Source organism: Varanus komodoensis, unplaced genomic scaffold, assembly GCF_004798865.1.
Source record: "Varanus komodoensis strain SLA01 unplaced genomic scaffold, ASM479886v1 scaffold122, whole genome shotgun sequence".
NCBI classification, from domain to species: Eukaryota; Metazoa; Chordata; class Lepidosauria; order Squamata; family Varanidae; genus Varanus; species Varanus komodoensis.
The window spans coordinates 515,731-657,310 of record NW_025335356.1 but is presented as its reverse complement, the minus strand read 5'-3'; the positions used below and the strand labels follow the sequence as shown (position 1 = coordinate 657,310).

The 141,580-nt window shown below is 49.2% G+C and overlaps 5 protein-coding genes across 14 annotated transcripts in view; 1 reads left to right on the top strand and 4 right to left on the bottom strand.

Annotated features, from left to right (window-relative positions):
* The window catches only part of HPN (hepsin), a 30,439-nt gene extending 29,113 nt beyond the window's left edge, over positions 1–1,326 (bottom strand). Inside the window, exon 1 of the mRNA XM_044422265.1 lies at positions 1,148–1,326. The gene's annotated coding sequence lies outside the window, so the exon portion shown is untranslated. The remainder of the gene's footprint in view (positions 1–1,147) is intronic.
* A 24,271-nt stretch (positions 1,327–25,597) lies between these two features.
* On the bottom strand, positions 25,598–49,765 carry SCN1B (sodium voltage-gated channel beta subunit 1). Its single transcript, XM_044422240.1, has 7 exons — positions 49,614–49,765; positions 49,196–49,266; positions 47,898–48,035; positions 31,796–31,962; positions 30,161–30,404; positions 27,057–27,198; positions 25,598–25,664 (listed from the first exon to the last, which is right to left on the bottom strand). The coding sequence occupies exons 1-7, from the start codon at positions 49,763–49,765 to the stop codon at positions 25,598–25,600; spliced, it is 981 nt and encodes a 326-aa protein (XP_044278175.1).
* Positions 49,766–56,436: 6,671 nt separating this feature from the next.
* GRAMD1A (GRAM domain containing 1A) lies at positions 56,437–97,676 on the bottom strand. Of its 6 annotated transcripts, XM_044422229.1 has the most exons (19): positions 97,127–97,676; positions 87,053–87,272; positions 85,222–85,242; positions 78,516–78,600; positions 77,091–77,194; positions 76,901–76,996; positions 74,462–74,542; positions 73,689–73,804; positions 72,379–72,532; positions 69,543–69,738; positions 69,285–69,428; positions 68,920–69,038; positions 68,508–68,650; positions 67,362–67,465; positions 66,610–66,795; positions 66,406–66,493; positions 62,367–62,474; positions 60,111–60,234; positions 56,437–58,104 (listed from the first exon to the last, which is right to left on the bottom strand). In XM_044422229.1, the coding sequence occupies exons 2-19, from the start codon at positions 87,164–87,166 to the stop codon at positions 58,036–58,038; spliced, it is 2,052 nt and encodes a 683-aa protein (XP_044278164.1). In that variant the 5' UTR covers positions 87,167–87,272; positions 97,127–97,676; the 3' UTR covers positions 56,437–58,035. The 6 variants fall into 6 exon arrangements, with proteins under 6 accessions (XP_044278164.1, XP_044278165.1, XP_044278170.1 ...); XM_044422230.1 differs by lacking the exon at positions 97,127–97,676 and having other exon boundaries at positions 60,111–60,231; positions 87,053–87,434; XM_044422235.1 differs by lacking the exon at positions 97,127–97,676 and having other exon boundaries at positions 69,285–69,738; positions 87,053–87,309.
* A 14,931-nt stretch (positions 97,677–112,607) lies between these two features.
* On the bottom strand, positions 112,608–123,711 carry PSMC4 (proteasome 26S subunit, ATPase 4). The gene is made up of 11 exons (XM_044422241.1): positions 123,649–123,711; positions 121,824–121,922; positions 121,307–121,493; positions 120,749–120,895; positions 119,867–119,976; positions 118,035–118,128; positions 116,579–116,746; positions 114,927–115,003; positions 114,035–114,203; positions 113,720–113,775; positions 112,608–112,863 (listed from the first exon to the last, which is right to left on the bottom strand). Exons 1-11 carry the CDS (start codon positions 123,682–123,684, stop codon positions 112,750–112,752), a joined length of 1,257 nt encoding a protein of 418 aa, XP_044278176.1. The 5' UTR covers positions 123,685–123,711; the 3' UTR covers positions 112,608–112,749.
* Positions 123,712–125,515: 1,804 nt separating this feature from the next.
* On the top strand, positions 125,516–140,918 carry LOC123019407. 5 transcript variants are annotated; one of them, XM_044422247.1, is made up of 7 exons: positions 125,516–125,542; positions 130,307–131,231; positions 133,621–134,738; positions 135,331–135,445; positions 136,996–137,628; positions 138,579–138,739; positions 140,553–140,918. In XM_044422247.1, exons 2-7 carry the CDS (start codon positions 130,628–130,630, stop codon positions 140,559–140,561), a joined length of 2,640 nt encoding a protein of 879 aa, XP_044278182.1. In that variant the 5' UTR covers positions 125,516–125,542; positions 130,307–130,627; the 3' UTR covers positions 140,562–140,918. The 5 variants fall into 5 exon arrangements, with proteins under 5 accessions (XP_044278182.1, XP_044278184.1, XP_044278183.1 ...); XM_044422248.1 differs by lacking the exon at positions 125,516–125,542 and having other exon boundaries at positions 126,075–131,231; positions 136,996–137,205; positions 137,449–137,628; XM_044422246.1 differs by lacking the exon at positions 125,516–125,542 and adding an exon at positions 126,076–126,972.
* The last annotated feature ends 662 nt before the right edge of the window (positions 140,919–141,580 follow it).

Genomic DNA, 141,580 nt, shown 5'->3' with positions numbered 1-141,580 from the left:
CATGATCAGATGCTATTATGTTTGGGCCACTCCGATCTCCTAGCTAAGGTCCTCCAGTTGCTTTAATCCGGGACTGGAGGGGACTGTCACTTGCCGCTCTGCGTGGGGCACAAACTGCCTTTACCTGCAAAGACATCCTGCAGCTCGCAGGGGGTCAGCGCAGAGGTGAAGTGAGCCCTGCCTTGCCCACGCACTGCTACGCCTCCTTTCAGGCCGATGGAGGAGGAAGCCCCCCAGTGAGTATCAGGCTCCTCAGACCCAGAAGCATTTGTGTCTCCAAATGGTAGTCCGACACTGGCCACTCTATGAATTGCAGCAGCTTATACAGAGTATAAGACTGTTGTCCATGTTGCAATGTTTTATTTAAGAGTTACATGGGCTAATTTTCTAGTACACATTAAGTATTAGTTAAAAAGACTTACCGCTTGAATATAATTCACATTGTGCCCAATTGAATGCATCATATGTGATTTCTACAAATAATGCTCTTTGGAAGGGGAAGAAACAAAAGCAACAGAGCTCATGCACTGCTGTAGTTGGTGCTGGGCTGGTACTCAGGACCATCCAGTTCCAGTCCCTACTGGGCCATAAATCTCACTGGGTGCCTCTGGGCCAGTAACTGGGTCTCAGCCCAACCTAACTCACAGGATGTTGTGAAGATAACACGGAGATTCAAGAAACCACCTGCTTTGGGTTCCTTTCAAGCTACAGGGCAGGATAAAAACTACAGTAGAAGACAGGCAGACTTAACACTGAGCTATCCCTTCCTAAACCCTTGCCCTCCTTAGGGGGTGGGGGACACAAAACCCAAACCAAAACCTAAACAAAATATCAGATCTTTCAAGAGGGCCCTTTCCAGCCTGAGATCAGGAACGCTCCGTATCTCGGCCATAACCCAAAGCGACCTGAAGGGCGCGCAGCGTTCGTCCACATTTGGGCCGCGCTGGCAGCTGGAACACCTCCCGGGCAACGCGGGGCGGCCGCCGGCCGGGGCCAAGGGAGGCCCGCGGGAAAGGGCGCGGGGCCCCTCGGGCGGAGGCGGGCAGGCGCCTGGCCGAGCCCTGGTCCTCCGCGCGGGGCCGCGCCCCAACTGCGGGCCCCTCGCCGCGGGGCTCGCGCGGGAGGCGGCAGCGCAGGCAGCGCTTACCTCGTCGCCCCACGTCCCGTGGGGCGGGGGGCTGCCGCAGGGAAGGGCTCACCGCCGGAACACTCGCCTTCCAGCGAAGCGGGGCGCGATCTTCATGGCTGGGGGCGCAGGGGAGGGTCGGCGGCGGGGCTGAGGCGCCGCCGCGCGCCAGGGAGCTGTCGAAGGCTCGGGACGGCGACGGCCGGCGCAGGGTGGGGGGCCGGCGGGGAGGAACGCCCGGGGAGACGGGCAGGGGCGGGCGGGACGAGGCCGACCCGGCGGCCCAATGGAAGCCGCTGCTAAGACCAGACGGACACCTGGAGGGGCGAGGGAAGGGAGAGCGCTGGGGAGCCCGCGGTGGGCCTGGCTAGCAGGTGGGCGGGCCCGGGGCGTTCTAGGCTCGGGGGGGGGCAGAGTTACGGGGGGGGGGGGGCGCAATCTTGGTGGTTCCGGGGTGGCCCGCAAGGGAAGGGAGAGGGCCGGACTCCTGGGTTCCGTAGGCAGCCTCCAAAGGGGGTTTCCCTGACGAGGAGGGTTTCTATCTGGATAAAGAGATACTCCCTCCCCGCCGTCTGGAGGCAACGTGCCGTGGGCCCTCCGATCAGCCTTTTCCCCTCCAGTCCCAAGAGGAAATGCACTTTGCACGTGTTCAGGGGCACTTCCACCTAGACCTCCTTCACATTCCCCAGGGTTAAAGTCCGGCAGCTTCAGAGGAATAAACAAAGGGCGGGGGGGGGGGTGGCTGAGCCTGCGCAAATTCAGCTCTCGGGGAACAAGAGGGGTGCCGGGGCGCGTTTTTGCTACTAAGGACTCGATCGCGTCCTGCGGCAATGCGAAGACCAGGGTGCTGTTCGAGATGAAATAGTCCCAACGACGAACGGATCGCCCCGAAGTTGTTGAGCCGGCGTAGCGTGCCCTGAAGCAGAGATCGGCGGAAAGGAGGGCAGGCCCTTTTGGGAGACCCCCGGGTGATTGCAGCAGATCGCTCCCCCGCGCCCCCCGGTGTGTGGCAGCAGTAGGAATGTCCACGTTTGATTTAAGCTGCTGAAGCGAAGTGAGCTCGGCCAACGTGGGATGAGCACTGGTCCTCCAAGCACAATCCAGGCTCCAGATGCGCTCAGAGGTAGCCTCGTTCTTTGGTTCTCCATCAGTATTCTCAGTTCTCCGGCTTCTAGATCGGTGGAAAACGCCCAAAGAAGCAGGTCCCACCAGACTGAGGTCCAACCGTGCTTGAATTATTTCTTATATTTCTGCATTATTTCATTAATATCCCGCCTTTTGTCCTCAAAGGAACCGGTCGACTCGATTCTCCGTCTCTCCAGTATATCGTCCCAACAACCCTGCTAGGTAGATTTAGGCTGAGAGCCATCCAGTGCTCTCCATGGCTGAGTGGAGACCAGACCCCACAGCTCCCAAATCCCGGTCAAACATTATAACCCCTATGGCACGCTGGCTGTCCCGCACTCCCGTTTTACCATCACAATAACCCTGCAAGGTAGGTTAGGCTGAGTCCATCACTGGCCCAAAGTCACCCAACGCGCGGGAACTAGAACCCAGAGGGGCCGAGTCCCGGTCCCACACTCTGGCCACTGTAAGAGCTGGCTTAAAAGTTTAACCCCAAAACAGAAAGGCACGAGGCGGCGTCCTGGCGTTTACGGCAAGTCTGCCCGGCTGCCCCGCATCGGAGGTGGCGCATCTATAAAGCACTTGGAGGTCATCGGCCCTGGCAGGGCCCGCCCCCGCGCGACAGCCTCCCCGCCCCCGGCGCGGCGGCTCCCTTCTCAAAGGACCCATTGTCCACCGCTCGCGGTGCACCTGCAAGACGAGGAGCCTCCGAGGGGAGGGGAGCGGGGAGCTAACGACCGCCCCTCCGTCGCCCTCTCACGCACGCCCAGCCTGTTGGAAAGTACCGCAACCCCCGTCGCAGGCACCTGCCAAACTCACCTTGCCCTTTGCCATCCCCTTCACCTTTTCCTCCGATGCCTCCGTTCCAGCAAACGACTCCCCAGGAGACAAGCGAGAGCCTGGAATGGGCCAGCCCCTAAAGAGCCAGCCTGGGTTCCCACCAGCGCAGTGTGGTGCAGCGGTCCAGAGTGCGAGACTGGGGGCCGGGAACTCTGGGTTCTAGTCCCCACTCAGCCGCGGACTCCCAGCCTAGCCCACCTCACAGGGCTGTTGTGAGGATGAAATGGGGAGGAGGATCCTGCAAGCTGCCTTGGGTTTCTCAAAAGAGGGGGAAAGCCAGGATATGGACATAATGTAATACTAATTCTAAAAGATGAACAGAAGAGACGAAAGCAAAAACTCCACCCTCTACAAAGTAGGGCCCCTTTTCTTTTTATCAATTTGGATACGCACCCTCATAAGTGATTGTAATTCACATATGCTGCCACAGCCCATCTCTGCATCTGCCTTTTTTGGATTCACTGGCTAGGTTGTCTCAAGTCACATTTCGTTGCACTTTGAAGCCTTTTCAAAATGGGAGAAAATTCTCAGGACTTGACCGTGATATTATATGCATCCTTCACAATTTTTGTACTGCCCAAAACTTTTGGAATTGTGGTCCCTGATCCCCACCATAGAATGACATATTTTGTTTATGGTTGCATGGTTTTAAAAGCCTGGCTTTGTGTTATATTGAAATGAATGGAAGATTTACAAGAGCCCAGAAAAGGAGCTGCACCAGCTCCTATCATTTCAGTCAGACTTGAGAATATTCAAGTGGGGAGATTATGCCCCATTAAGTAATTCTTAATATTGCTTGATTAATCTCTATACTGCCCAACAGTCAAAGCTCTACTGCAGCTTTCTTCAGAAAGGGTCAAGGCAGTGTGTGTAACATTCCTCCCCACACACACCCCTTTTATCCTCATAGCCCTGTGAGGTAGGATAACTGGGAAAGATGGTGAGCGGACCAACCCAGTACGCTTCATGGCTGAGTCAGGATCTGAACCAGAGATTTCCTAACTCCAGCCATTTCTCTGTGTTGAAGAGGTTTGTTTTGCTTTGCTTGGCTTGGCTTTTCCTGTTCTCATCCAAGAGTCTCTGGATGTCATTTTGTCCATAGAGAACATGCACCTTGTTTGAATGCAGTTCTGTCTCAAAATTTATGTAAACTAGAACTGTCATCTGATGGTGTGAGGCTGGACTGATTTGTTGTTTGCTTTGGAATTAGTGAGTTAATTTATTAAATTTCAGCATGGTTGCTAATACTCAAATCCTCCATATAAGTGACTTTTATATGTGTCTGGAAGAAAGCTCAGAATTGCTTGTGGTCTCATACATGAAAGCTCCCCTCGATTACCAGAAGGAAGGGCTGATTATAATTACATTAAAGCAGCCAGTGCTTCATTTCTAGATAAAGGATTGCTGAGACTCACTTTTCCCCTCTGTGCGTCTAGGGTCGTATTCTAGTCCTCTGCCACAGATGCGAGAGCTCTTGGCCCAAATCAAGCCCATCTGAACCAAATAACCTCAATGCAAACCAGTGCTGTGCTCTCAGAACATCTGCTCATGGAAAAAGCTGATTAATTGGCCCTCACCACTTAATCAAATAAAAAACTAACTGATTATTCTGATGTTTAAATCCATTAATAGCTTGCAATCGCCATGCAAACCAAAGCAAGAAAGTGCCAGTTCTTGATTCTGATGCCTATTAAATTTTAAGGCATGCATGTTAAATTTTAGGATGTATAGGCATCCAATGCAAAAGTGTGTGCGTGTATTTGTCCCATGAGGTGTGATCTGTGTTTAACCTGCATCTGTGTGATTTTGCAAAGTGGGTAACCAAAAAGGACTTTTGTCAGGGCTGGATTTGGAACACGCAGAGGACATACTGCCAAAACAAATGAGCCGTTTAACTCTGGGTACATGCACAGCGGGAGTGGGGGAAAGGGAAGGGCTCAGTGGATCGTCCTGTCCTGCAGAACAGCCTCAGCTGGTGCAGGAGAGGCTCAGTTACAACATGGGAGGACCATTTTGGCTGCACACACTCAGTTACTGATTACCTGGGCTTGCTTCTCAGCCACCAAGCTGAGCTGGATTGCAGGGGGGTGGGGGGGGGCAAGATCTAACCAAAGCTTGAGCAAGAAAACAGCTGCACTTGTTGGCCCCGGTCTGACAAGGGAAAACCTGAAGGAAGCTAAGACATCACAAAACATCCCTCCCAGAGGTGGGGGATAAGATGGTTAGAATCCACCTTTTCCCACCTCATGTGCCAAGTTCCCATTTCTGAGCATTCTTCATTGCAGTAGGGAAAATGTTTGCCAAGTCAAGCACAGTATTCAGGCAGCCAGTTGGCACCAACACCCTGGTACATAAAGCACTGGTTGGCTTCTTTAAAAACAAGCTACTTTTCTTTATTACAGCATTTATATGCCTCCTGTGCATGAAAATAATCAACGGAGCTGACGCAAACACACAGACACACTCTCTCTACCTCCAGCACTCACCAAATCATCAGCCATGGTAAAGAAGCTGAGGCTGGGTCCCAAACCTGGTTCTCCTGGTGTCCCAATCCAGTCCAATCCCAATGAACCCCCTCCCATAGCTCGGCCCCTCCCTCCCAACCTTTGTGGCTTCCCAGCCTTTGTTCAGGTTCCCCCCAGTCCAATAAGTCAAAAATACTCTCCTATGCCTTCACCACTGGCAATAAGAGCTGTACATGAATGCGTGCACATATTTTGGAACTGTAGCCCAGCTCCATTTTCGTTTGGACCTGCTCTGTTTCCTTAGTGCAGACGACTGAGGAAGGCATTGCTGTGGCTGTTACATGCTGTTCAGTCACCTCCAGATTATGGAGTCCCTGTGAATGAAACCCTGTCCTTTCCTTGACACCCTGCTCAGCTATTGTCAACTCAAGGCTGTGGATTCCTCTATGGATTCAATCTATCTCACATTCGGTCTTCCCCTTCATCTTCTGTCTTCGACTTTCCTTGGCATTCTTGTCTTCTTCAGATCTCAAAGTTTTGTAAATGTTGCTGCCAGGGAAAGCTCTGGCTTGGTTTGATCTTTGTTTTTCTGTCCATCCAGGGTATTCGCAAAGTTCTCTGCCAACAGCATGTTTCAAATGCATCAATTTCTTCCTGTCAGCTTTCTTCTCTGTCCAGTTTTCACACTCAGACATAGTGATCTGGGATGCAAAGATCTTGGTCTTGGTTTCCAGTGAAACACCCTTAAATGTGCTTTCCGAGCACTTTCATTGCTTCTCTTCCCAATCACAACCTTTTTTCTAATTTCATGCCTGCAGTCTTCATTTGAATTGATGACTGAGCCAAGGTAGCTTTCAAAATCTTTCAACATTCCATTAAAATCATCAACACCTGTACAATTGTAAAATTGTGTGTACCAAGTTGTATATATTGCTGAGTACTCTTTAAATAACCATTTCAACAGAAGAAACAAACAGAAAGCAGGGTTCCTATTTTGGTTCAAAGACAGGGTAGCTCAAGTGGGAGAGCCAAGCCACATAAAAGTGAGATGGGCTGGGGGCAGGGGGGTCCTGCCTCATCAGCAAAGGAGCAAGCATGGCAGGGAAATGAGACTTTTCCCCTGGAGCTGGTTCCAGTCCCGGTCCTTCTCTTCCTCGGCATCCTCCATCTCTCGCTTCCCTCTCCACAATCTGTGGCTGCAGCCATTTTCCCCATTTCCTCTTCAGTGCTGGGCATGAGCCATGCTTGGGGCTGGGCAGGCAGGGAGCTAAGGAGCAGCAGCAGCAGGCCCAGGGGTGAGAATGCATGGGAGGCGAGTTGTCCATGCACAGCTCTCCCATGGGTTGCTTTTAGTGTTAGCGTGTCCCTCGTCCCCTTGTCTTACACATGAAGGAGTCAGAACATATACAGATAAACAGTGTTGGTTTCACACTGTGTGGTATCTTATTCCACTGACTTTGCCATCAGAACCATTCAGATAAGTGTTTTTCAGAGATCTGTTATATCTGTGTTAGAATTACCCGGATCCGCCATAGAACCTATTAAATTCACTCACATTTTGCTTTTCATTTGGGTTAGGGTTTTTTTTAAATGCCATTAAAAAGTTAATCAATTCCTGAACAGGTGCTGACAACAGCCAATAAATATAAGCTTTCAAAGGGCTCAGGTAGCTCCTGGGTGGGTGGGGGCATATTTTGAGCTGAACCATGACAGAAGGGCTAAGACGCTGCAGCGCAACCCCAGTGATGTGATTCATTAAAACTAGTTTCTTTGCCCATCTCTGGATGCTGGATGGAAATCCTGAGCTGCCAAATGCATATCCTCACCTTGACCTGTCTTGTAACAAGCATCAAGAAATCCTACCTTGGTTCAGAAAAAAATACATTTTGGAATTTGTCGAGGTGTTCAGATGCTTCGTTCAGGATGTCCCATGATGCACGCTGCCCTTCTGGGGTCATGTTTCCAGTGTGTGACTTACCTTCCTGACAAAGCCTAATTCTTGCCTCTTTCTCTTGGCTGTCAGCGGCACGCTCTCCGCAGGTTCTTTCAGCTCAGTTAAATCTCCTATTCTAGGGCACACACTGTTGTTTTTCATGCCTTTAAAGCTAGGGATGCAAGATGCTGCCTCATATGCAGCCTTGGTCTGTCTAGCCCACTAGTCTTGGCACTGACTGGCAACAGCTCCCCAGGGTTTCAGACAAGATCCTTTTCTTACTCTACCTGGAGATGCTGGGGATCACTGTATAACTGAGAAGGAGCCATCCTGCTACCAACACACACGTCTATTGAGTCTCAAACCAAGCACAGCCACAAGCTTTGTGTAACAAGGAACAGCCAATAAGAAAGAGGTTGATGTCAGCCAGCCAGGAAAACGTCTTCCATACGGCAGAGCCTATAGGATGTGATGGGCCAGTAATGCCTGCTTCTGCCTTCCCTAAAAATCTGTACCATTGGTTGGGCAAAATGCTTGGGCAATTTTGCTGGTCTCACAGTCAGTTTTGTAGCTCGTTGGATCCCACATGCTGTATCTGTGCACAAGCAACTCTCTGACTGATGGGCCACACAGGAGCTCGCACTTCATAGAATCATAGAATAGTAGAGTTGGAAGGGGCCATGAAGGCCATCGGGTCCAGTCAAGGACCGAGTTACACCATCCCACTCAGATGGCTGTCCAGTTTCTTTTGGCTTGTCTCCTGTGTGGGAGAGCCCCCCACCTCTCCAGGCAGCTGGTTTATTGCTCTGACTGTGAGGAAGTTCTTCCTGATCTCTGTTGTGTCCGATAGACCTGAACCAAGGTGTTCTCGGCCGGTTCGTTGAAAACAATAGCAAGAGGTGGCTGTCACAATAACGGGAAATGGCTACGCGCTAGGAAAGCATTGGTATGCAACACTGAACACACTACTACGATCAAGGAATGCTACGGCATGCAACAATGAGCTTGCTAAAGCAAAAATTGACCGCAAAACCCTTGAGCTTCTGTACCTCACGCTTGCTTAAACCGCTTGTAATTTTCCCACTGGCGTACAAAGTAACGGTTAGTGCCAGGTACATCCAGGTTGAAAAAGTATAAAACCTGTACCATCCCTATAGCAGGGGCCGCACTCCCCCCTGAGTGTTGGTCCCTGTGCAGGTATATTAAAGGACCCTTCAACTCTCTATATTTCTTGTCCAGTGGTCTCATTCGATCGCGCTACCACAATCTCCAGCCTGAGATCAGGGTTGGCACAACTGGAACTGATCATTCTGTAGCCTACACTTGTCCCTGCACAGTGCGTGTGCTTTAGCCGAATGGATCCCACTGCTGGCCCTGCCCATGTAAAAGCTTGTCCATGCTTGGTCACAATGGAAAGCGGTAGCGCTGTGGCACAATGCAGGAGAGTCAGGTGGTGACCTTTCTGGGCTGGACCTTCAGGCACGTGGCCACATTCCCCATATGATGCTGCTTCTGCTAGTTCTGAGTCATCCTCTGGGAGGTAGGCCAGCTATAGTACTGTGGATTTGGAGAGAGAAGTGGTGTTGCTCTGGAGCGCTGGGCACACACTTTTAGGGTGGGTCATGAGATGGGGAGAGGGAATGGTGGGATGATGTGCCTGCCAAGTACTGTGGTTCACATCTGAAGGGTATGGCTGGGGTGGGGAACCTCAAACCCCTGAACCAAATCTGGACACTGTGGTCATGCCCTATTTTCCCAGGTGTCACTCATTTGGTGCTTCTCCAGGTTTTGCATTCCCACCCTGTTCAAAAGAGCTGAAGCGCCTCTTACGGGCTGTGAGGACTCTGAGCTAACATATGCTGATATCGTTGCAATTTTGGCCCTGCCTCTTTTGCCTTTGACCCCTCCCACCACTGGAACCTGGGGAGGGTGTGTGTGTGTGTGTGTGTGTGTGTGCGCGTGCTCCCCACCCCATACACTCACTCACAAGGTGACTCATAGCATGTGTGTTAGCTATGGTAGTTAGTGTGTCATAGTTAGTGTGTCCCCAACACATTTGTGAACTGTGTAAACTGACTGTGTACCCTAAAATACAACCCAGAATCTTTTGCAATACCAAATATTGGTTCCGGGACATTTTCCCGGGCAGGCACACAGATGTGGAAATGTTCCCTGGTTCTAGCAAGCTTCTCTTAGAACTATGTAACTATTTAATTCCATTTCATTCTGAGACTCACATTCACATTGGCAGGTGCAGCCTTGGATGTCCAACGGGTTCATCACCCATCCTCGTATTTGCCACAGAGCGGCCTCATCTTTAAATCTCTCCTTTCTAACGGCATGAGCTCAGCCCCACCAGAAAATGGTGAGTTTGTTATTTCTCATGTGTGCAGAAGTATTAACCTGGTGGGATGCAGACAGCACGGGTCACCATGGGGCTACCCCAGTGGTTAGGCCTGGTGAGGCAGTGATGCTGGGGAACTGGAGGGTGGAGCTGTATCCACCAGAGAAGGCTGATCCTGGATATAGAAAAAGAAAGCAATTCTGCAGTTTGCCACCTTTCAGCAAGCCTAGTGCTGCTGAAAGGTTCAAATGAGGGACATTGCAAGCTGCATTGGACCCTTGGGGCCCTCTGTAGCACTAAAATTGCCGTGTTTGGTTATTCACACCCCTCAGACTGGGATGGTGTACCTTGGCGCCCTGCACCAGTGGGGGTTGAACCTGATGACCTACTTGGCCCCTTCCGACCCTACTATTCTATGAATGTATATAAACCACCATCATGGCAGGGGATAGATTACAGAACCTTGTCAATGCAATGTCAGCGGGTGATATATCCATGCTAAGCATTAGTCTGAATAGTAAAGGAGCTTTCCGTGGTGCTGAAGCCCACCCTGTTCCCTACCAAATAGGCTTTGGACTGCAGATAGCTCCTTCAAAGTTCAGACAACAATTGCCTGCCTCTCCCTCTCTCTCTCTCTCCCCCTCCCCCCTCCCCAGGTCCTGCTGAAGCACCATCAGTAGAAAACTCTTAAGTGGTAGATCTAACAGTTGTCCTGGGAGAGCTGTGTGGCTTCTACCAATGAAGCTGAGCCCCCAGAACATGCCGAGAAGCAGGAAGTTTCTGAGAAACTAGACTTCCTGAAGGGCCTTACTGGTTCTGGCTGTGCTGGCCATGGAGAATGCTGGAAGATCTTGTGGTGGGGCAGGGTGGGGCAGAAAGGACTACCAGAATGGACTTGGAAGGAACACCTTTTGCACCCCTGTGTTAAAGTAATTTGAAGTTGCCTTTGAAAGCTGTTGGTAATATCCAATGTTAGTCCTGAAAAGAGTAGACCTATTGAAATGGATGGTACTTAAGTTAATCATCACGACTAACAAGCCTCATACATTTCAAAAGGTAACTTTGTCTGCCCCAAATAGCTTTGCTTCTGAGTTCTGCCATTTTTCCTGTTGTCGAATTCTCTACCTATCCCAGAAATATTTTAAATGTATCGGGCATTATGAATGAAGATCCCCATCCCATTTTAGGTTCTAATATTGTTTTCAGTACCACTGTAGGCAACTGAGGTTGTGGCTCTGATATCAATGGGCTAGTGTATCCACTCCGGGTTTTAGTCTTTGAGGGAGCGATCCATGGCTCTGAACCATCACCTTCAAATAAGTCCAGCACCGACTTGAAAACCCTGCAGGAGAATTCAGCAACACCTGATGGTGGCAGCCAATATTTATTCTTCCCATTAGTATCAGCTGTACAACGCTCACTTGAACATCACCAGCGACACCAGCGACACATCTAGCTCGGGCCCCAGCAGTGCCATCCAGAGCCCAAAGAACATCCTCTACTCCTCAAACAATTTGCCTCACACCTTGGATGACCTGCTGGCGGGGATGTCAGTCCCAGACAGAGCTGCCTGCCGGCCTCTGCCTGGGCGCCCCCGCTGCAGCAGCGCCCCAAGCATCCCCGTGGACCTGGACATGAGCGACGGGGAGACAAGCATCTCAGACAGCGGCTCAGAGTCCCCGGTGTGCGTGGAGCTGCCACCCCAGCCCTTCATTTTCGAGCACACCATCAGCAGCATCCATGCTCAGGTGAGCCTACTCTTAGCAGAGATCCCATCCGCACCTGTGGGCTGCTATGGCTCAGGGCCAGGTGCTTGACTCCATGCCACCTTCCTCTACGATGTGGATGAGACAACAGAGGATGGATCACATCCCCTTGCTGAACAGTTGAGACACCACGTCCCAAGTATCTCGTTTCTGAAAATTATTGTGTTTCAGGGTTACCACAGCAAATCTAGAATATAGAGCTTTTTGGATATTCTTCTGGAAACCAATGAAGCTATGAAGGGGGTCAGTCCCTGTGAAGGTTGCCCAGTCCCTGATTTCCAGGTGTTCAATCATTCCTGTGCACAGGGGCCCCCTGAACTTGTGGAGGCTCCTAAATATGCAATCCAGGACCGCTGCATCCCAGGGTACCAGATTAGATTTACAGGAACCTAAAGGGAAAGGCCCTAACTCATGCAAAAGACAGCTTCCTTTACATGAGCACAGATTCTGTACACAAGGGTTTACGAACACATGGACAGCAGGGGTAATAAGTTGAACCCCAAACTTACTCTCCTTCTGTCTTTCATTCTGTCTCTCTCTGCCTCTGACTCTCATGCAGAGAGCTAGCTACCTTTGTGCATTCTCTGAATTTATGAACAAGCCTTTCTTAATCGCAAGATGCAGAGCCACTTGTGGGTAGATGTGATACAGGAAAGAAGGCGGCAATCTTGCTAGACCTACGACAGTAAGAGAAAACCGCAAAAGCTCTTGTGATACCTTAAACCAGGGGTGTTCAACCTTTTGGCTCCTCTGGGCCACAGCGGAAGAATAAAATGGTCATGGGCTGCATGTTAAAAACACACGTGCTAACGAATGCCAACAAGGCAAAAAAAAAAAAAGTCTGTGCAGAATTTTCGTGATATCTGCCAGCACTGTGCATACACATAGCAAGAGCAAACGTGCATTTATTGTATGGGATATTGCCGCGCGACATCGCTGTCAGCAAAGTTCATGCTCGAGAACTGTGCAGACAAGTCACCCAAACATCACAAAAAGATTCAATGTTTGAAATTTATGATTTTACATTGGGTCGCATCCATAGCCCTCCCGGGCCGCGGGTTGGACACCCCGGCCTTAAAGACTCACCGATGTATTAAGACATAACTCAAGGGGCTGGTTTTTTAATTTGCTAGGCAGGGTTATGCCAAAGTATGACCTGCACTAGCTTGCTTGTGCTCTGTCTCTCTCTTCATATGTGTGTGTTTGTGAATTTAATATTAAACCTCTATTATGTTTATGCTGCATGTTGCTTTGGTCATTTTTCTTTACTAAGCAGCATGTAAATTTAAAGAATGAATGAATGAATGACTTGAGCAAGCCAGTTTTTGCAGACCACACACCATCAGATGTATGAACCATCAAATCTGCAATTGGAATTTGGGATAATGCTTCATGCATCTGAAAGGCAAAGAGGTTTATGCCACCATAAGTTGCCAAGATCTGTTGCATTGGCTGCAGTAGACTCAGTTGCTTCCCCTCTAGAAATTGTAACACTGGGGAGTCTTCCAGGGTCACCTGCAGTCTCATAGGTGCCTGTGAGGCTTTCTCTCTGTGAGTTTGCCTCTCTCCACCCCATCCCCGCTTTGCAGTCATCTTGCTTTGTCCCACAAGAGTGACAAGATGGTTTAACATCCGTTCTCCTGGGAGGTACAGCCCTGTTAGAAACAAGGCTAGAAGTCATGGCACTGACTTTCCGCATGGTGCTGGCTCTTCCTTCTCCACAGATTTGTTGGACGGGCCCGGGCAGTGGCGAGCTGATTTCCTTCTACGAGCTGCAGCTCCAGGAGGCCAGGCTAGATGGCCAAGGCAAGGATATCCACTGGTTTTGCTCACAGACAGAAGAACACCTGGAGAACCTGACGCCTGACACAACCTACCTTATCCGTGTGCGGGCTCTCAATGTGGCTGGGGCTGGGAAGTGGAGTGCACCCTACAAGGTAAGCAGCATCCTGCAGATGAGTATGCAAGCCCAGCACAGAACTGGTCCTCCATGAAGGCTGAAGGACACAAGCCATCCCACAAACAAATTCCAGCATGCTCACCGGGGCAAACTCCCAGAGCTGTAGATAAATGCAGAGCCCAGGTGGAGCACAGCATAAGCTGACCATGGTCCAGATTCCTAAAATATCAAGCCTGCCATTCTGTTATTGTTCTGCTTTTCAATCCATGCAGAAAGTACAATTTAAAAACAATAACCTGAAGGCTTGTTAATAAATACAGTTACTTGTGAAGTGGTTACTTGTGAAGTTTCACCCCATGTGAGTAAGTTTGTGTGTGTGTGCATGTGTGTAACAAGCCAATCAGCATCTACAAGAATGTTGTGAAAATACACAGTTTAAAGTATGTACAAGGAGCATGATAAACCACACTGACGGGTCAAGCATAGGTCAAGTTGTGGATTGTTGTTGAAATGTGGACTATCGCCTTGTCTGAACCCAGCTGCACTAACAATCCAGGGCTTGTGAATCATAAACAATTTATGAAGGGAATCCATGTTTTGTTACTGGGCTTCAAGGTGTGGATTGGTCACTATGATTTATTATCACAGCTGCATTCAGACAACATGATAACCCAGGTTTCAACAGAAAGTGCTGATTCAGCAACAACCCACACTCGACCTTTGCGTGTGAATTATCCTGCTTTCTGAAGCCAGTCATTCTGAGCTGCAAGGACTTACTCAAGATTCCCTACCCTGTTCCAAAATATACACTGGTCTACAAGGAGAAAGCCTTGGAAATGAGTGTAGCTCAATTTTACCAGAATTGGGTCACTAATAAAAGAAAATTAAGTCCTGAGTATTAATTGGCTCCAGTTTCCAAGACCGGGGGAATTGGGGGAACCATGCAAAAATAGCAGTCGCTCCTATGAGGGGTGGGTTCCGTCCACACCACTGGGACTGTGAAAGGCGTGGACTTTTTCTTCTTGTTTAGCCAAAGATGCAGATCAGTTGCACATGTAATGCAACCGTAACGAGGGGCCCAGTTCCTTGTCCTGATCCCCTATTTTGCATCCAAAATATAGGGGGTCTGCCTTTGTTACCACTGCCGTCATACGGCACGTCTGAGATGCAAATGTAACCTCACTGCAAATGTAGCAGAAGTTCTCTGCATTGTTTGCACAGTTTCAAGGCATCTTGGCTTCCAGGGGAAAATATGACACAAGTGTTCCTTGGAAATGTTAGGCAATGACACATTCACAAGCCACCAGATGTAACTGTATGATGCATAGATCTGACCAAGACAAAAGCACCTTGCAATAAAAGAACAATAAATGACAGTTAGGTAATAATCTTTATCCTCAAACTGAAGATACATTCATACACTTCCATGTGGTGCCATTTTCATTGTTCTACCATATTTTGTTGAGAAGTTACAAGGCATCATGATCATCAGACATCTCCCTCCCATGTAGGCAAATATACTCGCCTGTGTATAAATATTTATTGTGAACTATCTGGAAAACTTTAGCCAACCAGCACCTTTATCGCCTGTTTTCTAATTCATCTAATCAAAATATTTAAGAATTAGCACATTTCATCCCGGAGGTTGATAATTTCTCAAAATTTGTAGACCAGTGATATCAGTCTCTAGAACTGGAAAAGTGCACGGATGTCCATTCTGTGAGTATTCTGAGTGACTGTTTTCATGGATCTTGGAAATGTCTGCATTTCTTGCATGTATTGTGTATCATGCCTTCCTTCATGGGAGCTCATGGGAACAACATAGTTCTCACCTGAGAGAGGGAATGGCCAAGGTCACCTGGAGTAAAAATGTTAAATCTTTGAGCAAGGTTGAGTGAGGATTTGAACCCAGGGACCCACTTTCAGTCTGAGGAATTCAAGTTTTGGAGAAACTTTTGAGGGCTGCATTCCAGTGATGGAAGGGGCCAAACATACAAAAGGTCCCCCCGCCCCCCCGAATCCTCACAGCATTCTTGTGTCTTCACGCTCTTTCTCAGTGGCAGGAAAGAAGAAGTTCAGCCTTTTAGAATGGGGGAAGCTGAGCAAAAGCCAGGGCCTGGCTTTCTAGGAAACCCAGCAGGGTGCCGTTGAGACCCTGGGAGGGCCAGATTTGGTCCCCAAGCCTGAGGTTCCCCTCCCCTGCTCTAACCATTCTCCATCACCATTCTTCAGGAGACTCAGCTTGCCAGATACAGATGCAATTGCATTTCAAGCTGCTGCTCCACCCGCTTTGCTTCAGGAGACTCAGCTTGCCAGATACAGATGCAATTGTAGTGTGAGCCAGTGTGGTGTAGTGGTGAAGAGCATGGGACTGGGACTGAGAGGATCCGGGTTTGAGTCTCCGCTCGGCCATAGAGCCAACTGGGTGACTTTGGGCCAGGCACAGACTCTCAGCCCAACCTACCTCACAGGGTTGTTGTTGTGGGGATAAGATGGAGGAGGAGATGTAAGCTGCCTTGAGCCCTTTGTAGGAAAAAGGCGGGATATAAACCCAAAAAGAAATGAAATAAAATAAATTGCATTTCAAGCTGCTGCTCCACCCGCTTTGCTTCCACCACTTCCACATTCGCTGTGCAATGCGCAAGTCGCTGCCCAGCACTGGGTCTGGGGGTTCCTGCATTGCCCGTCCCTGATACCTCCCCATAACAAAGCCTTGCTTTTGCCTCTTGCAGTTTGGCACAATGCCCTCAATACCAGGCCTGCCCCTGGATCCATGTCCAGTCACAATCACTGTGCGACGACGCAAGACGCCCCAGAAGAAAACTATCTTTATTCCAGCCCCTTAAGACGACCCACAGCATGGCAATAAAGGACAGCAAACCCCACTTGTTCTCGTATCTTTTGCTTTCCCTAGCTCCTGAGAGCTCCTACTTGCTGCCTTCACAAATTTCCTGCACAGAAAGTTCACTTTCAACCAGAAAAAAACCCCCCAAACCATCCATGTGCATACATGAATGTCACACAGGATTTGTGACGTTTTGATATATATAATATCAAAAATTGCAACTGAATGTGGACAAAAACTTCAGTTGATATGCCTTTACTGGTTGAATAAGTGAGGAAATTTTGATTGGGGCAGTAAGGTGGCAAGCTGCAAGCACTGAGATTTCTTGTTGGTTTTGTTTTGATTTGATTTCTTTTTGAGGCTGGTATAATGAGTTTGCTCTGCCTTAGTTAATGCAATAGATCTATCACGCTAATTTTGCTTGAAGTGTGCATCTTGATCAGAGCCTGGGATTTGACCAAAAGAATGTCAAAGTTCTTTTAATGGCTGTGGACAGTCTTGTGAGTGGGAATTTCACCTGCAGGGGTTGAGGTTTGAGGCCAGGCTTGGCAGAAGCATGAGTGAAATAGTTTGGCAGCCCGGAAACTGGAGAAACACATGGCCCGCAGCAGCACAGTGGCTGCTCATAACAGAAGCTCATTACCGCTGCTGAGGCATTGCTTTTCCACAGTTAGCAGAAAGTATAATTAAAATGGGCTCTACTCCATACTTAATATGTGCTGTATTAACTAGGAATGCTGTTTTCTGTGGCCAAGATCCTTCTATAATGTCTTCTCATAAGGAAATGCTATTCTACAGAAGTCCTTCCTAATACTGATTACAAGTTCAAGCTAGTTTAGTGCTTCCCTGCTCAATTGAACTAGATGGGAGAACGGGGAGGGAGTCAGTGCTGAATTGCTCCGTAATTGCTCCTAAATAACAACAGAGCATGGATAACTACAGAAAATGGATAAAACCAACACCAGGAACTGAACTTAGAATATCAACATACGGCCATGCTTCTTTCAATCCTGGCTCTGAGCAGGGGGCAGCAGCGGTTCATTCGTCGAGTCCCAGCTTTGGGGATGGGACTCTGAATAATCTGCGCTCACCCCCATCCCCAGACAATGTCAAGAGGTCATAGGATTGTGCCATAAGACATAAAGAGCTTCTGACTTTGTTCCAGGCAGCTGCTATGCCGGTTGAGGCTGCTAACTGGCAAATAGCAGATTAATTTTCTCTTGTTGTATGGAAACAGAACATTTGGGGCCTTGAATTCATAAAGAAACTCTTTAAATTTCTTCAGGTAAAAAGAGGGTGTGTAGAAATTGAGGTTGGTTATGGAGTTTCTTTATTAAAATCACTAATGCTGAAGAAAATACGCACCAGCTCCTTAAAATACAAGGGGTTCTGTTAGGATAATGAGTGATCAGTTCTTCAGATAGCCTGCTCATACCAGCTAGAGTTGCTGAGTGATCAGGAAGACTGTAACAAAACAAGCTTGCATGTGGCAGACTTCAGCTTGTGATGGACCACTCTTCTTTCAAAACTGCAATAAAAAGGCACTAATAAAAATAACAGTAATAATAATAAATTAGAGGCCTACAGAAAAGAATGGTTATTGTGCTTTACTAGTTTCACTGGACTGTTTCAAAGGAGCTTAGGTAGACATTTCTCTGTTAACTTTTAATGCATTGAGACCTGTGAAAATAGGACGTTTACCCGTAGTAATTTAGGGTCCAATGTAATGAGGATGCTCAGAACCTTCCAAATTCAGAGGATTAGAAGTATCTTATGCTCGACAGGAAAAGCAGAGGGACAAAAGTCATCTCTGCCCTCCTATGGCTCTGCAGAGCTGGTTTTGACAGACAGCTGATTTTGGCTGTGGAACTGCAGCATTTCAGAGGGGGTCGTCAAGAGGCTATATTCATTCATTCATTCATTCATTCAAAAAAATTTAACCCCATCTTTACCCAAAATGACTCTCTTTCAGTTCACCACTTTCTATATGACTTCCCTGTTGTCCTTCGCAAGTAGCGGGGAGTGTTCCAGGGTCCCAGCCGACTAGGCAAGCCATGTTCCAAGCGACTCCATTCCACCCCTCACTCCAGTCCTCTGCTTTCCCGTCCTCCCAAAATTCCATGGCCACTGAACATGCTTGGTCCTCACTGGCCTGTTTTGAGGGTTCCCTCCCCGCTTTAGATCCTTAGCTGCCCACCAACAAAGCTGTGTCATACTCCTGCAAACCTTGGGGGCTCCCCTAAACCCACACATACCACATACCTCCCCCTTGCATATGGATTGCACTGCCTTCACGAGATAAGGATCAGTGCTTCCTAGAGACTGAGCTTGCTCTTAGCAACTGGGCAGAGCAATCCTATGAGAGCATCTAGGCAGGTGGCCAATGGAATAATGCACACCCTGTTTCCAGCCAGCACTTGCAAATCCACCGAGTACACCTTGGAGCTGCAACGTAACCTGATTCCACTTCTGGGAAAATGAGAGTTCCCCACTTCAGGGAAGGTGGCTGGATGCCATGCATTTATTAAATGAAAAACACACAGATCTTCTGGAAGGGCCTTAGTGGCTACAAGAACAAAAGCATGCTCTCCTTGTTTGCAGAGGCCTTCCTCCAATGCCAGCTGAACTGAATGCCCCCCTTTTCAACCTCTTTCACTGGTTACCAGCAGTGGCCAATTGAAACCATCTACCTTATCCTGTCCCCCATTTAATTGAAATTCCCTCAAACCTACAGCATGGGCTTCTTCACAGCTCACAACAGAAAAGAGGGTTTGGGCTGAATGTGTAAACTTGTTTCCGTCTTCATTCCCTGTTCCTTTTTCCTTTTGGGGCAATTGCATATCACAATAAGCCACCCTGAAAACAAAGCACAGTGGCTTATTTAATTTATCATTATTTCATCCAAGCAATCAGACAAGCCTCAGTTGCTGTGACTGGTTCTCTCTCCTGCAGCACAAGGCCGGCTGGCTTGAGGGGACAGTAACAATTTGTTAAGTATGCTCCATCTGGGTTTTGTGATGGTTAGGAGTCTTTTTTTGGCTTTACAGAATGTAGTTGTACATTTTATACCCTAAAGATAAAACCACATATCACCCCTTTGCTAAGCAGTCAATGCATGGATTTTAGTGGGAGTTACACTTTTTAACATTTTTTTCACTTTTGGGGAGATATTCCAAAATATGTACATAGGAGGAAACAGGTTTAAAAACACAAAACAGCAAATTATTTGCTCATGTAACTTAAATACTGACCCACTAGCCCTGAGGTTCTCTGGCAGCTTATATCATGTTCAATGGAGCTGCTGAATTTTCCCCATTCTTATTTTGTAGCCTTTTCACACAAGCCACCCATGAGCCATTGTGCTAGGTTCACATGTCGCAACAAACACTCCAAAAACAAGCCACCCGGGACAACCCAGCAACAAGCCACAGGTCCTCAGGGTGGTTTCTGGGTGGTTAACAAGCCACAGCAAAGTCACCATGCCAGGCATGGACGTCTGAAGCAAAACAAGGCGATGCCCCACCATGGGATGCCACGTCATGCAAACCGGGCCTGCCTGCCGTTTCTCTTTCGAAGGCAAGCCTGCAGGCAGGGACTGCCATTGGCCCCTTGGCCAGCAGGTGGGAGGAATCGGCTGTTGTCTGGGCTCCCATGCAGCTCATGCATCTTAGGTGACCACAAAATAATGTCTGGCACTGGGTTGTTGCGGCTTTTAATTCTAGTACTCATTGCATTACATTGCACATGTATCCCTCCCTCCCATTTTCCTCTTGTGATGAGCCCAAGGGGCTTGCACAGCTCCTCTGTGAGGCAGGTTAGGCTGAGAATGAGTGGCCGCCCAGAGTGGGCTTCATGGCTGAGCAGGGACTAGAACTCAGATCCCCCCTGGTCCTGGTCCGACACTCTAGCTACCACACCACACTGGCACAGTCCTTGTTCACACCAATGAACTAGGCGTCTGGCTAGCACAGACCCCACTCCCAGATCAGCTCCCATCCAGAACTGTGAATCGTTTTGGCACAGTTGGGAATGGACCTTTCTAAGCCCATGGGCCCTTGGCAGATGCCCAGCCATGCTGACCCTTTCTAAGGCCTGGCCTTCATCCCACGCTCTTGGCTGAGTAGGGACTGTATGAGCCTCGACATAGTCCAGGCTCAGTTCTAGCAACCACTAAAGCACTGGGAAAATGGAGGGTTTTCAGGGCCATTTTATGGCATTTAAAATGAGGGAATATTGTTCCGGGGTCTAGTTTTCTAAAGCAAGCTGTTTGCAGCTCCACTTTCCTATGATTCACAGGTGCAATTTGCTGATCTGCCACGGGATGGTGCCAGAAAGTTGCATTCTACATGGCACAAAACACTGGAGCATCAATGCCACCTTGAGGCCATATGAGGCCCAAACCTTCAAGCGTGAGACTCAAGGCAATAAAGACCCCACAGGGCTGTTGCTAGAACCAATTAATGCAATCTGATATTAAGCCAGCCTAAGCAACTTGGATGATGCCTGGGGTACAAATTTGAGACAGTAATCAAATAATTTCAATACATAAATGAAGTATAATAAATGCCATAGAATAACATTTAAAAATAAATCCACCTTGCACAGTCAGCAAAGGTGTCTTGTAGCAGGCTAGCTCACTGGTCCAAAAGGGCCAGTCGGGTGACACGCCAAGGCTTTCTGCTGGGAGAGCTCAGCTTCTTACAACAACCATACGAAGTTCCTTAGACTGCTGAAATGTGGTGGCTAGTCTGAGATTATGTGCTCTTACATGGTTGAGTGAGGAGCCAGTCCTGCATCCACAGGCAAACTGCATCCCACACCAGCCCCAACTCCACACCAGCTCTCTTTGCCCTGCTCACAGAGGTCTTTTTGAACTGGACTTTATGTAGGCCTTTCTGCATGTGAGGCAGAGTGGTGCAGTGGTTAAGAGCACGGGACTCGGACTCAAGCGATCTGGGTTCTAATCCCACACAGCCAAGGAGCCAACCGGCTGACCTTGGGCCAGTCACAGACACCTGTGTCAGCAGACACAGACACAGACACCTGCCTCGCAGGTTTGTTGTTGTAGGGATAAGCAGGAGAAGGTGCAAGCTGCTTTGAGTTCTTTCAAAACAAAAAAGGTTGGATATAAAGTAAACAAACAAAGCATCAGTTCTACCTGGGAGCTGTATTTTCTTTACAGGCGCTTCCAAATAAGGCCTTTTCAAGGTGCAAGTGTTCTTCATTTATGCATGGGGTCCCAAAGTCTCTCTGTAACCCTTCCATCCTGCCCAGTTTCCATTTCCTTACTCAAACATATCCTTTAAGGGGAGAATGGCAAGATCTCTCCACTATGTCTTTTGCTGCACAGCACTAGCAGCTGCCCCTCCAGAAGCAGCGTGTGATTGGTAGCACTTGTGGGCTACTTGCCCCTGTGCGGAACCACAGCACCCACAGGCAAACTCCTCTCGAGTTACCCCGTCATGCGAACCTGGAAAGAATGGGTTAAACCCCCGCATAGCCCTAAAACAAGCCATGGGTTATGTGGGGGTCATTTAACCCCTTTGCTAGGTTCTCGTGACACAACTACCTTAAGCAGGGATGCCAAGTGTATGCACCTCCTGGTTTACCACGGGCCAAACAAACCATGGTGTTGTGCAGACAACATCTACAGCTTTAGCAGCAGGGGGCCAAGGGTCTTTTGGTCGGCTTGAACTGTTGGCCAGACTATGGCATTTGAACCTGTAGGACACCCTGTAATTTAGCCACTGGTATTCCTGCCTCAAGCTGCCAAGCAAAGGGCAGGCCCAGTCTTTTAGGTCGAGTCCCAATCTAGCACACTCGCAGTAAAGAGTAGCAAGAGGACTGAATTTAGATCGGGGAAGCCCAGGATAAAACCTCAGTACAGCCACAAAGGTTCTCTCGCAGGGATATGGCAATGGCTAAAACAAAAAATGTTCTGGACAAAATGGATTGCTGTGCAATGACACACAAAGCAAAATCGGTATGCCAAGGGATTAATGTGGGGTGAAATAAGCAGCTGCTGCTCCAACTGCTTCTCTTGCTTCTAAAACCTGTGCTCTGGCCCTTCCCAAACTGGCACCCGCCACGTGTTTGACTTCAACTCTCCGGTGCCCCAGTCGGCGCGGCTGCCTTGGGGCCCATTAGAGTCGCAGCCTGGCATGACAGCAAGGTGCCAGGTTGGGGAAGGGGTGCACAGCCCCCTTCTCCCTGTGGATAGCCGTTGTGTGCAATCACCCCTCTGCAGCTCCTGCTCACGGGCGCATCCCGCTTTCCCACAGGAATGACACGTGCCAAGCCAAAGGGGTGAAATTCAATTGTCTTTTATTTATGAACAATCCCTATACTACTGTGATGGCACCAGTCCCTAGGGCTGGCCCTGGGGTCTGAGGAGAGGGGAGGGCACAGTATTCTCCAAAGAGCCAAAATGGCCTGACCGGTTGTGCTGGATCAAGAAGGGGAAATGTGAGGCTGGGCGAGGAACGAAGGCCCTGCAGCAAGAGCGTGCCTGCACTGATGCGGAGGCCGAGACGGGAAGCAAATTCAAGCGGACTCGGGACAGGCATGGCAGCAGCCCACTTCCAGGACCTCAAGGGGCAGCGTCTAGACCCAGGGCCTTCCTCCAGTCCGCTTTCTGTTCCGCGGCGGCTCCGTTTTGCACGAGGTCCTGAACAGACCCTCCAGCCTTGGGGGAGATCCTGCCAGAAAATAAGATTGCTGATGCTTGCAGGAATGCTCCGTGGAGCGTCACCGTTCAGTCATGCCAGTCCCAGGTATTCCACACATCTCGGGGATTCCTATACTGGAACATGGGTGTCCGCCATCTTAGGAACCCTTCCGTGGGCCAAGCCTCGGGACCTGCAGGCGGCAGCCATCTTGAGGACCCCTCCAATCCACTGCGGGTGGTGGCCACACCGGGAGCGTAGCGGTCAAGGTAGAAAGGCCCCATGAAAGACACGTCGGGAGAAGGGTGGGACAGGTAATTCCATCCGCAGGGGCCTCCTCTCCTCAGACCCGTAGAAAGTGCTGGTAGCGAAGTAACAGAAAGAACTCGAAGCGCAAGAAATGTGCAAAGAATCAGAAAGCGCGAGTGCAAGTACCCATAAAGGAAAGAGGCCTCTGGCTGGCCCGGGGCCACGCGGGGGAGGGCCCCAAGCTTTGCGGTACGTGAGCGAGCAGCCATGCCGCTTTCCTGTCATGCATTGCGGCGGGGCAACCCTCACTCACCAGAAGGTGAAAAACGTGTCTCAAAGAGCAAGGTGCCCGCGAGAGCACCCGCCACCCCTTTCCCTTAGAAACACGCGCGCGCCCGTCCCTGGGCGGCGGGGTCGGATACAGAGCTCTGTTAGCAAAAATAGCATGCTTTGTTAAGGAGAACGGCCGTGCAGTGGGGGAGGGCTGCTTGGCTCCCGCTCAGCTCTTCTCAGGGGCTCCGACGCCGCTGTTGAGTCACTCTCCCTCTCCTCCGTTCCTCGCCAAATCCTCGTCCCTGGAACGATGTTAATGAGCACGCCATTAGTGCGTTGCCGCTGATGCCCTGGGACAGACCCGCTGGCTCTGCCTGGCCTGGAGGGGGCTCTGGTCATGCCTCGGGGAAGGAGCGGTTCCCAATCCGGAAGCCGACGGTCCTCTGTGAGGGAGATGAACCATCCGCACTCCATCCAAGCGGCTTGTTCCTCTTACCTGGACAGGTGTGTCTGCAACTCCCCTCACCAAGAGAGTAAACTGTGGAGAGACCCCACTTGGCAACAGCCTTCTTGAGCCCGGCAATGTGCTTTGGGCTTCGAGAATCACTGCCGTCTTTTGGTGGTGGTCCTTGAAGCACCCCTCCAGCCAGGTAGTGCCAAAGGGTGCCATGACGGCTATATTTATTGCTCAAACAGTGCTAGAGAATTTTGCAATGCTGAAGAAAGCAAACACCACTGCGCAAGATAATTGGCATGAAGCACAGCAGAAATAGCAGTCAGCATATTTTGCATTAAAATGAAAGTGCTTTTTCTCTCAGACATTAGTGATACCCTATACTTACTAATTGTGCAAGCATGGTTGACAATGCTTAGGTAATCCCACCAGAGAGGCCTTTTATGTTCTCCTAGCATCTTTCTGCTCAACAAGCCAAATCTCACTATGTATCCTATACCATCTAAGATTAGCTCTATTGCATCTGTGCAGTGTAACTTAAGCAAGCGCTTCAGATCCAGTCATAGCTTCTGCCCTCGGCACCGGAGGCCTCTCCCTAGCACAAATCCTTGTCGACAGTCAACGTTACGTTCATATTTTGCAACCGTTTCTCTATTGCCTGCTCACTCACAGCTTTCTGAGTAAGCGAGGAGTGACAGGAGACTGGGAGAAGCAGCGGGAGATCTGGGCTGCAGCTGGACCAAAGGAAAAAGCAGAAGACACTTTCTACTGCTGCTCTCCATCCCTGGAACTCCCTCCCTAGAGAAATTCACCTGGTGCCAGCTATATTTTCTTTATGGGGCCAGGCAAAGACATACCATTAAAAAAAATAATACTTCACCCTCGTGAATGCTGGTGGTCTTTTTATATTTTATATATTATGGAAGTTTTAGTCTTTTAACTGTTTTAACAGGTTTTAATATATTGTTACTTGTAAGCCACCTAGGAAGCCCTTTGGCAGTTATAGGCAGCATATAAATATGTGAATGAATGAAGCACAGGACAGAGAGTGGCATTAGACACACAGGGAGGTTGTGCTGAGGTTCCACTGGTTGCTCCTGGTGTTGCTGGGGCAAGGATACAGAGCATAATCCGAACTCAGGAGATTACAGGTATCCTATGCAAAAAGGAAGCCGTGGGAATTGATGTGTAACTTTAAACGATCATAACCACTCATGTCCCTAAACACACAAAGTTTAGAAATATGCAACTGCATTTGCTAACATCAATTGCATTTCAGTTCTATAGCATCCGGGAGCAAAAGCTCCCCGGCCAGGTTCCCAACAATTACAACCCCAAAATACAGACTTGCATGCCAGAATACAGTCTGCAAGTCTGCTCTCTTCTGTCCCTTCTTTCGGCTCTACCATGTGTCCCCCTTTTTGATTACCTGGCTTCCCATGCACATGCTTAACAGGAACCTGCTGGGGTTGCAGGCTTCCCTTTGGCTTATGCGACACTCTGCAATGCATGGTGCACATGGATTGGGAGGGTCATCGTGACGACAACAATATCAGCAACAGCCATACCTGTCCACCAGGAATCCCTGTGCCCGCTGACGGCCCTGCACAGGCTATTCAGCCACCTGCACCCCTGTACAGTTTTCCTTGCTTTCTGACGTGATGGCCAAGTACTCAGAGCTGTATGGACACAGACAAAAGAAGGCATGTGTTGGCTCTGCCCAGCTTTCCCACCTCCTCGCCCTGCAACCAGGCCAAGATCAGGAGAAGGCACTCCAGGCAGTCGCTAAGGTCTCACTGCTCCGGCAGGGCTGACCACTGGATTCCTCTTCAAAATAATGTTTCCAAGGAGCACTGACTGAGTGTCTGGGCCTGGGAGCTCTGATCATTTTAATTCCCCACAATGCCCCAGTGTAAGAATGCATCAGTGGCACCGTGGGAAATGAAAACTGCAAGCATCAGGGCACTCACCAAGGCTGCTAGGTGAGCTTGCCAGGCAGCTGAGGTCCAAACGGGAGACTAAGATAGCAACATAGAAACAGAGCGAGTCAGAAGGGGCCTCCCAGACCATCTAGTCTGACCTCCGGCACCAGCCGGCTCCACTCACGACGTGCTCACCATGTGCACGTCCAGCCTACCCTTGAACACCCTCACCGATGGGGCCTCAACGACCTCTCGTGGAAGCCCATTCCACACCCTCAGGGTCCTGGCTGTCAGGAAGCACTTCCTGATCCAGATAGGACCCTTTACTGAGGGTGCCCCTCTAAACCTAGAGCGGGCCTTGCCTGTACACTTGCTTTTCCACCTAGTGGCTCAGGAACCATTTTGCATCTGCCAAGATCCTTCCACCTGTACTTCAAGAGTCCCCAAACGACTTGACAGCACGTAAGAACAGCAGACAAAGGTGTTTAACCCATGTGCCTCAAATGCAAATTGCAGACGGAGCTCATCTGCACATGCTCAGTGAACCATTTTTGTCTTGCAAATTCGTACATGATTCTTTTCGCATAGTGCATAAGAAGAGTCCAAGGGTTTATCTAGCCCAGCATCCTGTTCACAACTGTCTACAGGAAACCCACAGGAATTACTTGAGTGCCAGAGAATTCTCCGCCCAAATTTTCCAGCCAATGTCCTAAGCAGCTGTACTACTTTGGATACTGGAGGTACCACAGAACCACCCAGACTGATGGTCAGTTGCAGCCTTCTCCTCCATGAATGTCTAAATCCCTCTCAAAGCCATCAAAATCGGTGGTCAGCATAGCATCTTGTGGAAGTGAATCCACAGTTTAACTGTCTGCTACATGTCCTGTCTTGAATTTCCCATCCATGTTCTTCACAGGATGATCCCAGTGGGTTCCAGTACTATGAAAAATGTCTCCCTCCTTATCCATCTTCTCCAAACCGTGCATAATTTTGAAATGCATCTCTTATGTCCCTTATTATTCATCCCTTTTCTAAGCTTTTCATGAAGCCACCACCGACCCCCTTCTTTGTGGTTCCTTTTCCTGGCTTTGGCCCTCAAGTGCGTACCCCTCCAGTGACCCCGCTCGAGACCCAGCCCGTGCATCTTACGCATTCTCTTGAGCGGCTGCCTCTGTTGCCGCAGCGATCTTTTTGTAGCAGTAGATCATCTCTGCCACCAGCCAGATGGTCAGGACAACAATGAGAACGTACATCATGATCTCAGAGACGATGGACGCCATGTCCCGGTTGGCTGCGAAAAGGAAGGCGTGGATGAAGACATGAGAAACACACACGTCCCTGCATTGCTAGGTGCATTTGCTTGAGCCCGTTTTTGGCTAGGAACGCACCAGATTTACCTAGCAAAAAACTACTGCTACCTAGCATCCGACTATGGCCTGGCTGCTGTCCAAGATGAAAGTGTGGGGAAAGGAAGGCCACGAATGATCCATAACGGTGTTTTGTTATCCATGCATCTGAAAAAGTCCTTGAGCCCCTGGGCTCTGGAAGGAGCTTCTAAGAGGTGCACATGCCCATTTAAAGCAGCAGGACCTGGAAGGAATGACCAGGTTGTTGATAGTGCTTTCAGGATTAGTAATGTCAGATTGCTTCCGTACCCAAAGCCTCCTCAACTACTCCTGTTGTAAACGCTTTGGCACTTATTATGCAAAAGTTATTTCAAATTTATTTCTTCTTACTACTTTTATACTGCTTAATATCCCAAGCAGTTCACAGGATACACATCATGCAGCTTGCCACTAATATAAAAACTATGTAGAAGCAATATTAAGTGAATGAATGAGCATTCCACCAAAGGCAACAATAAAATAGAAGCAGTGTCCAAAAAGATACAAATGTGCATTGCCATTGCTCTCTCTGCTCCAAAGAAATTTTATCCTGAAAAGTTTGGGAAAGAAACCACAAGAATCAACTTTAACAGCATCCCACATTCCTCCTCCACCCACTGACATAACAATAAGCAGTGCAAAACTTTTCAAGAAGTTTCCATTTCTGCATTGCTCTGGAACTGTCCCGCTCTGGAACATGCTATAGTTGTCAGTGCCTTCTGCAAGCACCTCTATTTCAGGAAGCATTCCTGAACTAACCAGCCATGTTTTATATTGATTGTACTTTAACAGACTGTTCTGCTCCTTTTATCTGTTTTACTTTGATTTGACTCACTGCCCCAGAATATGGAGCATTACATAAATGCTATAAATCCATCCGTCAGAAAAATTGCTTGAAGTGGCTGGTTGCAAACTTTGGCACGGCGGTGGAGTTCATGAATTGACAGGCAACAGCAGACTTCTTGTTCCTTAGAGATGAACTGTACGTTACAGAGACTGGCCGCCAGTCTGTCCAACCTGGTCCTGTCCACGCTAGCAGTGGGCAACATGCAGCCTGACGGCCACAAGCAGAGTCCGGCCACACGTGCCCCAAGCCACCCTGCAACCCCTGCCCACTTTGGCTCTGGCCCCCACCTTCTTCTGCCCTTACCAAAGCCTATTTGGCTCTGGAGGCTTCCTCTGCTGGGATGGGGAAGGATTCCCCACCTGTGACCTATTTATAAGCAGGAGCATCTCTCCAGGGTTTGAGACCCTCCCAGCTTGAGACCCAGGGATCTTTGTCCATCAGTGGCGTGGAACCTCTTCCAGCCAGAGGGCCAAATTCTATTTCCGAGATGATGAACAGGGATGAAAGCAAAATGCGCGGTACCAAAAATGCCCACAGGCTTTAGCTTAAAGCTCTTAATATCCACAACAAAGCCTTCTGTGTGGCATTGCAACATGAGAATGGGGGGAAAACTGCCAAAGAGCCAGGAAAGCACCAATCAGTGTTTGGGGGAACCCCAGAAAAACTCCAGGAGAACAAAGTAGCTCCCGCAAGCCCGAAGTTGGGCACATGAAAGCATGCATTCTGTCAGGGAGCTGCGGCCTCTCCCATTCCAAAGAACAGCCTTGTTGTTGTTAGTCGCAAAGTCATTTCCGACCCATCGCAACCCCATGGACAACATCCCTCCGGGCCTTCCTGTCCTCCACCATCCCCCGGAGTCCACCTAAGCTCACACCGACTGCTTCAGTGGCTCCATCCAGCCACCTCATCCGCCGCCGTCGTCTTTTGCCATCTATTGCTCCCAGCGTTAGACTCTTCTCCAGCAACGCCATAGATTCTAGGAGGCAAACTGCTAGTCTTGGCATGTGCCTTGTCTCTCCCTCCCAAAGGAGTGCTTGGCTGGGCGTTCTTCGAAGCACCTGCTCCTCCTTTGCCTTTTGGTTTGCTTGTTTGGAAATGTTCTTAAAACAAACAGTTGCAAATAGTTGCAAGCCAGGTGTGGAGAGGAGGCGTCTCAGAGACATCCCTCGTATTTGGCAGTGTCCACGGCTTTGCTTCTTTGGCTTGCTGACTGATTGGAGCTCTGCCCTGGAGAGGAAATTGTGCACTCGGATGGCACGTGACAAAGTTGCCTCCCACCAAGCTCCTCCGCTCTGCAAAAGCTCTTACTGTCTTCACTGTAAGAGGTGCTGAGCAACAAGAACAAGCTTCTTTGAGCTAAGCCTGCAAACTGATGCCCTCTTCCATGGGACCAAACCCCATTGAAATGAATGGGACTTATTTTTGAGCAGACATGTATAGAATTTAGCTGCCTATTTTGTGCCTTTTTGAGGAACTGGAAAGACGTGCAATACAAGCAATGCCTTTTTAAGAAAGAAAAGCTTCATTTTTAGAAAGAAGGCCAGTTTTCATACGTTATTGTTCATTTTCTGTTACACTGACATACCAGAACCAAAATACTCCCAGACATAAATGTGTGCCTTGAATTGTCATCTCCATCAGGCGCAAGTGAGCACCAGTGATTAATCAACTAAACATTTAGTTGATTAATCAATTGCTTGAACAACTTTATTTGTTCATTTATTTAAAGCTTTCTTATCCTGTCTGACTACCACAGTCTTGGGAGGCTCACCAAACTTCTAACACTTGCATCGCTCCACAAATGATGCAAACCTGTGGGGTTCTCAGAGGCATGTGGTTGTGGTTGGCCCCCGCAGGAAACAGAGTGCTTGGAGATGGCCCTTTGGCATGATCCAGCAGGAATCTTCTTCAATTTTAAGGTCGCCGTGGCTCTAAAGTCAGCCCACATTCCCCCTAGCACCGCCCTCCAAGGTCTTTCAGGTCTTTCCTCCCCATCCGCTTTGCTCCAACCTTGCCCTTACCTTTGTCAACCACATCAAGGTGGATGGTCTTGTTGACCATGATGTTGTGATAGAACTCATTGTCAAAATGGAGCGTGCGGTTGACGCTACAGATGTAGTCGCCCGCATGTTCATAGCTCACGTTAGTAATGAAGATGGAAAGGTCCTGCAGGTCCTCAATATTCTTGGTGCCATTCCATACCACCAGGTCTTCAAAGCGAGCGTCCATCACAGTGAGCTTCTCCTCGAAATCATAGCGGAGGATCTGGAGGAAAGGTAAGAGGCCCATGAGAAGCTTTAAGGTTTTTTTAAGAACTTTTGTCAAATTTAATCATCTGAGATGGTCCCTGTTTGCACAACTTAGCAACCCACCCAGCAACACTTGACAGGAAACCATGGTGGGTTATTGTGTCATCCAAACTACATCAGAGGCACAGGAAACCTTCTGGAGTTTTCTTGCAGAGCAGGGAAAAGAGCAACTAAAATGGTCAAAGGGTTGGAGCAACTACCCTATGAGGAAAGGGTTCTAATACCTTGGGTTGTTTCGCTTAGAAAAAAAGGTGATAAGGAGAAACATAACATTGGTCATAGAAGTTCTTTCTTGTAGTACATTGGTGGAGAATTCAGGACAGGTAAACAGAATTCTTTTTCACACGCAACCCATAGTTAAGCGATGATTAATTCACTTCCACAAGATCTAGTGATGGCCACCCATTTGGATGGCTTTAAAAGAGGATGGGGCAAATTCATGGAGGAGGAGACTCTCCGCGGCTACTGGTCCTAAGAGCTCGATGCTGCCTCCAGGATCAGAGGCAGGATGCTCCCCAGTTGCTGGGGAACATGGGCAGGAGGGTGCTGGAGTTACCCACAGGCAGTTAGGTGGCCACTGTGTGAAGCAAGCGCTGGCCTGGAGAGGCCCCGACTCTGACCCAGCACAGCTCCTCTTACCTCCTTACCACCTTCCAAGGGGCTGTCGAGATGCTTAGCAGCCCACTGCAACAAGGGCAGAGTGGGTGGCCCCCAACCCTTCGCTGACCAAGGTAAGTCCTGCATGGCAAAGGCAAACCCACTGCCCAGGGTAAACCCGCCAGAATGCCATTGCTCACACATGGTACTGCTGGAAGATAAGGAGGGGGTCCTAAATCCCGTTCATTCCGGCAGCAACTGTTGCTTTTTAATGTTTTCCAATGCACACTCTTTATTCAGATTTCTAACTTTCCTGACATTTTAATTAAATTGGGTGCTCAGCCAAAATGCATGCGCCTGAAACACCTCCAATTAGGCACTGAGGGCCGTCATTACATATACAGTGTCCGTTAGCAGCAGTGTCCTCTTCTTGGAGGGACATGGAGGGAAGAGTGGCCTGGAGGAATGGTCACTCCTCCACAGGGCTGGCCCCAGGTTTGTGCGTCAACGGCCCCATATCCACGCTCACTGTGGGCAAGAGGCGGCTTCAGTCCCTTTTTCTGGTCCCCCCACCAACTTGATCCATCAGATTCTGCTTCTGGCCAACAGAGAGAAATCTGGTGCTCTTCCCAGATGATTTTCCATCACGTCCTCCCACCCACTGTGGTCTTGGGTTCCCAAGGGAGGGCGCGCCACTGTTCTTTCCTCCTCCTCACAACCACGGTGTCCATCCTTCCCCATACCGCACACCTTGACAAAATCCTTGGTGTTCTTCTCCTTGAAGAACCACTCAGTGAAGGCTGTGGCCTCGGTCTCGCTGCGCTTTTTACATGAGATGCACCGGATCTTGAAGTGGTCGCCGGCCACAGCCTCAGTTTCCGAGTCCACCTCCACACAGCCGCCCTGGCACAACGTTACTGGGAGACAAAAGCAGGGGGAGTAAATACACCAAAGAGGTGACCAAAGCTGCTTTTCTGGGTGTAACCTCAGCCTGCCACCTTTGCACTCTCCTTCCAAGCCATGCTGGCCACCTGAGTAGGCCCTACAGCCACCATCAGGCACCCCTTCTCATTTTCCACCTGGTCCCATTCTTCGCCACCACCCAAAGGGAAGAGGAAGGAAGATGAGCAGGCAGCCGCTACTCCTTCAGCCTCTTCGGGGTGTCAGAGGCAAGAGGGAGCTCAGGCAAGGCCTGTGGGTCTGCGGTAGAACCACCTGGTAGGGTATGAGTCTCAGGAGGGCCGGGCAAGGCCAGGCCCTAACTGGCCAGCTGGGCGGAAATTCAATGTTTCCTAGCTGAGGGTGCATAATGGGGAAAGCGTCTCCTGCCCAGTTTATTCCTTCCACTCATGCTGAAGCTCTGGAGCAGGGCTGAGGAGCCTCTTCAGCCCAAGGGCCGAATTCCGTTTCAGAGAAGCTCTCAGAGGCACATTCCTGTGGTGGGCAGGGCCAAAGGCAAAGGGGGTGTGGAAATATAGGAATATAGGGAAAATGCCAGCATATCGTAGGATGGCTGGACTTCACGGAATGACAGAGTTGGGAGGGGTCATTTAGGCCCCTGCTTGGTGGAGGAACCTCGTCTGAAGTACTCCAAGAGGATCTGTCTCTTCCATGACGTCTTCTTGGATATTTCCAGCAATGAAAAGCTCACCACATCTTTATGCAGTAGGTTCTACAGCCTGACTGCTCTGACCTGCTCTGACCAAGTTATTCCTGATGTTCAACCAAAATCTGCTTTCCTCCAAATTGCACCAAATATTTCACGTCCGACAGTCTGGGCTGATAGAGAATAGGCTGTGTGTCCTCTTGCATGTGGCAACCCTTTAGATCCGTGAAAGGTCCTATCATCCCCGCTCAGCCTGGTCCCTTCTACCAATGTTTCTTCATGGGACTTAGTTTCTAGTCCCCTGATTATCTTTGTCACCCTTCTCTGAACTTGATCCAATTTATCCAAAACCATTTAAAATTGCAGTGTCCGGGCAATGCTTGACCAGTGCACAGGAGAGAAGCTATTACTTCCTATGAATCGGACAACATACTGGTTTTGATGGCACCTAAAGCCGCACTGTCTTTTTTGTAGCCATTTTCACACTCCTGTCACATTTCCAAAGCTACAAACATCACAAGAACTCCAAGATCATTTTCACAAATCCTCTTCTCGAGTCTGGTATCCCCACCAAGTTAAACAGCTGCATTTTGATTTGCCCTTGCTAACACAGAGCATGAGCCAAGCAGTTCCACCTTCTCTTGGTCATCTGCCAGCACTGAGCCAGCTTCTCTGGGCAGCTAATCTACCGTTACGTTTCTCCTCCTTTTACTGTGAACGTATCTGAAGAAGCCCTTTCTTTTTGTTCTAAGCATATCTCACCAGCCTCATTTCATTTAGGGCACAAAATGCCCATAGGGCCTCCCGTATCATCTAGGGCAGTGGTTCCCCCCATTTTTCCATTTGAATACCCCCTGGCAGCCCCTTTCCATAGACTGAACCCTTCACAGAAGCAAAATATTTGTAATTAACATAGTTGCTGCTATTTCAAATGTATTTGTTATAACTCTAAGCCAATAGCCCAATAACGGGATTAACAGGCAATGGAATAATAAGGTGAACAGAGTGCATATATATTTACATTCGAAATTCAAAAGGATTTTCTGCCATTATTCATTCTTCATGTCAGCTGGTTCATACCCCTGGGGGGACACGTACCCCAGGTTGGGAATCACGGAACTACATGGCCCTGAGACGGTTCAAAGTCCAAGCAGTGTGGCGCCCCATGCTCAGCACTCGGGACTGCAAAACCTGGCCCGTCACAGCCTTCGTGGCAGGAAGGGTGAAGCTGCCCACCCTCTCCCGAGGTCACAGCTGGGCCTCAGTGGGGGGAACAAGGGGCAGGCCACAGGGTGGGGAGGGAAGGAGCCCGGAGCTGGGCAGCTGGGCTGGTTCCAGTTGCTGCCCCAGCCTCTTCCCTCCCTCTCCCCGGTGCTAAATTGCCGCTGCCGCATCCTGTCTGCCACGGGGGCAACAGGACTGCCCCTCCGCAATGATGAGCTCTCTGCCTGGTCCCGTCATACTGACCTGCCCTCCTTCCGCCTCCTCTGTGCACTTCCTTGATTTTCAGATCATCGCTGAGCGTTTTGTGCAGCCACACCGGCTTCCGCTGCTGCCCAGCATCTCATTTCCTTGCCGGGATTGTTTCTGATTAAGCTTGTGGTCTCTTCCTAGCATAAAGAGCAGCGAGCACTGCAATCCTAGCTACTCAAAAGTAAACGGAAGTGAGTAGAGGGCTTTTAGCTCAGAGGGCCCAAGTGTGGGCTAATGCAGCAGCATACAAATTGGAATAATAAATAATAAATAACTAGCTCGGGGCTTTTAGTGCAAAAAAAGTGACACCAGGACCAGGCTGGCCAGGCGGGAATTGCTTTTTCTGCCTCCTGCACAGTCTTTGGACAAAGAAAGGCAGTCTTCAAATGTGTTCAACATGAGCAAAGGGATATGACCCATGGCACAAAGCCTAATTAATTAAAAGGAGATCATTAGAAGCACGGCAAGATGTGAGAGTGCCCACTAGTTTATGACAAACTCGACAATGTCCTGGATTTTAGGATGAGAACTAAAATGGATCCTCCATTTTCAGAGGCAGTGTACCTCTGTGTACAAGATGCTGGAGACAAGTGACAGAGGAGAGCACTTGCCTTCTTGCTCTGTTTGAAAGCTTCCCGGAAGTATTTAAACAAAGGGCACATCACCCTGGAACCGCAGGGCAGCACCCGCTGGCTTCTGCCACTGGTTAGGAGTTCAAGGGCCACTGGACAGCTGCAACCGCTGCCTCCCAGGAAGACCATCACAGCCCGGCAAATGCAAACCTGGCTCCGTCCATTGGCTGGAGAAAGGGCAGGGTGTGTTCCCTCTCTGCAGAAAAGCCAGCATTCCCAACCGGTTGCAGCCCTGGGACTACCGAACCAGACCATGTTCTGGTCACAACCATCAGCTGGAACAGAAGTGCTGAATTTTGGGCACCTGGTCCAAATGGAGCATGCCTCAGCTTCCCCAGATGCCCATGCCTCCTTTTTTCAGACTGCTGATTCTTGAGTGGGCTTCTTTCCCAAGGCTGAATGCATCTCCCAAGGCTTAGTCACAGCCAGCAAGAGTGCTACAGTAAAAGATGTCGGTGCTTTGCTTCATTTGTTGTATTTCCACACGCACCCTTGATATTTACTGCATCCCCTTTGGTGGCCTTCAGCTGCCCCTTCCATGAGAAGGAGTTCCTCCTGGCCCCCATGCGCTTCTCCAAAGCTGAACTCAGCCTTCCTGCTTAGATAGTCTCCGTGCCTCTTGACAGGAGGATTATGGGCTTCTGGGTCAGGTTTAGCTATGAATCTGGGTTTTAAAAATATTTTTACTGCCCGTTTCTTGCCAGCTGCCTTGAGAATCATTGGACAGAAAGCCAGAGTGTGACCCTTCAAAGCAAACTAACTCTGCCCCAAATGGCACTCTTATGATGCAGTCCTGTGCACGCACATCCCACTGAGTTATAAAGGGCCAAGTAACTGTGCACAGGTTGGCAGCTGTCCCTGGGGCTCCTTCAAGAGCCAACTTCCTGGTTGTCTGAAAGAAGGGTGCAAGAAACATCCCATGGGGGACCCCATTCTAACAACATCCAACTGGTGGGAATGCCCTTTGATTTGCAGCAGAAGCTGATCACCAAGACCCTCCCAAAAGAAGGGCAATCAGCAATGTTGGAAACTGCAGCCCAAAATATCTGGTGGGCACCAGGCCAGAGAAGGCTGGTCTACCCTGATAGGCAGATGCTCAGGGTGTCCATCGTCACTGGCTACCTGAGCCTTCCCACTGGAGAAGAGGGGCACCCCCGGCCCTGTGCTGGCTCACAACGCTGGGGGAAGCCCCAGGTATCCTCTCTCCTCGCCTCGCAAGGTGCCGGCCAACGGCAAGAAGTGCTGCTCCGCATGAGGTCCGACTAATGCAGCCACAGCGGGTGCTGCCAGTTCCCACAAGCTCCTCATGGCTGCCATGGACTGTCCTTGGAGCTCAGCCTACGGCTGGCTAGAAGAGAGGCCCACAGGGCACAGCCGCCTTCCCAGAATGCCTCAGAAGGGGTGGAAGAGTGCCCAGTGGGGCAGCATAAGCTGGAAAGGGAGCAAGGCGAGGAGGAGGGGCTGGTGCCCTCTGCAGATGCTTTCGTGCAAATAATGATCCTTGAAAAACAAGCAAACTAGCAATGCCACGGAAGGCTCTGAGCTGGAACTTGTCTTTGTTTTTCTTTAATGGCACTCTGGATGAAGGCAGAAAAAAACCCACTTCCTTGGCAGGTGGAGAGTGAGTTTGCAACCCCTGGGGATGGGGGGAGATACCGGTGTTGGGGGGTGGGGGTGTAGAGGCTCAGGCAACTGCCAAGGAAAACCCAGTTCTGACTTTGACACTGTAAGACTGCAACTTCACTGCTGCAGTTCTAGTGAACGAGGCATTTGGTCAGCAGAAGAGAAAATGAATTCCATGCAGGTGGATGCATGGAAGGCCATAGAGGGGGGTGGATTAGCAGAAGCGGGGTGCCATCCCTGCACCCAGCACCTGCCAACCTGCTGTTTATTTGTTGGAAGCAGAGGAGGTGAAAGCCTCGCTCATCACTTCCCTGCACGCATCCTGGGATCAGTGTGCCAGGTTCAGATGGCACGTCAACCCATCATGGGTCCAACAAACCCTGGAAGACACCACAGATTGCCCAAAACATGCCACCTTGCAGAAAGTGCTCCAGATTCACAGCATGGCAACCTACAAGGGCTAGTAACCCACAATGGGCTGCCATGTCATACAAACCCAGCCACAGAAAGTGTGCTGACAACATGCTATCCCACACTCAAGGGCTGAGGATGGATTGCGTGTGGGTTGTCACTGAACCATGGGTTGTTGAGGATACACGGATTATCATATTGCCTGAACTCAACCATGCTAACAAACCATGGCTTGATAACCACAAACACACCATGAGTTGTGAACTATGAGTTATTTGTGGTTAAAAACTGGTTTCTTAGTGCAGCTAGGTTCAAAGAAGGCGATAACACATGTTTCAACAACAACCCACAGCTGAGCAACAACGAACACTCAACATTTACTCAACCCTTCAGTATGGGTTATTGCGTTGTCCGAAATCTGTCATGATGCTTGGATATTATGGTGGCTCCAATTGGCCAAGACCTGGCCAATCAGTCTTAAGAAGAGGTGCTGGGGAAATTCTGGTCTTCCCTGTAGGATGCTGCAAGACTCCATCTGCCCCCATGCTATTTAATTCCTACATGAAACTGCTGGGAGACAAGATCTAGAGTAGCCTTCCCCAACCTGGTGGCCTTCAGAGGCATTTGGACCACAACCCCCAGAATTCCCATCCAGCAGGGCGACTGAGTGGGAATTCTGGGTGTTCCAGTCCAAAATTATCTGGTAGGCACAAGGTTGGGGGAAGCTGATCTAGCGGTCTGACCTGCACTGTTTAACATCTGCTATTTCCAGAGAGGCTGTGGACGTCCTGACTAGGACATCCTGGCTTGGAGATGGCTTGGGTGTTGAGGAGGACAAATGAGCTGGTTTAATCCAAGCAAGACAGATGTACTTTGGATGGGGAAATATGCAGTTCTAGATAGAGGGACTCAACTGCCATTGTGCTCCCACTGAAGGATGAGTCTGTCACTTGGAAGTCTTTCAGGACTCGTCCCTGGCTCTGGAATGACAGGGACTGGCAATAACCCGGAGTGCATTTATCACCTTTGGCCAATAGAAGATGCTACCATCTCCAGAGAAAACAGGTCTGGCCTCTGTTGTCCATGCCCCAAATACATCCAGTGCCCTCGTGGCCAGAAATATATGGATACAAAAATAAAAACAGAATGTATCCCTCTTGGTGAAGATAAATATATTATTGCATTATGTACATCATTCCTTCCCCCAAGGAAATGGGCACAGAAGTCACAACTTGTCCCTCATCATTTGATCCTCACAACAGCCCTGCCAAGTAAGTTAGACTGAAAGGGAGGGTGCCTTGTTCCAAGTCACTCAGTGAAATGCATGGTTGAGGAGGGACTTGCACCCAAGACTCCCCTGTCCTAGCAGAAAACTCCCCACCCTGGCACAACACTGGCACTCGGAGCCACTTTATTCAAACCCTTTCTCACTCACAGCACTGTTCCATTTGCATGACTATTTAAATCCCTCATTTCCGGGCATTTTATCGCCGTTGTCCTTCCATTTCGACAGCTTTAGCTGCCTCCTTTTTTTAAACTCTCTGTTGAGCCCCACTGCCCCAGGTTTGCCTGCCAAATTCTCCCGGCCTGCCTACAGTCCTGCCTCTGATGCGAAGGCTGGGATGGAAGTCACAGAGCCGGGAGCCGACGGAGATCAATCCACGGGGCCTACATCAGTGAGCGCAACGGAGCGCGTGTGGGTAGAGCATCTGAGTGGGTGCGAGCTGAATGCGTAAATGACAGGGAGCTGTCAGCGAAGGCAGGGATACATGCGTGTGAGGCTGCAAAATGTGTCACCGCACAAGTGGGAGACGGATCGCATCTCTGCCTATCCTCCAGCAGGTCGCACTCTTTCTTTCCCTTGTACCTTCTCCATTTTTCATGCATCATCAACAGGATGGAAGGACAAGGGCACTGCGGAGCTCAGCACCCACAGATGCATATCCTGCAACACCTGAAGCATCGTCAGGACTCTTTCAGAAGCTTCAGCACCAACCAGGTCTGCACAAGGATTATTCTTCTGCAGTAAGACGATTGTACTATCCTGTTACTGCAAGCCCAAGACCTTTAGGACAGGCGTGTAAACAGCTGCTTGCCTGAGATGCGTCAGAACTTTCTCCGAGCAACCAGACAGGAAAGTTTGTCCAAACTTGGATTTTTGTGGGGGTTTCAGTCACTGCTGGCTTCTGAGGGGCGGTTAGGGAAAGGTTCAGGCAAGATGCTGGCAAATGCCCCCTCCTCTTGTTTAGGACCGTCCCCGTTGCCCTCTGTACACGATCTGCACCACCGTGGAGAGGGAGAGAACAAGCCAGGCAGAGGTTGCTGCTCAGAGGTTGCTCCTCCATTTGGCTGCCCATGTGCCCAGAAAAAGCACTGGCAGAAAACCACTGCAGGTCCCAAATGATACAGGATATTTCCTGCTAACAAGTCAGAGCACTGTTTGCTACAGCTCATGGTATCTTTAGCAGGGGTGAGCAACTTGTTGTCCACCAAATGTTTCAGCCGGCAGCTTTCATCAGCCCTCAGCAGCAAAGAAATGGTGCAGGATGATAGGAGTTGTAGGCCAAAACCTCTTGAGAGCCCACATGCTGCTACTCCAGCCTTCCTTAAAATCCATCTTTCTGCATGCCCCTCAGGGGTGCTCTGCCCCTGAGCTGCACCCAGTCCCTTGAGTTGGTGGTGAGGCGTGAGCTTCAGCAGGTATTCAGCAATGCCCATTCCTCACACAGGGGGACAAGTAACATTTGTAGATGTTTTGCTGGACTGGCTCAGAAATCCACACCTCGATGAACTGCAGTTATCATCTGGGATCCAGCATTTTTCCACAGAATCCTGAAAACACCCTTTGGCAAAGCAAGCAAGTTTCTAACCTCATAGATATCAAGAAAAATAAGGGGGGAAAACAAGCCAAATTGTCCTTGGAGATTATAGAGGCTCCCTCTAGAATTATTTTATTTACTAAGATGACCACGAGCCAGCCCCACAAGCGCCAATGTCTTATCCCTATTACATACCGGTCTCCCATTCCACACAAGCAATTAGCAAATTCCAAATTAGGTAAACATTCTTGTAAACTGTGCAAATAAGGCCCCGTGTAAACATTACAAAAGCAGCTGAATATACTGTATGATCCGAGAACACGTGCACTTTCCTACGAATGCAGAAAGAGTGTTTTGTTCTGCCTCTCGAAGGCAAGGCAGCGGGTCTCAAGTCCTCCATGCCAGCTGTGCCCGCACTCTCAGAGGTCCTCCCCCTCCTTGTGCCAGATGTTTGAGGACAGAGCCTGCTTACAAAGCACTGGTCCAGGTGAGTGGCCTTCTTGCTGACAGACTGCAACATCAGGTAATGATTCAGATGTTTCAATGGTCCAGCCCCAGTGGATCCCCGCAAAGAGAGCTTTTGCATCACCCACACTGTCAACTCAAAACATGACACAGTTCACGTGCTTGGCAGGGAGGTGCCAAGTGCTGATTCATCAAGGGGAGAGAAAATCAAAGGAAGAATGGGCATCTTTAATCTACCCCGAAGGTGTAAAAGAAACTCACTCGGGAAGCAGGCTCTTTATCACTTGCCCCTGTGCCAGGGATCTTCCCCATTCATTGAAAATTGCTTCCAGAGCTGAGATCCTAAGATTAAGCTCCATGATCCACAGCCTGCACTCAAACACCTTCACAGAGCTCCCACCAAAACTTCGATTTGGTTTGCACAGTTGCAGGTGGTCAATAAGCCTGTGCTGATGGGAATAACGAATTCCTTATCGAATTCCTTATCGTTGCTTAATGTGGATTTACATATCCAATGATGGGTTTTCGGCACAAGACTCCAGGTGACAAAGGCTGCCCCATGTCCAAAGAGGAGAAGATGCAATGATGAGGCGGGCAGCTAGGCCAGGTTTCAGCTGTGCTGGGAAAGTGGGGAGGTTTTTTGGTTGTTTTGGATGGATCCTGCATACCATTTGTCAAGCTTGGGGGATTTCAAGGCATGCGATGTACCTTTCCCGAGCACTGCTACTTGGCCATGACCCCTCAATCAGCTATGCAGCAGTGCTCAAGAAAGAGCCCTGAAAATTTAATGATTAGAAATGGGCTGCCCATTAGTTTTAAGTAGCAGCCAAAATGGGGCAATTCCCCCAGATGCACAGTTCCTATGATTCAGTCTAAGGCAAGGAAGGCAAACCCAGCGCCTTTTTAATGTCTTGGACTACCTATCCAGGGTTACAGGAGTTGTCCAAAATATCTGGAGCGCAACAGGTTGCCCACCCCAGAGATATGGTGAGAGCACTCCTTTTGGTTGCTTTTAAGTTAGGGCATTTTCCCCTCTGAGAAACATGCACAGGTTCTTACGGGAGGCCGCACTGCCCCTATTGCATTAGTACTGAACCAGCTGGAATTCGCTGCCCGTTGGACTACTGGATGTGCCTAGACTGAAGGCCTCTGGCAGCAGCGCGCAGCCACTTTCCTGCATACACTCATCTGGAAGCAAGTCCCGCTGGCTTGAGTTAGACTTTACTCCAAGTGATGCCACATAATGGCCTCTGGAGGGGGAGAACAGGTGAGCTGCTCGGAGAATCTCCCAGGGGCAGATGCTCATCTCCAACATGGGCACAACAACTCATTCTCCAGGAGTGGCTCCTTATGTGGCTACAGTGCCACCACTGGAACAGGTTTGGAGAGACCCCAAGGCTGAAAAGCATCACAGACTTTGAGGAGGAAAACCCCCCCTAAGGGCAGGGAGAGTGCCGAGCATGCTCAGTGGGGAGGGCCACCTCCAGGTTTTGAAGAGCACTTGGGTGGGCCCCCTCAGAGAGTCCTCCCCCCTCAGGGACTCCAGCCTCCTGCCACTGCTTTCAGCGGCTGCTCCTGCCCACGGCCACTGCCCCAGCATTGCCACAACCCACTTCCTTGGCAGGTGGAGAGCGGGTGAGCACGCCAGCGACAGCACCTCCTGGGGCTCCTTCTCAACACCAGCCCTGCCTGGGCCAGAGCGAGAGGCCAGGGGCCAGCAGGTGGCAGTTGCCAAGCTGAGCAGTGGCCCCACTGGGCTGAAGGCCCTGGGCAAGAGTCCAGCATGCCAACTCTTGATGCTGGTCTTGTCAGTAGTCATGGTGGGGGGCTGACTATGGGAAGAGGAAGGCAGAGAAAACTGGGAGATGGGGAATGGAATGGAGTATCACGCAAAAGGGCATGGCTGGCTGGCTGGCTGGCTGGTACCCTGGACTCCACACTGCGATGCTTTATTGCAGATCACTGCATGGAGTACTGCAATGGAGTACTGCAATTGAACAGTGTTCCTGTTTACTGTAGAGGTGCCGTGAATACAGTAAAAATCTTTAGTATTACTCATTACGCACAAGCCTACCAAGCATTGTGACCTGCCAGATTCTTAGCATCTCCTCCTGCATGTGTGTATGCACACACACACACACGCACACACACGAGGGGTCCTGAGCATACAGAAAAACCAGACCAGGCAGCTCCTCTCACTCTGCCTTATCCAGCTGCCAGTCCTACTGCAGTTCCAGGATGGGAATAGGTGGCACCAACTGACTCTTGCGACTGCTTAACCAACCATTCTTATTGCTCTTGAAAGTACAAGAAAAATGCATGGGGAAAGAAAGCAGAAAGGAAGACCGTGACGGCAACAAAACTTCTGCCAACAATACAGAACGTGCCCATGATCTGACTGTTAGTCAAGTTTCTCTCTTCTTGTAATGTGGAGCACTATTTCCTCCCAAGCAAGTAGACTTCACTGAGGTCATGAAACTTCACACTGTGCAGAAGTAAACTATGGAACTCACTTCCACAGGATGTTGTGATGGCCGCAAATTTGGATGGCTTTCAAATGGGATGATGCCAGATGCTGATGCCACAAATTTACAGAGGAGGCGACTGAGAACAGCTAGTTCCAGTACCAGAAGTGGAATACCCCAGTACACAAGTTGCTGGGCAACACGATCGAGAGGGTGCTATTGTGATCTGCTTGGGGGTCAAGCAGGTCACAGGCAGCTACTCTGCGATTGTGTGAACAGAATGCTGGGCTAGGTGGATCTCTGATTTGATCCAGTTTGGCTTCTTCTTATGAAGTCCTCCAGATGGGACTACAATGCCCAGGATTCCTGACCGTCAGGCAACCTGGCTCAGGCTGATTTCTCAAAAGATTCTATTGCACGTGACAGTTATAAGCAGCATAACGTAAAATGTCATGTAATAACCAAACATAAAACGAGTCAACCTATTGCCTGCACAGGCAGCTGCTACAGTTTCAAAGCAACTGCACAGATCTTTTTTTTCAGTCCTAGCAAACAAAACTATTTTACAGGCAAACAGAACAAATAAAATCTGACCCTAACATGTAAATCTTCACCTTTACAGATACTTTTGTTGCCACTGCAGCCACTGAAATATCCAGAGTGCCATCAAAACTTGCAATGATTTGGGAGCCAGTGTAGTGGTTAGAGGACTGGACCAGGACTCAGGTTTCTGTCCCTGCTCAGCCATGAAGTTCACTCAGTAACTCAGTGCTTGTCACCAGCTGTCAGTCTGATCTACTTCACAGGGTTGTTGTGAAGACAAAACGGAGAGCAGGACCAACCCTCCCTGGACACGCTGGGGATCGAACCTCCAACCTTCTGAAAGCACAGCAGGGGCTTCACCAATTACCATGTTAGTAAAAAATTGCCAATTTTTTGTACCATGTTTATTTATTTATGTGAGCCATGCTGAGGTTATAAGCAATGGGACGACACAGAAAAACTCTAAATAAATAAATAAATAAATAAATAGCTACAGGCTCTCCCTCTCAGGCTTGCATGCAGAAACTTCCAAGGTTGAACCCCTTCTGTCTCCAGAGAAAAGGAACATGTCGCACTTGCTCTGAAAGGCCTCTGCCTGAAAGCCCAGATCAGGAATGGGGAACAGCTGCCCCTCCAGATGTTGCTCCCATTCCCCACCACTGGCCGATGGAGTTGCAGTCCAACATCTGGACAGCCATACCTGCTCCCACAGCACATACAAAGTAGGCTCCATAATCCCTGAGTAACTACAGTATCCCCCATGCCCTGACATGGGGAGTTTAAAGGATTTAGATTAGGTGAGCGACATGGACTTCCAGGTAGATGTTTCAGCATCTGTTAGCTGCTGAGCATTCAAGGCCAACTGCTGCATGGGGTGCGAGTGGGGGGCATAGATGGGAAGAGATTACTCCTTTGAGAGCATCTTCATGTTAAGATCTTTTTCCTGCAGGTAGAAAACTAACAGGTCAACAAGTATATCAAAGCTTTCCCCAAAGATATGAGGGGGCACTTCCACACAAGCAATCCCATCTCTGCAATTTCTGAGCAATGCCATCTATGCACAGAAACTATACAGAAGGGCACAAGAAGTCCCTGCTGAATTTTAGTCCTTGCACTTAATGTTTCCTGGAGAGAGCTTTAAATGGCCACATATATTACTTCACTTGCGGAGCATACGATTAACATTTACCTCTCATGCCACCATCTCATTCCATGCTTTACAAATGCATCTACATTACTGACATTGTCGAGTGGAGAGGAAAAAGCATTTGCTAGCCCCAAGTTTAAAATAAAATTGTCTGAGCATTGCCATTTGGCTTCTTAAGCTCACTCAGTTCACAGCACCAGGACTACAGGATTAAAATGCTATTCGGTTGTGCTGCCCTGAGACATGACTTGGCAAAGGGGCACTGTTTGATGTAGAAAAGGAGAATAGGTTTTAAAAGCTAAGAAAATGAGAGGTCGATGAACATGGACAAGCCCAGCCAGCTGCCCCAAGTACAAAAAGTTGCTTAAAACATATCCATAAATGTATGCCGAGACCAGAATCCGTCCCCATTGGCTTTGACATAGTCAAGTGTTGGAGCCGGGCCTGGCGGAGACCAGCCTCACCTTTGTGGTCATTTTGGAGACTCCTGGGCTGCAGGGCCCTAAGCATTAGCCCCAAGCCTGCACCTGGCTGCATCAGATACTTCAGACATGAAAACTTTGCAAGCCAGGCTCTGAACATGCTTTGTTTTCTCTTTCTTGGTTTGAAAAGCAAAGCATGTCTCAGAGACGAAACATGGCTTTATCCCACCTTTGCACTGGAACGCTCTACTTGGCTGTTAATTAAAGCTAGTTAATGTAAAACTTGTTTACATATTTCATGATTTTAAAAATGTAATTAATCGGGACGCCTTTTGAACTTGCTTAGTGCTAGCGAGCAACTTCAGCATGCATTCTGCCCTCCCTGCCCCCAGCTTTTCTCAAGGTATTTTGAAATACTTGAGTGCTGGGCATCTAACTTCTAATGAAACACATTTTGGGATTTTGACAAGAGCTTGATCAATAATACATAGAGATAGACAGAGGAGCAGGGCTGTTACGTCATGCACCCGTTCAGCGTCAGAGTCTTCTTCTGATGCTACAGAATCCTGCCACAGTGTACAGAAAGTTGCTGGGAGGAGCGGGGGCAAGATCCTTCCAGTATTTTCCAGAATGTAAATATGGAAGTGAGTTTTCTTCCATCCACAAAGAGCTCGAGTCCTTTGGCTGAAGCAGTCTTCCACCTGACAACTCACCTGTGGTGAGTCAAGATTCATATCCAGACAACCATTCAGGGAACTATTTGAAAAACAAAATGAGAAGAGTCCTCCTTTCCTTCCAGGCAATCCATAAATGTGTTGATATATGCCAGAGGCAGGCTGGGAACACTGGGGAAGGGACTAGGGGTTTGCAAGGAACTCAGCTGGTGCCAAGCCAAGTCCCAATCCATGCTCAGCCATGAGGGTGGGTAACCCTTCAGTGACCTAACACCCCTCACAGGATGGCTGTGAGGATAAAAGGAAGGTGGAGGACGGATTATGCATGCCACCTGAAGTTCTGTGGAGGAAAGCTAAGGTAAAAATGAAATATTTAGATAAGTATTATATCGCTAAGGGTTTGAAATTGTCTCCCACAAATAAGGGTTGCTAGGCCTTATGATGCTAAGGGTTTGGACTGGATTTCCAATGAATGGCAAAAATGATGTTACTGCCATGGGCTGTGTGTGTGTTTTGTTTTGTTTTGTTTTGTTTTGTTTTGTTTTGTTTTGTTTTAGTGAAGTGGATTTTTTAAAGCTTTATGCTGTGTCATGTCGTCTGTTGGGGTTATCATGCTAGTATAATAACCTTATTATATTTATTTTCGATTTGTTTTAAAATACTTGGCACATGCTTCCTTGGGTTATTTTGTAAGTGCAAAAGCAGGGCAGACATTACTGGAAATGTTCTTAATATATATTGCAGTTTTCTTCACATGGCTGGGCCAGAATTGCCCATTTATTTTTCAGTATATTCCTGAATGGGGATGCTGGAAGAGATTATGTAGTCAAGAACAACTCCAGAGGGTCCAGTTAGTTCAGAAACCTCTGATGAAGGAGGAAACCAATACAAACACACACACAGGCTGGCTCAGAGTGCTTGTTACTGTATTCAGCACAGCACAGTTCAGCACCTAAGGGCAGAATTTTCCCCTGTGCATTGTATGAAGTAGGTGTGTCCCCTCATGGGGACCCTGAGAGAGCTCATCCTGCTGACAAGGGGGTGTTTCCAGGCTTCCTTCTCCTCCTCTCCCCAGCACCAAAGCTGAACAATTAAGGGCTTAATGAACTGGAAGGTCTAAGCTAGGAAAACATACCTGGGGAGGGAGGGGCTGTGTGGAGAACATGGATTAGCAGAGGAGGTATCTGGCACAGAGCAAAGAGGCAGCCCCAGAAGGATATTGCTGGGGGAAAGGAAGAACACACTGCTGACTCGGGTAGGATGGGATGCATTTGCGCCGCACGTTTTTCACCCTCTCCTTTTCCGCCACACCGCTGCTGTGCAGGATTAGCCAGAGCCAGGTTCCTTTGCATTCGTTTTATCCACAGCAAATATTTCCATGTGTTTTAGGATGTGTTGCTTTCCTGAGCAGATGATGCCTGGGCCTGACTGTCTTGAGTCAGCCTTCCTCCAAATCTGGCAGTGTCCCTCCGTGGCCCCATCATCCCCAGCCAACACTGGCTGGGGATGATGCGAGTTGGCATCCAGCACACCTGGAAGGTCCAACGTGAGGTAAAGGCTTCATGATTCACAAAATTCAAGTTCAGATTAGTTCAGTGGGACTTGCTCTCACCCTGTGTGAAAATATCTGCCTGTGTTTGAACTTTCCAGCTATCAAGCCCCCATAAATTTCCATTTCATATGCAGTTCTTGAATGCCTGCTGCATCCACCACCAAACGCCACTTCACCTGCTGACAATTCGCTCCAAACAACTCTGAAATTATTCCTGCTAGGCTGGGGGAAGGTGAGGTCCAGGATAGCCACAGCTGGATCCCTGCCCTGGCCTTCTCCAGCCTGGGGCCCTGCAGATGGGTTGCACTGCAGGATGGGAGTTGCAATCCGACAGCCGAGGTTGGAGAAGGAGTCCCTGGATTTAGAGAGAAGACCCTGGGATTGATTTTAGGAGTCCCAGCATGGCCTCTGGGACCCTAAAAAAGGGACTCGCCAACCAATATTCAGCTGAGAAAGGTGGCCTAGGATTTGTCCAGACTTACGCACCATGTGTGCACACAAGATCCTGGCCCTGGACCAGGATCTATACCCCAACTCTGGGGAAGAGAAGACCTGTGGCTGGATTTCCAGCATCCCAGGATGGGCTGCTTGGACCCCCCCTCCAAGAGAAAACGGTGAGGCAGACTGCAGGCTATTTATTATTAGCTCTGTACATCCACAAGTTGCTAAGCGCATAAGGAAGCCCCAGGAGTCTGATCACAGGATGCAGAAGAGGGTCTGCCTTCTCAGGGGACATGCCTTAACTCTACGCGTGACCTCAGCCTTACGGGACTGCACCAAGACCCCAAACCATGCAGTCTGAAAGAGTTGTCTTTGGGGCCACGGATTCGAGGGCGTGCGCAGGCCCTGCCAGAGCCAAGCCCAGCGTGGGCCCCGGATCGCGGGGTGCCGCCGCCTCCCTCGCGGGCCAGCACCACGGCCGCCTGTACACCTCCGCTGGCCGAGCGCTCTGCACCTGGAGATCCCGCTGCGCCCGGCCAGCTTTCCCCCCCCACACACATCCCCGTTGGTGGAACTCACCCAGGACAAAGCCGAGCAGGAGCGCGATGGGGCGAGGGGCGGCCATGGCGGGGGGGTTCGGATCCAGGCTGTGCGCCCCTCCTCGGCCTGGGGAGGATAAGCGCTCTACCGGGCTCCCCCGCCCTTCTGAGCAACGTCCTGCGGTCAACAGACAGACGATCCTTGCGAGGAATCTTCCCGCGAGGGTATTTATAGCCCGGGCTTAGCGGCCGCCCAAGAAAACCCAAGCGCGCCTTGGAATGTCCCCTCCGGAAGCAGCTGGTGCCTCTTCGGACACGGGATCTCGCCCGGCCCCGGAGCGGACGGCAACAGCAGGGGGCGCTCCGGCGCTCTTTGCCCCGCCGGCAGCCCCTTTCGGCCCGCCGCTGCGATGGGACCAAGCCGGGGACAGAGAGACCGCCAAGAAGCAGAAAAGGCGGCCGGCTGGAGGATCCATAAAAGTTGGGATGGGCCCAAAGAGAGGGAGAGTGGGGAAAACGGGATCCCTTCCCCTCCTCTTCACCAAGTCCGGGCGAGACGACTCTCGCTTGGGAAGGATGGTCCTGCTGGCGCCGCCACGGATGCGGCAAGCCTCGCTGGCCCGCGGGGTGCGGAGCTCACGCGTCCCGCAGGGAGGGCTCTCCGGCTGACGGGAGCCGCGTCCCTGTGGACCCAGGGTGCGCCGACGGAGAACTGGACGCTCACGGCCCTGCCCTGCAGCAACGGAGCCGTGGTAGGTCCGCTTGCCGCAGCTTCATCCGAAGTCTTCCTAGCTCCCGAGCCGCTGCTGAATCCACATCGTTCCAGGCTCGCTCCGCAGAGGGGGAATTCAGCGCACGGACACACGCCCCAAATCCACCAGCCCGGGCACTCCGCGCAGCCCCGATTGGCAACGCGCCTCCGTCGCGCGCGCGAGGAGGAGCTATCCGCCCCCACGGGCAGGTGCCTGCCCCGGACTCGGGAGGGCCGGATCCATGCCTGGGGCGCGCGCTGCGTATCGAGCCCCCGGCGCAGCGGGCTGCGGAGCGATCTTCAGCCTCTTTTCTGCGGCCGAGAGGACGGAGCCGAGCCCCGAGAGGAGGAATCGATTTTCCGAAGGGTGTGTGGCGCGCGCGCGCGCGCGCGTCTGCGGCAGAAAAGGGAGGGATCAGGGCCGGCGTTGGGACGAGATGCCCTCCGGATGACCCTCCCTCTCGCTGAAGCGGGCTCGCTTGCTCGCGCCCTCCTTCCTCCCTTCCTCCCTTCCTTCCCCGACGGGGGCTGCAAGGCGGCGGTCTGCCCCCTTTCCCCCTCCGCTAGGCCAGCCCGGCGGCGCGCACCGCTGCGGCAGAGCCCGCTCTGACCGGGGAAGGCTTTGGCTTGCTCCCGCCGCTGCTGCCGGAGAGGGCGGCTGCGAATGAATCAAAGCGTGCGCCAGGCGGAGGGGGAGGGCGCAGCGAAACTTGATGCATTGCAGCAGCGGCGGCGGCGGCGATCACCGAAGCGGCGGCGGCGGCGGCGGCTGCAGCACCGCTGAGCGGCGGCCGAGGGGAGAGCGCCACGCGGCGCGCGGGGCAGCAGCGAGGCGGCGAAGGCAGGGCGAGCGCCGGCGCCGCGCCCTCCCCTTCTCCGAAATCGGGCGATCGACGCCGGTGGGGGGGGGGGGGGCGCAAGGGCGATCAGGCACGGGGGAGGCATGCGTCACGCTCTGCAGTGGCTGCGGGAGCTGCTGAGCCGGCGGCGCGTCCCGAGTCTTGCCGTCGTGTGGATGCGTCGCTCGCCTCGGGCCTATTCTCAGCTTTAGTCACGCCCACGCGGGCCTCCGCGCCGCGCTTCCCAACCTCGGAGCCGTTGCCGCACACCTGCGTCCAAGATCGGTTGTCGTGGACGCTGAATAACGCTTGGCACATGCTCAGGGACACTCACGCCCTTGGAGCTAAGGTCTCCTTGGGCAAAGCCTGAACTTCCTCCAGCTGAAACTGAACCCCCGCGGAGGTTTAAACTTTTGGTCTCCTCCTCCCCACCCTAGTTGAGTGATGTCATGTTTGTGGCTGCTGCTCCTTCCCCATGAAGGACAGCCTCGGTGTTCAAGGCCGGGGTGCATCGTGGCTGCCCCACGAAGCCCAGGCCCCACATGGTGGTTTTTCAGTGCTTCGTCTGCCATTTAGTAAGCGAAGGAGTAACCCTGAAGAAGGGCCCACTGCAAACAGCACAGGGACGAGCTCCACAGTGCCAAAGCTGGAATTCGTGCTTTTCGGGGGATTATCCCTAGCGAGTATATGAAAGGTCCATTGAAATTCATAGATGTGCCAAACAAAAGGTGCCCCAAGAACTGTTGCAGGAGAGAGTTGAGCTCTGCTGAAATATTACGATGACAGGGCAGCTTACAAGGTTCTCTCCATTTATCCTACAAACTATCATCCTGTGAAATAGGTTAGGCTGAGAGGCAGTGACTGGTTTGAAGTTATCCAGTGGGTTGCATGGCTGAGTCTAGAATCTGAATCTTGCAAGTCCTGGTCCAACACTTTAACCACTACACCACACGGGTTCCCTGCTCCTTTCTTATATTTAAACAATATGGAAAATATATGCCTTCTCTTTAATTCTTCCAGTGAGACTGTCTGCATAATACGACATTTAAGGGTGCATTTAAAGGTGCGATCCTACACACGTCTGGAAAAACGGACAGCCTGCATCCCCTCCCTTGTACCCCTCCAATGGGGAATGCCCTAGTTCAGTGGCAGTGCGTGCAAAAGGTCTGCAATTCGGTCCCTGTTCTCTCCAAGGGTCAGGGCGCAGATGACAGAAAATGGCCCTTTCCTTTCTAAGGCCCTGCCCACGGATTGGGGCAAATGCACGGAGGGCTGAGCCATCAGTGGTTACTCGTCCTAACAGGTGTCTGCACCTGCAGTGTCAGAGTGCCTGTGTAGATCAGTTGCTGGGGAAGATGGAGAAGAAGAGGCTGTTGCAGTCACGGTGCGAATGGATGGTGGAGCCGCTGCCCCCGTGGTCTGATCTGGCAGGGCTCTTAAGTTCTCATGCTAGATGTTGCTAGTCCCAACAAGCCATCTCGGGTCAGGATCAGCCTTCTTCCATGAGTTGCCCCCTGGATGCTTTGGACCACAGCCTTCATCAGCCCCAGACAGTTGCCAGTGATGATGGGAGCCACAGTCTAAAACATCTGGGAGGCCCCAACCCAAGCTGGGAAAGGCGAGGCGAATAGTCCAACCTGCTAAGTGCAGGCCAATAAGTGTGAATTCTAATCTGTGCAGGTATTCACCACAAGGTGGCCGTTACCCAAGCCTAGTGGGAGAAGACAGTGAGGATGCACCTTGTCTGTTCAGCAGAAACGCTCTTTCCCTTCCCACTGCTTGTCTTCTGCCTCTCCCTGTCTGCCTCTCCCAGGGAATTCTCTAATTGCAGACCCAGAATCTCCTAGTTTTAATCGCTTGTTGAAATTTATTTCTGGTCTGGTGTTTTTAATGCATTAGCTTCAATAATGTATTAATTAAGTTTTGCTTTGTTTGTTTTTAACTTGGATTTGTTTTGGCAGAACGGTGGGATGTAAATAAAATACACACAGAATAATAAATACACATTCTTCCTTCCTTGCTGCAACAGCTGTGTTAGTTTGTTGCAGACTAACAACAAAGGGCCTTCGGGCACCTTAAAGACTGACAAATTCATTTTGCTGTGAGCTTTCGTTGATGCTGTTCACGTCATCAGATGCAGCTAGTAAGGATACATCCCAGGTTCCCATAGCAGGCTGTCTGCCCTTTGGTTTTGTAAGGCTAATGTGCACAAATGCGCACACATGCACACACAGATGTGCATGGTGGAAATCATTCTGCTCCTGTGCCCTGTGGGTCCACTTTTGTATGCCCTATTGTGAGCTTTCAAAGCTCTCTGCTGGCTGCACCCCAGCTCCATCCAGTTCTCTGGTGTGACACCACTCCGATAAGCCGTGCAAGGACATGCATGAATTTTAGTGGCACCTGAACCCTATAAAGAAGCCATCCTGTCTTGTCAGAGCTGGAGCAATTTTCTGGGAGATCAGAGGACCATTGCTCAGGGTAGTGCACTTGTGGTGCCTGCAGAAGGGCCCGGGTTCAAGCTGCAATAAAAAAACAAATGATCCGGTAGTTCCATGCTCCCCAGTCCTGGCAGTCTTCTGTATTTCTTGCATGGGGTTGAGGGAAAGTGTTTCTCTTTGTTGGCAGCCCACCTGATTTCCCTGCTATTTGTAGGAGAGGGTGGAAACTGACCCATCCTTGGCCAGCCACTCGCTTGTCTGCATGTGTTTCCAGGTTGCCTGTGATGTACATGCTTATGTTTTAAAGAGGCATCCGAACAGCTCCTAGAAAGACCAAAATAGGGACAGCCAAAGAAAGGAAGGCTCACAGAGAAGCCTACAGAGCTTAATAATTAGACTGCCTTCTGGCTTAACATCTAAGAGATGGGATACACAAGAAAAAGGGACTGGGAAAGTGGAGGGAAAGCTCTGGCACCAGCCCATCTTTTCAGAGTCCTTACCAGTGTTCCTTCTGGCAAGAAAGCTTCCTGCAGCCATGCCTTCTCTGGCCGATGCAGGGGAATGTCAACTGCTTCCTCCTTGCTCTGCTGCTTAGGCTGGAAGGCTGATGGATGGAGCCACATGGCTTCCTCACCGGGCTCTCCCTGCGGAGCCATCTCTCTGTGCCCTTGGTTCTCTGACGAACCGGTGAGAGGTACATAGCACATAAGGGACACACGTGCTCCTGTGCAAGGAATGTGGAGAACTGGCGGAGTGGTACGCGTGGCATGCCGAAAGCGCCTGGTTCAGCCCTCGAGGGAAAGGATCAAGCGTCAGCCAGGGAGGGGGAAGAAGACCTCTGCCTGGGACCCGGAGAGTCAGACTCAGCTGTGCTGACCAAGATGGACACATTGCCTGATCAAGGCCAAAGGCAGCTTGCTTCACTCATGCCCTTTAGGTCTGGTTCAACGGAGAGCAGGTGTGATGCAGCAGTTCAGAGCATAGGAGGTGCACCAGAAAGTCCTTGCTCGTCTTACCTATAAACTCACTGGTTTCATATTTGACTTCCACCCCACAGTTAGTCCTATGAACAATCCTATCTTAAAATAAGCCCTTTCTTTGGATAGGCGCCAGACTCAATCACCCCTAAAAGGGGGGTGCACTTCCCCTTTTCCTGAGCAGCTGGCGTGTTGGAAAAGCATGGAAAACCGGAGGACCTTGAAAACTAGCAAGTCTACACTTAAAAACTAGAGGAACTCCCTGCAAAGGAGGTGATATAGTCACCATCTTGTTTAGCAAGTGAAGAGCTTGACAGCTCACCACTTCAAAGCTGTTAAGTGAAGAGCCAAGTATCCAAACAACCTCTTTGCAACCTGGCTTGCTTTACAATCATGGCTGATCACTACTGCATTTGACAGCAGACACTTTACTGTGATGAACGGGACAAGCAATACCTTTCTTTTCGGCTACCTGCAAGTATGTGTCAGTGCAACTGTGAAATACAGTTTTTTTTTAAAATAAATGAAAATATTTGTATACATTTTTTTGGCACCTAAAATGATGGTGATGGTGTGGTGAACCAGTGACATCTGTTCCAAGTGCTGCTTGGGCACTTTGGAGGGGCTGTCAAAGGGGAAAACAGCTGCAACAATGACCCAAAAATAGAGAGAGAAGACAAGACAGTTTCAGCCCCCAAGTTCTCTAGGGTACCTACTGGAGGACTGAGGGTGATGGAGTAGGGTACAACCCACAGTGAGCCCTGTCGGCTGTCAGGCACACTGTGGATTGTTCAAACAAATGTCCCATGGCTCATTTGCAGGTTGGCTTCGCCTGACTTGCAAACATGCCTACTGGATGGGTCACTTAAATGACCATTGCATCAAAGAATCTACAAATGCTGCTCTTATACTATTTTACTTTACCTTATTGCTCTTGTTATTTCTCTTGGGCTTTGTTTTACTGCTTGTTTGGTTCTCACTGTTTTACAGCTAGAGAATTTCTAGTAACTTTATTGAAAATGTGACTTTTTGCCATGTGTAGTTCTGAGTGTGTCTGAATTTTTGCAAAGGCCTTTGGCCACGAAGATGCTTCTCTTACATCGGTGCCCCTTCTGCTAACAATGAGATAACCTCACCTGCCTCCTCTGCCCCCCAGACTCCTTTCTTGAGTCTCGCCCCACTAGTTGCCTTGGAGCACCAATTTCTGAAAGTCCTTGGCTCTGGTTTCAGTTATTGGCTTCCATGAAGTGGGAGAGAAAGCGTGCCTGACCCAGAAGTGAGCACCACCATGTTCCCATCTTCTGCCTGTGTGCAGGGCACAGAAAAAGCTACTAAAAGATTCACCATGCTGCAGCCAATGGGCATTTTAAGGGAGCTGCGTGCAGTGGCCTGTGGGGAATGTGAAGCCTACGAAGCACAAAATCATTTAATTATGTATCTCTTCAAATGATTCCCTCTTTCATTTTCTGGAGGCAGCCAAAGAGTGGAGAGAAGCAGGCAGTTGAGGCAGCCTCCAGTGCTTTGGAGGAGCAGACCTGCAACCCACATGTTGGGATGGTTTTTGTTAAAGAGGGTGGCCAGATGCAAGAGAGGACCGGGTCCTGCAGTGGAAAATCCCTGCTGATCTGATAAACCTACGAAAATTCCATCTCTGACACCACTATGAAAAGTGCAGGTGGCCAACCTATCACTTCCTGGCAAATAGATGGGGGGAAATGGAGGTAGTGACAGATTTTCCTGGGCTTCAAGATCACCACAGATGGTGACTTCAGCCAATAAATTAAAAGATGCTTGCTCCTTGAGAAGAAAGCTATGGCTAATCTAGACAGCATTCTAAAAAGAAGAGACATCACCCTGCCAACAAAAGTTCATATAGTCAAATCTATGGTTTTCCCAGTTGCAATGTATGACTGTGAAAGCTGGACCATAAGGAAGGCTGAGTGCCGAAGAATCGAGGCCTTTGAATCGTGGTGCTGGAGGAGACTCCCGAGAGTCCCTCTTGGACTGCAGAGAGACCAAACCAGTCAATCTTAAAGGAAATCAAGCCAGACTGCTCTTTAGAAGTCCAGATGCTAAAGATGAAACTCAAATACTTTGGCCACCTCATGAGAAGGAAGGACCCACTGGAGAAGACCCTGATGCTGGGAATGATTGATGGCAAAAGGAGGGGACGGTAGAGGAGGTGGTGGTCAGATGGAGTTACTGGGGTGGTAGGTGGGGGATTGTCACCTGAGGTTCTAATTTGCACCCATCTTTAGCTGGAGGATCACTGGGTACTTCTCAGAACAAAACCAAGTTGATCCTACATGCCCAAAGTCTGCTCCGTCCTGTCCCAGAGGATGCACCAACGTGTTCTAATCTAGGACATGTACTCATCCGTTGGAGCCTTAACCACTAGCTGTGTCAAAAGCATCACCTTTCTGGGTGAACCTGCTTGCCTTTACCCCTTTTCCAGCACTCCTACCACAAAAAGATCAGTGGAGAATGACCAGGCAAAGAGCCTTCTTCATTGTGGAACTGTCTTTGGAATGCTGTCCTCGGGGTTCTCAACATAGCCCTTTAGTCTGCCAAATTTAAACATCAGGACAAGACCGTTTTTCTTACTTTGGTGTTTAATGGTTAGTCCTCTTTTGGGCTGCTGCTTACAGCTTCTTGTGTAATTTCTATCCTTTTAGGTGCTGCTTTGTCCATCATTTAACAAATCGTGTTTCTGGAAGGTTGGTATTTTAAACACTGGATGGTTAAAGATAAAAGGGGAGTGTATATATTAAGCTATCCTGAGTGTGTTGCATTATAGGGCAAAATATTTGCTTTTTTATTGTGATATAAAAATGTGAACAAAAATAGCTCAGAAAATACCCAGCACTATCTTTCTTCTTTTGGATGGTTGGAGGCAGTGGGTAGCAGTGGCCAGCTGTCCTGGGGGGCATCGGTACCTCGGGTAGAGCCCCTGCTTTGCAAGCAGGTCTCAGATTCAGTCCCAGCATCTCCAGGACAGCCAATGCAGCATCATTCGCACCAGCACTGGGCTGGATAGACTGAGGGCTTGTCTACCATGTTTGGGTTCAGACACTACAAGCCATAGTGGTTTTTCCCACTATTGGTCTGTTGTGTTGTCTGAACCCAGTGATGGTATTTCATCATGGTAAGCTTTGTCTTGAGAAGCCACACAAAGCAACAGCAGCTTGTTCGATGGGTTTTCTGTACCACCATAGCAGAGATCAGCACTGGTGTGGAATGGCCTCCACAAGGAACCTTCGAAAGCTTCCAACATTCTTATGGACCGTATTTTGAGAATGCTGCCAGCACCAGAACTTAATCCCCCCACACCCAGCGAGGAACCAAAACTCAGACCTTTATGAAAGCCCTACTCCTTCGAGGATCCTTCCAAGATCAGGAAGGCTGGAGTTCCCCAGTATTCCTGTCAAAGGCACTCTGTATATGCTCAAACATGGAGGTAATGATACCATATGGGACATGGTATAGGAGCAGTGGAGATCCAAGACAAAAGTACCTTCAGGGGGGGGGGGGTTGTGTGTCTGTAATTTTTCCAGAATGAGCACACCACCAGTTCCGATCCAGAGTCTTTATTCTGCTCCTTAATAAATAAGCCCCAGCACCTCTGACACAGGATCGTTAACACTGAACACAGCTACAAAACTGGAAGGATGCCCCCCCCCGCCCCCACAGCCCAAAAACTTGATGCAGGGAGGGGGGAAGGGGGGTCAGAAACCTGGGCCTCCAGAGCTCTCGGGGACAGAGAACAGTGGACTGGCAGACACACACCCCTCCCCAGGAGGGGGCAGATTTCAACCCCCTCAGGCAGTATCTGGGGGGCACCTGGGCCCCGACTGGCAGTGAAACCTCACTTTAAAGTGACAGGACAGCTCTGCGTCAGGAAGACGAGGCCATCTGTTGCCTGGGGAACAGGCCTAGGAAGGACCAGGCCGTTCGGAATTAATGCAGGGATCTCCTGGAATGGGAGCAAGAAGATCTGCCAAGACGCTGATCCACCGTGCTGTGCCTGGAGGTCTCGGCAGACCTCCCCTTCCCCAAAAGCTCCGCCCAGCTATTTGTGCGCAACCAGGACAAGGGGCACAGCAGGTCCCATGATAAGCACAGCCCCCTTGGGGGAGAGCTGGGTTCAGTGCCACCACTGCCCCACTCCCACCCCCTACGGAAGTGCCGGGACCAGCCTCACCAGAGCAGCTTGTGGGTGCAGCGTGCTGGAGACAGCCCCCCTGCCCCCGCCAGCTAAATCCCTTCTTTGACCATGCCCTGTGCCAACTCCTGCGAGAAGCACTTCAGTCGTGGTCTCTGGCATTCGGCCATGTGTAATTTTCCCCCATTTTGTCTTCAGGGTATCCCTTTAACAAAGCGACCAGGCCCTCCCAAGGAAGCGGACAGGGCGCACGGAGGGGAAGCCTGGGAAGACGCGCACTGGGGGGACGCGGGTTTCCCTTCTCCCAACTGCCGGCACATCAGTGAGGGGAAAGGCAATCCGGGATCTTGGCTGTCCTCCAAGAGGGAGGAAAATGGACATCAGTGCCTCAGCTGTTGGGAGAAAGCTCAATGCTGGGACGGGCTCCGGAGTCCATCTCTAAATCTCCCCCAAAACAGCGGCTGCAAAGAAAGAGCCCGCCTTTTACACCAACCCCCCCACCCCACCCCACCCCACCAACAATTGCTGGTTAGAGAGTCCAGCCTCTAAATCCCCTCCCCCCAACAAAACTTTAAAAGAGCGAGCCTGCCCTCCCCCAGACAGCAGTCGGAAAGAAAAGAGGGTGTCGGGGCACTAGAAGTGGAAGGCTCTCTGGGGTCCTTTGGGGAATATAAATAGCACTTAAATGGGGAAGGGATAAACTGAAGTCACTGCAAGGACCCTCAGAGAGAGAAAGAGAGAGAGGCAGAGGCAGAAGGAAGGTGCTTCAGGTCAAAGGAACCCCAAAGCAGGAAGTGGGGAGGGAGGCATTCATCGCGGTTCGTGGCACTCTTGAAAGTAAGGTCCAGGTGACAATCTGGCAAGGTGTGTGGCGGTGTCTGGCCCATCCCGCCCTCACAAACACACCCAGGCAGTCTGGGTGCCACCGATCCAGCAGCAGATTCGGAGATGGGTTGGGAATCTTCTCCCGAGGCCCAGCGCCATCCTCAAGGGGGCAGTGCGGGAGGGTCACTCGGGCTCCAAGGAGGGCTCGGCCACGGTGATGCCCTGGTGCAGCTTCTCCAGGGAAATCTTCATCTGGGGGAAAAAGGCCAGTGTTATTGCACCAAGGCAGGTGTTGTAACCAGCAGGCAGGCCTGGAGGGGGCACTAGAAGGGCCGGGTGGGGTTTGCTAGGCTGCAGTGCTGACACATGTCCCCACAGCCACAACGAGAAAGATTTCAGTGGGGACAGGTGACCTCAGAGGAGAAGGCTTAGGACAGCGGAGGACAACTGTAGTGGCTCAGGTCCAGCGCCCCTCCCCCAGATTCCTCTGCGCCCGTGTGAATTCTGCAGGACACTGCAAACTCCAAGTGGTGCTGAAAAGCAAGCTGGCTGAGTGCCACTGAGCACCTCTAGCAAGTGGGAAGCCACATTGCACTTGTTATCAAGCTAAATTTCACCTTTTTGACATTTAGAAGCGGCTATGGAGAGGTAAAAAGGTCAAATTTTGCCTGAGAACATGGTAAGTTTGATCTACTTACAACTCTAGAGTGATATGAATGATATTTTTCCCATTGTGGGACATTCTGGTGGTGTGGTGAAGGCAAGGACCAGTAAAGGCAAGCCAAATCTTTCCTCCCCCTTGCCCCATATCTGTTCAGGTTTGGGGTGTTTGCTTGCTTGTTTGCTTGTTCTTTAAAAGGGAGAGAGCAACCCCCTCAGGTGATCCTATGCACGATGCGCTGGGTCACATCTCGTTTGGTCCTATGCTGAGCCCACACCAGCACAAAGGAGGACCTGCATGCTGCATACCAGGACCTGGCAGCCTTTCCTTTCCATCCTGAAAAAGAAATCTTTAGCTAGCCCTGAAAATTATAAGGATGAGTGCAAAAATCTGGGGTCAATGTCAGCTGAAATTTGGGCAAGGGGAATAGCATGGGACTGAGGGGCAAAGCTCTCCTTCCCTGCATCACACAGGCCCAAAACTAGCAGAACTGGGATACGCGCTTTGCGAAAAGGAAAACGAAAAGCGACTGCTGATCAATAGGTTCTACAGTCCATGACTATGCGTTGCCCCCAGATTAGGTCACTTTGGTGCAATTTTTTTATACAGGATACATGCAGCCTTGGCTTCATACCCTGTGGGGAAACCCATGCCCCTCCCGGAACTGAGAACATATAGGTGATTTCTATCGGCTCATCTTCTGCTCTGTGAGACACTGGCTGGGTTCACATGACACTGTAAGCTACCATGCTTCAAAGCCACAGTGGCTTAGCATGCTGTCCAGACCTGGGATGGTGCTGTCAGAGGGGCGCCAGTGTGGCTTATAGACCACCCTGACCAACCGTGGCTTGTAGGGTTTGCTCAACCCTCCCTGTTTTGTCATGTGGACCAAACCCAGAAAGCAAATCTCGTTTGGTCCTAGGCAGAACAGGCATGTGGCGATCTCTGTGCCACTCTGGCTATGAAGCTCTTGGCATGCGCCAATGACGGCCACCCGCACACTGTCCACAGTTCTTACACGCGGTCGCCATAAGCTTCGCCGCTTGGGGCCTGGGGAGGTGGCACTCGCAGGTACCGCCTGTTCCCATTGCCCATTGTGCACTGCCTACCCACACCCTGCATGGGCTTGAGAGGCTAACGTACAGCAAGCATCCCAGAGTTGTTTCCTGCAGGAGGCACGGAGCGTGGGAGGCACATTCTCCCGGGGACCACAGGGAGTAAGCTCAGAAGAACACGGACCCCCACCCCACCCACCAGTGCCATCCCACTGGCATGGGATGGGGGAGATTGAACACATTTCCCTGGGTCCCCAAGCTGCCCCCAGATATTTTGCCTGGGGAACAATTCCTGCAACCATTTCCCTTCAGCTACTGTGGGAATTGCAGGTGAGCTCAGAGGGAACAGGAAATTGGGAGGGCAGTCCTAGGGTCAGGGTCGGGATGTCAGGTTCCTGCCAATAAAAGAAGTGCTGGCACCACATCCCCATTCACCACTGAACCCTGGTTCCACTGCACCACTCCACGTCTGCATTCTCTGCGCCGGTTTGCATTCACTTTGGCAGGTGACCCTTGCAACTGCCCCGAACTGCAGGAATCACCTCATCTAGAAGCTCCACTGAAGCCTTGAGAATCTGTTTCCACTTCTGCACCTCCACACTGTGGAACCGTTTCTGCAGTTCCAGGATCTCAGCCCATTCAGACGCTGTCTGTGGAAGCTTTCTGCTAGGGAGAAGGAAGAGCACTTTGAGCGCAAGCAGGCAGGAACTGTTTCCTATCGCTCCCTCGTCTCCACCCCGTGTTCCCCGAGCAGCTACCAGCCAACTTCACCATTTCTTGATTTCACAGATTTTAAAGCCACCTTTCAAGATAAATTCTCTTCCCAAGGCAGTTTACAAAAGCCAACAAAAATCCCTCCCAAAACTAAAGTACACACAGGAACAACAGCAGGAAATATTAAAACAGTACAAATAGATCAATTGGATAAAGCCATCAGCTAAAAACAACAGGAGCAGATAAACAGAACTCAAAAATTATAGCAGATAAAACGGCTACAGCATCCCAAAGCTGACTGCTTTAGTGACTGCAGAAAGGGGCTAAACAAGGTGCTTTGTGGGGAGGATTTCAGAGTTGGGGGCACTGCAACAGAAAAGGGCTAGAATGGGTACCTTCAGGAAATTCCGCATTTCACAACCCTTCCTTGCCATCTCTATCCTGACTTCTCTCTCTCTCTCAAGTATGACAATGTCATTCGCGCTCTGGGAATATCTGACTAGACTCCCGTAATGCATTATACACAGGTCTGCTCTGGAAAACTGTCCCGGAGGTACACTTTGTGCAAGATTCAGCAACCAAACTGTTGACTGCTTCATCTTAAAGGAGACACATCACATCATATTTTAAGGAGTTACAGCAGCTTCCTGTTCACTACTGAGCCCAATTTAAAGTGCTGGTTATCACCTTTAGCATCTTAACAACCTGGGAGCCAAATACCTGAAAGGACCACCTTCTCTCAAACTATCCTGCCCAGGCACTAAGATCTTCGGAAGACCTTTACTATCCATGGAAGTAATATACCTTCCTTTACAAAAGAAATGACTTTTTTGATGGTGGCACCTTGATTTAGGAACTCTTTTCAAGAAGGTAAGATTGGCACTGGTTTTGTTTACTCTTCACTGCCAAATCGAAGCATTTCTTTTTGCCCAAGGATTTTAACATGTTTGAGAGCTACCATTCTGCATTTATTTTTGAACTGAATTTATTGTTTTGTTTTTGTTTTGCTTGCAGGTTGAAGAGTTGCTGCTTTAATGTGTCTTTCTATATATAATTGTATGTTTTTTATTTGGGGTTTGTTTGTTGTTAATATTGTATACACTGCCCTTGGATCCCTTGCAGATGAGCAGTTTATAAATTTTAGAAAAATAAATCAATAAAAATGAATACATAAATGGCCTGGGCTTCCAGGAGAAGCCAAAGTCCGCTCATTCAAGAGCTCACTTTATGGAGTGTGTCCCCAGAAGTGGTGCCAGAAATGACTTTCAGTCCCCACAGCTTATTAAATCGCTTATTAACCTTGCTAACAGTGTATAAATAAAATAAGAAATTCATTTTAAAATGTATGTTCCAGTTATTGTGGCACTTTAATTTCAGACAGGGACAAATCTGGCTTTGCCAACTTAGAGGGCTGGAACAAAGTGCAGCTCTTTTCTGGACACATCTGAAAAATACTAAAAATGTTTGCTTGTTTTTATTTTTAAAATGTATCCCATGCTTCTGGACAGGTTCCCACGGCAGCTTTAACAACAAGTTTAAATAAAGTAAAAGGCATGATCCTACTCAGGTTTAGGCAGAAAAAAGACCTGTCCAAACGCATGGTGTAAATGGTATTTCTCTCTCTTTTCTTTTTTGTTTTGTTTTTGCTGTTCCCCATTTTTTCTGGGCCTTCATATCTCTACATCTACTTTCACCCATCTCGGAACAAATGTTATCTTTCAAGGCAGGACATAAATGAACAAATGAATCAAAATGTGCATACATTCATTGATTTATTTATAAACTTTGTATGCCGTCCATTACTTGCGTCTCTGATGTCATGAATATGTACACACTCACGCAGAGGGAGAGCCATCAAGGCTGCAGTTCTGTAGGGACTTACCTGGGTGTAACTCCAAATGACTTGCAGGGGATTGAGTAGACATGCACTGTAACTCAGCCCTCCAAGCAACCCTGCTCTCCCACCCAACCCCTTTCAGACCGGGTGCTTCCAATGAGTTTAATGTAGGCACCACAAAATTCATGTTTCTAATTTCAAAGGTAAGAGAGGACCGATCACAGGTTCACTCTGTCCAGTTTCTCACCCGTTGGAGAGGGCATATGCCTGCCAAGATTCGAAGGTTCGGGCTGTGTGCTCCAGAGACCAGAGCCGGTAAAACAGCATCATGTTGAGGATGACTAGAACCACCAGGCTGGAGAGAGAGGCAGAAAGTGTTTGGAAAGTCAAGCAGCCATTTGGGTTTGTACCACTTCAGGCTGAGGCAGCAGAGCTCATCCTTCCAAGTCCCCTTGATATTTTAAAAACAAGCCTTCTACGCAGAAAGCTAGCTAGTCCGTCAGTTTCTGGGCATGCTGCAAATCGGGCAAAATCAGAACTGAAGGCTATTACAGATGGGTTTCTCAAAAGAGATGTCCAAGCAGCAATTTACGTGGTGTCGGAGCCAGTGGCACACCTCAGGCTGACAATCTCCAAAGAGATTTCAGAACCAGAGAAAGTAAGTTTGGCTCTTCTGTTATGTCAAACCTAGAAAAATCTCTCCCTTGATGCCGAGCTTATGAGAGAAGGTTAATACTTTTAAAATGAATGAGCTACCTTGATTCCCTCATGCAAGGAGAATCTTGCCTGCAGTCATTGGGACTTTTTACTGGACCCACATTAAAAAAAAAATAAACTTGGGGATTATTTATGGGTTGCCATTCTTTCCCTTCATTCCAAAGGGTAGGTTACAGCTGCCTACAAAAGCAGAGTTTGATTTTCCAGCAAACCACAACCCCTTTTTGTTATCTTATACTGGATTTCAGTAAAATCTCTTTCTTTATGAGTTCAGCTGTAAGATATCTTATTGTCCCACCAAATGACTGGATAGCACAAGGTTATGACCCATGTTAGAAGGCTTGGGAACTCCCCCCTTCAATCCAGCAAGTCAGGGAAGCTTGATACTTCCTAAACAACCCATAATTAGAAAAGGAGGGAGAGGGGGAGGAAGGGGGGGGGAGGGAGCGACAGCAGTCTCCATCAGCCCCAGCCAGCATGCTGGAAGTTGCAATCCAACATATCTGGAGGGCACCAGGTTGGGGAGCGCAGGCCTGCATCACCCAGCAGCAGTTCTCCAAGTTCTCAGGCAGGGCTTCTTTCCCATCACCTGCTACTTGGTCCTTCTCTGTGGAAGTGCTGGGGATGGACCCTGTGGCCTTCTGCAGGCCAAGCTATGGCTCCTCCCCAGCATGCTCAGCAGCCAGGAAGCGCTTCCTGACAGCCAGGACCCCGAGGGTGTGGAATGGGCTTCCACGGGAGGTCGCTGAGGCCCCGTCGGTGAGGGTGTTCAAGGGTAGACTGGACGTCCACATGGTGGGCATGTCGTGAGCGGAGCCGGCTGGTGCTGGAGGTCAGACTAGATGGCCGGGGAGGCCCCTTCTGACTCGCTCTGTTTCTATGTTTCCCAGGCAGAAATCCTGGATCCCAGCTGTGTGGTGTCACTGTCCTATCCTGCCCTGGGAAAGCACCAAAATTTTCAGCTTCTGTGCACACATATACACACCTCACATTAAAAGGACAAGGTATGATTCCCCTCCGCCCAGTTAGGGCAGACTCCTCTGACTGGATGAAGCAAACATCTGACCTCTTCCTGAGAACTATCAGGCACAAGCTGTTCATCAGAGAACATTATCTCAAAAGAATAAACACAGGAATAAGGATGCCCCAGAAGACTGGGAGCACAGTCAGGCCCCCAGCTCTAGTGGCCACAAATGTATCCCCGTGCCACTGTCGAGAGGCCAAAAAGGCATGGGTCGCATCGCAAATGCAATGCGTGAACCTGACCAGACCTAAAGGACAGCTATATTTAACCTGAGCTGAGTTCTGCATGGTCCACACCTTTGCACTTATATGGCATTTGTTACTCTGTCTGCCTTTCTTTCTGGAAGCTTCGAGCCCTAACAGCTCACACTGTGAGCACTGCAGACAGAGATGGGAGAAACATCAAAAGCTACAGGGACAAGGGCAGATTGGGGCAGAGTGAGCCGGCCCATGAAGAATGGACTTTAGCACTCCGTCTAGCAATTTGTCGCTCGCCCTGACTCCAAATGGTAGATTCAATGAAGCAGAAAGGAAAGGAAATCGTACGCAGAATTTTTACGTTTAAAAATCTGCCAGGATAAAGGATTCCAGCTACCCGGCTGCAAGAGAGTTGCACTTTCTTGCTTGTTTTTCTCTTACTGCAGTGCTTGTCACAGCTTTTGAACACAGGACAACCATTAAGGGGAATTGCGAGCAGAGTAAGGGGAAGAGGGGAAGTGGAGGGCAGCAGGGGCAGAAAATCAGCAATAGGCTAAGGGGGAGAGGAGATGCTTGGGATGGCAAAGACCATGACGGCAAAGCAAGCCAGACTAAAACTGGGTTAATAAGCTGCTTGTAACTGGTTGAGAAGGAAGGGGAGGGGGAGGGGATGTGTTCTGCAGGTGACCAAGGCAGGGAGGGAGGCATCTGAGCCAATGACAGGAGCAGCACAGAATGGGGTCAGGGCAGGGCAGAGGTCCCAAGGGTGCCCAGGTCGGCAGCGGGTGACAAATGGCATACAATACCTCACACAGATCCTGTGCGGAGGCAGAAGCAGGAGAAGGAAAGAAAGAGAGGCGTGAAGCTTTGGTCATAGTTCCACCCTCCCCCCCACCCCACAAACGAAGCAGGGGATCCTGTCCAAAATGGCTCCCTCCACAATCTTTTCTCTGCTTTTAAAGTAAACCTGGTTGCTGCCTCTGCCCCTCTGTGGTCTTGACTGCCGCCTGACATAAGGAAGCGAAGGAAGTGACAGAAGTGGCCTTGGGGACATGAGAAGGGCCTGCTGGATCAGACTCCAGGCTGCTCCAGTCTAGCATCCAGTGGTCAACCAGCAACCCCCAGTAAGGAGCCTCTAAGTGGACACAAGCACAAGTTCCGTTCAAGTTCCACAGCAACTAGTATTCAGCGCGGAGAGCGAGATACAATAGTCATGGCCTGTAGCCATCGACGGCCACGAAGAACACGGGCGATTTGTCCACCTGGCCCAGGGGTGCGGCAAGCAGGGCCTTCCCTGTTTCGGTCCACAATTCCTATCAGTCCCGGCCAGCACAGCCAATGGTGGGGCGCACTGAGAATTGTGGGCCAGAACATCTGGAGGGCTACAAGTTGCCCATCCCAATCTAGCCCCAGTACTGTTTAGGAGGACTGCTAGCAGCTACCCAGGGTCTAGGAAAGAGACCCTCCTCTCCCATGACATTCAAGTGGAATCTCCCACGTGCTCCATCACAATACCGGTTCTCTTCCCAGCCCGCGTTTCATGGCACACGGGAGGAACTGCCAGGCAAAGCAGTACCTGCTACACTGCATCAGGCCAGATGTGCTAGATAGAATACATGCTGAGCAACAGTGTGACGACAGTATGTTTCCAGATGGCAACGGCATGCTTTGGTCTCTCACTCCCCTCCTCCAATAAAAGCATGGCCATGCTCGGCTGTCACATTTCAGGGTTCCCCCACAGGTATGTATCCCCCGCTAGCTGCAGCCAGTGGTGTGCGGCAAAGGGTGGGAAAACGCACGGGGGTGCAGCATCCAGACATGGTCCTGCGCAGGATGACGTGGGCTGACGAAAAGCAAGCGTGCCAGCCATCTTCCCAACGGCAGCTACGCCTTTAATAGATGGTGCAGTTTGGCCCTTGGTGTGTCTTTCCTTCCAAATGCAGGGAGGCAGATGGTCAATTTTAGACGCCAGTTTTGGGGGGCTTATTTTTAGATGGCAACCTACGTTACTTCCAGCCAGCCCCACTGGATTTGGGGGTCCCCCTACTCACCCTAGAGAGTGGGCACTGCACTTCTGCCCCACAGATGGCAGCACTGCTGCTCGTGCGAGGGCAGCCAGGATCAGCGCCCCGCCGTGTCCCACAGTTCTTCAGTGCACTGGCCCTTCCTTGGACCCCCAAGCCCTCCCTTCGGTTGCAAGCCCACGTGTGCCTCCTCCAGCGCAAGTGGAGGCGATCAGACGCAGAGCGATTCCCCCCGGGGAAGCCCGCGCAGGCCTGCACAGAGCGACTCCCAGCGGGCTCTGGATCACCTCCAGCCCCCGCCCCCACCGTCCCCAGCGTCCTTACACCAGGCTTATGACGAGGATCACGGTGGAGACGGCCGGGCCCTGTGCTGGCTCCGACAGCTGCTCCGAAAGCCGTGAGGTCAGGCTCCCTGCAAGACAGGAGGCGCCAGCGGTCAGGGGCTGCGGGAAGGACCTTCCCCGTCCACCAGAGGGGCTGCCCTCCCACACGAACCCGCGGCTTGCCCCTTCCCCGGAGGAGGCGTACCTGAGGGCCGAAGGGTGCGGGTGGAGCCCTCGCCGTCCGCTAACGTGGGGATCGGGGGCTCCGCGTGGGGTGCTCTCCAGCTCAGGGTGCGCTTTCTGCGCCGCAGCCCGGACAGGAGCCCCCGCGGCTCCTTGCTGTGGCAGCTCTCTTCCAGCAGGGCCTTCTCTGCCTGCCCCAGGGCCAGTTCTGCAAGAGCCAAGGGGGAGCTGTGGGGCCCGGCCGCGGGTGGGGTGGAGGTGGCGCTCTCAACGCATTGGAGGGGTGCAGACCCGCAGGCCCAGGGGCAGATCCATCTCTCCAAAGGGCAGCGCCCTTTCCCTGGACCACTGACCGCTTGGCAGCTTCCTGGTTTGTGTGCGGTTCCATACCCACCTCCAGTTTAGAAGGCAACATGCCTCCCCTAAGGTTGAGTTACTGGCAGTCGAAGCTCCAAGCTGAAATGGTCTTGCATTTTTGGAAGGCTGGCCCCCGCCTTGCCCTCTGTGCCTTGGAATCTGCCCACTCCTGGAATGCAGTCCCAGGAGCCCCCCAAAATGGAATCTGGGCATGGGGCTGAAAAGGTTTCCCCACTGCTGCTGTATATGCTCCTTTCCTCCTCCTCCAAACCCACCCCACCCCCTGTATTTGGACAGACCAATACTTCAAAAGCACTGCTAAAGGTCATCCCAGAGTCCTTTTCATGGGGGCAGCCTGTGGCTCCCACTGCTCCAGGTCAGGGAGCGGCACAGTGGATCTGCCCCACCTTCACCTACCCAAGTGCTGGAAATAGTCTTCCACACCACTCCAAGCATTTTTTTCGATGAGCGCCTTCACCAAGTTCCACGGCTGCTTCCGGTACCGGATTTCAGAGGAGACTCTGCAACAAGGACAGGTTGTCCGGGCAGGTCAGGCCAAGACTCTCTGTGCCCTCCCAGAGGATACCGGGGAAGTGCCCTCAGAGGAAGCCCGTTGCCTGAAGGGGTGGGGGGACAGGGGGTTTCTTCATATGCTCGGCCCAGAACTTCATGAGTCCCCCAGAGCTTATTCTGCCTGCTGCGTATCGATGCCGCCCCCTGCCATTTCCTCCAGAGCTACAAGAGCGGAGATGCTGCTCTGACCTTCAGGGTTCTCCCTCGAGATGCAACAGTTGCTCAGGGTCAGACTAAGACAGGTGGGCACAATAAAAATGTACAGAACAGGTGTAGGATACAAAGTGCCAACCTGTACGAAGGGGAAGGTTTGTGGCTTGTTAGGTCGGTTTGGCTCTCTCCCTGCTCCCCGTTGTAACACAACTGCTTCCTGCAAAACCACTTTGCCACTGCACTGCACGTGTAGGAGCTGGGGATGCTCCTTTGGCCACGATGTCTTCTAGCTCCCCAGCCGTGCATGAGGCCTTCCCCCAGCCTTCCCACCTGGCTCCCTTGAGATTCTCAGCTACAGCTCCCTTCAGCCCCAGCCACATGGCCAACAGCTGGGCTTGACATGCCCAAATCTCTGCAGGGGAGCCAGGCCAGAAAGCTGCGTTGATGCCTCAGCCAGCAGCTCCTGCTCTTGGCACATGCCTTGGAGTGAAACGCACCCCACTGAAAGGCCTCTTCCTGCTCCAGTGAGCAGCAGACTGTGGCAGGGGGCCTGCGGCAGAGAAAGAGGGGAAGCCACGCTCTGTGGCTAGAAGCAGCCGCGGTGCCCTCCGAAGGCTGCTCACTGAGCTGCAAGAGGGGGGACGCTGCCTCGGCCAGCCCCCGCCCCCAGCAGTGCGGGAGGCAAAACAAGGCCGATTTGTAAGACTTCACAGGACTCCTGGCAGGTTTTGCTGCAGGAGACAAACAGGGCTTTGCCCAAGAGGCAAGTGCGCAATGCCCCCAGCCCCCTCTCCCCTCCCCATTTCTGGGCCAAGGTGGGGATGCAACAGCCGGTACCTGAGCCGGGCCTTGCTCTTGGCCAGTGCTGTGATGCAGTACCGATGTGCCGTGTAGAAGTAGTCCTGGTAGGGGATGCCCTGCGTGATCACCTCGGAGTCCACCACGCAGCCCCCGCTCTTGGAGCTGGCCCGGAAAAGCGTCTGCCCATCAGGCAGGGAGAGGAGAGTGGAAGGGAGGGGAGAGGAGAGGAGAGGAGTTATGCACTAAAGCACAGGACCAGCGCCACGCGTCATCACCGCCCGCAGCTGCCCAAAGCCACCTGCAAGTATTTCCTCTTCTTAGGCCCATCGGATCACTTGGTCAACAGTTCCGAGGAGAGCGGGTGCTGAAAGGCCAGCCGGCTCGCTCCCGAATGGCGCTGGCCTCTCCCACCCCTATGTCCGATGCTGAGATTCTGCCCTCAACACACCTGCGTCTCTACAACGCTTGCCACCTTGGGGCCCAGCGGGTTGTTAATGGGGATGGTGTAAGAGATGACCCGGCTTTGGTGGCACTTGTTGTCTCCAGTCCATGAAGTCAGAGTGACATCTGGGGTAAGGGGAGAAGAAAAGGGGATGGTGTGAGAACCCCTTTGGCAATTGCACTTAACATGCTTACAAAAAAAAAAAAAATCACAATGAGTTTGCAGGGGGAAACTATGTGTGGGATGCAAGGCAGGTTTTGGTCAAAGCGGCACAAGCTGATGGGGATCAGCAGCATCTCCACATTTTGCAACACAAACGCTGGCCTGAACTCTTCCTGAATCTCAGAGGTGGCTGTGGGCATCTCCCTTACCTGTGAACTTCCGCTGGTCCAAAAAGCCGTGTATGAACTGAGAGTCACTGAAAAGCATCTGCTGCAGCTTCTCGGCCCCGACGTGATAGACGGCGTTAATGAGCAACCGCCCTGGCAAGTCCGAAAAGAAGGCGTCCACTTCAGCTGGAGGAGAGAAGCGGAACGGCGGGTGAGTGCGGAGCACCTCGCCCGGGTTCGAGCCCAAGCCGTGGGAGGGAGGCGGCCTGATGCTTGGAGCGTGACGGGGGCCACCCTCACCTTCATCCTGTGTGGAGGAGGAGGAATTGCTCATGTCCGTGGGCAGCTCCTCGCTGGGCAGGGGCTCCCCCTCCAGGGGGGAGATGGGTGTCCCATGCGACAAATCGTCCTGGGGAGGCTCAGCCGCTGAAGTCACGGTGTGGCTGGACGAGGCATCCACTTGGCTGTCCGTGTTCTCGTCTGGGTCCTCTGCCAGCTGGAGCGAAGTGAACAGACAGCATTAGCCTCACCTTTCAGCTGAGCAGAGTTTGCCCCCATCAGCAGACTGGGATGGCACATATTCTCCCAGCTATTATCTAGGCAGGAGAACTTCTGATGAGCCCCGGAAAGCCAGCGTCAGCCTCCAAGCATCTAAAAATATAGCAGCCAGCATTTGACATGACTAGGTTCAGACAATGTAGCAAGTATGGGTTGCCCTTGAACCATGTGTTATTGTTGAACTGTGGGTTACTGTTCTGTCTGAACCCAGTTGTGCTAGCAAACCATGGTTTATTCATCATGAAAATCCCAGGAAAGAGCCCATGGTTTGTTGTTCAGTTGCAATATGTGGGTTTTTCATAGTTAACAACAAACCATGGTTTGTTAGCACAGCTGGGTTCAGACAAAACAATAAACCACAGCTCAACAACAACCCACACTCATCCTATGCTCAACCCTTGAATGTGGATTATCATATTGAGTATTTTGATAGGTAACAGTAGAAAATGGAATCTGACAAATAACATGCAATTGAATGTGGTATATTTTATTTACTGAGCTCTCTTTTCTTATCCCTCAGCTTCCTTTCCTACCACTGTTGCTTGATTGGCAATTCCACCCTCTTTCTGTGAACATTTCTAAGGCTCATCCTTCTCTTCCCAGTCTGGATCCCCTCCGCCTCTCCCCCTGGATTCCTCCTCCCTTCCTGTACTCCATGTGTGGGCAACTTGTGGCCCCCCAGATGTAAAACTGTCAGCTGAGCCAGCTTAGCCAATCCTGAGGGATCACGAGTGTTGTAGCCACAACATCTACAGGGCCACTAGTACTCCCAAAGGTTAGGCTTTTGTACAAGTGTAAACCCAACATGGCCTGTGTGATCCTATATTCTAACAGTGAACTTTTCTTCTGTGTACCCGTCTTTATGTACCCAAAATAGCACCGGCCACACACAAGAGGGAGGTATCTACAAGCGTGGGGAAGCTCCAGGGTTAGCGGTACAATTAAAAATGTCAAAAACACTTAGAAGGCAGGAACCAAACAGCCCGGCATGCTGGTTGCCACAGCATGCGGGCTGACACTTGCGACGGGGAAGAAGGGGAAAGAAGCAGCAGCAGCAACAGGGGAAGAGCAGAGGAGTGAAATTTCCTGGAATGGGGAATGCTGGCTAAAACCTGGATCTGGAGCACTGCTCACTACGAACTTCTGCTGCAGGTCACATTCCACCCAATAAATAAATGGAATCCAGATATTCTTTTTTCTTTTGCTCTTTTAAACACGCACACACATATCTGGACTGCTAAAAAGACAGAGCATATTTGCTGTGGCATCTGCTAAAGTGGACTGCAGTCCGTGAAACAACACTTCGGTTATCTTTAAGACATATCTTGACGGCAAAATAGACTAAGATAGCTGAAAAACACCTGGTAACACTGCAGCCATATTCTCAAAAATGCTTAACGCACATTTACACTGCGATCATGCATCCGTCTTCCTCCAGATAAACTCCCATGGCTTCACCCACAGAACCCTGGAAGTTCTTGGGGATCCTCTATTCAGTTCCTATGCAGGGGAAAGACTACGTATTGGTGCAGTGTAAGGCTGAACTCCTACACCTGCTTAACTGGGAGAAAGCGCCCTTGAGCTCAATGGGACTTGCCTTTAAGGAGATATATTTAGGGTTGCATTTTAATCGGGAATTTTCCCAAACAACCTCTTGTTTGCACATTGTCAGAACCCAGAGTCATAAAGCCATTTTAGCAGAAAGTGTTTAGAAAGAGATGTTACTCTTGGACATTTCCCAAGTTCATAGAGCTTGTGTAACCACAACAATTATAGAAACAGACAGCTTTTAGGCTTTTTTTTGGCTGCTAAAAAAGCAATCCTGCAAGGCTAGAAATCTAATAATACTCCAGTTCTTCAAAGCTGAATCGAAATTTGTGTCTGTTTTGGCAGCCAGAGAAAAATGCTTTTATTAAGTGAGCTAAATCCATCAATATAAATTAATTTGCACTCCTTTTCATTGTCATTTTACACAGTGAAAAAAATTCCCACTTTCCTTCACTTAGCTCTTTTTCACTTTTATATGGCTTTGAGGTTTGTATGTCTTTCAGATACAGAAAACAACCTAAAGACACGCTATATTTTATTGAGAAATGTGTTTGTTTCTCTTTTTGTGGATGATTGTAAGTGTAATGCTCCCTCTGTGTGGTGTATCCTTAGCATTTCAATTAGTGTACAATATACTATACTAAGTTATATAGTACGTTATATACTAATTATATAGTATAGTGTATAATTAGTGTATTATATACTATACTGTATATATACCAAGTAGAAATACTTAGCATTTCAATTGTACTCATTTCAGAATACCTAAAGCGGTTGTTCAAAAAGGTGAGCTTGCCAAGCCATTTCAACAGCCTGCTCCTGTGCTTGCCACCACTGAACAGGGTTACAGCTACTCACGTTCCCGGGAGGGAAGAAGACAAGTTATGCAGAACAAAGAGCCTATGCAAATTAACCTAGCTTGCGTTGCTTATTCCAGATGCAGGGTATTTGGCATATGCCTGGGTGGGCAGAATTTGGGAGGTGACCTGCACAGAACTGAAACCCTTTGCAGGAAGCCCACTGTCCGCACCGAGGTGGTCCCATCACTGCTGCTGGCCAGTGAGTGGATGCTCTGGCTGGTGTCCCTCTTGTCCAGAAGGGGGCTGGAGTCCAGCTTGAGGTCTGCGCTGCAGCGGGAGGTCAAGTCGCTCAGATCAATGACGTCCCCAATCTCTTTGGGGCTTCTGTTGGGACCGAGAGTCAGGAGAAGGTGGAGACAAGGAGCAGAGAGGATGAGAACGAACCCATAGTCCAGTAAGGCACCTATAAAACTACGGGAGAATTTAGAAGTGCATCCTGTCCCCAATGAACTTAACAGCAATTGCAGATGTTGGGTTGGCTGAGCCAGCACTGCTGATCCCTGAATTCTTGACGTGTGGTAGACCAGAAACATCAACATTTGCTGGACACCAGCAAGCAATGAAAAATTGGAGGGGTGCAGCCCCAAGAATGCATCCTGTCCCACGGAACAGGGGTGTATCCTGCAGGAGACCCCTCGGTTCAAGAGTTGCGATCCTACATCTTTTGTGACAGGGCAAAACACCCCGCAAAGCAGCTGGTGGAGCACACAAAGCAGCCCCCCTGGTCAAGAATGGACAACAGATGGCCCTGTCACCCCAGCTGCCGAAATTCAAACCAGTAAAACACTGGTGGGCTGACACCAAAGCTTGGGACCAGGCCACTACAGATAAAAGCAGCTGCATTTGCCCATTTTGACCCTGCTGAGCAGTTTACTGCCACATTTCGGTGGCAAACCACCATTTTTCCCTGCCAGCAGATTCTGGGAAGTGAGCAGCCTGCAGGAAGAACTGGCAGGAACATCAAAATAGGCCCCCACACCGTCTGAGGTGCTTGGCCCCTGCCCCGGGCGAGTCCTGGCAGAGGCGCTTCAGCCAGCACTGATCGTCACCCCTGTGAGGCGCACTTCCTGCGGAGCACCACAGAATCAGCTCCATTGGGCCACAAGGCCTGCGTGGGCATGGGGCACAACCCCTCCGGCATGAGCAAGCTTTGCACAATAAACCCCAACAGAGACGTTTGCCACATCTTGCTTCAAATGCGGTGCAAGGTGAGATGACGCATCATGCCCCCTCCAGTCACCTGGTACTAGCTGGGTATCTCTTCTCTAGGGTCAATGGCTCAGTCTTGAGCGTCTCCACTCGGGGGAGCTGAGGAAGCAGAACTAGAAGAGCAACCCTCGTCTGAGCCTGGTCCTGGATACGAGAATGTTCATGGTCCGACTGAGTAAAATGCACCTCCACACATCCCTATGGCCCCTTTTATGTCTGCAGCGTGGCCTCAGCACGGTATTGGGGTGTCTGCAGGGAAGTTTGTGCTCACCCCAAGCCATTGATCTCGTCAATAGGAGAGACGTAATCGTCGTCCTCGCTGGTGAGGCCAAGTTCAGAGCCGTAGCATTGGTGGACAATGAGCCAGAGCTCTCGGGGAGACAATGTCTAGGGAGGGGAGGGATGGAGAAGAACAGCAACAGAATAAGGCAGGGATGAAGCCCCCCCAGCTGAGGAGCCAGGAAGATCACAAGAAAAGAGTCTGGGCTGATCCTGAGCCACAGGCACACATACGCCGGGGTGCAGAGCTCCTTTCAGGCCAAAGGTCAAATTCCAGTTCAGAACAGCTTTCAAGAGCTGCATTCAAGGGATGAGAAGGGCTGGAGGCAAAGGGGCCAAAATGCAAAACATACCGGCACAGTTTAGATGAAAGCTCTTAACTGCCAGTAACTAAGTCACTGGGAGAAACATTTTTTACCTTTTTAGCAAGGGAGCAAAACACCATAAAAGCTGGGAAACTGCCAATCAGTGGTTGGGGAACACAGGCTGGGGTAGGTCTTGGGAAAGATGGCACAGCTGTCCAGGAGAGCTGGACTGAGATCCCAGTTTTGAGGTTCTGGACTCCTGATGTACACACAAACTCACCCACCACTCTAGAATCCAACATCCAATACCAGCTTCTCTTTCACACACACAGAAAAGTCTCAAGTCAGACACCCTACTGAAACCTCCTGAAACACAGACACAACCTGAATGGGACTGAAGCTACAAGATGCCCTGCCCTGGTCTGCTCCTCCTCTTCATCTCCTCCGTGTCCTTTCCTACCTTTTCCAGGAGTGCGTTCTGCCAGAGGCGGAAGATCAGCAAGAAGCAACGGTCGCGGGCACCAAAGGATGTGAAGAAATGCTGGGAATGGCAAACGAGAAGAGCAAATGAGTCTTTCTCCACGGTAACTCTTATCCTGATTAGAATTAGCAGCGTCTACCTGTAGGCTGTGTGTGGGCTCTGACTTCCTGGATACATAGAAAGACTGAGTTAGCACGACTAAATAACCCACGGCTTATAAACTAGGTTGGCTCGCCGTGTTGTCTGAATGTAGCTGTTTGGTGGCTCACACAGACCAGTGCAGAAAAAGCGGGATTTTGATTAACAGAGCTCCACACATTCTTTTTCCTCCTTGCTGGAAGGCAGTCCATGCTCTGGATGACTCCTGGGAACATGGCTTGCATCAAGCGTTCCTGGGAACACTGCCACCTGCGAGGGTGGATGTCAGTCGTGAGCGGGCTTCAGTACATAGTTCTCCATGCAGGTAGGGAGGTCTTTTTGCACCGTGCCAGTGCACGGATGGGGAGCTACTCCTTGCCAGAGGTGAGGCCAGAACCACGGCTCCACCGCCCCTTCAGTCACACATGAGGAGCTCTGGGCTATGCATGCGGCTGGAGGTTTCTGAGCCCAAAGAAGAATAAGCCAGAAGACCCTCTTTGAATAAAAAGGGACCTTGTGGAGACCAGCTTCTGCATGACTGAAGGGGCTACGGTGTGGGGGGAAATGTTATCCCAGAGCCACACGGGAATGGCTGCATCCCACTGGCTGTCGACCAATGGCTGCTAATGAAGGGTAAAAGCCAGACATCTGCCAAATGCAAAAACAGGGATCCAGGCAGAGAGAGCCAGGTAGGAGAGGGATGACTGAATGCTGTTAAGGCACCCCTAGTTCCACATGCACCACTTTGAGTTCATGCACACCCAGGCCTCCCTTGCTTGTTATCTGCTCCATATACTTCCTCCTTTGCAGGACGCTGTACCTCTGGCTGGGATCAAGGTCAGCAGGGGGAGGAGGCACCTGGAAAGATTAATGCCGCTCGCTCCGCCTGCAGAGGAATCTCTGCTCAGAGGAGATTGCCCAGGCACTGAGGAACTTTAGCCGAGAGACAGGCTGGGGTGGGGAGAATGGGAACTGGGGGAGGGGAGAACCAAGCAATAACGCTGGTCTGTGGGAGAGGCAAAGGGCAAAGCTTGCTTGCTCACTGTCGGGAGCTAGGCTTTCCCTTCAACAGAGGTTTCTCGGCAAAAGCTCTTTATTCTCCAAAGCACATCCAGTGAGCCCAATCACCACATAATGAGTCTCTGAGCACGTGCAGAGCAGTTCACTGGACCCGATCTAGGAACTACTTCTGAGAACCCTTCTTTTGAGCAATCTTGGCCCCCCTCCCTCTGAGAGGGCCCTTTTAAAGGCAGGCAAGCCTCTTCTCTGTACCCCACCCCTCCAGCTAGCAAGCCCTTCCCTCACAACACCACGTCCCGGGTTGCAAGCTGTAAAAGGCTTAGCTGGCTGCTGGAGGTCCTGTCCCACACCCCTCCCAGCTGCTGTTCTCAGACACCTGGAGGGGACAGCCTTAAGATCAGCCCCTCTGCTTCCCCCATCCTGATAGCTGGAAGTCCAGTTCCCCAGAGCCCATCCTCCCCATTGGAAGAGTCCAGATCTTCCTGACCTTGAACCTCGTGCCAAGCACAACTGCCTCTTTCAGTCCCAACACTCACCTTCTTTCCGAATAGTGAGTATGTTTGGCACAGAGAGAGCAATTAGCAGTGCATATCGGGGTGCTCCTGTGTGGGGCACCCCCTGCTGAACACAGGCTGGGCGACAAGGGCAAGCAGGAAACAGAACACCCCGGTGTGGTGATGACCAGATCTGCTGTGAGGATATTCACACTCTGCACATGCACAGGGAAGGAGGGCAGGAGAGAGTGCTTGCTCCTCATGCAGCTGCACAGGAGTCTTGGCAAGCAGCTACCAAGAGGCAGCTGCACATCAGAAACTTTGCAAGGAAGCTTGTGGCTAAGGGTGTGAAAAGCCCCCACAGTGGTCATGTGGCGGACAAGGAGCAGGGCACGGGCTGGACCAGGGATGCGCTGAGTTCCGACTTCACGGGCAGGACATCTCTCAATGGCGGAGTGGGCCAAATGATGCAACAGGAAGGTCCCACCTGTGATGTCCATCGCTTCCCTTTTCTGTTAAATTCTCGAGTGTTGAAAGACAGGAAGTTCGATAGATTTGGGGGACTGAACGTATAGGTTGTATTTGTTTAAAATTCCCCTGGTAACTTGGTTTACTTTGTTTGTTTTAGCTTGCTCCATTCATTTTAGTTTACTTTGTTTCACCCTCTCTTTTATGTATTTGCCCATGTTAGGAAAATAGAGATTATCTTAAAAAAGAAACTAGAATGTGCGTGCAGCAGCAGGCCCGACAGGACTCGCCACCTCACCTTCTCGGTCTCAGTGCAAATCTGAATTGCATTGGGGATCAGCTTGGCCGTCTTCTCCTTCTTGAGGCATTTCACGTCCTTCAGCTGGATGGAGATCTGTTGCGGGACAGAAAGATCAGTGACCTCGGGAGAAGAGCCGAGCACAGGCGCGTGCCTTCTGCCCGGCCCGGGACCCTGCGGGGGCGCTCACCGTGGTCTCCCAGCGGAAGATATTGCTGTAAAAGCAGATCCAGTTCTCTGACAGGTAGAGCCGCCCTTGGAGCAAGATGTCGCGCTGCAACGCACAGGAGTAATCTGAGGAGAGGGGACATTGCAGACTGAGCAAGGGGAAGCAGGACGGGGTGGCGGGCACAGGTTGCCATGGTGGGGGGCAGAAAAGCAGGTTTGTGCCGGGGGTACAGCCTGTTGCTTCAGGCCCTACAAGCCGCCACTGCTGGACACTAGCCAAGCTTATTTTTTTACTTTGTGTATGCATTTTCGAATGCATACATTGCATTTATTGCATGCATATGTTGACCTATGTCATTTTTCTGTCAAGGACATTTCCAATTACAGAAAAACTCAGCTTTTAAAAAATAGCTACATCTGAAAAAAGAAAAAAGAAACATGTGGCAGCATACAGAGGTCCATTAAAAACAAAATCCTTAAACATCTGGGCAAGCAAAGTGTCTGGAGCAATAAAGCAATAACAAAGGAGCCCTGGTCAATTTTCCTTCGGGGGCGGGGGGGTCTCCCCAGGCCCTCTCACTGGCTGGTACCTGCTTTGCTTCTGACGAAGGGAGCACCCTGAGAAGGACATCAGCCGGTGACCTTGGAATACGGGAGCAGGCATTCTTGGAGGACACTGGCTTGGATCCTTAACTAACGTGCAGTTAAGGCTCCCCACTTTTGCCAGTGAGACAGCCATCTGGAGAAGGATCGTCGTGCTGCAAAGAGTGAACCATTTTTGCCTTCCTCCTGCCCTCACTCCCTTCCAGATGGCCCTTCAGCCCTCTAGGCCAGATGGGGGGGGCACACGAGGCTAGAGTGGAATGGGGAATATGGAGGGAGAGTGGAATTCTGCCCTGGTGACATTCCCGTCAAGGGCAGCAAACTTTGTATCCCAGGGACTGCAAGGAGGGAAAACCTTTCAGTAAGAATAAAGGACACACGGACGGACGATGAAAGTCAAACTCTGCAGGGTTCTCAGGGAAATATTTCTCGACTTCCCATTTGCAAATCTCCCCCAACTTCTATGCTGTTCCAAGGGCACGTCTTCCTTTAAAAGGATTAGAAGGGCTTCCGGAGGACTGTCCTCTGCTTAAAAGGCACCCAGTTTAAAGATAAGGAAGCATCAGAAAGCAGGAAGAGCTGCCTTTGAAATGGCCCATCAAGCTGCACCCAGGCAATGAGAAGGGATACTGGTCTCAGGCTCACTTTCTGAAAATTCTTTCTAAACACACCTGCATAAATACAAAACTGCATATATACATTTATGCAGATGCATGTCCTCTCTCATTTTTGGTGCTTCCTCTTTTTTGGGGTTGCACAAGTGGCCACCCTACTGCAGGGGTTCCCAACCCACCCACCTGGTCCAGTTTTCCCCAGACACCCTGCCCTTCTTCCTGTGTCTCACCCACAAGGAGCCGTTCAGCCTCAGGCAGACCCTTGAAGATCCTGCGGAAGTCCTCATTGCGCTGCTTGTAGGTAGGACTCAGCATCTGCCAAGGACAGATCAGGCTCTTCAGGATGGGAGCTTCACTCACTGAGACTCCCACCCCAGAGCCCCTGCCCAAGGCACCCCTGCTTCAGAGAGCACCACCTGTATAACACCTTCTCTCTCCAGGCAAGGAACCGAAAGATGGTGCAGGACAGAAAAACAGGAATGTGGCTAGCAGGGCATCCAGGAAGGTCAATGGTCAGGGGAATTATGGGAACTGTAGTTCAAAACATCTGGAAGGCACCAAGTCACCTACAGAAGGTTGTCTGTCCTAGCTGAGCAACAGGGAAGTGCAGAATGACGAGGTTACATTTCTTATGGCATTGCTTTTTAAGTCTTCCCCTTCATTCAGTCAGTTCAGAAAAGCACACAAGGAACCCCCTTTGCATCCTCACAACAACCCTCTGAGGTAGGCAGGCCTGAAAGTTGTCCCAAGGTCATCCCAGTGAGCTTCACAACTGATTGGGAACTAGAACCTTGTCTCTGCCCATGCTAAGACAGCCACAGTGGGGAGGCTTGTTCAGTGGGGAAGGCAGCTGGAACCCCAAAGCGATGGAAGCGTGACACACAGGATTGGGGTGCCTTCAAAGGCTTCTATGGGGCAGTTGCTGTGCCTGAACCAAAATTAGACAACCGCCCCTCCCGTTCATGACCTCCCCGCGTTTCACAATGGCTTCTTCCGTCTTTTGCTCTTGCCACAGAAAATCCACTCAGCAAGGAAAAGCACAAGAGCTGCAGAATACCTTCGGGCCAGTGACACTAGGCCATCTGAAAGCGCCCGGAGGGGTGTGCGCCTGGCATCATCGGAGGAAAGGCACGCCCGCTGTGCTGTCGCGGAATGAGGCTTTGGGGGCAGCTGGCGCAGGGGGCGAGAGGGCTGGGAGGGCTGTGGCGGGTGGGGCTCCTGGGGCGGAGGAGCAGCCCTGGGCCACGCGGGGAAGGGGCTAGGCTGCGGGCACGCCTGGGGGACTGCCTGGAGGACAGCAGGCAAGAGGAAGAGGAGCCCAGAGGAGGAGGGCAGAAGAGCGAGGCGTTTCTCTTACTCTGTCCAGACGCCGCCGGAGACAGCTGCGGCCAGGCAGTCCCGGGTTTTACCAGGGGGAGCCGGTCAGCCCCAACCCAAGAGGCCCCCACGCAGCACCCACGGGGCTTGCAGGAGGGAGGGAGGGAGGGAGGGCGGGAGGCGGGCGCCCAGAACGGGGCAGGCCAGCAGCGTCTGCGGGAACAGACTGGCCGCAGCCGGGCTGGGGGAGGAGAAGGGCAGTGCGCCAGCGCAGCAAGGCAAAGGGCAGGCCGGGGCAGGCGCTGCTCGGGAAGGGGCTAGAGACCCGAGCTGGCCACAGAAGCGGGCCAGGAAGACGTGGGGACAGGAGCAAGTCCGCGCTGGAAGAGGAAGACCAGCAAAGTGCGGAAGGAGAGAGCGAGCCCAGGAGAGAGGAGGCTGGGAGCGCGCAGAGGCTGCGGGAGGAGAGAGCTGCGAAGTGCACCCGGCGGGGCGCTGTGGCTTGCAGGGGCCGGATCCTCGTGGAGAGGGGGGTGCAGGAAACCGACCGGGGCGATGGGGGAGCGGGGAGAAGCCGCGGCGGGAGTGGAAAGAGGAAGGGGCGGAACGGCTTCCCCCAGCCCGGCGGAGAAGAGGCCAGGAGGGCTCCAGTTACACGGCCCGGCCATTGGCGTAGGGCGCCTGGGTGTCGCTTACAGGAAACAAAAGGGTGGGGTGGAGAGGAGAGGAGGGTGTCAGGCTGCAGTTAACCGTATCCTACCCACTTGGGGGAGTCTGCCCGGGAGGGGAAAACAACGGGCCACGTGCAGGTCGCGTTTGCGCAACGCAGCGCGGTTTCCCAAGGGTGGCTTTTCCCCCAGAACAACCCGTGTAGAAAACCCATGGCTTGTTCTTACCCAAGATGGGCAGGCGTGTCCTCCAAAGCAGGGAAACACTGCTGGGTGGCCGCCATTGCCTCCCCAGGAGCTTGACAAGCACGGAGCGCCTTTCTATTGGTGCCAAAATAAGCACTTTGGGAGGACCCTCGCTCACTTCCAAACTCCTTAATTACTGTTGTAGAGCTCCTCCAAAATGCACAGTTGGAGTTACAGTGTTTATTTTTCTTTGGTCAGTCTTTCACAAGCACACACCTAAGTCTTTCTGAGTTGAGGTTGGCCTATCAACTAATATATGCACAATTGTGAAGGACCAGGAGAGAAATAACAGGAAGAGAAAGGGGGGACCAGGTAGTGTCCCCAAAGGGGACCCAGAAAATCTCTCTGCATTGGCAATGTGATCTTTTCAGTTTTAAGTGTTGAAATAATAGTTTGCAGTGTCCCCCCACCTTTCCAAAAGTTGTCCATCCCTCCAGCTACTCCAGAAAGGGGAGATACTAACTCCCCATGTCCCTATTGATATTGTGCTATTTTTGGAGCACTTACTGGCGTTTCCAGACACTTTTAAAAAACAGCTGAAATTTAAAGGCTTGGCAGTAAATGGACATTGAAATGGATACAAATTTCAAGTAAACCACTGGGAAGTAAATAGGGGGGAACTTTGCAAGGCTGCATTCATGGCTCTGTTACAGCAAGTGCCCATATTTCTCCTCCATTTACTTTCCAGCCATTTCATTTGTGCATAATTATGCATTTTTTCAGAAGTGGCGGGGCACCGCCACAACCACTGCTCCAAAAGAGAAGCACAAAAGGCAGGAGGAGTTAGTATCTCCTCTTTCTGGAGTAGCTGGCAATGGAGGGAAGTCTTGAAAAGAGAAGGGGCAGGTGCTCTCCCCTTCCCCCCTTTGCAGCACCTTCTTTGGCCTCCCCCACTTCACAAGGGCTTTGCAACTGATAGTTGGCAACTGGACCCTGGCAACTGTGCAGAAATTAGCCTATCTGTAGCCTTGCCTTGTCAATCAGTTACCTAGTCCATTGTTCCTTTGGACAACTAAAATAGACAAGGAAATTTACTGGGAAAGACTGCATACACGGGACAGCTGTAAAAACACACTTGAGATAGGTAGAGGGTTTTTTTTTTTAGAATTACAAACACAGTTGCACAATTTTCAAGGGCTGAAATTAAACAGGGTTAGGGTAAACAAATCCATACATAAATACTTTAATTGCACTTGTTTGAGTTTCCAGTTTGTTTGTTTGTTTTCAATGGCAAACAAAAGTGGAAGTGATCAGAGCAGGGAGGACACTCGGATACATGCTGGGCTGGCTGAAAGATGAGGGGGAAGAATGTGGAGAACAACCCCAAGAAGCCACATCATCTGTTGAACATGCCATAGATCGCTCAGCAACCCACCCCAGTGGCTTATCTGCAGGATGGTGAGTGGGGTGTGTCTACACACCCACTGCTTAACTTCTAAAGAATTCCTGGCTGTAGCCCTCTTCCAAAATGCACAGGGAACAGTGAGGGACAGGTAGAGGCAGGGAGGTTGTGGCAGGCTCAGTGGCAACTCTGCAGATGCCCAGAGTCACTGTTGATATGCTACTCCCATAGATGCTCTAGTTTTATTTCATTCCTACAACCTGAAAGCAGAAACCAGATTATGGTCCGAGACAAAATTGGTTTGTTTAGCTGAGGGGCTACGATTCTGCAACAGCGTCCAAACTCTGTAGGCAGAAGGTTCTAGTGTGATCCTGGCATCTCCAGGTAGGGATGGAAAACTCCTTGCGCAAACCCTGGAGAGCTGCTGCCAGTCAGAGTTGACAGCAATGGGCTATATGGACCACTTCAGCATAAGGCATCTTCCAATGTTCATGGGGTCGCGATGGGTCGGACACGACTTCGCGACTAACAACAACAAATGTTGATTTTTTTTTAGAGTGTTTATTCTGTCTTTCAAATATGTTATCGGCAAATTATGCAAAGCAGTAACAACGATGATCATAATAAAATATAAATTAAAATTATGCATAAATCTGAAACAGCATAGCAAAGCATATTTATATCTACCCCCACCACATCACCTTAACCCCCAAACACTCCCCCCTCTGTATAATATGAAAGCAAAAAGAATTTTGAAGAACGCTCAGCAGGTCAAACTAAATCTGATTATAAACAGAGTGAGTTGGGGTGGGGGAAAGGATACTGCCCATTCCTCAGTTCTTGCCCAACTAACCTTGACTGGGGTCCAGCCATGACCCAGCACCCTCCCACACATTCACAAACCCAGTCCTCCTTTTCCAAGCCCTTGTCCATTTTATTCAAGATCAACTACGTCTATACCCATCACACAGCCTTCCCCATCCTGGCACTCTCCAGAGGGGTTGGACTACAACTCCCATCATCTCTGGCCAGCGAGGCCTGTTCACTGGGGTTCATGGGGAGTGTAGTCCATGTCCCTGGAGGGCATCTGGACGGAAAAGGCAGATGTGGCAGAATGAGGTGAAAGAGTCTGTTGCCGGGCTGGGGAGGGGAAAGGAATACTGCTTTTGAAAGCCTTTTCATTGAAAAACCAACCCACACAGGCAGAAAATAAATGTAAGAGGAAGAGGAAGGTTTTCAGTCCTTCTCTCCACGATGCCTGATTTCTATATGCTGTCAGTTGTTTGCTCATTTCCTCTCAAGTAGCCCATGGACAAAATTTTGACCACACTGCAAGATGGTAATTAGCCACTGGAGGAAGATACCATTGCAGCTCTGGTCTGCAACAGCAGTGGGCAGAAATTAAACTGAGATTCACAGGTAGATCTCTGGGTGATTTGCAGTAACTCACCCATCAGATTAAAAACTTCCTCCTCCCTTTGGTCATCCAGAACGAATGCTTGGGGCAAAACCCACATAGAATTTTTATATGAATGGACTTGCGAGTTTGGTTCTGGTACTGGTCACAAATTCCTGAGCTGACCATGAGCTCAGACACACCCTGTTCCTTAATTCTTAGCATATCTCCATCTGCCTGAGCCATTTTGCACCTGTCGCCCATAGGTATCTTTCAGGGTTCTAGTAAAAAGAATCAAAAGAGATCATGGAAGCTTGAAATCTCTTAATTCCCTGTTTTAAAGCACTGTTTCAAAGCACTGAGTGGCTTTGGGCTAGTCCTTTGGATCAGTCTCAGTCTAACCTACCTCACAGGGTTGTTTGAACCTAAGGGCTCCCGGAAAGGAAAGTGGGCTATAAAGGTAGCCAATAAATACATGGCATAATTTGTTTTTAATGTATTTTCAAGACTACAACTTTTTATCAACCAGTTTTTATCAACCAACTTTTTATCAACCAGTTATAATCTTCTTTGATCAACAAAAAAGACATAGAGACATAGAAACAGAGCAAGTCAGAAGGGACCTCCTGAGCCATCTAGTCTGACCCCCAGCTCCAGCGGGCTCCGTTCATGACATGCCTACCACATGCATGTCCAGCCTATCCTTGCACACTCTCACCGATGGGGCCTCAGCCACCTCCCGTGGAAGCCCATTTCATACCCTAGGGGCCCTAACCATCAGGAAATACTTCCTGGCATCCAAATTGAAACTTGGACTTCCCCAATAAATCAGGCAACATTTTAAAGTTAATAATTCTTAATATTGGCAGTCTATAACTGCCTTGATGATTCATTTGACTGAAAGGTGGGTATAAATCTCCAAAGATGAGTGTTTGTTGGTTTGTTTTTAAAACTGCAAATAAAATTTCCTTTTGCTTCACAGGTCTGGGGCTCTTCTAGAAAAGCTGACAGAAGGTTTTTCCCAGCAGAAAGAACAAGCACAGGGAAGCCAATACATGTTAGAACTGCAACAGGGCAAAGACTTAAATCCCCTTTCCAACCCCCACAACAGGGCCCCATCCTGGATTATCACCACCCTTTTGGATGCCTGTCCTTTCCCATTTTAAAACCAGTATTCACAAATTTACTAATCTAACAAATGGTACATATTTAGTTTGGCCCAGTGGCATCATATTCAGAGTTTTAGGAGGCAGGGAAGAAAATTATAATTAGCGATATTCTTTTTATCGCTCATGTATTTGCACACTACCAAAACAAACCCCCAAACCTTTGTGGACATGCTCCTAAAAAGCTTTTGGTTGCACTCACCGAAGCTGGTGTTCTCTTGACGTGCTGGATTATACTTTCCATCACCCACACTCAGCATGGCTCAGCATTATGGGAGCTGTAGTCCAACACATCTGGGGGGACCCCAGCTAGGGAAGACTGAACTTAAGCAAAAGTTCCCTGAAATCAGTGGAACAATTTGGCTACAACTGTGCAATCCCAGACACGATTACTCATCACGAGGTCCTGAACTCTACGGCTTTTCCTTCCCAATAATTATGTTTAGGATTGCAGGTGTAGCGGATCAGTGGCCGTGAAAGGAGATGAGGGCTCCCTCCAGCAATCTCATTTAGACGGACACCAAAGGGTCCAACCCTTCCTGTTCAGCCAATATTTTTGTACACTTATGAATCTATATGTGTTTCAAACTTGCTTTCAATTTTTGTATGGTAATCTTTTTCTGATGTTTTAACGCTGTTTTTATTTTATATTGTTTTCTTATGTAATCTTCTAAACCACCCAGAGAGCTTCTGGGCAAAATAGACATTAAACAGATTCATCATCACCATCTATTGACCCTAGATTGGAAGGGTCTATTCTTGCACACACCCCAACAGATAAAAACAATGATAGCCACTTACACTGTACCAGCTCTGCATTTTCTGAAAGAAAAGAAAGAGAGGAAAATTAGTGTAGCTCACCTTGGAAACCATCAAAGATTATGACAATGCTTTCACTGAATTCCAAGCTTGACTAAGACCTATTTTTGATAACCAAACCAGAGTTCTTCATTTTGCTGCAGTCAGAAAGGGCTAATAGACAGAGCATGTGTCCTGTGATGGCATTGCACACTAATAACACTAGCAGTAAAAGACGATTCGGGAAGGAAGGACTGTAGTTCGGGGCAGAACGTATAATGTTTAGTACACCAAAGGTCCTAGGGTTCCATCCCTGTTATGGAAAGTTCTTTAAAAGCTCAGGTAGCAGGTTTCTCCATCTGAAACCCTGGAGGGCCCCTGCCTATAAGGAGGCATTATTAGGGGTATAGAACCTCAAACCCTACAGACAAGACCTGGCCCAGATGGCCATGGCCTCACCTTCCTTCCCTTGACAACAGTGGTTTTCTAGTTTCGGATAGGTTTTACCCTTTTCTGAGGGATTAAAATGCCTCCTCTAGGGGCTGGATTACTGGCAGTAAAAGCTGGCAGATAAATGGTGCTGAAGCAGGGTTGTGTTTTGGCCCTGCCATGCTTGCTTGGCCAAAGCAAGCATTCACCAACAGCTTCTCCAGAATGGAATCTGGCTCTCAGACTGATAGAGGAGCTGCACCCCTGGGCGAGATGGACAAATCACACGATCTGGAATACATTGGCTTTGCCACACTCCTGTGAGAGCCAGGCCCTGGCCCGGGGACCCAGTCACAGTGATGGAGTTCATTTGGAGAGACAATGTCCTGGTGTAAACCCCTCCTCACCTGCCTATCCCTGCATGCACCCTGCATGACCCGTGGCGGGTGTTTTGCAAGGCAAAGAAAGCAGTGGGCTATCAGAAACCCAGGGCTGCCTCTTTGCCCCTTCACACCTCCCGACTTGTGCCTTGTGAGAGCCGAGGGCTAAATTAGATGTGACAATATTCTCATTGTTTGGCCTCACTTGTGTTTGTGTATTTTAGCAAATAGCACCGAGTGGGGAAGGAAGAAAGGCTGCTGAGATGGATCAGGATTATGCAGCGGGGAGAAGAAGGGAGCTTTAACCCGTTCTCCACCACCGCTGCTGCCCCATCCAAACTGCAGGGCTCCTGAACCTGCTGTACTCAATGGGAGACAAACGCCATGTCGGTGAAACTTTCTCCTCACTGGGTTTAGCTAGTGTTGGGGATAACAGGAGACACATATCCTGATTTTAATTAGGGCTGCATCGAAGAAAAAGGTTAAAGCCTCCACTTCCTGTCCTTGACCTCCTCCAGTACCGTTTATTCGTCTGCATGTGTTATAAGAAAAGTCATGTATTCAAATCATATGAATAGCATTACATCCTATGTGTACCCATGAGGGGTATGCAAGCCAGAGCATCAAGCAGTCAGAAGGGAAGAATTTCCTTTGACAACAGAATTGGCAGGGCCTGCCTATTGGTGGCACCCAATTATGGAACAACTTCTCAAGGGACCTTTGCCTGACATGCACAACCCTTCAAGCCTGCCTGTGGTTATGTATTTATTCTTATCTGCTGATTATGCATTTTAATCTGAGTTATTTTACAATAATCACAGAATGATACAAGCAAGTCTCCCATACAGGTTCTAACCAGGCCAACTCTGCTTAGCTTCCAAGATTAGGCAGGATCAGGCACTTCAGGCTATATGGAAGCCATCCTCCTCCCTTCCCCAGCTCTGAAATCATCCTCTCTCGCTCTACACCCAAACAGATTCACGGGGGAAAAGCCTCATGTACCCCCAACCCCGCCCCCAGCATACCTTGTTATTGCGGATGAAGCTGCGCCCACTGAGTGGGTAGTTGAGGGGCGTGCTGGGAGGGGGCCCTGGCGCAGGGCCCCGCTCCCCCGCATTCTCCGAGCCCTTCTCCACCATGCTTTCTGAGGGCGACTCTGGAGGAGGCCGTGCGGGCAGCTGCAGCAGGCGCTTCCTCAGCGATGGAGAGCTACTTGGAGTTGTCCGTGGGGAGGTGGTGCCCGTGCTGGAGAGAAGTGGAGAATGGAAGAGTGAGGACTTGAAGCCCGACGGAGCTTCCGCCACTCCTCAACGGGCAGCCCCACAAAGTCAGGACTGACCACTCAGGTGAATTTCTGCCCCCGTTTGTCCATTTGCCCAGCCTCGGTAAAGCCATCCCAGGAGGTTCTTCCACACGCTCAGGCTGCCTAGATCTGGACCGCGTATCTTGAAGAGCTGCACAGAAGTTGGTTTGTCCTTCCTACAAACATTTCCTGCCTTCCACGGTGCATAGACAAGTCCTCAACTCCCATTTTGTCCTCATGTCCGTCCTGTGGGACAGATCTGGCTGAGAAAGCTCGGGAACCGAAGTCCCCCGGGACCGTGGGTGCATTCCCAGTCCTTCGTTAGATCTGCCTTGTTAAGGGAATTATAACATTTCTCAAGAGATGATTTCCGCCCACAAGCAACCCTTTCTATTTTTATAATGTCTTCAGAATTTCCATCATTTAAGCAAGCAATGGTTTATTTTGCAGCAATGATAAACTAGTGCTGGTCTGTTACCTCTGGTTAATTGGACTAAGACACCAGGTATTGTCCTTAATGTTCCATAAAAGAATTGGAGGCAACTGGGATTTATTACAATTATTAGAGGAAGATCATCTATAGTTGAATTTGTGGCATAATGGATGGACTGGGACTCCGGAGATTTGGGTTCTAGCAATAAAGCAACCTGAGTGAATTTGGGCCACTCACCCAATCTCAGTCTAGCCTACCTCACAGGGTTGTTGTGAGGATAAAATGAAGAGGATTATACCGACCTCCTATGGCTCCTTGCAGGAAAAAGGGCACAACAGACATATAATACATATGAAAATAAAAGGCGATTTTGCTCAGAATGCTTAGCAGTGCATGTTCATTTCATAGGATGGATTTATGTATATTGTCTGTTTTTAATTGCTATTGTTATAGAACTGTTAAATAACCATGATTCTGTTCCCCCTTTGAACACTATACATCCCATATGTTACATGCTGCTTGGCAGGAAGAGAGAGTGCAAGCAGCCCAAGGTCACCCACGAAGCCACGGCTGAGTCTGCAGGGGCTCCCAGGCGGTTCTGCTCCAGGACGAGGTAAAGTGGGTGCCCCCACAGTCCCCTACCCTGAGCCTCCCCAACCCGCCCAGCTCTTTCCCTCGGTCTGACGACAGAGCGGCATGCACAGCCCGAACGAGCCAGCTGCTCTCAAGGGCCATGGCGGCCGCTGCCTCCGTTTCATTTTTATTTCTTCATGATATGTATGCCCCACCATTTTTCCTGCAGGGCCACAAGGCTGACATAGCCCCCCTCCTTTCCATCCTGTCCTCACCCCAAGCCTGTGAGGCATGCCCAGCTGAGACTCAGCACCCCGGGGGAGGCTGGGATCCAGACCTGCCCCATCCCAGTCCAGCGCCCCACCATTACGCCGCACCAGCTTTTCCCAGGGGCACTGGCAATTTTGCAGTGCTGAAGACCAGTTCATCTGCTGGTCCATATGGGGGCCATGATTTTGTCTTCTGCTCCAGGCAGCGAAATGTCTTGGGCCATCCTCATCACAGACACTGAGAACTCGGCCAGGTTCAGCTTCTGAGAGAACTAGGCATGTGCAGCCTTGAGAAGAGAAGACTGAGGGGAGACATAGTATCCCTCTGTAAGGACCTCAGAGGCTGTCACAAAGAGGAAGGTCAAGATCTCTTCTTGCTGATGCCAGAGTGCAGGATACAGAATAATCAATTCAAGTTGCAACAACCCAAAGTCAGGCTGGACATCAGGAAGAGCTTCCTCACTGTCAGAGCAATACAACAGTGGGACCAGCTGCCTAGAGAGGTGGGGGGCTCTCCCACACAGGAGACAATCCAAAAGAAACTGGACAGCCATCTGAGTGGGATGGTGTAACGTGGTGTCCTGCAACAGCAGGAGGCTGGACCCAATGGCCTTCACGGCCCCTTCCAACTCTACTATTTCATGATTCTCCCCTCACTGCCAGACTGCAAAGGGGAAAGCAACTCTTACAGCTTCCAAAACCCTCTTGGGACCTGGGGGCCGTAACAACACTGTAGCTGGCTTTCCTGTTTCCTGCCTAGCAGAGGCTACTGCTAGGGCTGGGGAATGTAAACAGGAAGCATTTCCACTGATGGGGCGAAACCAGATCCTAATTCCAGCCTTCAGCTCGGGTCACCCAAGGAAGCCTTGGCATTTCCAAGGGATGGCCGAAAGGGAAGCAAGGAGGCGACTCATGTCAAGGCATGTGCTCGGGCCATTCCAAAGTGCCCTCTGCATACAAGGTGCAAGGCTGGACCCCAATCCCCGTGGCCTGGAATGTATGAAATCCTGCCCAATAACACCTAATTCATGCAATCTTACCCGCACCCCCCCTGGCAAAAATGGGGTGTGTGTGCGGGGGTGGGGGAGAGGATGCACGAATTGCTTTAGACCTCCCCAATTTGGCATCCAGCTGGTATGTTGGACTCCGGCTGAAAGTAATCCAGATTGTTGTCCAACACATCTGCAGGTCAGCAGGTTAGATAATGAAGCTAATGACCAGCCGTCCGCATCAAGCTTTTACCAGTAGTTCCATTAAAGAATACATGCTTCATTAAAAGTACTGCCTGATGAATCAGGAAATCCTTTTCAGTTGCTCAAATGGTTTAAATTGTCTTCTTAACCGGCATTCTACTGTTAGTAATAATAGACACATGAGTGAAAGGACAGGGTTTAAGGTGCTAGGGAGTTTCAGCACCACCGAAAATAGTGAGCCTACTTCTAAGTAAAGGCACAAGGACCTTTTGACGCCATCACCCCACTCACAGAACACTCACCCCAGAGAGATTCACCTGACGCCACCCAGGGGGTTTAGCACCAGGTGAAGATCTGCTGTTCACTTGTGTCTTTTTAAAAATCCATGCAGTCTTGGTCTCTCCATTGTGAATAAATGTTTTATTCCTGTGTTTTATTTCTGAGGTTGGTGTGAATTTCGTTTCTTATCGTTTTGCCATTGCTTTTGATTGTATAGTGTCCTGTTTTCTTTTGTATTTAAATTGGAGTTTTGATTTGTTTCATGCAAGCCACCCAGGGAACTTTATGTCATGAGGCACCATAAAACATCATAAATGAATAAGCATTTTTACTGGATTTGACTCTATTTTTATTGTCATACTTCTGATCAAAATGGTAAAGGGTGGACAGTTCTCAAACATTTACCGTACGCTCTACAGGATGCATTGCATACACAACCTAAGTTTTTTAATTTGCTTTTTAATCCATGATAGAGACAGTGAGAAGAATACATTAGAAGGAATAAATTAAAGGATAGAGTAGTCGTTTTTTGTGGACTTGTCTGAAATATGAAAGTAGGAGGATGCCAGAACTGAATTACTGGTGTTTACCTCTTTCATGTCATACCCATTTTCCAAGGCTCTCAGGGGGACATTCACAAAACATCCCCATTTCACTCTCACAACAACAACCCTGTAAGGTAGATTGGACTACAAAATAGCAACCTGAAGACCTTGACCAAGTCATCATGTCTGAGTGGCAATTTCAACCTTCCTCTCCCCAGATCAAGTCTAAAACTCCATCATGCACATATACAATCACATATCCCAATCTAGCAGGGAACTTACCGGCTGCCCAGGGATCGGCCCTGTGTCCTGGTGCAAATGAGAGCGAGGAAGAAAGAGAGGGGAGGGAAATTCATCAGTGTAAGAAACTGGGGAGCAAGAAGAAGAGAAAGAGGAAAACTCAAGAAGACAAGAGCGAGAGTGAAATCTCCGTAGGGCTTGCTTTGGCTGTTCACTCCCTGCTAAGCACATCACATTCTTTTTTTGGTTCCTCTTCCCCCATTTGTCTTTCCCAGCCAGCCCATTACAGCAGGTGGTTGTGTTGCATTGAACAGCTGCAGCTGGCCAGCAGGCGGGCGACACACACAGAAAAAAGAACTTCCCCCATCCCTTTCCACCGTACTAAGGCTTCTTCAGACAGAGCAGCTCTCTCTAGTCCACCTGCCTGCCTGCCTGCCTCACCACACACAGCCTGGTGCCCACAGTAGGTTGCCGAAAAGCAGCACGATGCTTCTGATGCCAAGCGAGAAGCACAGCTGAGACCTTGCCAAGACCCCTGGCTCTTTGCCCAAAGAACTAAGGCATGCATTCTTGTCTCCTCGGACACATGCCTGTCCTGCGAAGCAACGCACTTTGGAGCACAACTCAGTTCCATGAAGTGACTCTCCATGTTTTTCTCTGTTCTAAAATTGGGCCGTGCCATCAACAGCTGAAACATCCCTCCCCAGTTGGCATCAGATTCCCCAAGTCAGGTTGGTCCGGAATTCAGATGTGTGCATCCTTGCTGAAACCTTAAAAAGGCATTGCCCCTGGTGCTACTGCCAACCAAGTGATGCCAGAGTTCCCAAGGTGCTGCAACCATCTGCTGCCGCCACCCAGAGCAGGTTAAAATACCTTTAGCCAACTGGCAAGGAAATGGAAGAGGTTTTGCTAACGTACCCTCCCCAAGCAGCCATCACACACCCTTCCAGCTTCTCCCCCTACCTCCAAACTGGGTAGATGGACATTCTGCGCAAAGTGCATGCGAAGTGGACTTTAAACATTCAAGCCTGGCTGGATATCCTGAGAGTTCTAAGTAGTTTAAGAGTTCCGTTTACCTTCTGCTTTTCACAAGCCAAATCCTTCATTCCTTGGTGCTGCAGTGGTCCTTCCATCTCAAACCACAAAACCAGGTCCAGAACTGGGTGGCAGCCTCCACATGGGAGAAAAACCCTGCTAGATCAGACTAGAGACCCAGGTTCCGTATCCTGATCCATGCAGTGGCTAAACAGATGCCAAATATTTGCACTGATGCCTGTGCTTTTAAACTTATCCATGACTATGCTTTGGGGTGAGCAGCAGTAAGGCAGCCAAGGTTGCTGATGATGCCAGACTTTTCAGGGTGATTAAAACAAAAAGAAACGGCAGAGAACTCCCACAAGATCTCTCCAAGCTGCAAATGGACAATAAAATAGCCAAGGCAGTTTGGAGGCAAGTAAGTGTTATGTGACATACGTTGGCTGAAAAGATCCAAGATTCGCGTAACTTTATGTGGTTTGAGCTGGTGGGAACTGACCAGGAAGCAGTTAGCGGGATCATCGCTTACAATAAAAACATTGACTCATTGTGCAGCAGCTGTGGAAAACGGCAGAGCCCTTGCTAAGGCTCATTAGGCAGCAACTGAACATGAAACTGGCACCATTGTAATACCTTTGCACAATTCCATGGTGTGACCAAACTTGGAATATGATGTACAGTTCTGTTCAGCACACTTGAAAAAGACTATTGTAGAAGGTGCAGAAAAGGGCAGCCAAGGAATGGGAGCTACTCTTCTAGGATAGGTCACAACATTTGGGGTGACTTTGTTCAGGAAAAAATATGACTGAGAAGTAGAAAATAATGCATGGTGGAGAAAAACTGGATGGAGCAAAGTTTTGCTTTCTCTCTCAAAATAGTAGAATGTAGGTTCATTCATTCAAGATGAATGCTGGGGCGAGTCAGAAAAGCCAAAAGTGCAGTCACACTCTTGCAGCACATTTTTAAACTACAGCACACACCCTTCCCTTCAGAAATGGCCTGCAAGGCCCTGACAAAACTAGGCAATAACCCACAGAAGAGGAAAGAGAATCAAAGTATAAGGCAAGCGAAGTTCCCATAACTTGGTACTTTTAATTTAGATCCAGGGTGAGGAATTCTGATGTGAATGTTTTGAAAGACTAAGTTTATATAGTATGATGACCACTGGATGTTTCTGTTTAAAATTCTGTTTGGGATTCTCAGGTCGTTTTTCCACCTTAGTGGATTAAACACAGAAAAGACAGGGCTTCTGTCTTCTGCTCAAATTGGGAAGAAGTGAAGGGGGCAAAACCAGTATCAGCTCTGCTGAGACCAGAAGCCTTTGCTCCCTCCTGTCCTTGAGCTTTTGTTCACTCCAGCTGCTTGTTCAAAGAAATTTCCAGTATAAAAAAATAGTTGCTTTTTGCTATTTTTTCCTCTTCCCACCTCATCCCTTTTCCTTTGATGTTGCATCCTGTAGACTATAAACCTGGAGGCAGGGATTGTCCTGTCAGAGGTCCTCCTAAGCATTCTTGGAGCCCTCCTTTTTTTTTTTTTTTGCTTAAGAACAGGGTAAAAATACTTGAATTATAAATGAATATACACACATGCCGGCTGTGGTTTTGCAATTGTGTGAGCTGAAAGAACGTTAATTAAAAAAAAAAAGCATTGAAGGAAATGTTTGCATTTGCTCTGCAGGAGCTGGTGTCACATGTTGTTGGTGGCTGGCTCTGACCCCACGCAGTTCTTAATAGGAGCTGATCTGAAGATACACGATACAGCCACTTTTCTAAAGCAAGAAGATCTGAGCCCAAAGATCCCTTCTAGCTTGCATGCTCCAGCTCAGTGTGATTTGCTATAGTTTATGTATGTATATTCATGAAAATAGCAGATGGCAGAATTAGAACGGAAGGACATGTTGAGCTTCTGCCCCACTAGCCTTACTTGGATTTTGTTAAGATACAGCATGGGAAAAACATGACTCATCCCTTAAAAAACACCTCCTTGATTTGAGCTTGCTTGCTTGCTTTTCATTATCCTTCTCCCTTTGTATCTGTTCGGATGGCTTTGCACGCTACACTTGCAGTGCTATACAAGTTGTTGATCAACCTGGGAGTGGAGTGGAAGGCAAAATGCCTTTTCATCTTCCTGCCTGCTGGAATCCCGTTCATGCAGAAAAGCATGAAGGAAAGTGGATGTAGCAAAGCAGCGTGTCAGAGAGGTTAGGCTAGGACCTTTCTCCCGATCTGCTACTTGTATACATGCTGTGAGTTCTTCTCCAAAAATGAAAGGAAAAGGCACTCCCTTGCCTGCAATGTGAGGTGGTACAGTCTTCCCTACCAGATGAGGACTCTGCCACCTCCTTGTGCTGCACATCTAGACCAGGCCTGAGGACTCAGCACAACAGAAGTGAAAAGGACACAAGCTTGGCTCCTCTGCCAGCCCCAAGTTGGACCTCTGGCCAAACATGAAGTTAAAGAACAGGGCAAATCGTAACAGAACAGTTTGCCTAGATGCCCGGGACAGACTGATCAGTTTGGGCATTAACCAGGCCCAAACCCGCTTAATTTGGCAAGTTAACTTAACCCTACGGCATACTTTGTACCTTCAGATGGCAGCCTACCTGTGTGGGGTCAGATCATACCCTGAGATGCACCAGTCTGCCAGCAAAGTGTAAATCACACCTGAACACAACCATAATGTCTTAATTTTTAAATCGAAGTACCTTCAGCTTGTAGGGCTTTTAAGATGCATTTGATTATTTAATATGCAGCCTGCCTTCCTGCCCCATCCCCCAGAAAGCACTTGATGCAGCTTGCAATAAAAGACAGACTAACAACAAAATCTTAATTGGACCGTTGCATAAAAATTAAAAACACAGGCAAAGAGGGGAAAACACTCCCCAGCATGAATGCACTCAGACTGCAAGCTTGGCCAGGAGACAGAAGCTCCCTTTTCCTTCCTAGCGTAAACCACAAAGGTAGGGAAATGGCCTGAGAACTCAAACAGAAGCACCCAAAGCTTTTCCACACCATGTAAGGACAGCCTGTCATCAAGACATGTGCCAAAGAAACCCGTGTGCAGTTTGCTGCCTGTCCTTGGTTCTGGATTCAAAGTGCCAAGCATGTGGGAGGGCCGATGGCTTTCCAAATGGAGCTGCGCCACCATCTGACCTGCTCCCTCCTCCGTAGATGCCCACTTGGGAACAGCCAGCTACCCCTTACGGCAGAATGGTGCGATCCGCATCAAATCAGCACTGGATGTGGTTATTCACTGGAAGAAGCAGGACTAGGGCAGTGCAGGACTCACAGGCAGAGGGGGTCGCCTCATCTGGGAGAGGGGAATAGGTGGGGCTATCTCATAACTGCCTCATGTAGCAAATTACTTTGGGTCAGCCCTATTGCAAAATGTTTACGTGTTTATTCATTCCTTTTTCCCTTCCAAGAAACTCAGGACAGCTTACAGCAGATTCTTCCTCCTCTCAATTTTATCCTCACAACAACCCTGTGAGGTAGGCTAGGCTGAGAGCCTGTGACTGGCCTGAAGTTACTGACCAAGCTTGAGCAAGGGGAAAAACATGGCCCTGCTCAGCTCCCCACTCTACCGCACTGGTTCTCCCTGCTTCAGTGTTGGTCTCAGCGTCATCACAGACTCCTTTCCCCTTCCGTAAACTGGACACCAATTCTACTCTGCCTCATGAGAATTGTTTACTTCTTTTACAAACAAACAGAAAGTTAAAATATCGAAAAGGAATTGGCCTAGCATATTGCCAGATCTGGTCCCCAACCCTGAAGGACCTAGTGGCCCCAATGGAAAGGCTTGGTTCGGTTCGGTTCGGTTTATGGGCCATCTTCAAGGGAGACTGCAGCAGTGGAAGAAAGGTTGACCTGTTTCACCCCACACAGACTCTCAGACTAACCTGCCTCACAGGGTTGTTGTGGAGGCAAAAATAAAGAGGGTGAGGATCAGGTAAGCTGCCCCGGGTTCCTTGCAAGAGGAAAAAGGCGGGGTAGAAATGTAATGCACCTTAATAATGATAATGACAAAATGGGCTCCGCATCATTTAAGTGTCCAGCAACGCCCTTGGTCTCGACCGGGAAAGGGGCTGGAGCAACACCACGGACAGACAGGTGAAGGCAATGGGGTTCATTGCAACACCAGATGGAGATGCAAATAGATCCTGGGAGAGAGGAAGGGCGCACCTCTGGCCACTGAGGTCCAACATATCTGGAGGGCACCCGGGTGGGGAAGGCTGCCCTGGGCTCTGAGCAGCCACAACCACAACCACAACTCAGGGAAAAGCAGGCGCTCTGCAGCTGCTTTCCCGGAGACCGACCCTGGCGTGGCGTTTAGCAACCACATGCCCCTGCCTTGCCTCATGCCCATGCGCCACGTGGACCTCAGGGTCTGGAGAGGAGAAGAGGGGCACCCGGAGGAACTGGGGGACTGACGGGAAATGGGCTGTGACAAACAGAAGGCGGCACCGAGCACTGCAGGCGGGAGACGGAGGATTCAATGCAGCGTGTTGTGAGGGCAGAGACAACATCCACAGGCAGAGGCCAGACGGGGAGCACGCAGCCAGATGCAAGATGCTGGGGAGAGAGAGCTTCCTGCAGGCAGGTTTCACTGCTCAGCCCCGCATGGTACCCGCAGAAGCAGAAAGCACGGGGACAGCAACACCCCCGAGGAAATCCAACCTCTGCCACTAGGAAACTCAACACTCCCTACAGGGACTCACAAGCCAGTCCTACATGCACTTGCCATATAGCAGTAGCCCTATTTTTATGGACACCGATGAAGTCGGCTCACGAACCAAGGCTGCTACTGCACAACTCACCAAGTGGGTGCCGTCTCAGTGACACAACACAGCCAAGCATCACATATTCTGCCTCTTACGGTACAAATGTTTCAGGCTACATGGCCCAGGTTTACTCCAAGGTTTCCTAGCCATGCACAAGGCATTTACCCATGAGCAACTCCTGCTTTTGCAGAAGCACATGTAAATGTTTCAATTGTGTAAGTGAGGCCGACTGTGAGAGCTTTTCCTGTGGAATTGTCCCTGCACCCAAAGAGGGAAGGGCTGATTCTCTGAAAGACCCACGTCAACAGCCTCCTGACTGTGTGATGTGTGCAATCAGGGTGCAATCCTATGTCAGCTTCCACAGTACAAAAAATACGATCTGGTAGGACTCGCAACATGCATAGGATTGCATCGGTAAGCAATCTTCTGACTAAATGGAAGCCACTCACTGGTAAACAGATCCATCACTGCTGTCAGTTAAGTCCAAAAGGCACGTAACTCACACTGGATCACATCACTGAAGCCAGATTCAGGAATGCGAGTCCACCCCTCAGGTCATGTCACGGCGGAGGCTTCAGGAGTTGTCATCTGGAGCCTTGGTGTTTTTTGGAAGGGAGTTTGCCTCTGGGGCACCAGTGACTGCAGGAGCAATTAGATGCAGGATGTTGGACGGGACAGATGAGCAATGCAATGCAACCTCATTTCAGTGGAAATCAGAGCTGCTTCACACATTACAGAAAAGACAGGTCCTCCCCACGGGTCAGCCGGGCTTGTCTGTAACAAGATTGTCTCCAGGCTCCCACGCTTCAATTCGCTGTGTGTTGTCAGGCACACAAAATTACTTTCAGATGTGACGGAAAATATTTTGTGCACCCACTGTGAGTACAGAGACGGCTTTCTCTGTGCTGTGGGAACAAGCTGAATTTGTCTTCCTGTGCAGGGTAGCACTGGCTTAAAAATGGCTGCGGTCCCTTGGCCAGGAGACTCTAAAGAGACCCTCTCCTTCTTTGGGTCTATGTTCTCACTGCCCTCGTCGCCAGCCACTGATGCTCCTCCTCTTCTTCCTCCCTGCTGCTGCCACGTGCCTGCTGGCCAGGCAGTGAGCTAATGAATAAGCAGGCAATGGCTGGGCTGAGACAAAATGACACCCAGTGGTTGAGTGTGGGTAATCATTGAACTGCGGGTTGTTACTGAAAGGTGGGCTATTGTGTTGCACCATGGTTTGTACACCATGGAGAATATCCACAGTTTGTTGTTGGGTTGTACACTGTGGACTGTTTGTGGTTAGCAAACCATTCTTTGTTACCTCAGCTGGATTCGGACAGCAAGATAACCCTTGTTTCAAGAACAACCCACAGTTCAAAGATAATCCATACTGTCATGAGCTGACATTCCTCCTTCGCACAAACACCAACCACAGTTCCATTTTTCTTACAAACATTCTTTACTGTCTCTAGTACAAGTCACCTGGACTGAATCTCTGAGCATGCACAGAGTGGTTTGTTGATCTCAATCTAGAGATTACTTCCAGGAACTCTCCTTATGAACATTCCTGAGCATGATCTGAAAGTGGACTCACCTTCTTTCTGCATGCTAATCATCTAACTGGGCCTCTCGCCTCTGTTGGTGCCTCGCCACAGGGTTCAGCCCAGAGGGAGGGAGGGAGGGAGCTGGTCCCTGTCTGGGTGCTTCCCTGCAGCCCCTCCCGCTGACTGCATGTCTATTCCATTCCCGGGATCCGCCTGGCACAGAGAAGCATCTGCCCTTGAGCTAGTCACCTCTGCCTCCTCCTGCGGCTGTATCCCAGATCCTTGAGCCAAATCCCACTTCCCTTGTCAGTAGGACCTCCAGTGGGGTGAGGGACCTCAGCAGGTCCCACCATGCCTGCTACTGGCATCTGTCCTATCAGGGCCTTTTGCTGGAGAGCAGAAAAGGATCACAGCCCTCCCGCCCTCCAGAAAATCAGGCGAGATACATACCCTTTGCTGTTGTTCTTGCCTTCTTGTGATACGTGAAATTTGGCTGGCTTAGTTAAATAAGCTGTTACTGTCTAGTCTTTGGGTATCTGTGGTTCCGCTAGTTCATCTGGATAAACCAATGGTGAGATGTCTGAACCGTGGAAGTTACCATGAGGCTACAAATAAGATTTGGTGACCTCATGTACCGTATGTTCCTCTATTACTGGAAATCACAAGCCTTGAAATAATCTTGAAATACTAACATCAGAATTTTTGAAAATGATGAATTGACTGTCTGGCCTTTCAAGGGCTCTCTGCAGTCATTTTTCCCACAAAACAGTATTAATCACAGGCACACAGATTAGACATTTGAAAAAGACACACAAAGGATTTGAGGATTTCCTTTTACTTTCCAGCACGCTGCAATTTTAGACTTAAATGGAACAATTCTTTCTAAACACGCAAGTGCATTTGGCAAGGCAGGGCCAAATGCCTCCCCAGAGCAGAGGAGGGCTCTCAAGAGAGCCAGAGGCCAGCTTCCCCTAAGCATGTGTCTGCCAGCACATGCATCCGTTTACACACAAACACACTCACACCCGCAGCCAACAGATCAACAGAGCAGAACAAAAGTGTTTTGAACTCCTGTTCTGCTAGGCTGCGGTCTTTCTAACAGCTGTAAATCAGATTCTGCTGAACGGGGGGCGGGGGGGGGGTGAGAGACGCTCTCCCTAAACTTGTGGGTTGTTCCGTTTTGGAATGGAGAACAGAAATGCCAGCGCTGAAGAGATAATTGCAGGAGGACCCTTAAACAGCGTGGTGCTCATCGGCGGCCTTCAAACGAATTTAATAAATAAATAAGCAAGCCAACCCTCTTGCTCACCGCACGCGCGCGCGCGCGCGCACACACACACACACGTACGGGAGAAGACACGCGTGCGCGCACACGGAACAAAGCCTTTCCCGATGGTGGCGCTACAAAGACCACACTGCCACTGCTGGGGAACTCTTGATGCGCCCCCCTCCCTCCGGGGAGCACTAAGCGCGGAGAAATGCGCACCTGTAGCAGTGGGCCGGGAGATCGGGGAGCGGAAGGGCGGGGGGGCTGGTCTGATCGGAAACCTCTACCTATGCAACAAGGCTTTTGCGAAAGGCCGCGGATACACACGTACACGGACTCGCGCGCGCGCGCATGCACACGCTGCATCCACCAGCCCCTCCCGGGGATTAGGGGAGACAGCCCGCTCTTTTTTTTCCTTCCCAGTCTAGGCTGTCTGAGACGACCCCCTGCGGACACACACGCGCGCGCACACACACACACACACGACCGCGTTTCCAAGGATACACGCGCGCGCCACTAAACAGCCGTCCTCGCCTGCCTCCTCTCCTCTGCCCCCCTCCTCCCCCCTTCCGGCAGCTCCTTTGTCCATCCTCCATCCCTCTCTCAGCTGACAAGTGACCAGCCGAACCTTAGCGCGCAGGACAGCCAGACGCGGGCGAGCCCGGCAGGCGATCGCCGGGGACGATGCCTCCGAGGCGCCTTTCGCAGCCACGCTGCGTCGCCCGGGACGCCTCCCTCCAACCCACTTCCCTCCTCGCCTCGGCCGCCCCCATCGCCCCCCGCTCCCGGCCAGCGCGCGCCCGGGAGCGCCCGCGCTGGCGCGGCGGCTCCCCATCTCCCTTCCCGCGCGCCCGGCCGCGCGTCCCGCCCTCCGCCTCGCCGGCTCCCCGTCCCCCAGCCCGCAGCCCGCAGCCCCAGCCCGCCGAGCCTTCCTCCGCCCGCGCGGCGCTCCGCTTACTCGAACATAGCCCGGCGCGGCCACCGCGGGGCGGGCGGCTCCCCCCTCGCCGCCCGGCCGGGATGGAGAGGCGAGCGCTGGTCCCGGCCGGCGGCCCCGGTGCCGCGCGGAAGAAGAGCACGGAGCGACAGGCCCGCGTCGCCGCTCGCTCCCCGCCGCTCCGTCCCCTCCCTCCTGCCCGCCTCCGCCGCCTCCTTCCTCGGCGCGGCCGCCCCTTCGGCTGAGCGCGCGCGCACCCGCGCCGCCCGGCGCCTCCACCAGCGCGCGGCGCGGCGCGGCGGCGGGGAAGCTGCGGTGGGCGGGGAGGGGAGGGGCCAGAGCAGAATGCCGGCGCGGGAGGCTGCGAGCCCCCTCCCCGGGCTCCTGGGTTCCTTCCATCGCATCCCATCCCCCACGAGCACCGGAAAAGGGGGTGGGGGAGGGCCTTGCAACGAGGATGCCGGACTGGATGTCCATGGGGTTCAGTCGTCTGGATAGGGCAAGAAAGGATACAGGAGCGCATGGGATTCCTGGCCGAACCCCGGAGAAGGCAGGGGACCAGGGAGGGGGTTCTGAGCTAGGACGGACCCGGAACCCCTGGGTCCCTTCCGTAACGCCCAGGTTTGGAGACGGGCCTGGGGAAGGATCGGGCAAGTCCGGAAAGGAGGGTTGCCCCAGGGGAATCAAAGGGACAGAGGTGCATTTTCGGCCCAGTCAGAATTCCAGGCCTGACTCAGGAGAGAGAAAAGCCTATTTTTATATTTAAATAATAAAGGGAGGGGAGTTCTGGTGGTGGTTGTTTTTAAAACAACGTGCTTTGGACTGCACGTTGCTTTCTCAAAATTCGAAATTCCGTTCTGTCGGAATTTTTCTTCAGTGAAAATTAGCAGAAGAAACATCACTAATTTCAGCTATGCAGAGGATCCCATCCGAGTGGCAGAAAGCAGCAATGACTGGAGACCACTCCGGATCAAAGTGAAAGAAGAAAGTACAAATGCTGTACTGCAGCTGAATATTAAGAAAACAAAAACAATTTCCACAGAGGAATTACAGAACTTTACTGTTTAAGAATGAAGAAACTGAAGTTGTGGAAGATTTCATGTACCTGCATTCAGTCATCAGTTCAAAAGATAGTGCAGCCAAGAAATTCGAAGAAGACTGAGAATTGGAAAGGCCAGCAGTGAAGGAACTAGGAAATAAATCATCGAAGTGAAGGATGTTTGACTGGAGATCAAGGTCAAATTCATCCAAATTATTGTATTGCCAGTCACAGTATGGATGTGAAAGCTGGACAGTGAAGAAGCCGCCATGAAGAAAATCAGTGTTCAAAACACGGTGCTGGAAGGCAGCCTGGACTGACAGAAAGACAAGCAAGTGGGCGCTACATCAAACCAAACCGGGACTTTCCTAGAAGCAAAACTGACAAAACTGAGGCTTTCAAGCTTTGAACACATTTTGAGAAGGCAAGACTCACTGGAGAAGAGAACCGTGGTAGGGAAAGTCAAAGGCAGAGGAAGAAAAGGAAAGTGAAAGGGATTCAGTCCATAAAGAAGCCCCAGAGGTAAATGGAGCTGCTCCTGGACAGAACATTTTGGAGGACGTTCATGCATAGGCTCACCATAAGTCATAGACGACTTGATAGCACATAACAACAACTGCCCAATTCTGGGTGCTGCTTTTCTGGGGGGAGGGGAAGCCAGTGTAAAAATATTAGGGTGAATCTAAACCATCCAATGCATTGTATTTGAAAATATTTATTAACAGCAAGGTTTACAACTGAGCTATGGTTAACCGTCACATTTCAAAAGCAAACCCAACTGTAGGTAGAAGATCCTTGCAATCTGTACCAGTCAAATTTATTTATTATTATTTATTAATTTAAAAATGTGTGTTTTGGATTGCGGCCATTCGTGGGAGTGTGCCATTAAATTCAAGGACTTCTGAGAAGCTATGCATAGGATTTCACCAGGTCAGAGGAAGTAGAAATAGTACTTGTTCTTCTGTAGTTGATCCCACCTTGAATTCACTGACCTTCCTACACTGTTGCCTCCCCAGTGGTAAATTCAGTTGTACTCGTAAGCTTCTAGGGGGCAGAGATACCCTCTAAAGTGCTAAGCAAATATGTCCCACTGTATAAATACAACAATTCAGCTTCTAAGCATTCAGGAACAAGTTTTTGAGGATGTCTCATTTTTTAAAATTCTCTGCCATCCCACACCTAGCTCTTAACATTTGAAAGGGAATTTGGACATCCTGCACAAAGTGAGCTGGCTTCATTAAAAGGGCACGATTCCATAACTGCCTCTTGCACAGTCTAGATCAGGGGTCTCAAATTCAACTTACCTGGGGGCCGCTGGAAGTAGAGTCTGGGTGAGGCTGGGCCGCATCAAGTATTCCACCACCGCGGTGGTGGTGGGCCGCTCATCCCACGTCGCTCCCGGAGGCCGGCCTGGGCGCTGCCGGCGCTTTGTAAAAATGGTTGCAGTTTTGGATCTGGGTTCTAGTTCCAACTCAGCCATGGAACTCACTGGGTAAGTGTGGGCCAGTCCTGTACTCTCAGCCTAACCTACCTCACAGGCTTGTTGTGAGGATAAAATGGAAAGGAGAAGACCCTTGTAAAACACCTTGAGTTCCTTGCAAAAGGATGAAAGGCTGAGTCTAAATGTAACATGATGTTAACACTACGCGGGTAGGCACAGCTCCTTTTCAAATGGTGAGCATTTTAAATGAGCATAAATGCAGCACTGGTACTTGCAAACACATCCAGGCATCTGCCCATAGGGTCTTTGTGGGGCGATCACATTTTCTCAGCACTCAGGTGAGAAGTGTTTGTTTATGAAAGACAGGTCCTCTCCTCTCCACCTTAGTGTGCCAGGCTGGTGTGAGCAGCTGACTTGCCTGGGTAGCTGCCAGGAATCTGGCAGAGCCCAGGGCCGAAGCCTGTTGGGGTGGGTGGGGGAGGGTGCATTTTATTTTGCTTTGGGCCAACTCTGCAAACAAGCCCAGGCTGCTGGATTCAAGTTACACATTAGCTTTCCCACAGTGCCACAAACCTAGTGTTGCTCTGAAACATCGTGGGAAATTAGAAGGGTCGCCCTACCCTTGCACTGCTTGGAGCTAAGCCCACCACTGATGGGCAAAGGGGTTTGCCAGAGGACCCCTTGCCCAGGGGTGCCCCCAGCCCCACATACACCCCAGTGATGTCAAAGGACTGGTGCCCATCATCACACTTGGAAGGATGGCCCTGAACTGCAGGCAGCACGGCTTGTGTCTTATATGCTTTTTGCAAAATAAACAGGTCTGCACTGCCCGTTCGTGACCCAAAATTCTTTGCAGCGCAGCAGATTAGTTCGATATTGTTGCTGCGGGGGAAAACATTTCCTGTCAGCCACTGTGGGGGTTGCAGATAAGCTCAGGGGGAACAGACAAGTCTGAGCAGGGTGGAAGATGAGAGCATTGGGTTGTTAGAGAGCTCTGGGAACTCCAGCCCCGCCTCAGTGCTGATGCACACTGGGCCTGTTTGCACGATCTCAGGGTGGCTAATACATGGTCCAGGACCCATATCCAGGTTGCTGGGTGGCTTCTACCTGGATTCCCTTCCTGGGTTCAGACATGAAAAGTTTCAAGTGGCCAACCAGGAAGGGTAATTATGTAAATCAGGCTGGTACACACCCAGCAGATGCAAGCTGGTTTGTTTATTTATTAGATTTATATTGCCTTCTTTCTTAAAGCACTCAAAGCAGCTTACATCATTCTCCTCCTGCTCTCAAGCTTATCCTCACAACAACAACCCTGAGAGGTAGGTTGGGCTGAGAGTCTGTAATTAGCCCAGATAGGCTCCATGACTGAGCAGGGACTAGAACCCAGATCGCCCGAGTCCCAGTCCCATGCTCTCAACCACTATACCACACTGGCTTTCTCTTAGATGGGTTCAGACACATTCCAACAACCCATGGATTAGTGCCAAGCCACTTGCAACCCATAGTCAGCCTTTGAGTGAGGGTTATCAAGCCCCCATTACTAGCTGTAGTTCAGAGCAGGTGGGCAGACTTCACACTTACAGGATCTCCATAGTTTTTTAGGAGGACCCAGCATCCACTACCCAGAGCCAGGTGAACATAGTGGTGGGTGGTGTGGGAGGCAATTTGCTGGTTAAGGGAGTGAAGCCGACTATCCAATGCAACTCACGAGGCATTGACTGGGATGACCTACATGAACAAATCCTCACGTGAGTCAGTTCAAGGGTTCTCACGGCACTAGAGTTTCCTAGCAGAGCTGCACTAAGCCCTAATCAAAAGCAGCTCCTTTGCTGGGGAGGAGACTGAGGTTTTGTTCTGTTTTCACTGTAGACCGTCCTGACACTAGCAGTTGGACGGTATATAAAAGCTTTAAATAAACAAACAAATACCAGGAAATGAAGTGACTGAGACAAGACCAGACACGGCAGGGAATCCCTTGCAATTTCTGCATGCACGTTTATGTTCTGTTATTGGCTCAACAGGAGCTGCAAGCATTTGCCTGACATACTGCATACTGCATACCACGATCTTCCAGCAGATTCCAAACTGCTTTCCCTCACTACCCTCTGTAGTTTGCACCTGTACTACATAACATATTGAAGAAGCTTTAAGTCTCTTCGGGGCTTTTGAAGTGGACATAAATAAAAATGAAGGAGGAACGATTTCATTCCAGTTGTCTGCTTCCTTAAAAAGTATATATATATTTTGACTTTCAAGGAGAAGTGTTCCCATGCAGTTTCCTGAAGCATTTGCTCCTGTAGCTTCTCCCTTCCGTACACACTGTTTTCCCTTAAAGGCACATTCCAGCAGGAGGATCCCCTGCCACTGGCATCCCCTTTCTTGGAAGTGCAGGGAAAGGGAAACGTTTCTTGCAGTTGAGTTTGTCTTGATTGTTCCTGAAAATACTGTGAAACTTCAGAGACACAACATGGCATCTTGCATCTCCTAACCCTAAAAATGCTTAAAAGTTTGGGGGAAGCACCAAAAATGTTGGGTGAGGGTAGTTCATCCAGTTTGCAAGTCTTTTAAAGGCAACATCATAAACTTTTGCTTATCTGTAGAAAAATTAAAACTTAAAGACAAGGCAAGAGAATTGGTGGACAGATCCCCATTCCCAAACTACAGGCCTGCGTGCCACCAGAAAGAGGCAATTTATCACCAAAAAGAGGAAAAAGGATTTTGTGTAAAACTCATGTGTGCCAAAATACATGTACAATGCACATTTAGACATATTTAGTATCATTAAGGATCCAGCACATCCCTCCACATTTGGTAAGACTGACCAGGTGACCGTCTACTGCACAAGCGCTAAATGTTGATGAACAACTCCAAGGCCCCCCGTTCTGCTCTCTAAGTTTATATACGCCCGCCTGCCCCCTGAGATCTGCGGCAGAGGCCCTTCTCCGGGAACCCTCCGTGAAGGAAATTAGGAGGGTAGGTACTCGGAGGAGGGCCTTCTCCGCGGTGGCGCCCAATCTATGGAATGCGCTCCCCAGAGAGGTCCGCCTGGCACCGTCGTTATTTGCTTTTCGGCGCCAGGCGAAGACCTTTTTATTCAAGTGTCATTTTAATTGTTAATGTTATTTTTATTTTAATGTTTTTTGGCCAGGGCGACTTATTTTATACAGTTGCGTGTATTTTATATTGCTATTTATGTATTTTAATTTATTTATTTGTAAGCCACCCCGAGGCTTCGGCGAATGGGGCGGCCTAGAAATTTTCTAAATAAATAAATAAATTTGCCCTCCTGTACTTCATTGTGCCATATTTTATCATTTTGCTATGCATGCAAAAATATTGACAAATGAAATTATGTTCAAAATAATAAAAATACAGTCTTGTGTTACATTTAGTTATATGTTTGTAACATTTTAAAATTGGCTTTCTTAAGTTAAAAACATACTCAAAGTATCTAACAGCAGCAACAATATTTTGGTTAAACAACAAACCTGAAAATGCTAAAATGGCAATCCCATTCCAAACTGGATGAAACATGTGCCCACATACAGGCTTTATGCACACCTGCAATTATTCATTCAGAAGGTGGTGTTTAGCAACTTGGTTCAGGATCTGATGAGATACCGGTCCTTGTAAGGGAGCAATAGATGAATATTAGGAAAAGAACTGCCACTTAGTCAGGAGGAAAATATACACCTCGCATGCCAAAGATCTTAGGTCAGTCTCTGCCATTCTAATTTAAAAAAACCAAGAGCAGGACAATTAGATTGACCTGGAAAAAGACATGCTCCTTCCAAAACAATAAGCCGTCACACCAGAGCAGGTTCAAGGGACAATGATGGTGACAGGGTTTAATTTGCATTTTACTTTGATCTCACAGGTGTTTGCTTGGAAGTACATATTAATGCCAGACTGATCAAAGTACAAAACTTATGTACTTGACTGTTGTGATGCCGAGGTATATGGTGACGGCATATAAAAGTTATAAATAATAATAAAAAATAGTAAATAATAAATAAATATATAAAATGCAGATCAGTTGGGTTATAGCCTAGCATGCAAAAGAAATACCTGCCAAATCCATCCCCAATTTAAAGAAACCTGAATGGAAATAAGTGGGCAGATTAAAAAAAATAGCTCAGAACAGTATCCTGTTGAGTCTTTTTGCTCTTTTACTTGTTCATCTGGAAGGTTATGAGCACTGATGCATCAATGACTGTAAAATATGCTGAGGACAGCAAAAAACGAACAATTCCCTCTAAAGGGAAATCAGTAAATGTTCCCTTGATAATTGAATGACCTAATACGATAAGGCATAAAGCAAAATTGCTTAAGCTAACAAACCATTCCATGCAAAGAAAACCCACTGAAGAGTGACAAGTTTTTATTGGCTGTTTGTGAGATACTGCATGGGAAAGTACAGATTCAGCAACCTTGAAATGTATCAGTGATGATTCTTCTACTGTCGTAATGGGTTTTTATTAATTTTTCCATTACCTTTGTTAAAATGTCAGTTTCCCTTCTCTAACAGTAACCTATGTACCTTTTAAGACGTGCCAACCATCCCCAACCCAGCACCCTCCAGATGTTGGATATGACTATGATTCAGGCTGGGGATAATGGGGGGTGTAGTCCAACCCTTCTCATGGGTACCAGGCTGGCAAGGGTGATATGTGCTGTAGAGTAGTATAACATCAGATTATGATCTTTGACATCTTTCAATGCAAAAGAATGAAAAAAGACGCTCTCTGACCATAAAGCTGGCTGTGTGTATTGCACGCAATGACCACAGATACCGATTCTGTATTATAAACCGCAGGTATCATCTTGCCAGCTTTCTATTGACAGGTTCTAATTATTATCTGGTTTTGAAACTCCTGGATGTCATGCAACAGGTATGGTGTGTGGGCAATACTGTATTATTCTTCACAATAATTCCTTAGCATTGCACCTCGGGCTTTCTAGGCGTGGTCCAGACATTAAGACAGCACCGTCCTTGCCTGCTTGCTTACAACCCAATGGCAGTGATACCCAAGGAAGAAGTGATGGGTAGCACTAACTCTCCATAGGATATGGGACTTCACCGGCTGAGGGTCTGTTTCCCAGCATAGGTCAAAGTCCCGGGAATGACTGGTGACCTGAATCCAGGTGAGCTTTCATGGGAGGTCACCTGCAGGGAGTGTGGGAGGTTGTCTCTGGGCTGCCTTCCAGGGTTATGATGTAAGGGTTATGACGCCAAGAGCAGCTAGGATTGCTTCCTTTCTGCTGTCCTCCTGCCAGTGAGAACAAATATGCAGGTTTTGGCAGGTGAACTGGTCTGTTGGGTTGGCCGCTGCTTTTCTTCTATAACCATTGATTATAGGGATCCCAGCAGACGTGCCAATGGATGGCAAGTTCCCAACTCCTAGTGTAATGTGCTAAGCCTGTGTTTTTAAAGCATTATTGTTTTTAACCAAATTTTTGTTTCTTCAGCATCTCCTATGAGTGTTAGCTACCTTAAGTGGCATTTTCCAGGTGAAAGTGGAGTGAAAGTTAAGCAAGCACATAAAGTTAGGATTAGAAAAATGTCCACCATTTCCCACCATAGAGGTTACTGTCTACTGGATAGTTTACTTCAGTGGATGTTGCGAATGAAGCTTAGCATCCCCGTTCTCGGGTTTCCCAAGACTGATTTAGGATCAGTTGCCTACCCCACGCCAACTTCACACCTCTGTGACATCAGAGCAGCTAAGCCAGCGGCCGGCCAGCAGAGCCTGCGCAACCAGGACAGATCAGCCTCTTTGCTACCAAATGGCACTTGAAGGTCATGCACTATGAATATCTAGTTTTACTGAGATATAAATCGGCAGACAGCTGGATCTGTATAAGCAAGGGATAGGGCTGAATGCAGAAGCGTGGCAGGAAGACCTTGGCTATGCACCAGCTGGGCACATGCATATTCTTCGCTCCATCCCATAAGATTGTGAACAAGGAGGCATGTTTGCTCTGCAATCCAATAAACCCAAAGCAAACATGGGTTGAGATTTGGCTCGAAGCTTATCAGGCTGTCCGACTGCAGAAGCGACATGTCATGCTGGCATCGTACCAGCGACTGTAGCCACTCCCCACAGAGGCATCCTCCAGTATTTTCCAAAGTAAGTCAGGCATGCGTCTTTTCATTGTTAAAATTATCCCCTCTAACTGCTTGCACTGCACAGAGGTACACATACATGAAATCGGGATGGGAAGGAAATACATCTCATGGGCCACTGTTGATCAGATCAGGACTATTCTCTAAGGTAACTAAATTGATCAAAAGGCTGAGCCAGCTCCCCTGCGAAGCAAGATGACAATGTTTGGAACTGTTTGGTTTTGAAAAGGGGTGAACAAATGGAGGCAAGACAGAAGGGCACAAAAGTTAGGTGTGGTGCAAAGACGGCAGATATGGAGACATTTTTCTCTTCCTCTCAATACGAAAAGCAAAAGGGATCATCCCATGATTAGTGGGAGATTCAGGGCAGAGGAAAGGAGGCCCCTTTCAGAAAGCTTAGTTAAACTATGGAATTCATTGCCATAAGCAGTAGGGATGGCCACCCACTTGCAAAACTTTAAACGCGAATTGGAGACATTTGTGGAGGCTATCCACGGCTACTAGTCCTGATGGCTATATGCTGTCCCCAGTATCAGAGGCAGTAGAATGATCTACATCAGTTGGTGGGGATCAGGGGTGGGAAGATGCTGTTGTGCTCACATGGATTTCCTGGCTGGCTGCTGTGTGAATAAATGCTGGGCTAGATGCGTGTTCTCTCTGACCCAGCATGGCTCTTACGCTCTTAGTGCTTTTCCTACAGAGGCCTTTCTGCAGAAGCTCCCTTGTGCAACCTCTCTGGCTTCTCCAATCCAAAGCAAAACACTTCTGAGCGCAAGCTTCAGGAAGACTTTTAGCTGAGATCTTGTCGCTCCATTGCCAGTTGGAACAGATACTAGGCAGACGCTGCTGTTCTTTGGAGGTTCATCTATTTTTGCTGCTTCCATGTGGTGAGCAGGGTCAATGCTGTCACTTCGAAGGATATCTGGCCACATGTCTCTCTATCCCATCTAAACTCTTTTTCAGTTCTGTACCACTGTGATGGTGAAAATAAGGTAGGCAATCAAGATATGTTGCTGTTGTTAGTCGCAAAGTCATGTTTGACCCATCGCAACCCCATGGGCAACATTCCTCCAGGCCTTCCTGTCCTCCACCATCTCCCAGAGTTCACTCAATGTCACACCAACTGCTTCAGTGACTCCATCCAGCCACCTCATCCTCTGCCGTCCCCTTCTTCTTTTGCAATCTATTGTTCCCAACATTAGGCTCTTCTCCAGGGAGTCCTTCCTTCTCATTAGGTGGCCAAAGTATTTAAGTTACATCTTCACTATCTGGCCTTCTAAAGAGCAGTCAAGGTTGATCTCCCTAGGACTGACCGGTTTGATCGCCTTGCAGTCCAAGGGACCCACAGGAGTCTCCTGCAGCTCCACAATTCAAAGGCCTCAATCCTTTGGCACTCAGCCTTCCTTATGGTCCAGCTTTCACAGCCATACATTGCAACTGGGAAAACCATAGCCTTGACTATACACACTTTTGTTGGCGGGGTGATGTCTCTGTTTTTTAGTATGCTGTCTAGATTTGCCATAGCTTTCCTCCCCAGGAGCAAGCACCTTTTAATTTCTTGGCTTCAGTCCCCATCTGCGGTGATCTTGGAGCCCAGGAAAATAAAATCTGTCACTACCTCCATTTCTTCCCCATCTATTTGCCAGGAAGTGAGAGGACCGGATGCCATGATCTTAGTTTTCTTAATGTTGAGTTTCAAGCCAACTTTTGCACTCTCCTCTGTCACCTGCATCAAGAGGCTCTTCAGTTCCTCTTCACTTTCTGCCATGAGTGGTATCATCTGCATATCTGAGGTTGTTGATGTTTCTCCCTGCAATCTTGATTCCAACTGGTGATTCATCTAGCACCGCCTTTCTCATGATGTGCTCTGCATAAGTGAAATAGGCAGGGCGACAGCATACAGCCTTGCCAAACTTCTCAATTTTGAACCAATCAGTGGTTCTATGTCCAGTTCTCACTGTTGCTTCTTGACCCGCATATAGGTTTCTTAAGGGATGAATAAGATAGTCTGGTACTCCCATCTCTTGCCACAATTTGTCGTGATCCACACAATCAAAGGCTTTAGCATAGTCAAGGAAACAGATGTTTTTCTGGAACTCCCTAGCTTTATGTTAGAGGAAGTTTTTTTGTTTAGTCGCTAAGTCGTGCCTGATGCTACATAACCCCATGGACAACATTCCTCCAGGCTCTCCTGTCCCCCACCATCCCCTGGAGTTCACCTAAGCCCACACCCACCACCCCAGTGACTCTTATCTGCCCACCTCAACCTCTGCTGTCCCTTTCTCCTTTTGCTGTCAATCATTTCCAGCATCAGAGTCTTCTCCAGCGAGTCCTTCCTTCTCATTAGATGGCCCAAATATTTGAGTTTCATCTTCAGTATCTGGCCTTCTAAAGGGCAGTCCGGGTTGATCTCCTCTAGGACTGACTGGTTTGATCTCTTTGCAGTCCAAGGGACTCTCAGCAGTCTCCTCCAGCACCACAATTCAAAGATGTCAATTCTTCGGCACTCAGCCTTCCTTATGGTCCAACTCTCACAGCCATACATTGCAACTGGGAAGGAGAGCCATGTGCAATTGAATGATCCAGGATCAGCATGGTCAGGCATCTGATGGAAAGCCTACAACTCAGCAGGGCTCCTCAGAGAAGAGCCTCTCTTCTTTTGCAAGCTGCTTACACTCTCGCCTATCACTATGGCCCAGACAGTGGTGACGGCGGTCTTGAGAAGCGGTAGGCTCCCCTACCTTCTTCACTGACCCTCCAACTTTCAAGCAAGCAGTGGCCAGAAGGGCAGAATGGAGGAGATGGAGGGGGTGAAAGGGAAGGACTTGCTGAAGGAGGAGCCACTGAGGGTGTCTTGCTTAATGGTCTTCCAAATAGCAGAGCTCTGCGTTGGGTAAGAATGCAAGAGTCCTGCTGGATCAGAGCAAGGGTCCATCTAGTCCAGCATTCTGTTCATGTGGCGGCCAAGCCACAGGATCTCACAAGTGTGGCCACATCCTCCCACCATGTTCACATGCACTGAAGACAGCAGAGCCATCAACTAGCTGCTCCTCCATGATTTTGTCCAACCCCCCTTTAGCACCTCCCAGAACGGTGCCATCACTAGCTCTTCTGGAAGGAAATTCCATAGTTCAGCTATGCCCTGTGTGAAGACCTTCCCTTTGTCTCTTCCAGAACACCTCACATCAGCTTCATGGGGTGACTCTGGATTCTAATGAGAGGGAGTGAAAAATGTCTCCCTATCCACTTTTTCCAAACTATACAGGATTCCCTAACTCCATTCTCTCCAAATGCTTCCTTTGGTCACTGCAGAACAGCAGGGGGGAAGTCATGCCCCAACCTCATATTCTTGGACTTCAGCTCCCACCTGCCCCAGCCAACATAGTCAATGGTTAGGAATGATGGGAGTCACAGTCCAATGCCATTGGGGGGAGGGGGAAGAGCCTCAACAAACATGCTATTGGAAAGTGAACCCATCTGAGCCCAGCTATCCTGGCCAGGCTATGAAAGAAGAGCAGGTCATGAACCCCCATGCTGGGGATGGTAAGAAGGGCTCAACTCTTAACCCACAGAAGAAGCAGCCACAAATGTCCCAGGAAATTATTTACTCAGGGTAATTCTCCCTTTCCAGCACCAGACACACACACACACACACACAAAAGCACCCCGCCCCGCTCACCCCCAAGTACAGACTGAGACAACCAGCCCAGTCTCCAGAGAGCTTTTCCGGCTTTATTTGTAGAACTCGTGCTCCTGTTCATCCTTCTTGATGACCGTCTTGTAGGCCTTCTCAAAGTCCTTGGCCAGAACGATGTAGCGGTTCTCCCGCACGGCTAGCATCCCCGCCTGGAAGGAAACCGAGAGGGGTGAAAAGGGGGAGCTGGCTGAATTGTAGGAGATGCAGTCCAAAGCATCTGGAAGGGCACTAGATTGGGGAAGGCTGGCACATGTCACCCCAGCATCCTTAAAATAACGGGGGTGGGTAATTTGCAGGCCAAAAAGACCCGGAGGGCCACAACTCCTATCATGCTGTATGACTATGCTGGTTAGGCGCTGATGGGGAACACGGTTGCCATGGCCCTACTAGAGGAAGATACAGGAACTTGTGCCAGCCCCAGATTTCACCGGACTCCTAATTCCCATCAGCCCCAGCCAACATGGCCAATGGGAGCCGCAATCTCACAACACCTGGAGAGCCAAGCATTCCCCACCTCTGTAGCAGGTGATGTGGTGGTGGGGATATCTGACAAAAGACCCTCCCAGTCAGAGCAGACAAAGCCTTGGGCTTGAGAGACCAAAGGCCTGGCTCAGCACAGGGCCGTTGCGTGCGCTAGCAAATCAGCACAGTGCAACTTGCGGATGGCTAAGAGCAGGTGACATGCCCAAGCCCATCTGCAGAGTTTGTGGCAGAGGTGAAGACTGACCCCAAAGCATCCAGCTTCGTAACTCGGGCTCTTCACCACTTCTGCACATTTGCTCTTACATCCGAAACACCAAAAGGGACACAATTCACAGCTCAACTGCCTGCTGCCTTCCCCTTCCCTACGGTACCTCTCCATTTCCCCAAATGTACCAGAGTACAAAGAGGTAGGTCTGGGGCCAAGACTCCTAAACAGAACCAAGACGGTCCCCCTGGGGGCTGCCTGCTTCCATGGTAACGTCTTCAAAAAGTGGCCAACCCACCCCAGCTCATGGCACTGACCTCCTGGCAAATCGAGTTGATGTCAGCTCCTGAGATCTTATCCGGCCGGGCTACATCTGGGAGGAGGAGTGAAGGAAAAGGGTGCTGGACCAGGCCTCATGTCGGGGTGGAGGGCCGGCTGACCTGCACAACCAGGAAGCCCCTTTCCCAGCAGCTCTGTCCTGCCTGTTGAAACCAGCAAAGCATCTGAGGAGGAGCAACAGCTGATAACACAAGGCTGTGCAGGAACACACGTGTGCGGCAGGCACTGCAGTCCAATAGGGATGCTGGACGCTGCTAGGCACCCCCACCCCACTGAACTGCTGGGAAGGATACAGTCCTCGAGATCTACTTCCTCAGACAGGTTCATCTTGCTGGTGATGGTGGAGAAGATTAACCGTTTCTGGCGTCGGTCTGGCAGAGGAAACTCGATTTTGCGATCCAGACGGCCTGGCCGGAGCAGAGCAGGATCAAGGGTGTCAGCTCGGTTGGTGGCCATTATCACCTGTGTTGGGGAGAAATACCAACAAGCAAGTCAGAATGTCAAAGGAAATGCCGAAGTAGAAAATCTAATATATTTCAAACCACACAGCACATACAGTGCCCTCCAGTGAACTCAGGCACATGGGACCAGGCACAGCTGACCATCAACGGAGGCAAACTGCGGCCTCAAACTTCACAAATCCAGCAGTTCTTGCACCTCCTTTTGTGCAACCAGAAACTGTCTTGCAGCTTGCAGGGAAAGCAAGTTTTCCCCACCGGGCAGGGCCAATGGACAGCCAGCGAGAAATTTTTATACCTCGAGAACCCACATGTTGAGAAATCTGCCTGATGAAAAAAATACTGCCCGTATTTTGCCAATGAAGAAAGTGCCAAAAATGCTCTAGGGCACTGAAGCCCAGGCTGGTGGGGGGTGGCACATCCAGCAGAAGGGCGGGGGGGGGGGGGCAAACCGGGACACCCAGAGTTCCCCCACAGGATGCCTCCTTCCTCCTTCCCTGTCCCCATAAACCCCCAATCATCAGCTGTTTCCCCAGCTTCTGCAAAATTCCCCTCATCTCCATCACAGGTCCATTCGAAAGGACTGAAATGCTCTCCGAAATTTAGTTACTGGCAGTAAGAGTTTTATGGCTAGAGTTTGCCTTGAAATCCAGAAATCGGGACATGGAAAGGAATGGCCCCTCTGGACCGCCCAAACGCCGCACATGCTCCTTCCTCTTCAACGCACCTTGACATTAACATTCTGGTCGAAGCCGTCCATCTGGTTGAGAAGCTCCAGGAGGATGCGCTGAACCTCCCTGTCCGCTGTGGAGAGACGGACAGAACTGTCCACCAACACCCCAGGTGAGACAGGCAGCCCCCCCGCCCCCGCTGCTCCAGTCAAGGCTCACCCACATGCTGTGCACAACTTCCAGGATGCCAGGCGAGTCCGGAGGTGTGGCCAGGTGCAGAGAGCCGTTTTGCTGATGCAAACCCCACGCCCCGCAAGCTTCCAGGCCTTGCGATCACACAAATGAGATGGCGGCCCTCTTAAGCAGTGTTGGCAAAGGCCTTGAGGGAAAATCAGGGGGTTGCGAGCGGGGGCTACGAATGCCACAACATTTTACGAAAAGGGCATTTCTGCTCCAGATGTCTGCTCCTGTCCCAGCGGGACTTGCTGTGCCTCCAGGGCCATGCACGTGGTGGGGATGCCGTGAGCGGAGTTGGCTGGAGCCGGGGGTCAGCCTAGATGGCCCGGGAGACCCCTTCTGACTCGCGCTGTTTCTATGTTTCTGTCTTCTACTGGCTGCTCAGTGGGCTGGCTCCCTGACCTGCTTACTGATTTATTGTTAATACAACAATAAAGGGTGTTGATGTTTCCTATGATTAGCAGCTAATCCCCACCTCTAAACCCACCCCCTTCTTCCATGCCTACTGTCATCCAGTTCCTTGCTGGCCAAACGCAGTTGGATCTGTTTGCCTTTTTGAACAGAACTGTGCAAAATAAAGCAAGCAATCACACCAACTGTGTCCAGTTCCATGAGGCTGAAGAGCTGCTATGGTCCAGCTCATCAAATACAAAGGCCCAGCCTCCCGAATGCCAAGCAGAAGTGCTAACCTTCACTTGCGTCAGGATTTTTCCTTTGGCCTTCAAAGGCTTCCAAGAGACAAAGAACTCTGGAAGCCCAGGGGGTTCTAGCCTATTGTGACAACGCAGGGAAAGGACGACACATAGAGGAAACAGCAGGAACTGCAGCCACACACCCCATCGTGCATTGCCAAAACGAAGAGGTTATGCAGCAAATGCAGGATTCCCAAAGGCCTCTTTGCCGCTTGATCCGAATGTGAGGCCATGAATGGCTGAGGCTCAGCCCTTTCCTCACCTGCTTCCTCCAGGGAAAATCTTCTCACTCATTCTTTTCTTTTAATTTTACCAAGTGAATATTTTCAGGCCTCCTTTTGGAGTAAAAGCCTCCACAAAAAGCTTATTAAACATATTATACAAACATCTCAGATAATGCTATTCTGATGAGGTTATTTGGCGAGGTGGGCATGAGGGTTGGCAACATCTGATTGTTCATTTAGTTTTTTAAAAATGCCAAGTGACTTGAATGTTTGCAAGATACTATTATTTCATCATGAAAGAAATGTAATAAATGAAAGAGTAAACAAGCAAATAGCACTGAGACCAAATCCGGCAGCAGCCAGAATCATGTGACTTTCCCCTTTGGAAAGGCGACCAGCTGAGAAGGGACTGGGCCGAGGGCAGGAAGGGGTTAAGCCCCTCCCCCACCCAGCACTTCTCCCTACCAAACCGGACCATCTCTGACCCGTGATGGATCGCTCTGCAGCAGCCCAGCCACCCTCCAGTCCTCCCTCTGCCCTGCAGACCCAGCTCACCGCCAGTCTGAGCATCAAAGCGCTTGGTGGCAATGGCATCGATTTCGTCGATGAAGATGATGGCCGGAGCGTTCTCTTTGGCCAGGCGGAAGACGTCCCGCACCATGCGTGGTCCTTCACCCAGGTACTTCTGCACGAACTCAGATCCCACCACCCGGATGAAGGCAGCTGGATAGAAAGGCAGCATCAGAGCCCAGTGCCCCACAATCGGCGCCAGGTCAAGACCTTTTCATTTAATCAATATTTTAATATGTTTTAATATTGGATTTTATTATTGCATTTGCAGCCAGAGTGGGTCGTCAATTTATTTATACTGTTAGCCGTCCAGAGACGTTAGTAATTGGACGGCATACAAAATCAATCAGTCAATCAATCAATCCCAGTAGAGAAGTAGACTGGTTGTCCTGACAATTTGCCCTGATCTGAAGGCTTCAGCGACCTGGACGAGCAACGGCTGTCTCTGCTTGGTGCGACAGGAGGGGAAGTGGGGCTTGCACTGGAGAAGCCTTCTCCACCATAGAAGCAAACGGAAGAAGAGCAGTGTGGAAGCCCAGCCTTGCATCAAGGAATGACAACTGACAACTGAAAGCCCAATCTAGCCCCCCGACTGCTACCTTCTGGGCCCTCAACTGCACTTAAAGACACAAGGGTAGATGCAGAGCAGCTGGGGAACCAGCTGACCGGGGCTATTTAGTGCTGAAATCCAGGAACATCTAGAGAATGGGGAAGAGTGCATGACGAGAAGTGGCAAAAATGTACAATTGGGTTTGTAACAACTTCTAACTGATACAAGCTACACAAATGATTTTCTTGGCACAGATACATTTTATTTATTCAATTTCTATTGTGCCCAATAGTCAACGCTCTCATTTTTAGGATAAAATACACTTCATAGCAGGGAAACTTGTCCGTAGGCCTTACAGAGATACCCACCTCAAGTGTTGCTGGATAAAGGTCAGCATATTAATATGCCTGTAGCCCTGAATGCAGTTTGCACAGGGGTGCAGAACTATGGCAATGCCAGGAACCCCCTTTTGTCTTTCAGCTGCTTTCGTTGTGTCTCATGGAACAGATCTATATCCCGCTTTTTTCAGTGAGCTCACAGCCGTTAACAATGCAAGTTAGCACAGTAATTTTGCACACGATCCGATACATGCCGGACAAAAATGGGTCTTGAAACTCCCAGCATAGTCCAACCAGCCATGGTTTTTCTAACGGAAGGGCTGTACACTTAATTTCAAACAGTCTGACAACCATACATGCAATTGACTAAACTGCCTTGGATTCTTCGCAGAAAAGAAAGGTGGGATACACATGTAAGAGGGTGATGACGACGACGACAACAGAGAAAAGCTTTCCGTGGCAGCAGGGAGGGGCAAGGGTGGCACTTCACCGGGTTGTGATCTGCCGGCGGCAACAGAGCCAGTGCTTCCTGCCCCTTCCCTGTGCGGCTCACCTGTGGTGTGATGAGCTACGGCTTTGGCCAACATGGTCTTCCCGCAACCAGGAGGGCCGTACATCAGAACGCCCCGCGGAGGGTCAATGCCGATCTGAAAGAACCACAGAGAGCATTTCAAGGACCACCGACACATCTTGCAGCGCACATGCGTGTGCGCACACACACACACCGTAGAGGAAAATTTTCGGAAGACTATTGTACCCGGCGGCGATAGGTGGTGCAACACAATTTCCTTCACACCTGCCCCACCTCCGGCATCCAAGGGAAGCCGCTTGCTCATTAGGATGGTACAGCACTGGAATGCAGGAAAGTGAACAGCGGAGCTTCTTATCACCGTGAGAGTCGGGAGCAGCAGATGTGGCCAGTTCACTGTTCTGATTCTAAGATTTCGGGGAGGGAGAGAAGCCTCGTGACCCCTCCTGAGCGAGTGCCAGTGTGAGAACTAGCCCAGCAAGGAGGGTGACACACGCTGGCCGAGAATTAGGGGCTGTCTCCTTGTCGTTTTCGAGGGGGGTCTCCCAATGGCTGATAGAGGGGAAGCCAGCTTATCTGGTATTGTATTTCCTTTTTATGTTTTAGAATAAAATTTGGTAGACTTTAATCTGCCTGTGTGCCCATTGCTTCTGGATCCAAAAAGAACCTTTTGCCCTTGGCGAAACACCCCCACACACAAATATATCCTGGGGAGACAGGCCATTTCAACTTGAAGAACGGACACTCGGGCAGGGCTACTTGAAGACAAAAGGGAGGCACAATCTATTTATTCTGTGGCTACGTTTTGCGAGGGAATGCAAAAGAGGCATAGATTAGTTATATTCCAACTTTCTAAAGAAGTGAAAACTAAAGGCAGTGGTGACACTGCCTCTGCTGTAGGGGGGCAGGGAAGAGAGGGGATGATAGAAAAGGCCTTAGAGCAGGGATGGGGTATGTGCAGCCTTCCAGATGTTGGACTGAAACTCTCATCAGTCCTAACCAGCACAGCTCTACCAGGACAACATCTGGAGGGGCATACATTATTCGTCCCTTGCTTAGATCAGAGGCAGGCAGCAGGCACATCTTCAGATGTGTAAGACTTCGACTCTCAGAAGCCCCTGCAAACATGGCCGATGGTCCAAGCTGCTGCGGGCTGATGTTCCTAGCACTTGGCGATCTACCTTCCACTCACTCCTGCCTTAGGCGGTGCTGTGGCCGCTCCCTTGACGCGGCTCTCCCATCCAGGCACTGACCAACCCGCAGCCGCTTAGTTTCAACAACACTGAACGTGAGCCGTGCAGGACAGACGCTGAGCCCGGCTCAAGCACAGTGAAGGGCGTGCACAAGAAGCCCACGGAGGAAGCGAACAGGAAATTATCCAAGTTCTACTTCAGAGTGTTTGGAAAACACACAAACCACACGTTCCTTTATCAGCCGACCAGAGGGAGGGGTATTTTGCACTCAAGCGTCGGCGACTGCATATGGGAAACCAACTCAGGATGCAAAAGCTGAAGATCAGCATATCGGCTCATTGCACTGAGAGCCACCCACCCGTGTGATGCTGAAAACTCGTACTGCATGTCTGTCCATCACAAGGGTGGCAAGCAACACGTTAAGAGAAGAAGAAAGCATACACTGAAGAGGAGAGAACTGCAGCCAAAAGACCACCCCACGACTGCTCAGCTATTGCCCACAGCAGCCATTCCAGGAGGCTGTGCAGCCGGAGAGGAGCAGCAGGCCTGGCCATTCCACCAGCCTGTTGCAAGACGAGGCGCTTCTTTCCCTCTTCTCTTCCCATCCCCTTTCTCTTGTGGGTCACGTCTTCTTAGAGGTAGCCCTGACTGATCTTCCAGTACCTGTTTGTAGAGTTCAAAGTGGGTGAGGGGCAGCTCCACTGCCTCCCTGACCTCCTGCTTCTGAATGTCCATCCCTCCGATGTCAGCGTACATCACATCTGGTTTCTGATCTGTTGGGAGGAGAGAGAGAGAGAGAGAGTGGGGAAGGGAAATACTACTCTATTCAAAGCGCCTCTCACAAGCAATACCAAGCAAGCCTCAGTTCCAAAAGCCCTGCTCTCTCGCGCCAGCCAGAGATGTGCACAAATATAAGCACGGATGGCACCCTCTTGTAAGATGCTGTCCAGGCAGAATCTAGGATATGGAACTGAATCTGGACTCCTGGTTGTTTCATAATTTTTCATTAAAAGCATTCAAGATAAAAGGTTTCTAGTCCTCGTGATTATGGAGCCATCTGAAAATGAGCTATCAGTGTCTGTTTTCCGCTTTGTGTAATTATCAGACCTTCTAATCCAACTCTTCTTGGATTCACAACCACCTTTATGAACCATTCCTGGGAGCAGGTGAGGAAACAATAAATAAAATCAGGAATTACAGAATTTCTTCCTGCCTAAACACATTCATCAAGATGCAGCTCCAGCAACTCATCCTCCTCCAAAGACTTTGAACCATCTTATAAACCAGCCTGCCACAACCTGGGGCCCTCCCAGAGGTTGGGACAACAACTCCCAACAGCACAGAAGAGTTAGGGCTGATGGGCATTGCAGCCCAAAGCATTTGGAAGGGCCCAGGTTGGGGGAAGGTGCTCTGAATTCTCACACACATCCCAGTACTGTGTGCCATGCAACTGCCTTCTGGCTCCGGGCAGCACCGTAAAGCACACGGACCCCACATGCAGCCACTGGGTTGGTTTGGCCTCTTGTGTAACCTAAAGAGCCTTACCTGAAGTGAGCATCATGATGCTGCTGTCAGCCTCAGGTGGCAACACGTCCACCAAGGCGTTGCTGTGTTTGTGCAGGGCCACAGAGGCATTGGGCTTCAGCAGCTCCCGGTCGATGGTGCTCAAGATCCGGACGTAATAGTTGGAACCTGCAGTGCAAAACATTCAGTGAGAGATGCCCGGGCGGGTGGGCGCGTACCCACACCTGGCATCCCTGCGTCTTGACACTCTGGCAGGCCCAGGGCTGACAACTTTTCCATCTCCTTCTTTTCTCCCAGATCAATGTCATGAACAGGTAAGTCGAGCTGACACTGTAGTTACCCACAATGCCCGTCACAGGGTCACTCTGAGGCATTGTGGGAAATCAAGATGATGGCCCTTAGCCAGCTGCCACAGCTCAGACTGCTGCTACCACCAGCTGCCACCACTGCCAGAAAAGCTGGTCAGGGCACACCCAGAGAGAGAACCCCATCGGAGCACATTCTGACAGGACCCCTGCGAGCCCAGAGTCACCCTTGGGGAAAAGGAGGAGAGGGCACAGAGAAGAGGAGTGGAGATACCTGTCGTGGAACCAACAATCGCGGTGTTCTGGTCCACCGCCTCCAGGAACTGGCCGATGACGAGGGGGATGCTCTGGATGCGCTTCACCTCCTCCTGGGCGTGCAGGAACTCCTTCTTCAGGTTCTTCTGCTCATCTTTGATGTACTCTTCTTGGACCTCCAAGAACTCCAGCTCTTGCTGCAATTTCTACGGGCAGACAAACAGAACGTCTGCCTTCAGGTTCCTTCTTCTGACCCAGCAGGCAGATGACTAGCAAAGCTCTATCACTTACCTTTCCCAGTAAAACTACAGCAGATGTGCCTTGTAGGCGAGGGAGTCTGGGAATGATCAAACCCGGGATGGATGACTGAACACACCAATGCAGCTCAGGCCTTGGGCCCACAAGTTTGCATTTCACTTAACACACACGCTCAGACATATCCAGCACTTTAGGCAGACAAGATATAGCAGCTGCCTCCAGTGCGAAGACACACAAGGTTACAACCCCAAACTGGGCACAATAACCAGGCGACTCACCTTGTAACGACTATATAGATCTTCCACATCCTCAGCTTCTGGAACTAGAAAGGAGAGGCCAATCTGAGGCTTCGAGATTGAGAGAGCAGGAAGCTCATCCTAGAACCAAGCGAGGAAACAAGAATTAATTTGGGAGAGAGTCATCAATGCACACGTCAACTCTTTAGGAGGAACACCTAGCCCAGGAGCGCAGAACTATAGGTCCAGGGGCCAAATCCAAGCTTCTGGGTGGATCCAGAAGGCCCTGCCCCATCCCACTAAAAACAAATTGTTTGGTGATTTCCCAGATTCCCTAAAATGGAAATGGAATACAGAGTCAGTGTGGCCTAGTGGTTACAGTGCTGGCCAAAGAACTGGGAGATCCAGATTCTAGTCCCAGCTCAGCCATGAAACTCACTGAGTCAGGTCACTGACTCTCAGTCTAACCTACCTCACACGGCTGTTGTTGTGAGGATAAAATGGAGAGGGGAAGGATTAAGTAATCCACTTCCACTTCCTTGCAGGACAAAGGGTGGGATACACATATAATAAATAGGTCCTCCTTCCTTGACCTTGCCTATTAAACACCCATATTCCATCGCTTATGTCACATTGATCCTGGAGGGCAACTGGGGCAGGCCTAAAATGGCTCCAAAAGACCGCTCTTACGCCAGCAAGCCAAGGCCAACAAAAGCCTGTTGCTTTGTTTTAAGGGGGGGGGAGTTTTTCTAGAATCAGAGGACCATCTTCTTAGCACAACTTAGTGTACAGAGAAATTGAAAGAAAAAACGAGGCACTTGCTATGAAATAGGAATCCCTTCAAATCCATGTTGGGCCAAACAGAAACTTCTGGGCAAAGAAGGGGACATGGGAGAAGTTTAAAACCACAGACCAGGGTATGAAATGAGGTTTCCCTTCAGCTTCGTCACACACATCTTCGTCTGATAAGTTGGACAGACTTTACACGAACTCTTCTCCGAATCCTGAACATGTAAAGATCTACAACCCTAAAACAATCTTTTCTTGTTCAACATGCAATGAGCGTCGTTATGATTTGACACCAGGACAACTGCAGCCCCAAGTGCAGGTTGTACCAAATGTTAGCCCTATTCAAGGCTGGACTCACTGAAATGAATGGGACTAATATGAGTCCATTTCATTTCAATGCGCCAGAGTAACATCTCATGGTTGCTAGGAATTGTAGAGTTTCTTCCTGCCTAAACACGCATGGGGCTGCAGTCTACAAGCTTTGTGACGCCTGGAACCCTATCACATTTATTCTGGCATAGGTTTTCACAGACTACTGTCCATTTCATCAGATTTATATACTGATGCTGGAGGAAGTAAGGTCAAGCGCATTGGTCAAGGGCAAATGAAACACCTCTGTCCTATCTGCACTCCGCCTTCTACATAAAGACATAAATCTGCAGAGGTAAGGTGAACCCTCCATGCATCCGATGAAGCAGGCAGCAGCTCACGAAAGCTGATGTCAGAACAAAGCTGCGACCCCCTTGCCTATTTAGACAGAAAAAAGACCTCCAAGTCCCAGCATTCCCCAGCCAGGCTAAACAGACAGAGGACTGCGTCCCTAAACAGTCCTCCGGGTGCCACAAGTCTCTTCGACGTCGCTGAGCACGGAAGAAGAATCCCGTGGGAAGCGAAGCCCGCCGGGGCCCGGCCGGCCGCGGTGACTCGGCATCTCGCTCCTCCCGACGAGCCCTTCCCGGCGCCGGCGCCGCCTCCCTTCCCCGGCGGCGGGAGAGGAGGAGGAGGAAGGGCGGCCGCCGGGCCCGGAGCCCCCCGCTCAGCCGATCCGCGCCAGCCCGCTCCTTTCCTTCGGCCCTACCTGCGTCTTCTCTACCAGGATCCCGATTTCCTCCATTTTTACCGCTGAACTCGAGGCCAGGCTGCTTTTCGCCGCTTCCGGGGAAGGCTCGCGGAAACTGGCGTAGAGGATTATGGGAACTGTAGTCCCGTAAGTCTGCCTCCCCCCCTTTGTATACATATTTTACGCGCACGTGCAAGCACGTATATGCGTGTATGTATATTTGTGTAGTGCACGAGCGCGCACACGCTGTGCTCGATAAAATAAATTATACCCAAACTGCAAAATCATACACCGCCCCCCCCCTCACAAAGCCAAGAACAAATGCCAGCCGGTAACAGCCATTTAAAAATCGTATTTATTTAGTATATTATGCTGTAAGCTGCCCAGAGAGCCTTTTGGCTAATGGGGCGGCATATAAATCGGATAAATAAATACATTTTCTGCCTTGTCTTTTTTCCTGCAAGGAACCCAAGCTGGCTTCCTTAATCCTTCTTCCATTCTTTCTTTTATTCTCACAGTGGCTGTTTTAAACTGCCCAGGCATCTTCACCTATTGGATTATGGAGAATATAAATAAATAAAGCAAGCCAGCAAGCAATCCTGTCTGATAGCTTAGGCTTAAACTCAGCTCAATGACTGACCCAAGGTTGCCCTCTGAACCTCATGGCCAAGCAAGGACTAGTCTCCAGAGGGCCAGCCCAGCCCAACACCCTAATCACATCCCAACACGTATTTTTAATTTTTAAGATGTTTGGATCTAGGCAGTTTATAAACTGGATACACTACTAAGTGGTTGTTTGATTCATTCAGGAGTGCATCCCCTGCACAGTGATTTACAAATGCACACAGGATTTCTTCTGGGACTCACACTCCACGCTTAAAGGAGGGGAGGGTTAACTTCATGCTTTTGCAATGCACAGTCTCTTTCCTCATAGTAAACCACAGCTGGGCAGTGGAGCACTGAGGTCATACCCCCAAATGCTCGACCCATTCCTTCCACCATTGCCCCAAAATATTCCTTTGCAAAATAGATACACAGAATAGATCTATTGGCCACACTATAAGATCATGAGAAGAGTCCATGGAGAGCCTTCTCCTCCACGAATTTGTGCAATTCGCGTTTAGAGCTGGCTAAATTTGTGGCTAGCAATGTCCTGTGGGAGCAGGGACTAGAAAATTAGTATAAAATTTCAGGGGAAAACCTGGTAAATTAAAAAGAAAGAAACAGCGACTTGTCTGAGGACAAAAGCTGCCCTTGGCATTTGTTTGTTTTTAATGATCCTTTAAATTTTCTTACTTTCCCCTCCACAGGCCTTCACATCTCTATTTGCCTGCAGATGCCCTGCGCTGTAAATGTTTCAAACCTAAAATAAACAAACACAATTTCCAGACAAAGCAAATTGTAAGTTAGGGGGGAAAAGTTTCTTCACTCCCGCTACCTTTTGTATTATGGGAGGAGCGGAGAGCAAACGCTGCCAATCACATGAACAGCAAAACCTTGGATTTCCTTCTCTATTTTGTATAAGCAGCTTTAGGAAAGCCATGGATGCAGCCGCCCCTCTGGCACCCCGTCCCTTTCTCCGGTCCTCCCTCGACATCTGGGGAGGGAAGGAGACCCACACTTTATCCCCGCCTTTTTTGCTTGACTGACACGCCAATGGGGCGAACACCTGCTCGGATTTCTGCTGATTGACACCGGCACTCAGCCACTCCCATCGCCGATGCTCTCCGACGAGAACGGAGAGCCGGGAGAGAATTCCACCCCGGGACCCCGCCCCCTCTTCTAAGGACTGACAAGAGGACAGTCCAATGACTTCCCCACGCCCGAGAGCCTGCTGCTCCGCCATTGGCCGCCGTGGGCGGGCACCGGGAGCGAGCGGCTCCTCCCGCATATGGTGGGTCTTTAACGGCAGGTAGGTGGGGAGGCGGGTTTCGGCGGCAGCGGCGGCGGCGGCCGCCGCGGGTGGGGGAGGGGATGGAGCGGCGGGGAGCGTGGCCGCCTGAGGGCGGCTTTCCCGCGGGGCCCGCGGGGGACGGAGGCGGCGGGGGCCCCGGACTGCTTGTGGGTCAGGAAAGGGACTGCCCGGCCTTGACGGGCTTCCTCCCTGGTTAGGGATTGGTACCCATTTGCCCTTCATCCAAGAGCATCTCTGCCAGTCTCTCCGTTCCTCTCTCGGCCCCCTTTGCACCGGCGGGGGCTTTTTACGGGCAGGGAAAGGCGCCTTTCAAAGGGCTACTGCGAGGGCTGCCAAGTGGCCAGTGGACAAAGGAGGAGGAGGAGGAGGAGGAGGAGGAGGAGGAGGAAAGCCTGGCCTGCTCCTGCGTCTTTGGTCAGGTGAAGCTTTTCATGGTTGGAGCTAAGCGGTGAAAGCTCTGCGTATTCCGGCAGATCAAACTTCAGTTAAAGCGATTGCCGATCGCTTTACCTGGCAAGCCTATCTTATTTATACAAATTAATTGTTTTAAACTATGCATATACAGGCTTTGCTTTTGCAAGCTTTATTTATTTATTTACTTACTCTCCTACAATATTGCTGCATATCCGAGTGGATTCTGGAGAGGAAAGCAATAAAAAGATAAAAACAGATGAAAGAATAGCAGCAATACATGAAAAGCAAGAAAACATTAAAACCTTGGCTCAGTAAAGATATTTTTAGCTGGTGTCAGAGTACTTCTGCACTGGCTCCAGCCTTCAAAGCGGTATTGCCTACAGCTCATTGCAGTAATCTAGTCCCATGGTCTTTGTTTTGTTTTGTTTATGACATCTGTATCCAGCCTTTCTTTCAGAAACATTCAAGGCATTGTGTAGTGTGCTTTGTATTGACAGTTTCATCCTCACAAGAACCTTGTAAGGTTGGTTAGGCTGAGAGACAGCGACTGGCCCAAGGTCACCCAGTGAGTCTCATGCCTGAACAGGGGTTTAGGGATGTACTTTCCCCTTGTTAGCCCAGTGCTAAATAAGCTTGTTCACATTTTGTTGAAAACCTGTAACTATGCATGCATGTTTGGGACTAAGCCTTGCAGAACACAGATTTACTTCTGAGTAAAAATGTAAGTGGATTCCTGTGCATGGCTGCAATCCTGTGGGTGCTTCCTTGTGGGTCACTCCTATGGCAGATAGCAGGACTTCTTAGGAAGTATAGGTTGGTGGAATTGTATCAAAAGGATGCAACAACCTGCTCACTTGGTAACTGAGATTCTTGTTGAGTAAACATGCAGTAAGATTTTTCTGCTTGACTACAATTAAGTTCTAGGCGGACTTAATTGAAAATAGGCCCCATCAAAATCAGTGGGATCTTCTCCATAGATGTGCATACAGCTGGACTGGAAAAACCAATGTGAGGTGCAATTTGTGTCCTGGGTGAATGTTTTTAATGTGGAATATAGCACAGATAAGGCCTAATTTTAAATGCATGGAATATTCTTGCAACTGCTGGGATTATTATTGAATGCCTGGGTACCCTGCTCTTTTTTGGGAGCAGCTTGGAATAGCTGACCATTATATGTGCTTTGTTTGGGCATGGAGTGATTGGCCATTTTCCCACCCTTTAATACCACACATGCTGCCTAGTTCTCTGGCAGTGTCCCACCAAGTCTGCTTCTGGGCCCTGTCTTGGTTTGAACTGCACCGTACACGTTCAGACAACAATCTGGGCCATTAATAGCAACAAAACTGATTCAAACTTCTTCAGTAAAAACAACCGTAGACCTGAATCAAATCTATAGGATTAAACCACAAATGGGGATAGAGATACTAGTTACATTTTAGAACTAGAGTAAGGGTTACTGCGATGATTTATACCCATTATACATTAGACCTGTAAAAATGTTAAGTCTTACTCCAGTTCAGGAGCACGACTCATATTTCCCACATTTAAGGAATAACTTATCCAGGAGGCTTTCTTGTAAAGCAACTAATGTGAAACCTAAATCTAGTGACTGGATATAGAGTGTGTCATTGCCCCAGTTTAGATGTAGTATCAGTCATGGTTTTGTGCTACGTGAATGCGTGCTGCTTTGGCACTTCCTTTCCTCCTTCCATGCACACCCAGAGAAAAACCAACTTTAAACTTCTAAGTTGCATCTAATAAGGGCAAACTATCATTAATTTAAACAATGGTTTATTGGAACAAGCAAAGATCAAACCAAATTAGCTGTAGCTCCTTCAAATCCCTCGCATTTATTGTGGTGGTTACCTTATCCTTCTTTATCCTTAGCTGCAAGTTCAAGAACTTGGAACTGCATTTACTCTTACACAATTGTAATACCTTTGCCTTTCCTTCTCCTCCTCCTGTTGTCTATTCCATTATCAGATTTAGATTATATACTCCTTGGGGATAGTGACCTTCTCACCCTTATTAAATATAAAACATGAAGTACATTGATGTAGCTATAAAAATTAATGACAATTTTCCCTGAAGCACTACATTCTGTAGAGTAGCTGGTTATCCATAAAAGTCAAGGAGCTTTTAATAAAGCATGGGTCACATCTTAATCTAAATTCTGATCACTTCAGATAACTAGAGGTAACAAACACTTACATTGTATAAGTTAGAATATCACTTGTTTAGTACATTGGGAAAGTAGGAAATGAGAAGCGGCATCAGAAGAAAGGAAAGCTTGTCCTGAAGGAGAAGGATGGCGATAGAGCTGTGTGCCTTGCCACAAAGCGCATTCAGTATGCTTAGGTGAACACGTGATAGCATCACCAGGGCTAATTGGTCCTCCTCAAGCACTTGCTTCACAGAATTCAGCCCACTTTACTACCTCTTCCTAGAATCTGGGAGAATGAAACAAACCAATGAATTCTTAGTACGGAAGCCACTTCATTACTCAGTCCCACTGGGATTGTCTCAAAGACATGAATCACCATGAGTGTGTTTGGATACACAATAGTGGATGGTGCCATGTTTGTTTTTGGATATACCAGTTTCCTGTTGCATTTGTCTTATCTTTACTATGTCTGCCTTTTCTTGCCTACCTTTTCTATGAGGTAGAGTGTTATTTCTTTTTCATACAAATGCAAACTTTTTGTTTCCTGTTGTCCTCTACTTTACATCTCAAGGAACATTCTGTAGGGAAGTCACCATGTATACAGTATACAATGAAAACATGAAAGTCCCTTTTTAATTGAACATGGCTAGAAATGGGCTATAGGAATAGGACTATAGGAATAGTCAGAAGAAAAGCATCTTTAGAATGACAGTTTCATTAGCTAAGGGGCTATGTGTCTCAGAAAATTAAGCATGGTATTTTCAGTTAAATGAGCCCGTGTGGTTTCTATTCAAATCCCACAGTTTGCCATGTCGAGGATGACTTGCAGGTGGGCTATGATATGCGGGATTTCAACTGGAAGATCTGAAACTACCAATGGATTGCCCTCTTTTTCCTGATCAATCATACCATTGGCACACCGACATTTTTGTTTGAATTTCTACTCCCTTCTTAACAAAAAACAAAAAAATAAAACAAAACAGAAAGAAACAAAGGGAGAGAATATGCAGAGGACAAAGCTCTTTTGTCTCAAATTGTTTCTGCAGAATTGTGGTCACAGCAGCTAGTTATACTGAGGTGAAAAACAAGCAGCTTTTGCTGAAATGTTCTTTCTACGTATACTACCTTGTAGCCTTCCTGTTTTCCCTCTATATTTGGATGTAGAATCAAAGAGTTGCAGGGGTTTCTGCATAGATCATCGAGTGCAGTCCCTTTCCTGATAAAGGAGAACCAGACCAAGGGGGCCTCCAACAGATAGTCTGCTTAAAGACTTCCAACAATGGAGAACCCCTTAGCCAAATAATTGGTCCAATAGTTGAACTGCTCTTCCCACTAAGAAGTTTCTCCTAATGTTAAGTTGAAATCTGCCTTCCTGTAACAAGCCCATTCTACCTTATCTTGTTCTCTGATAATTTTTTGTCATTTTCTATGTAGCAGCCTTTCAGGTATTTGAAGAACACTGCTCTGTACTCCCTCAGTCCTTTCTTCCTTAAGCTAAACATACCCAGTTTCTTCAACCTTTTCTCACAGGACTTGTTTTCTATACTGCTGATAATCTTTGTTGCCATCCTAAGAACCTATTTCAGTTTGTTTAGTACCAAGAACCAGACTCAAATGGAACTGTTTTTGTGATGGAAAATTATGTGTCTTTTATTTCAGTCATATTAGCCTTTTTGCAGCCTTGAGAAATGGACATGCAGAATAAAGGTTTTTTTTTTAAATAATGAATCTTATTATTCCAGGTTGGGATTAAAAGTTGGTGTTTGGGAGTAAAACAGTTGAAAACTTCTGGGTAGTGAACAGAGCTCAGACTTTTGAGGTTGAGTGGCCAGTCACACACTGTCAGCATAACCTACCTCACAATGTTGTTTTAAGGCTAAAGGGGAAATTACTGTGCAAGTTGCCCTTTGCTACTTGGAAGGCTGGTAGGATACAAATAATTAACCAGTATTCCTACTATCAGCATTATATGTTTAGGCACCTGAGCATCCAAGATTTGTCCGATGCTAGTTAGAGACAAACACATTTTTCCTGTTTCAATGTGGGAGATGATGCAAGTTGATTGCCATTTAATATAAGTATATGCAATCCCATTTTCCTGAAACTGGGTGTATATATAAGCCCAATGACTGGTGTGCTGGGTTAAACACTGTGTTTTTGTAAACTGAGCTTCCTTCCCACAGGAGAAGCAGCACTTTGATTGAAACTTCTTGCAAGTTGCTACCCTGCCTTGTATTGAATGCTCTTCATCTGGTATGAGTAGAAAGATGTAGCTATTGTGGTTGCTATGAATTTGGATTCCCGAGTTTGGAAGCTGCATCATCAATACCTGTATGAATGACATACGGAGTTGGGTCAAGCATCACCTGTGAAGGATTCCCATGGAAACTAGCAGCCCTGAACTTTGTTGCATTTAAATTTCCTTCTCTTATATCTGACCCACTACTATTTGAACTTCTGTATAAACATCTGACAATAAAACTGTTTGGTTTCCCTTAATAACAATGAGGCGCGACAGACCACAGGAACGGGCGGCCAGCTGGCCTGCAGAGCACATAAAGGTGCTCCTTGCCCTGTGGACGGAGGCAGCGGTCACTCATGATCTTAGCTCACATGGGAGGAACCGTGCAGTCTATGATGGTATTTCTCAGCGTCTTGCAGAAATGGGCATTTACCGAACCGGGGACCAGTGCCGGGAGAAAATGAAAGGCCTGAAAGTGGCTTATCGCAAAGCTAAAGAAAATAACTCAGTCGGGCGGCCACCCATCAAATGCCCATTCTATGATGAGATCGACCAGATAATGACACAGTATATAAACTGCAGGCCAGGCTTTCCCACCGAGGTTGGTGAGGGATCCAGTGTCATTGCAGACAGACAGGAAGGCCTCTCCATCTCTGAGCCCTGGGGGAACCAATCTGGCATCTCTGAACGTTGGGGTTCCCAGGCCTCTGGGCACTGGTTGGCACAGACGGCTGCCTCTGAAAGCCAAGGGACTGATGAATTCAGCTATGCCCAGGCAGAGTCCCAGGATGCTTTTGGTGAGATCCAAGTCATCCCAGTTCAGGTGAAGGAAGAGGAATCGGAAGATGAAATATCACCTGAACTGGGTAAGCTCCCTTATTCATTTTGCCTGGGTATGTGTCAACAGAGCTCCTGCTGAAGGATAATTCAGGTGGGGCTGGCATCCTTTGTAGAATATACTGCGTTAGTCCTTTGATTTTGACATGTTTGCTTAAGACTATTTTATTAGGCCTTTAGTCTCCAATGCACTTCCTGTATAACCTTATCATTGGTACCCCTCAAGCATGGGCTCTTTTCCACTTCTCCTTAGAAGACAATCCATATGTTTCACAAGATCTGATCTCTTCCCCTCATCCCACTTTATCACAGTCTTCATAACTATCACAACATCTTTTGCTGCTGTCTTAAGTCAAACAACCCAAAGCTAAACTTCAATCCTTTAAGTCACACACTTCCTGAAAGAATGTCTTCCTTGCAAGAGGCATCTATGATAATACCTGGTGAGAATGAGTAGCCACATCTGGCTCCATATCTTGATTACTTGATCTATAGCCATCACTTTGAGTTGTAGTATCTTCTTGTATAGATAACATGCCGTTCATTTATTTTAAAATAATTTAGGGCATTTTTAAGGATAAAAGCTGTCTCAAGGTGGATTATGCTAAGATGTAGGCGTATATTTCCAATTTATGGAATCTATTTTGCTTTAGTTACAACTTCAAGATCCAAACAATGCCAGATACAAAATAGTGGCATGGGTTGGGGAGCAGAAATACATTTAAAATTAAAGGAAAGGTTAGGAGTTGGAATAGGAATGCCCTTGGCACCTCAGAGCACGTGCTTAGCACCAGAAGTCAATTCAAAGTCCTTCACAAATAACAAAAAGCCCCACCCATCACAAGCTTTCTTGGGTTCAGTAGCTTAATGTAGGTGCCTCCAAAAATACCTCTTTGTTATAACTATTTTGAACTATTAGGGATTCAGAACATAACAAAACTGGCTGCTCCAGTGCAGATCTCCTGGAGATGAATTAATCCCAGTCTATCCTCTGCCCACTCCTGTGTTATATGACAAACTAATGCAATAGACCTCAAGAGGTAATTTTAAAAGCAGTGATAATAAAATAACCACCCACTACAGATAATAACAAGATACAATGCATACTTTAAACTAAACTAACATACTTAGCCAAAAACTATCAATACTCAACAAAACAAAACAAAACAAAACCCACTCCAGAAAAGTTAAAAGAGAAATGGGTCTTAAGGGTTTTTCTAAGAGCCTATAATGATGGGGTCTGTGTGACCCCAAATGGCAATGAATTTCAAAGGAGTGAGACCACTGTAGAAAAGGTATTCTTTCTGAGTTATCTCACTATGAGGGTATTGCTTTTGTTTTAACAACCCTGGATAAAATTATGCATGGTATGGAGAAAATGGATGAAGACGCTTTTTCCATACCATGCTCATTTTTTAAGACTTCTGTTATGTTTGCCCACAGTTGCTTTTTCTCTAAGCTAAACAGTTCCAACAGTTGTAATCTTTCCTCACAGGGGAGTTGTTCCAGCCACTTGAGATCATTTTGGTTGCCCTTTTCTGAATCTTTTTAAAATCAGCAGCATCCTTTTTGAGGTGCTTTGACCAGAACTGTCACAATATTCCATGTAGTTGTACCATGCTTTTGAGCAAGGGTGTTATTTGATTTTCAATTCCTTTTCTAATTATGCTTAAAATTAGGTCTTCCTTTTTGTAACACAGGGTCAACATTTTCATCAAGCTATCCACCACAACCCCAAGATTTCTTCCTAAGTTACTGCCAGCTCAAGTCCCATCAACATATATGTAAAGTTGGGATAGTTTTGCACTGACATGCATTGCTTTATAGTAGTGTATTTGGAACTGCATTTGCCATTTTAAATATAATTCTTCCATTTTAAAGAGATTCCCTCAGGTTCGGAGCTTTTTTCTTTTAAACATTCTAAATGTTTTGGAGTCATCAGCAAACTTTGCTACTTCACTGCTCAATCCTATTTGCAGTTCCTTTATTAACAATTTAAAAGCACTTTCCCCAAAAGAGATCCTTGTGGAACTCCACTATTTCTATCCTTCCAGAATTGAGCATTCATCTAATTAGCTGTTTGTTCTTTAGCTATTTGTAAGAGGACATCTCCTCTTACACTATGACTGCTAAATTTGCTTGGGAGTTTTCGGTGAAGGGCTTAGTCAAAACTCTTCAAAGTCCAAGGAAACACCAGATCAGCCCATTTATGTGTTTATTCACACTCTCAGAGAACATGAAAAAGTTTGTAAGACAGGACATCTGCTTGTGGAAGCTATGCTTATTCTTGTTGTTTAATATGTTTGATCATTCTATTTTGTCATTGACTGTGGTTTTCCCAACTAGAAGGTATCTTGCGTATATATACATAGTTGCATTTTTCTAGCTATTCACTGAGTTTTGCTGCTTTCATTTTAGACGTGGCCTCACCTATAGTAATGGAGACCCAACCTGCACCAAGGCATCTCATCTCAATGCTTGACCAACGCCCCCATCTCCGAACCCGTAAGCAAAAGGCTCAGGGGGATGGGCAGTCAGGCTACCAAAGGGGCACTGGCCAGAAGTGTAACCGTTCACATCAGCTGGAGCTGCAGCGGATGCAAAGACAGGTTGCTAGCCATGCAGAAGAGAAGCAGAGTTTAGCAGAGTTTATCCAACATGATAAGGAGATGCGCCGTGAGGATAGGGAGTTTCAGGCCCAGCTCTTTGAGAAGCTGTTTCAGAAACAAACCGAACTTGTCCAGGTGCTAACCCAGCGACCACCCGCCAATCCTACCTCCACTGCCTGTACCAATGCTCTACAGACCTTGCAGCTGCCCACAAAGAATGGAGCAGGAACAGCTGCAGGCCCTGGCTCACAGCTGCAGGCTTTGCTTGAGCAGATCATGCAAGCTGAAGTATCAGGGAAGGGCCTAACCAGACTTGCAGTGAAGGAAGCACTTGGAGGCGCTGTGAAGGTGCCTCCCGAAGTACAGTACTGGACTGCTGAAGAGATCCTGAGATGGCTGCTGTCTCAGCAGTCTCCTGGAGACCAGTGCCAAGACGGGCTGACAGGCCCAAAGCTGCCTCCTGTTGCTGGCCACATGGGTGCAACCAAACAGGCTGAGCACCCAGAGGCACAGCTTGCTCTTTTGAATCCACTGTGTGATTCCTACCAGAATTCTGGACAGCACGGTAAAGGCCAACTCCATGCCAACGCCCAGCAACTGTACAGCAGCCATTGTCCCAAAGCACTGGAGACAGACACAGACTTAGAGGTGCAGCGCCAGTCATTCAGGCAGTTCCGGTACCAGGAAGCCCAGGGACCCCAGGAGGTTTACAGGTGCCTGTGGCACCTTTCCCATCAGTGGCTGAGGCCAGAGGTCCGTACCAAAGAGCAGATCATGGAGCTGCTGGTTGTTGAGCAGTTTTTGAGTATCCTACCTGAGGAGATCCAAACTTTGGTACGTGAATGTCAACCAGAAAATGGCAAGGAGGCTGTGGCCCTGGCAGAGAGGTTCCAGCTTCATTTTGAGTCCAAGAGGCAACGGGACCAGGTAAGATTGTGTTGTGAGTTCGTTCTCACATTTGCTTGGGGCTGGGAGAACATGAACCCTCACACATCTTTCTAAAGGAGTCTAGTCCTAGCAATTTTATCCTTTCAGTGAAAATTTTTAGTCCAGTTTTTTTAAAAAAGGGGGACACAGACTTCAGGCCGATGACACAGAAGCCTGCCTTCTAATTCATGGAAGTCATACCTGCAATTGTCTTTGGTCCCTAGGATTTAGGAAACACTGCATGGCTATCCAAGTTTTTTCTGGACAGATCTGACAACCTGAACTTGCTTTTTTAAAACGGGCATTCTCATAAGTATAAAATAATCAGATTCCGAACAAACGCATTCATGTTGGTAGAATACACTCAGGTTTATTAAAAGCATTTAGAAGGGCATGCAGTAGGATTCAATCCTGCCAGAATGTAGTGGCTCCCTCAGTAGGGCTCAAAACTTCAGATCCCAAGCAACGAACGGTAAGTTCTAATCTGCTGTGTGCCTCCATGGTCACACATAAAGCTCTGGCAACCTTGGTAGAACTGAATGGAACTGAGCAACAGATGATGGATGCAGGTTTGGCATTCTTATTGTTCCAGACTCGGGTGGCGTCTGATGACATGGTTGCAGATTCCCCTCAAGAGTTGGATGAAGATCAGAAACAGCCTTGCATCAAAGACAGTAAAGAGAACCCTAGGAGGGCTAGCTTACTTGGTAAGGTTTTGCTTTAAGGATTGCTTTAAGCCCTTGATTTGATAGCTTTGATCTCTTCCCTGATCTTCTAGTTTAATGGGATTACTTGCTATAGCCTTCAACCAGAAAGATGAAGCTATCATTCTAGAGAATTTCTACTTAATTCTTTTCCCTACCTTGCTGCCATTTGCATACTGTAAAGTCTCTAAATTGAATTATACTATATGACCAGTTTTTCCTGTTTATGCATCATGCTGTGAGAGACCACCCCATACTACCTTCTCAAGAGAAGCAAGTCCAGTAGATTCTGAACTGAGAGATTGATGGTCTCGTGAATTATTGATGTTCAGAACAAGAAAAGTGGTTTTGCAAGGGATCTCTGACTGTCCAAATTGCCCTTATAGCATTAGGATGTCGCACTAGGATAGCCTCACTCAAAATTCACTTAATCTCATTTAGCAACTCAGTTATCAGCACACCTTGGATTCTAATTTAAACAGCACCTTGGATGAGATCAAAAGTTTAGTTAGCCCAGTAACTGAAGCAAGGCCATCTGTGCAGCAGCATGCATTCCAGAGAGAAGAGCCAGTAATTAAAATAGCTCTGCGTGATTCATGCAAGTCATTTTATGGGGAAAGGCAAATTATCCCCAGGTTCGCTGGCCAGTCAGATTTTTGGGAGAAGGGACCCTGTCTCATGCTAGAAGGAGTTCCTTAATACTAGTAGCTATGAAAGGGGATTAAACGCATTCGTAAAGGTTAGTCACGGTCACAGATACCTCCAGTATGCCTCTGTACACCAGTTACTGGGGAAACACGAGCAGGACAGTGCTGTTATGCTCATGTTCTACTGGTGGACGTCCCACAGGCAACTGATCGGCTACTGCATGAATAGAAAGCTGGATCCTTAGTCTTTATGGGCATGGTTATATTCTTAATAAAACCATATATCCTAAATAATAAAAATATTCTTTTCTTATTCTTTACAAGCCATTGTAAAGGAAATGTTTTTGCAGACAGGTGTTTGAAATGTAGCAAAAATATGTTTCTTTGAGTACTTGAGGAAGACAAGCACTGATGTCACTCTTCAAATATTGAAAATATATTTACAGCAAGATTAATCTCTTCTAGGGAAACTGTAGTAAGTGCCACTTACTGGGTAGGCATTGAACAAATCACTTTCCCTCAGCATCTGTTCTTCGGCTATATTATGAGGATAATTCTGCATACCTTAAGGCTTTTATTTATTATTTATTATTTATTAAAAGCCTTTCTACCCCATCCTTCACTGAGGTCTTATGAGGATGAAGGAAGACTGCCAAGCGTTTTTCACATTCTTAACTATTCATAATTATTTTTGATGTATCAAGGCCCTTGCTGAGCATTTGTATCTTCAGAAACCTGTTAAATAGGGCAGAATGATCCTCCAGGGTTTGAGCCCTGCTACATATATGGGCCTGGCACCAAAGATTCCCCACTTCTGATTCCCAGCCTAGGGCCTTAACCACAAGCCCATCTGTTATTTTTCTATCTTGGCAGGTCTCTCAAGATAAACTTATTCTCCATCTTCAGGTACAGAAGTGCACCTTCGGCTGAGGAAGAGACCAAAGTCAGGTCCGAGGGAACAGATTGTGCCCAAACAGGATGGAGAACATGGAGAGTCAGCAACAAAGCAAAGGAAGATGGACAGTAGCTTAGAGGAGCAAGAGGCAACTGAGGCTGGGGAGAAGACAAAGCAAATACCAGCCCCTCTGCCAGGAAAGCAGGCTGGGAAAACAAAAGGTCGGGGAAGATCTGTTCTAGGGAGTAATGTTGTTGTGGCTGGGGAGAACCAGATTAAGGGGGAAGCCAAGATAGAGGGCACTGGCAGAGTCTCAGAATCTCTGAATGGGGTGCATTCTTCCAGTGCATTGGGCGAGCAGAAGGCATCAGCTGGCCTTGGACCATCTCAGTTGGTTTTTGACAAGGATGTTATTGTGTCCAGCCCCCAACGTGGGAATGATGGTCACCTGTCTCCTGAGGTAGATGGACCTTCACTCAGTGACAGCATGGACATTTTACTGGATTCCCCCTGGAGTGGAAACGGCAGTGGTGAAACAACTCACAATGGGCCGTCTGGTTCTAGGATGCTGCCACCTTGTACTAGCTGCACCGTGTTGAAGGCTGAGCTGGATGCCGTACGCGAAGAGCTCAGACTAACTCAAGGTAACGCCATAGGTGAGAGTGGGGAGTATCTGCTTCAGGGTGAGAGCCTTTCAGTCCTCTCCGCCTTGTTTCCAAGAACCTGTATAGTGACTATGTGCACAGGTGACAGACAATAGACCTCTTTTGCATGGCTATTGCCTACTATTATTCCCGTTTTATTTTTGTTCATTATGGGCACAGAGGCAGCGGTTCCATTTCAGAACAAAAATCTTGTAGTCTTTCCAGAAGAATGTGTCCATCTCGGAGGTTGTCAGCAACACCAGCACTCCCTATAGGGATTCCCTTCAGTCAGAACACTCAGCAGCATTTACCATGGGATCACCATTGTGATGCTGATTGGCACAGCAGGGGAGAATGAAAGGGGTGAATACCAGTGTGACAGATGGCATATGCTTCCTTGAGTGGGTCTTTTGCCAGAAGGACAATTTAATATATACCTAAAAAGTTTCATATACTATAAAACTGTATAAAAACAATCCCAGCTTGCAATCTGAATGCAAGCAAATAATTTTTTTTGAAGAGATGCTCAGGATGGGACAGATGATATGCTGTGATGGCCTGGAAAAGTCTTTGCAGATATGGAGATATTGAACAGTATCAGAAGAACAGAAGGCAGATGGTGGGCAAACAGATGGAGGCTATTACAGATAGAGAGAGCAGCAGATCAGTGATACAAGGTGAGATGTGAACACTGGCAGCTTTCAGAAGGAAGATAAGATATACTTGGAATAGACAGGTTTACATTTACGGTTTTAGAATCTGGGTTGATCCACAGAATCTCTATAGCACTGTGAAGAGAGGTGAGGCTAGACTATCATGAAGAGGAGAGAAAGAAAGATTGTCTAAAGAAAGATAGGAAGAAGATTCCAGATCCTAATGAGAATAGCTAGCAACACTCCCTGGCAATCACTGTGTCTGCTGATAACCCTTACATCTTTTTTTTAATAAAGCTTCCACACTGTATGGGCTGAGTGGTGCCTCTTTACAAGACTTATCAGAGGCTCTTGGCACTGTAGTGCACATCCTCAACAACAGGAAGTCTCCATCAGCAACAAGAGCATCCCAGAACATCCCGGAAATCCCCAGTAGGCCTGTATGGCGAGAGAGAAATGTAAGTCTCCCCTCCATGCTATAATCTGTGTTTAAAAACAACTTTCTTCAAAAGCAGGAATATTATGTCTCTCCACACCGAAGCCTGGCAAAAGGAGAGAGCGCAGTGACAAGAATGTGGGAATAGCAGAAATGCCATCCCAAAACTTTTTGGCTTTGCTGCTCGTGCTGTATGATAGACTATGCTGTTTCCTTAGAGAGAACAGATCTCAACACGTAGAAAGATCTTAAATGTAGGAACTCTGATCTGATGATGGTGGAGCCAAGGATTCCCTTTTCTCTTGATCTAGAAAATCCATAATACAATCCTTGGAATGCTCAGACTTCATGGCTTCAGGGGCAACTCTTTTTGGAAACAGGCCAGGCCAAAGTTCAGTTTCCAGTACACTTTTTCAATTTTAAGATGAGAAAGACGCTATTTTTGAATGCCATGAATAAGTTGAAGAAGCAACCACAAAAAGGAGTTTGGAGGCTTTGGCTTCCACCTTTGCTCAAATGTGATTTATTGTTTCACCTGAATCAACAAACTCTGGGTAGGGTTAATAACAAACGTGTGCAAAGAAAACAAATTACCAAGTCAGTGTGAGTGTAGTGGTTAAAAGCACAGGACTGGGACTAGAGCTCCTGCTTGGCCATGGAGCTGATTGACTTTGGGCGAGTCACAGACACTCAGCCCAACCTACATCACAGGGTTGTTGTTGTGGATATAATACTAAGAGCCAGTGTGGTGTAGTGGTTAAGAGCATGGGACTGGGACTCAGACGATCTGGGTTCTAGTCCCCACTCAGCCATGGAGCCAACTGGGTGACTTTGGGCCAGTCACAGACTCTCAGCCCAACCTACCTCACAGGGTTGTTGTGGTGGGGATAAGATGGAGGAGGAGATGTAAGCTGCCTTGAGCCCTTTGTAGGAAAAAGGCAGGATATAAATCAGTCAATCAATATATAGCAGGAAGAGGAGAATGAAGTGAGCAACTCTGAGTTCTTTAAAAAGAAAAAGGTGGGAAATTAATAAGTCACAGTGCCTATTTATTGTGTGCTTTGCCTGGCTTTTTATTTTTTTGGAGTAAATTATCCTTCAAGTTAATACCGCTAGTATTAACTGAATCCCCTTCAGCAATTGAACATTAAATCGTGATAAAAAAGAAGCAAAAGCTTCTGAATGCCACCTCCCAGCTGTGCCAAAGAACGAAAGTGGGGAGGAGGACATGACCCCACGTCGTGCCGCAGCTTGTTCATAGCACGCTAAACCATGCAATGGGTAGGATTCTGATGCCTTGTTCAGATATGGAGACATGCTGGACATAAAGTAGGCTATGGTAAAGCCACTGAGGGAAAAAGAAGGAAGCTTACCAAGCAGGCAGCATGGAGGTTTCTCCTAGCCCCATTTTTGTGCATATTTGAGCAATGGGAAATCACTCTATCTCTGATGAAATAGTGCATTGCATCCCAGTATGTTGTTTTCACTTCCACTGATTAATGGCCAGTGGCTTCCCATTTTTCATGAAATCAGATGTGACACCGACTTAGCTGGGCATCTTTCTCTTAATTCATAGTCATAGCTTTGCAGATCGTTTCCCCCTTTTTATCCTTAACAGTGCATCTTAAAAGCCTAGAATATCTCTTCTAGGTTACTTATGGGAAATGGAGGAGAAACGTTCCACTTTTGAGGACCGTTAGAAAGGACATTTGATTTGGGGAAGGGGGGGAGCAATTTTTCTGTTGCCTGTGGGCTGTTTTCATTTTCTGAACAAACCAAATGTAATGTAGATGAAATTGTGCTTGACTACTAATACTTTTTACCCTCTTCCGTAGCATTTCTGAAACGTCACAAGGGCCGAATTTACCCCAGCACCAAGAAATTCAACAGCAATATTGACAACATTAGGATGAGGTCCGATTTTTAAAAAAGCACCTCAGCTTTTGATTGTCTGAGACTTATAACTGACCTTGCTACACTCATTCTTTCCCCCACTCCCATAGATCATGTAAGTTCCTCAGGCTGCAGCAAGCTCTGGAGCCGACGCTCTTTGCTTGCTGTAGTGCAGATGCTGATTGTCATGACTCTGTCTTTTTAATGTTACCCTAGGTTTTGTGCGTTTGTGTTTTTATACAGTAGTAGCTGTTTCTTCCCTTTCCTGCTTAGGTATAAAACCTCTAAATAAAGCAACTGGGAATGATTTTCTGTACTGTCTGTGAGCAATAAATAGCATGCATGCTGAGCCACTTGACACGAACACCGAGGGGTTGTGGATGCTCCTCCTTATTCAAGTCTAAAATCATAATTTCTGTATAAAAGGCTTTCAAAGGGAATCTTGGGCTGGGCAAAGGCCTTTGAATGATTTGGTTTGTTTTTATATAACTTGAAAAGGTCTCAGTGTTTTTGGTTTTGAAGTATTTCTCATTACACCTCCTCATGTAAAATAATTAAAATGGCCGTTTTATTAAGTGGTTGATTCCTCCCATCGACCACTGAATAAAATCTAGATTTAACATGCCATCAGTGCGCAAAGTGGCTGGCAGCATAAGTGGCACAAGCAGAGGCCCCTGTTCCAAGCAACATACAGTTCCAAGTTTGATGGTGTGGTAAAAGAGGGGAGGGATGGAAACAAATGTAATTATGCGTATTTAGATCTCAGTGGAGTTGAGGATAAAGAATGATTTGTTGCAGTTCTACTCTTAAAAGTCAGGGCTGACTTCTGATGCTAAGTTTTTACAGAAACAAGGATTGACAGTGAGCCAAGTATTTGTCTGTGACCTGGATAGATAGTGCTGCCTTATGCCCCCCTGGTTTATCTGTTCTGGTGGCTGGGGACTGCCTGCAGTGTTGGATAAGGGTTTCC

Bases quoted from the DNA above. Each gene is read 5' to 3' on its own strand.
- LOC123019407 (XM_044422247.1), top strand. From the start codon at position 130,628: ATGAGGCGCGACAGACCACAGGAACGGGCGGCCAGCTGGCCTGCAGAG. The intron at 135,446-136,995 runs GTAAGGTTTTGC...CTCCATCTTCAG, and splicing joins TAGGAGGGCTAGCTTACTTG to GTACAGAAGTGCACCTTCGG. The intron at 137,629-138,578 runs GTAACGCCATAG...TTTTTAATAAAG, and splicing joins AGAGCTCAGACTAACTCAAG to CTTCCACACTGTATGGGCTG.
- GRAMD1A (XM_044422235.1), bottom strand. From the start codon at position 87,166: ATGGTGGAGAAGGGCTCGGAGAATGCGGGGGAGCGGGGCCCTGCGCCA. The intron at 68,651-68,919 runs GTGTGTTGAGGG...CCTGATGGGCAG, and splicing joins CAAGCGTTGTAGAGACGCAG to ACGCTTTTCCGGGCCAGCTC. The intron at 60,235-62,366 runs GTGAGAAACTGG...CCTTCTCCCTAG, and splicing joins GCATATGCCCTCTCCAACGG to CAGAAAGCTTCCACAGACAG.
- SCN1B (XM_044422240.1), bottom strand. From the start codon at position 49,765: ATGTGCCAAGCGTTATTCAGCGTCCACGACAACCGATCTTGGACGCAG. The intron at 49,267-49,613 runs GCAAGACTCGGG...ATTCATTCGCAG, and splicing joins AGCGACGCATCCACACGACG to CCGCCCTCTCCGGCAGCAGC. The intron at 48,036-49,195 runs GTGCGCGCCGCC...TGTTGACCGCAG, and splicing joins GAGCGGGCTCTGCCGCAGCG to GACGTTGCTCAGAAGGGCGG.
- PSMC4 (XM_044422241.1), bottom strand. From the start codon at position 123,684: ATGGAGGAAATCGGGATCCTGGTAGAGAAGACGCAG. The intron at 118,129-119,866 runs GTACTGGAAGAT...TGGTTCTTTCAG, and splicing joins ACTTTGAACTCTACAAACAG to ATCGGCATTGACCCTCCGCG. The intron at 112,864-113,719 runs GTCAGTGCCATG...GTTTCCTTCCAG, and splicing joins TCAACTCGATTTGCCAGGAG to GCGGGGATGCTAGCCGTGCG.